Source organism: Podarcis gaigeae (assembly GCF_964106915.1).
Source record: "Podarcis gaigeae genome assembly, chromosome: 7".
NCBI classification, from domain to species: Eukaryota; Metazoa; Chordata; class Lepidosauria; order Squamata; family Lacertidae; genus Podarcis; species Podarcis gaigeae.
Genome location: NC_139683.1, coordinates 77,259,459 through 77,369,914, shown reverse-complemented (window position 1 = coordinate 77,369,914; position 110,456 = coordinate 77,259,459). Strand labels below are relative to the sequence as shown.

Genomic DNA, 110,456 nt, shown 5'->3' with positions numbered 1-110,456 from the left:
ATGTAGCAAGTGGTTTGAAAATGATTTATAGATGGTATATAACTCTGAGTAGGTGGCTAAGATTTATAAAACAGAATCAAATATGTGTTGGAAATGTAAAGAAGTGGAGGGAACGTTCTTCCACATGTGGTGGACATGTAAAAAGGTAAAAGTGTGCTGGGAAACGATTTATAATGAATTGAAAAAAAAGTTCAAAACTACTCCCCCCCCCAAAAAACACACACACACAGAGTCCTTTTTGCTGGGGATAACCCAGACGTAAATTCCCAGTTTTCAGAAAAAGTTATTTATGTATGTAACAACTGTGACCCATGTTTTGTTAGCCCCAAAATGGAAAGTGAGCGAGGTCCCAACTAAAGAGTATTGGCAATGTAAGATGACAGAATATGGACAACTTGCACATTTAACATGTAGAATAAGAAAGCAAGAAGAACATACTGGAAAACTTTTATTGAATGTATGGAAAGTAACTGTATACAGCTGAAAATGCCAGCAGCATTAAGATAAATTCATCAGAGTAAATAATTTTTGATGGATGTAAAAGTGGAAAACTGATTTGAATGGTTATATTAAAATATGCAGAGATGTATGATATATAAGTGGGATGCAGGTGGTGCTGTGGTTTAAACCACAGAGCCTAGGGCTTGCTGATCAGAAGGTCGGCAGTTCAAATCCCCGTGATGGGGTGAGCTCCCGTTGCTCAGTCCCTGCTCCTGCCAGCCTAGCAGTTTGACAGCACGTCAAGTGCAAGTAGATAAATAGGTACCACTCCGGCGGGAAGGTTAATGGCGTTTCCTGTGCACTGCTCTGGTTAGCCAGAAGCGGCTTAGTCATGCTGGCCACATGACCCAGAAGCTGTCTGCGGACACACGCAGGCTCCCTCCGCCAATAAAGTGAGATGAGCACCGTAACCCCAGAGTCATCCACGACTGGACCTAATGGTCAGGGGTCCCTTTACCTTTATGATATGTAAAATGAACCATGCAAAGAGCAGAAGGAAAGTCGCTGGATATTTTAAAGTTTATAAAATGTTATTTGAAGTTGTAAAATTGAAAATTTAATAAAAATTAATATTTTTTTTAAAAAAGTAACAAGTGGGGTTGTTGTCAACCTGTTGTCAGGATTTGCACTAGAATCTTTCTTCCAGTGTAGAATGGATTTTAAAAAAATGTATTCAAAGAGAAACTCTATGACACTGTTCACATCCTTGTTGACACCTGAAATTGCTCTATTTCACATGAAAGGAAGGAAGGAAGTCGGGAAGGAGTGGTAGACTCTGCAGTTCATCTCATCATTGAGTATCTTCTTCAACTATTTTCCCAATGCTTTGATATTAAAACCTCATTTCAGAATATTTCACTGAAAAACAAACTTCCTATGAGGAAAACAAAATAAGGGCCTTCTGTCTCAATGCTTCGAGTAGAATGGATTGCCACCGCCATTTTAAAACAATTGTGTTGGTACAGATGGAGGAAGAACAATAGTACAATAGTACATTTTCTATATATGAAAAGGCTACAAGAATTATTATTTGTATCTTAGACCACAATGTTTCATGAGCTGTTTTGAACTTAATAAACATAATCGGCTGATTAGAATTTACCAGTCTCGATCTTCCTTGTTTCCAAGAGACAAAAGCAGATCCTCATGGCTGATAACTGAACCTATCTTCCATGGTGCTTCTGGAAGCTCTAAACATAGGTGGCCCCCTCTGTTGGCAGATCTGGGATGCTATTGAGACTACTGGAATGGGAAGGAGACCATTCTTACCAGTCCCCACCAGTCACAACCCACCAGGATGTTCTCCTATGCAGATCTCTAGGAGCTGCACCCAAGAGCCTAATCTTAAATAATATGAGAGTGTACATAACCTCTGGTCTCATGCAGATGCAATTCATATTTCAGCATACAAGGGACTTATAATCAAGATCCTTTAACCCAAGAAGCCATTTCTCAACCATCCTGAGCATGAAAAGAGGTGGCAAAAGCGACGTGATTTTCCCATCCTTCTCAATACAGTGGTACCTCGGGTTACATACGCTTCAGGTTACATACGCTTCAGGTTACAGATTCCGCTAACCTAGAAATAGTGCTTCAGGTTAAGAACGTTGCTTCAGGATGAGAACAGAAATCGTGCTTTGGCGGCGTGGCGGCAGCCCCCTTAGCTAAAGTGGTGCTTCAGGTTAAGAACAGTTTCAGGTTAAGAACGGACCTCCGGAACAAATTAAGTACTTAACCAGAGGTACCACTGTATAGAGTTATGTGTGGATGAAATCCCATTAGTGATCTTAAGCACAGAAGTCAGGATTCCTGCAGCATTGACTCATAAAACTAATTCCTGGCCTCTCTAACAATTCATCTCAGAGTCCGTCTTAAAAAGCATGTTGCTGTGAACTGAAAACATCATTTGGTATGAACTAGTTAACCAGCGATAGCTAAAAAGAATGGTGTATTTGCAGGCAACCCTTTTTCATAGAGGAGCTTTCCTCCTTGCATGACAAGCAAAAAAAAAAGCCACACGGCAAAACCGCAATAGAAGGTCCATGAATGGTTACATTTATCACCATTTGCTCTTCTCATTACAGTCTCTGTCAGAAGCATAGATTCATGCAGAGCCATTTTCTGCTCTCATTAGAACCCTTAAGACACCCAAACGAGGCATAGCATTGTGGCTTTTTAATACCTTCTGGCTGGAGAAATGCAAGGCAGTCTGTAAAAGAGATTCTGACCTTTTCATTATTCTGTAATTTGGAGAACCATCCGTGCTCTCCCTTGTTTACAGTTCAACTAACCCGGGTAGAACAGCTGCAGTGTACAAAGGTCAGAGCCAAACAAGCCGAATGCAATCTGTCTGTGTGTATCCAGGGCAAAAAATATATATATTCCGCCCCCCCCCCCCCCAGTAAAAGTGAAATGCCCGCTATACAGTGGAAATTTTCCTGATCCTGTATGAAATCATAGAATCATAGAATCATAGAGTTGGAAGAGACCACAAGGGCCATCGAGTCCAACCCCCTGCCAAGCAGGAAACACCATCAGAGCACTCCTGACATATGGTTGTCACTCTGCTTAAAGACCTCCAAAGAAGGAGACTCCACCACACTCCTTGGCAGCAAATTCTATTGTCGAACAGCTCTTACTGTCAGGAAGTTCTTCCTAATGTTTAGGTGGAATCTTCTTTCTTGTAGTTTGGATCCATTGCTCCGTGTCCGCTTCTCTGGAGCAGCAGAAAACAACCTTTCTCCCTCCTCTATGTGACATCCTTTTATATATTTGAACATGGCTATCATATCACCCCTTAACCTCCTCTTCTCCAGGCTAAACATGCCCAGCTCCCTTAGCCGTTCCTCATAAGGCATCGTTTCCAGGCCTTTGACCATTTTGGTTGCCCTCCTCTGGACACGTTCCAGTTTGTCAGTGTCCTTCTTGAACAATGTGCCACAGCTGGATGGACAGGCAAACATCAGGATGATAGGATTCCTCCCATTGATTAAAGGACTGTGTCCAAACACATTCATCCAAGGGACCTGGGAAGTGAAGGTTTACCTCTGACCTTAACAATGGAGGAGGAGATTGAGATCAGCTGCCTTCCCAGCCTGCAAGAAAAGAGCAATGGAGATGGACCAGGAAAGGGATGAACCAGAAGGTTGCCACTGATGCTTATATAAATTTTCTTGCTGTGCTGTTAACATCCAAGCGAAGATAGGGCAGTCTAGGTGGCAACCTGACAACCCTACCAGTCATTGGTCATTGTATTTACACGTTTGGACAACGATCAGAGAAGATAAATCCCACCTCCCACTCCATTATGTGCCCACTTGGCCACACCACACAAGATCCAGAAGTTGCAGTGATACTGAACCACTTTCTAATTTGTGTCTCGGTTTTAATGGAAATTCATAACTCTTCCAGTCAATCGAGATTGACATATAACGAACTGGAAACTAATCAAGTCCCCTTTCTAGAGTCTGCTTTCTTTCTTTCTCCTTTTTTCCTAAATGACCAGAACATTCTTCAGGAGGAAATGGATGGCTTCATGAACTGGAGCAAAACAATTTAAATTCTAATGGAAAGGTGTAGTTGAAGGAACCTTGCCAGCTGTTCCACTATTTAAGCACTGGTTTTCAGCAGATTGGGGTCCCACAGCCTCATTTTTCACCCTCCAGCGTATCTCAGCCCTCTCCCTCACCCCTACTCAATTCTAACGATGTGGAACCTCTGGTAACCATGGAGGAGCCTAGCTACACATGACATCTATCACATTTGGCATCTCCAGGCTTTGACGGTTTGGAATTCTGAAGGTGCCCCCTGAACAGTCAGCTCTTGAGAAAAGCTTGGAGGTGTTTGCCTTGATGTCACACTGAGAGAGAAGGAAAAGCTGCTGGCCTATCTCTTATCTCGCTCTGCTAATTTCCCCCAGCTATTGAGAAACAGCGGAAATTAACAATGCATGTTAGCAGCAGATAAAAGCCCATAGGCCAGCAGCTGTTCCTTCCTTCGCAGCATGACACCAAAATGAATACCACCAAACTTTCCGCCAGTGTTGACTGACAGAAGTGAGGGCGCTTTTGTAATTGTGACAATTTCCAGGAAGGTAGCCATGATAGTCTGCTGCAGCCAAAACAATGAAAAGTCTGGTCTAGGAAAACTGATGTCATAATACATTTGTTGACCTTTAAGGTGCCATAAGACTCCCTTTGCTTTTGGATGGTGAGTGTAACATGTAGCCAGGCTCTTATGGCAGCTTGTTTATAAAGGACGGATATGAAGCTACAAAGGGATTCTAGGAACAGGAGGGGAGAAAGGTCACTAAATCACTAAATCACAAATCAAACACACACAACAACAACAACTATCTGAATTTCAATGGCATATTCCAAACTCTTAGTGGCAGCAAATATGCCTATGGGGCATTGGGAGGGTTGAAATGGCAATACAAGGGAAATGTCATAGACGTTATTCCAAACTAACACATACTAGCTGATCCTCAGCACTGATCCAAATGCTGGATTTTCAGTCGATCCCTTTCCTCACTTATCAATTTCTCTACAATCTCCACGTTCTTTGATGCTTCAAGTGCCATTTTCATTCCAACCTCAACTGCGTCAGAACCTTCACCCATTGGGCGAGCTCCCTTCAAATCTGATCCCCCTGATTATCTGAGGATTACAGACTGAAGATGTTTGGGGAGCTCAAACTTTTGTTACGATTGGCTAGCGATTCATTACGCTAGAAATATCAAGATGAGAAACATCTGCTGATCTTGGTTGACTTACAGCATGAGTCCAAGTCACAAGCGCAGTTTTAGATGCTCATTTTGAGAAGCAATAGTAATCTATCAATGTCCTGTATAGGATATTACCTCAAGATTAACTGCTTGTGTTCAAGAATGATCCAAAAGGAGAACAGTCAGAAAGAACAAATGACCTATTTACACGAGATGGCACTGAAATGGTTGGCCAAATTAAGAAATTTAACCCCACTGGCATTCAAAAGAATTTACCACCAGCCCTGCTCTTTGGTTTTGTGCACTAGGGAATCATAGAACAGCAAAACTAGAAATAGGATTTTAAGTAGGGCAGGAGTGGCGAACCTTTTACAAATGAAGGGCCAGATTCCATTCCAGGCAACCTTTCAGGGACCACATGCTCATGGTAAGCAGGTCCAGAGGTAAAAAGCAGGCAGGACAGTGAAATTATTTTTCCCTTTGTACAGCAGGCTAGTTTTTACGCAGACTGCTTTTTTGCAACCATCTCTATCCTTCACCCAGGCAAACAAGAACTATTATCAACATTCAAGAGCCTATTATAGCAGGTGGGGAAAAACAGTCAAGGAAGCTGATGAGGGGTTTGGCCTGAGGAAATCCCAGGGTCCAAATAGATAGAGCTGGAGGGATGTATTTGACCCCTCCAGGCCTGAGTTTCCTCACCCCTGGACTTGGGGAATATGGGAGCAGGGGGGAATATCTTGGAGAAGTCTGACAGGCAGACTTTGAATATAAAACAATCAGCATGTTTGCTATGAATTTTCCTGTGATCAATTACTGAATACTGTTATGAATGAAGATGAAAGAGATTGCCTTTGGAGACAGGCAGCACAAAGGCCCCTAGGCTACAGAAGATCCCTGAGTGCCCAGGGGATCTTTATCAGGAGCTGAAGACAGTTCCCTAGATAGCAAACATTACTTAGACTGGTCTAAGTTTGCCTCTGTGTTTGACTGACTACAAGTGGATTGAAGAGCACATCAAGGTTTTGCACACTGGTTTCTTAAAATTTAAGTAAGCAGACCTATGATTTATTCATTTGCTTCGGGGGGGGGGAGTTAAATTTGAATGCATGTTTGGATCCCGTTGTTATCAATAAAAAATTGGCTCTTATTTATATATTACTGATAAAAACGGGATCCAAACATTAAAATTGTTTATTTTAATGTTATTTTAATGACAAAAAGTTTAGGAAGACCAATACCAAGGGCAGCTCATGGCTGTTAATGTGCAAATCGGCCAGATATAAATTCATATAAAATCCCTTAATTTCACATATGCACTCATGGGGGGCGGCCGCCGAGACCACATAACACAGGTCTTGAAAGACCTACATTGGCTCCCAGTACGTTTCCGAGCACAATTCAAAGTGTTGGTGTTGACCTTTAAAGCAATAAACAGCCTTGACCCAGTATATCTGAAGGAGCGTCTCCACCCCCATCATTCAGCCTGGACACTGAGGTCCAGCGCCGAGGGCCTTCTGGTGGTTCCCTCATTGTGAGAAGCAAAACTACAGGGAACCAGGCAGAAGGCCTTCTCGGGAGTGGGGCCCGCCCTGTGGAACGCCCTCCCACCAGATGTCAAAGAGATAAACAATTACCTGACATTCAGAAGACATCTTAAGGCAGCCCTGTTCAGGGAAGTTTTTAATGTGTGACATCTTAGTGTATTTTTTGTCTTTGTGGGAGCCGCCCAGAGTGGCTGGGGAAACCCAACCAGATGGGCGGGGTAAAAATAATAAATTATTATTATTATTATTATTATTATTATTATTATTATTATTATTATTTTATAATCATCATGGGGTTTGAACTGCCAGTGTCTGATTAAACAGGAATGGGTAACTGGATCTGGCCAGTGGATCTGGCCAGGTTTGGCACCCTCCTGTCAGCCATCTGATATCACAATGATACCAGGTGACTTTTTATATCCCTGAGGGCAACATACCCGAAATTCAGTACATTACAGAAAATGGCTACTCTGGCTGGAGCTGATGGAAGTTACAGACTAAAACATCTGGTTGGTGAAAGCTGTCCTAAGCGTTTAGCCAGCACTAAGCAAGCAGTTGAATGGGAAGTTCAGTGTCCACAAACAGGTACAGATTTTTTTCCCCCTCAGGGTTCTCTGGGCATTTTCTGCCCATCCTGCTTGAACACGCATGCAGACAACAACCCATTTTATGTACGTAAGGCACATCACGGACTTCAGCTGTGTGGTGTTTGGAAAACCTATGAAATAATCTTAAAATGCCCAGAAAAAGCTCTCCTTTGCCATGTTCAAACTTGTTTTAGACCATTGCCTTTAGTGCAGATTAGTTATCTTGTTAGGCTATCTAGTGTTTGTTCATAATCAAAAGACGGGACATCTTTTATGTTGATTTGCTGCTCAAGTCTGAGAATGTGCCCTGCACTTTTAACTATCCCAGAAATCAATAAGTCATTGAAATGATGATTGCTTTAAGGGCTGTTTGGAGTCCTGAAACAGGTTTTACATTGCTTCTGTTATTGCTTCCTGAATAAGACTCCCATCTTACACCCCTAAAACTATTAGGTCTTCAGGACCTCCTGAACAGCCTCTGAATGACAATAACAGGGCTTTTCTTTCAAAATAAGAGACTATAAAAAGACCCAAGAAATTTTCTTTGAAAGTATTTTCTAGATTCCATGTCCTCCCCCTTATGTGAAGCTATTAAAACTTGAGTACATAAGAAGTAAATAGATTTGCGTCGACAGGCAGCGCCCCCCCACACCGTCATGTGGAATAACGACTCAAGACAACGTGCTATGGGATTAAATTGGCCGCAACTTTATTAAATTTCAGATGTGGGTAGACCTTGGCTCAGGCATTGGGCGTTATCCCTCCCCAGTCCCCAGCCGGGGACCTAGGGAACATCAGGGTTATCCAGTGTTTGTGTGGGGGATGGGCCGGCTCTGGAGAACATATGTTCAAGCAGAGATAGCTGCCCCCATTACGCCGCTGTCGCAGGGAGAGAGCAATGATGACCTCTCGGCGTATGGTCAAAGACTCCCCTCAGAAACCCCTTTAACGGGGAACCCTGGTATCGCCGCTGCAAAGAGGTAGACTAAAGGATTCTACCCAAGGCCTCATACCGCCAAAGTTGTGACGTTTTGCTACAGGAAAGGCAAAACCTGCCAATGCAGGGGAATTCCTTTCCGGCCCTTCAACAGCGACCTTGACATGGCAGCGCCCGCATACCTGTGAAGAAAAGTTAACCTGCAAAATAAGACTTAACTGAGAGTGGGTAGGGTGGGAGAAGCTCTGGAGCCAAGTGAGGATTCCCAGGTAAGAACTTCCCTCTATTGTGTGGGCAGGTTGTCCCTCCCCTACCTGGCCTGGTTTCCTTGGCAACACTTCCCCCAGATGGGATTGGACAACTGACTGAGGTAGGCGGAGACCTCCAGCTATCCCACCTGGGGGAAGGCAAAGCCAAGCCTATGCTGTTGGAGCCACTCCAGATCCAGGGGCTGCGCGCATCCACGCAAATGGCGCCCCCGTTTTATGCGGTCATTGCAGATAAATTTAGGCTAACCAACTTACTCAATTCTAATTTCAAGGCAGACGAGTGGGCGGTTTCTGGCACAGAGGGCCCAGAAAATGGTTCGAAGGCACACACCAGATGAAGCTAAGTAGTTTGTGGTCATGTAAACAGCCCAGATATGAGAAATATGCAGAAATTGTTCTTGGAAGAACAATATTGTCTAATAAATAAAAGCATTGCCTCTGTTTCCAAAGTTCAGGGTGCAAGTCCCATTTCTTCTGTAGCCAAACAGAACCACCCGTGTTGAAGAAGGAGATATTAGCAGGCTCAGGGGAAACATAAGATTTGTGGAAGGATAAACAGTTTTATGGGGGAAGCCCAAAAGCAAGATCTGAGGGCCACAACACTCTTTCCCACTTGTAGTTGCCAGAAATGGGCATTCAGAGACATACTGCCTCCGACAATTGAGACAGAACAGAGTCATCATGACTACTAGCAACTGACGGCCTTATCCTCTAATAATTTCTCCAGTCTTCTTTGAAAGTCATCCAAGTCGATGGCCATCACTACCTCTTGTGTATGGTAGAAGGATCTGACCGTGCCAGTTCTCTCTGTTCCTCATTTTACCAATACTAAATTCAGGTCATATATACATATTTCTTAAATTTTCTGTTTTACAATTTCAAATACTCGTTTTACAATCCTTAAGATATCGATAACTTCCCTTCTTCTCTTTCCATGGTTCATTTTGCATATCATAAATCCCTGCATATTTTACAAAAACAATACCATTCAGTATTCCATTATTGCATCCATCAAAACTTGTTTACACTGTTGAATTTATCTTAATGCTGCCAACTTTTTCAGCTGTACACAATTTCCCCCCATATATTCAATAAACATTTTCCAATCTTCTCTAAATGTATGTTCCTCTTATTCTATATGTTATTTTTTAAAGCCATTTTTATTGCATTTTCAATTTACAGAAAAGAAAAAAAAGAAGAGAATAAAACTCCAACTTTTGAGATACATTTTTAGGTTATTAGCTGGACTTCCCCACACCTCCCTCCCCGTGCGTTCTTTACAATAAAACATATCAGCAAATTATTACCTTGTTTCGTATCTTATTTATATCTTTCAAAATATTTTACTTCTGAATTTAAAGTACCTTTTATCCAGTGTTTATGCCTTAAAATAAAAAATATAATAACCTTAAATTTCGACTTTTTCTTAATTATAACTTGTCTTCCTATTTTCCCAATCTAGTTGCAGGAGCTCAATTCCAAAACATGCAGATTCTTAACATTCATACAACTTATATTGTTTTTGCAAATAGTGCTTAAATTTTTTCCAATCTTCTTCCGTTGTCTCTTCACCCAAATCTCGAATTCTGCCAGTCATTTCAGCCAGTTCCATATAGTCCATCAACTGCGTCTGCCACTCTTCCAGCGTGGGAAGATCTTGTGTCTTCCAATATTTTGCTATAAGTATTCTTGCTGCTGTAGATGCATACATAAAAAATGTTTTGTCCTTCTTTATCACCCTTTGGTCCACAATGCCCAGGAGGAAGGCCTCTGGTTTCTTGGGAAAGGTGTACCTGAACACCTTTTTAAATTCATTATAGATCATTTCCCAGAAGGCCTTCACTTTTGGACAAGTCCTCTTATTCTATATGTTAAGTCTGGAAGCTGTGCATATTCTGTCAGCTTAAGTTGCCATTCTTCTTGGGTTGGGACCTCACTCATTTTTCTTTTGGGTGCTAACAAAACATTGGTCGCAGTAGTGGCATACATAAATAACCCTTTCCTTTCTTTTTTTGACACCTGGGAATTTCAGCCTGAATTATCCCCAACAAAAAGGACTCTGTGTTTTTTTTTTTTGGAAAAGTACTTTTAAACATTTTTTCCCCCAATTCATTATGGATTATTTCCCAATACTCTTTTACCCTTTTACAAGCCCACCACATGTGAAAGAACGTTCCCTCAACCTCTTTGCATCTCCAGCACTTATCTGATTCATCTTATACATCTTAGCAAGCCTACTCAGAGTTGAATACCACTGTAAATTCATATTTTTAAAGCAACTTGCTAAATGAATAAATAAAATTCTTCAGCCCTTTGGTGCGAATTTCTCCCAATAAACACATTTCTGTATGTAATTTGGATTAATGTGCACATTTCTGCAAACAGTTTCATCTAAAATATGCACATTTGCATGTTATTTTCACTAGCATATAATTCTTATGCATGTTTTTATGGGATGTATACAATTTGGCAAACTTGGTTTCATCAGAGAACCGCATTGCAAAATTGTTTTTTTTTTAAATAATTTTTATTAATTTTCACAACCAACAAAAAACAGAAAAAAGAAAACAACAACGCACACAAAAAGAGAAAAGAAATAGACATATACAAAACACAAAAAGCGTGACTTCCCCATACCTCCCTTACACTGCATCCTTGTTTTGCAATTTTTCAGCAACCCTTTAGTCCTTTTTTCTATTTGTATCTCTCTCAGATTTCTTAACATTATTATTTACAGCTGTAATTCTCTGTTTCTTACCCCCTGACATCTCAACAGTCCACAATCTTACAACAATTTTTAAGATATAATTTAAATTTTTTCCAATCCTCCTCCACTGTCTCTTTCCTCTGGTCACGGATTCTGCCGGTCATCTCTGCCAGTCCCATAAATTCAGTCACCTTCATCTGCCATTCTTCCAGAGTGGGTAGTTCTTGCGTCTTCCAATACTTTGCCAAAAGAATTCTTGCCGCTGTAGTTGCATACATAAAAAATGTCCTATCCTTTTTTGGTACCAGTTGGCCAACCATACCCAGGAGAAAAGCCTCCGGCTTCTTTGAAAAGGTCCACTTAAGGACTTTCTTAAGTTCATTATAGATCATTTCCCAGTAGGCCTTAATCCTTGGGCAGGTCCACCAAAGGTGGTAAAAGGTTCCTTCAGACTCATTACATTTCCAGCATTTGTTATTGGGCAAATGATAGATCTTTGCAAGCTTGACTGGTGTCATGTACCACCTATAGATCATTTTCATTATATTCTCTTTTAAGGCACTACATGCCGTAAATTTTATACCAGTGGTCCATAACTGCTCCCAGTCAGCAAACATGATGTCATAACCAATATCCTGTGCCCATTTAATCATAGCTGATTTAACCGTTTCTTCCTGTGTATTCCATTTCAGCAGCAAGTTATACATTCTAGACAGATTCTTAGTATTGGGTTCTAACAGTTCTATTTCTAACTTCGACCTCTCCTTCTGGAATCCTACTTTCCTGTCTTGCTTAAATACCTCATTTATCTGATGATAATGTAACCAATCTCGAACTTTATGCTTTAGCTTATCATAACTCTTAAGTTTAAGCTTTTCACCATCTTGTTCTAAAATTTCACAGTATTTTGACCAATTGGTGTCCATGTTAAGTTTTTTCACTGCCTTAGCTTCCATTGGTGACAACCACCTGGGGGTTTTACTTTCCAACAAATCTTTATATCGAATCCAAACATTATACAATGCTTTCCTAACAATATGGTTTTTAAAACCCTTATGCACCTTTACCTTGTCATACCATAGATATGCATGCCAACCAAAGTTATTGTCATACCCTTCTAGGTCCAAAATGTCTGTGTCCTCAAGAAGTAGCCATTGCTTCAGCCAGCAAAATGCTGCTGATTCATAATAGAGTTTTAGGTCTGGCAGGGCAAATTCCCCTCTATCTTTCGCATCTGTTAAAATCTTAAACTTTATTCTGGGCTTTTTGCCCTGCCAGACAAATTTAGATATGTCTTTCTGCCACCTCTTGAAGCAATCCATCTTGTCCAAAATCTGTAATGTCTGAAATAAAAACAACATTCTCGGCAATACGTTCATCTTGATAACAGCAATCCGGCCTAACAAGGAAAGTCTCAGCCTAGACCATATGTCTAGATCTTTCTTCACTTCTGTCCAGCATTTTTCATAATTATCTTTAAATAGATTCACATTCTTAGATGTTAAGTTCACCCCCAGATATTTCACTTTTTTCGTTATTTCCAAGCCAGTTTCACTCTGAAATCTATCTTTTTCTTCCATTGTTAAATTTTTTTCCAGCACTTTTGTTTTTTGCTTGTTCAATTTAAATCCTGCCACTTGACCAAATCTCTCAATTAACTCTAGCACTCTTTTAGTACTAGCGTCTGGCTGTTGCAATGTTAGTACTAGATCATCTGCGAATGCCCTTAATTTATAATGTTTTGCTCCGACCCCGCATTGCAAAATTGGGATCTGTGTTACTTTCGAAGGATGGCTGCGTTTAGGTTATTACATCATGTCAGAAATTTGGTAGACTTGCCTTTTAAATGCACATCAAAACCTATTTCTACCCCATCACTAGTTGGGGAATTGAATTCTATAGTTTAACTGTGTGGGATAAGGAATTTGCCAATGACAACTAAATCCACTATAATCCTGTAATTTAAATGTTCCAAAGAGTTGTCCTAGGAAGCCTTATTTTGTAGGAAAACATTTGTGAGTAAGCATAAAAATAATACAACCCTTAGGCCCTATAGATTGGATATTGGTAACCGCTGGTTAAACCCTTCAGCTGTTACAGAGCACAAAAATAGCATCAGGAAGAAAAATCCAATCCACGTTGTCAAACCCCACACCCAATTTCAAATACAGTTTAAAAGGGTATTTCATCAGTGGTTTTCATAATTCATGATTAGCACGGGAAATCTTCTTTCACCTTGAAAGATGCAAGGCTTCATCTCCCAGGGAAAGAGGGAAAGAAATAGGCAGAGCCTCTTCCTAAGGCTACATTGTTCTCCTGCCTAAGGACAGAAATGATTTTTTATCATTCTACAATAGATGTGTGTAGTTAGATCAAAGATTGGAGCGGCTGAGCTCTTCCCCCGCGAATGCTTTGCAGTTCAGAGTCTCAGCCTGGGGCCAGCGCCACGTGGTTTCCTTTGCTCTTTCGAGAGGCAAGGAGATTTCTAAAAAGATTCCAAACAAACATGAAACATGCAAGTGCAAAAAATAAAAAATAAACCCTCTCAGTGATGCTGCTATTTCCTTATCAACTTTGTATAGTTAAATTGCAGAGGTATTCAAACAGTTCTGCTGGCGGCGGGCGGGGGCCCTGTTGTTTGCCATATATTATACCGCAAACTTTCCTTTTAAAAGCATTGCTCCCCCATCAGCACACCACTGTGATATCGTCTAATCTGCTCTGTAGTGCTACAAGGCAAAGTTGGTTCCCACACTACCTTTCTTTCTTTTGTTTTTAGCATTTTGCATTCCTACATGTCCAAGAGGAAAGAAACAAGGCGAGAATGGCCACTTAGCTTGCAGCCATTGGTGCTGGCTCCCTGGGGCACCTGAGCACCCACAAAATTTCCCACGAAGGGACCGGGTATCGACAAATTTCAGCACCAGGACCATGCACGCTGCATGGCACCCATGGCCCCAGGAACCCACAGTCATATTGGCAACACCTATTTGGTGTTTCCAGCTTTCGGACTAGTTGCAGGACCTTAGCCAGACCTAGCAGAGTACATGCAGAATCCACGGAAGCAATTGGCAACTTGGCTGCAGACAGGATAGATGAAGCAGGAACCAGGAACTTATAGTTAGGTGTTTATTATATACAGTGGACTATTTACAGGAACAGAACACAGATCTTTAGCTAGCTCTCTCTGACACGACTCACAACTCCTACACTGACACAGAACTCTGAACCTCTGAACTCACATATTCCAGTTAGTACGCCATTAATTATCACTCCCTTGAGAGAGCTTGACCAATCAGGGAGCTGTCTGCATGTCTCTGTTATCACCAGGCAGACTTACTCCTTCAGATTGCCTTCTGGATGGCTGCCAAATCTTAATTGACTCTGTGTGAGTAGCTGCATGTACAAAGTTTCCCAACAAGTCAGGGCCAAGCTGACACTCCTGCTTGCAGCTCTGGGCAGGTGGTGGTTGTAGCCTGGTGTGGGCTCTGGCACACATCCGGATTTGGTACGGTGAGGGTGCCACTTCCTCTTCCACCAGCCATACTGACTGCTGGCGTTCCCCTGTGATTGTAGCCAGCTTGGGGACATGACCTGAGGAGCGGACCAGAGAGAAGACTTCACCCCCCCCCCAGCTTTCCTCTATGTATATTATATCACCGGGCAATGCTCTGCAAAGATATGCACATTAGGCAGAATCACATTACAGTGGTACCAGGGTTAAGAACTTAATTCGTTCTGGAGGTCCGTTCTTAACCTGAAACTGTTCTTCACCTGAAGCACCACTTTAGCTAATGGGGCCTCCTGTTGCCGCCGCGCCGCTGCTGCATGATTTCTGTTCTCATCCTGAAGCAAAGTTCTTAACCAGAGGTACTATTTCTGGGTTAGCGGAGTCTATAACCTGAAGTATCTGTAACCTGAAGCATCTGTAACGCAAGGTACCACTGTACAAACATGTGTATATTAGGTTAGATTTTCACGAGGACTTTTTTTCAATAAGAAAATGTGCAAACTGATGTGGAAGTTGGTGCCTCAGGAAGAAAATCAACCTGAAAGTGTCCCCAGGGTAAAAATAGATAAAGTGGGACCCCAAATCTTTTACATGTGGTAGACATCTCACTCTGCCTAATGGTACTTCTCCTACCTGAGCAGTTATCTTTCCACAAGGGCCAACATAGATGGCAAAATCCAGCACTGCATGAGCTCTGGGAGTGAAGCTTTCTCCCGATTGAAGTGCAGAGTGTTTGAAGACCGGGACATTCACAGGGAAACCAAAATGCTTGTTTACAAAGCTATTGTACTACCAACCTTACTGTATGCTTGTGAAACATGGACCACTTATAAATGCCATCTCCAACTCCTTGAAAAATTCCATCAACAGTGTCTCCGAAAATTTTTACACATCACTTGGGAAGACAGGCAAACTAATGCCAGTGTACTAGAATAAGCAAAGATCACCAGTGTCAAAGCAATGGTTCTTCAACATCAACTTTGTTGGACTGGTCATGTTGTGCGGATGCCTGATTATTGTCTTCCAATGAAACTACTCTTTTCCTAGCTTAAAAATGGAAAGTGTAATGCTGGTGGTCAACAAAAGAGGTTTAAAGACTCTCTGAAGGCAAATCTTAAAAAATAGGAAACACTGGCCTGCGAGCGCTCCAGTTGGAGAACAGCCAAAGGTGTCATGAGCTTTGAAGATACTCAAACTCAGGAGAAACAGGAGAAACATGCTAAAAGGAAGGCATGCTTGGCAAACCCTCACCGTGATCAACTCCCGCCCGGAAACCTATGTCCCCACTGTGGAAGGACGTGTGGATCCAGAACTGGCCTCCACAGTCACTTACGGACTCACCGTTATAACCGTGTATATGGAAGACAATCTTACTTGTCTACAAGTGATCGCCAAAGAAGAAGACTGTCAGCCATGAATACGTATTGTCGTTAAAGACAGAGACCTGAACAAAAGTAGCATGTTGCCTTTAAAATGTGGGTGTTATTTCCAGTTTTATTTCCATGAGAAATGGGAGTTGAGATACCTCCCGCACCAAAAACATCCTTCTTCACACTAGCGTTATCATGAAAGATTCAGGAACATTCAGAAGTTCCTTTTCTCAGAGATGGCGGGATTCTTTATTCTTTTTGCGCTGCAGAATAGAAAATGGTTGCGTTCTCCACAGCTTTGGCGTCTCTAAACAGGAGGAGCTGCCACAGTAGTCTCCTTGCATCTTCATGGTGGACAGAAATAACCCTTGGATCATCCAAGACATCTTGGGAACATTAAAGAGAATGCATTCATCGTAGCATAAATTATACAATATATGTGAAATTATGCAATCATCTCTTCATACATAACCACACCATCTCCCGAGGCCTATAAACAAGCCTGAGCTGCACACCATCCAGAATCTATTCTCATGGAACTTGGAACAGAGAGAGTTGCAAGCACTGATTTCTAAAAAGCTGTCAGGCTCTATCTGTGTCCTAGCATCCTTCCTGGTTTATTTGCCCACTAAGAGTAATGCAATTAGATTTGGCAGCACCCATCCAATATCTGTGCGACATTAATAATATACAATCCCTACACTAAAACAAAGCTATGAAATATCAGTCTTGTATAGCCATTCAGCATCTCTTCCCTCCCACACCCAACCATATATAGTGAAAGAATTTCAGATTGCTTCATATCATCTCTAGCATCCTTATCACTCACTGCCAATACATAGATGGGAGGTACATAGTAAGTCATAGCCATGCCAAACTGTGTCTCTCAAACCAATGGTCAAACTTTCTGTTAGGGACCTCTTCTAATGTCTTGCCCATACATGGATTTCATTTGAGGTTTGTTCTGTGACAAATATCACCCACCCACCCTCCCTTTAGTACATTTCTATGTTTTTGACCTTGCTATGGACCTGTGGTTGGTCACCTTGGTTGTCCAAGGGGCCTGGTAGGAATTTTTATCCAACTGGCCACTTGGTTTTTCACCTATCTCGTAGCAAATCATCACAACCTTTTGGGTATTGGCGGTTAGGCATTGGAATATGTTTGTGTATTGGAGGGCAGGGTGTGGCCATTACCTGCCCCTCCACTTTTGGGTATTCCGTTAAAGGAATCTGGCGGTCGTGGATCCTGTCCGACACCCTTGCTAGTGGCTAGGGCCATGGCACGACCCCCAGTGACAACAGGGGGAGCTTCCAGTTGTATTTGCATCAACAAACTCCTCCTACTGGTGGTTAACCCTTGATAGACTCACTTCTCCCTGAGGGGGTGGAGTCACGCTCTGTTATTTTATCCAATGCCTAAGCCAGTATCACTCACATGCTGTAATCAATAAAGTTGTGGCCTTTTTTAGCCCATTAACCTAATATACTGCGTCCTTGTGCCTTTCGTATCCTCAAGCAGGCGGCGGGTCCTTGACTCACAACTCAATGACCCGAATGAGTTTTATTCTGATCTCTGGGTAGAGCTAGGCAAACCCTTTCACATCTGATTTGTTAGTGTGGTAAACCTGAATAATATCCAGACTAACAAATCAGATGTCGACTGTTATTTGTTCATATATATATATTTATTAAATTTTCTTTTTTACAATTTAAAATACTCATTTTACATCCTTAAGATATCAATGACTTCCCTTCTCTTTCCATGGTTCATTTTACATATCTAACATCCCTGCATATTTTACAAAAACTATACCACTCAGAATACCATTATTGCATCCATCACAACTTATTTACACTGTTGAATTTATCTTAATGCTGCCAACTTTTTCAGCTGTACACAATTATTTCCCTTATATTCAATAAACATTTTCCAATCTTCTTTAAATGTATGTTCTTCTTGTTCTCTTATTCTATATGTTAAGTCTGCAAATTGTGCATATTCTATCAACTTAAGTTGCCAATCTTCTTTGGTTGGGACCTCACTAGTTTTCCATTTGGGGGCTAACAAAACACGGGCTGCAGTAGTAGCGTATATAAATAGCTTTTTTTGACACCTGGGAATTTCAGACTTAATTATCCCCAGCAAAAAGGACTCTGTTTTGAGGGGGAAAGAACTTTCCACTGTTATTTGTAACTGGAGTGGTCCACACACTTAGGTCACATCCACACCAGATACTTTCAACCTGCATTTAAAGCACATGGATTTCCCCCAAAGAATTCTGGGAACTGTAGGTTCCTTCTCACCAAGGTGCAATTTGCAGCACTCTTGATGTACTACAGTTCCCAAGAGTCCATGTGCTTTAAATGTGCATTGAATGTGATTTCAATGTGTGGGTGTGACCACAGTGAATCCCAAATTTGAGCCATTATTGCTGCTACCACTCCATCCTAGCCCTAATTTGGCATGCATACATGAGAGCCTTTCCAGCACAGGAAATTTTCATCAGATGCTGGAAAAAGTTATATGCATATCAATATGATAAATTCTTCTTGGACTACTGCAATACACTCTACAAGGGGCTACCTTTGAAGATGACCCCAAAACTACAATTAATCCAGAATGCGGCAGCTAGACTGGTGACTGGGAATGGCTGCCGAGACCACATAACACCGGTCCTGAAAGACCTTCATTGGCTCCCAGTACGTTTCTGAGCACAATTCAAAGTGCTGGTGCTGACCTTTAAAGCCCTAAACAGCCTCTGCCCAGTATACCTGAAGGAGCGTCTCCACCCCCATCGTTCAACCCAGACACTGAGGTCCAGCTCCAAGGGCCTTCTGGCTGTTCCCTCACTAAGAGAAATGAGGTTACAGGGCCTTATCAGTAGTGGCACCCACCCTGTGGAATGCCCTCCCATCAGATGTCAAGGAAATAACTTTTAGAAGACATCCAAAGGCAGCCCTGTTTAGGGAAGCTATTAATGTCTGATGTTTTATTATCACATTATTATTATTATTATTATTATTATTATTATTATTATTATTATCATTATCATTATCATCATCATCATCATCATCATCATTAATTCTGTTGGGAGCTGCCCAGAGTGGCTGGAGAAACCCAGCCAGATGGGTCGGGTATGGATAATATATTAATAATAATAATAATAATAATAATAATCATCATCATCATCATCATCATCTGCAATCTTTTGCATTGAGGTTAGCGGAGAGAGTAGCTGCTTGACTCCCAACCATCAAGGGCAAGTTGTTCTGCTATATATGCTGGTGGCTTCTGGGTGTTCAGGACATCAGCCAAAGGAAAGATGGTCAGCTCATCTCCAGACTCTTCCATTTGCTCACTAGAATTACTCCCCAGGAGCTGTTTCAGTATCAGCTGATCCCAGCTACAGGCAGCATGGTTAAAGCCATCCTAGCCCTTAGCTAGCTCTCATTAATAACAACTTTCTAAGCTTCATAATAGAGCCTATTGTATAAGAAATAATTTATGTCACCACAGGTCTGTAGGCCACAAACCGAATCTGATTCTGGCTCACAACTAGCCCGGCTCATTAAAAGTAATGTGATGAAAATTACAAATGTGTTGCTTCTCAAAGAATTGAGTGGGGGGTCCGTATTGTTCTCTTTGCAGCATCAGCCTAAGAACTTTGGCTCCTGTTCATGTTTAACTGCAGACACATTTAATTGCAAATATCATAAAATCTCACAGGTAACAGGAACGTAAGACACTGCCTTAAACCAGGATAGACTATGGGCTGTATTCAGTGGAGCAATAAATCACTGACTCCATTGGCATAAGGATATATCCATGTGAAACAGAATGCTCTCCCCCTCTGGACCAGAAAGAAAACTTCTGAGGAAGAACACAGTGAACAAGAAGTCTGGATTGTTGTTTTCAAGAGGACACCTTAAGAGGGAAATAAGATGTTCATTGTGGAATAATAATAATAATAATTTATTATTTATACCCCGCCCATCTGGTTGAGTTTCCCCAGCCACTCTGGGCGGCTCCCAATCAAGTATTAAAAACAATACAGCGTTAAATATTAAAAACTTCCCTGAACAGGGCTGCCTTCAGATGTCTTTTAAAAATAAGATAGCTACTTATTTCCTTGACATCTGGTGGGAGGGCATTCCACAGGGCGGGCGCCACTACCGAGAAGGCCCTCTGTCTGGTTCCCTGTAACCTCACTTCTCACAGGGAGGGAACCACCAGAAGGCCCTCAGCGCTGGATCTCAGTGTCCGGGCTGAATGATGGGAGTGGAGACGCTCCTTCAGGTATACTGGACCAAGGCTGTTTAGGGTTTCAAAGGTCAGCACCCACACTTTGAATTGTGCTCAGAAACGTACTGGGAGCCAATGCAGATATCTCAGAACCGGTGTTATGTGGTCCCGGCGGCCACTCCCAGTCACCAGTCTAGCTGCCACATTCTGGATTAATTGCAGTTTCCGGGTCACCTTCAAAGGTAGCCCCATGTAGAGCGCATTGCAGTAGTCCAACCAGGAGATAGCTAGAGCATGCACCACTCTGGTGAGACAGTCTGCGGGCAGGTAGGGTCTTAGCCTGAGTACCAGCTAGAGCTGGTAGACAGCTGCCCTGGACACACAATTAACCTGCGCCTCCATGGACAGCTGTGAGTCCAAAATGACTCCCAGGCTGTGCACCTGGTCTTTCAGGGTCAGAGTTACCCCATTCAGGACCAGGGATTCCCCCACACCCGTCTGCCCCCTGTCCCCCAAAACAGTACTTCTGTCTTGTCAGGATTCAACCTCAATCTGTTAGCCACCATCCATCCTCCAATAAATTAATACTGTATTATAAAAGGGATGAATGGTTAGCAAAGGAACACTATTAGCAGCAAGGCATGGGCAATTTATGGACAGCTCTTGGAAAGGCAGCTTGTTCCAACAGCCCTCCCCCCCCCCCCAGATCAGAATTGAACCCTATATATATTGTGTGAGGCCTGGAGACTGCCTCAAACCTCACCTCATTAGTGAAGAACAGATTTTTTAAAGAGGTTGCCCTTTGGCTTGAGGTCTAGCTCTCTATATTCTCTCGAGGGCTTCAACTGACCAATTGGATGGTGTAGCCTACTGGTTCAGAAATCCCTACTGGTTGCTGGATCTTCTGTATTGCAGCATTTTGTTTGCTTGTCTGCAGATGGGTTTTCTGACCCTCATATGTTTTCTAGGTCCGTGTCTTCACCACGATAGCATCTAGCAGGAATAAGTAAAATTGCCAAATCCTCAGGATGAAATAAAAGTGTGAGTCACACCCAAAGAAAGAACAACTGCTTTGGTTCCATGTAACATTAGCTATTAGCATTGTATTAAAATCTGCAAGCAGCCTGGATATATTGCTATGCTTGGCCTGATGATGTCCAGAATGTACAAACCTGAATGATAAATCTTGAGTGACTATCAGAGTTTGGGGTTTTTCCCCCCAGCAGAAACACACATACCTAAAAATGTATTAATCTAATTACCGCTTTGCATTAGAGAGTCTTTAATGTGCTTGGAATAAACTTGAGGAGGTTTGAAGTTAATGGGGCAGATTTCATGAGTTTTTAATATTCTGTTCATGCTCATTTCATTCATTCTTGTTAGTTTCAACAGAATTGCTGTGCAATGTCTTAAGGGCTCCACAGATTCACTGTTCATGTATCCTCAGATACTGGGAAATGAATAAGCAGTCTCCCTTTAGTCAGAGGAATGTGCTTCTGCTGCCTCTATTTTGGCTTGTCCTGCCTAGCAGAAGTTTCAGATCTCTCAAACTAGTCTTTGAGATGCCCCTCAGACAGAACTCAGCATATACTTGTGAATAAACAATTATCTTCCATCATCATCCCCAATAATATCAAAGCCCGGATCATTCCTGGAGTTACGATTGAAGGCAGGCTCTTACTTTTCCTACAAAAGTTACCGGTACATAGACTCCTGGTTTTACATACATCAGTCTATGTGACTTTTGTAGGAAAATTAATTGTCTGTTTTCAATAGTAACTCATAGAAATGTGGTTGTGTATTAGCAGGGGTGCAAATTGCAAATGTTTTCATTTTCGGCCACCTCTGGTTTTACTGAGGCCAAAAAAAAAAACCAACCACCATGAGAAATGCTTCAAGTATCAATCACAGCTCCCTTTTGCAATGATGTGGGTGGCGCTGTGGTCTAAACCACTGAGCCTCTTGGGCTTGCTGATCAGAAGGTCAGCAGTTCGAATCCTTGCAATGGGGTGAGCTCCCGTTGCTCTGTCCCAGCTCCTGCCAACCTGGCAGTTTGAAAGCACGCCAGTGTAGGTAAATAAATAGGTACCATTGCGGCAGAAAGGTAAATGGTGTTTCCATGTGCTCTGACTTCTGGCACGGTTTCCTGTTGTGGCAGAAGAAGTTTAGTCATGTTGGCCACATAACCCAGAAAGTTGTCTGTGGACAACACCGGCTTCCTCTGCCTGAAAATGAGATGAGCGCCGCTACTCCATAGTTGCCTTTGACAGAACTTAACCATTCAGGGGTCCTTTATCTTTACCTTACAGCTCCCTCTTACCAAACAAGTAAATGTGTTTTCCAAAAGGTAAAACTGTCCAGATCTGTAATTTGGATAAAATACCTCTTTATGATTTATCCATCCACAATATTTATTTCCTTCCTTGCTGCCTGACAGTAGGCCTTCGAGGCAGCTGGCAATAAGTGAAAATTGATATATAATAATATTATTTTAAAAGGCAGTGGTGACTGATCAAGTCTCTGGTGGGACGATGATGGACTGTGTCCTTAGGCCTTAGCTATTGCTGCTGGTGGTGGTATGTGTGTTTTTCAACTGATGCTCTTCAGTGTTTCCATGGAAACCATATGGGACAAAAGAGACGTGGGTGACGCTGTACTCTAAACCACTGAGCCTCTTGGGCTTGCTGGTTAGGAAGGTTGGTGTTTCGAATCCCTGTGATGGGAAGAACTCCCGTTACTCTGTCCCAGCTCCTGCCAACCTAGCAGATCTAAAGCACACCAGTGCAAGTAGATAAATAGGTACCCCTGCAGTGGAAAGGTAAACAGTGTTTCTGTGCGCTCTGGTTTCCATCACAGTGTCCCACTGTGCCAGAAGTGGTTTAGTCATGCTGGCCACATGACCCAGAAAGCTCTCTATGGTCATATGCCAGCTCCCTCAGCTTGAAAGCGAGATGAGCGCCACAATCCCATAGTTGCCTTTGACTGAACTATCCAGGGGGTCCTTTACCTTGACCTTGACCTATATGGGACAATAGATTCTTCCCCATTTGTGCTACCTAGCAACCCAGGGTCCTTTCCCATGCCTTATGTGTTAGAACTTCTGCAATTGGCTGAGCCTTTCATGGAAAGCAGAAGTTTCCACATCTGCTCCATGTTGTATGAAACAAGAGACAGAGCCACAAGCTGGGAGCAAAATCCCATGGTGGCAGAAAACTCGCTTGTTCTTCACTTGCTGTTCCGCGCGTAAATGTGCTTAAACAGCACCCTGCCAATCCACAGGCATCTGCACCATCTGGAAGGTGTCAGTTGCCACAGTGACACCTTGGATATTTGCCTTCAGTTTGCAGAAAGGAATCACAGAAGCCAACTGTGTTTTGATCAGCATCCAGAGATTTTTTTTAACGAATTTCTGCAAACCACCTCCGAGCTCGCTGCAGCCCCATGGGAAGTGCAGGAGTTATTTGTGCCTCTGGTTTTTTAAATATGTATAAAGAGGAGGAAAGGCAGTTTTGTGGCCATTGATTGAGATGTTCTTGGGTGATGACCTTGCCTGTTATAGTAATAAGAAAATTCCCGTCGTTATTAAAGAGTGGCGTATGTGTAAATGGAGAGTTTGTGTAACTCCGAAAGGATGCAGTGTGTTTCTCTGTAAGTTCTTTGTCAGGGAGCACCAGGCCACTCAGTATCAGGGCAGGATTTGTCCTTAACTAAACAAAGTCTCACAGTGCGGTGATCTTCAGCCTTGAATGTCCATAGCCTATAATCCATAGCCATTGGCTGATTTCGATGGGGTTGATGGGAGCTGTACTCTTTTGGGGAAGAAATTTGAAGAAGACAGACAGCTGTCCACAGACAGCTTCCGGGTCATGTGGCCAGCATGACTAAGCCGCTTCTGGCGAACCAGAGCAGCACACAGAAATGCTGTTTACCTTCCCGCCAGAGTGGTACCTATTTATCTACTTGCACTTTGATGTGCTTTCAAACTGCTAGGTTGGCAGGAGCAGGGACCGAGCGACGGGAGCTCACCCCGTCAAGGGGATTCGAACCACCGACCTTCTGATCAGCAAGTCCTAGGCTCTGTGGTTTAACCCACAGCGCCACCCGCGTCCCCATATAAACCTCTCCATATAAACTCTGTCGCCATATAAACTCTCTCCCCACATAAACCTCCCCAAACTCTACATTCATCATCTGAGGCCATTCTTTGTATATCACTTCCATATGAGGTCTGGAGGGTGGAAACACGAGAACGGGCCTTGTCTGTAGTGGCTCCCTGTTTGTGGCATGCTCTCCCCGGGGATTTTCGCCTGGCACCTTCATTCTATATTTTTAGGCACCAGGGAAAAGTGTTCCTCTTCAACCAGGCCTTTGGCTGATTAATATCCAACAGCCTTTTAAATATGTTTATGGGAAGGAGAGGGGGTTATTGTTTTGGTTTAATCATTTACTTATGTTTTGTATTGTATTTTATTCTGGGAACTGTCCTGGGGTCTTTTGATGAAGGGAGGGGTATAAATTTAATAAATATTAATAGTAATATCTGAGGTAAAATGCCAGCCAGGATCAGCATCATGTGAGACTACAAATAATGGCAAGGTATGTGCACACATTGACAGAGAATATTGTTTGGCGGTGGGGGACATGAATCAACTCAAAAGCAAAAGTTCATGAGGCAGTAAAGTTTCAGCAGGAAGAAAACAATAAGAAGACCCATGGGTAAAGATACAAAATGCAGAAAATAACAAATTTGTGGCCACTTGGGCATATGATGTATACGATGGTTGCTTTTGTGAGGCTGTCGTGGCCATTCATGGCCATCAAGATACTTGATGACATGCTGCCAACCACTTACTGTTCCTTATGCATGATGAAGGATCTGATGCCAAACAACCATCATTGAATCTTGAAGATTCCAACCTACGCTATAGGGATCCTGTGTTGCATTGACACACAAACTCATATCCAAAGTAAAATACTTGGGGTCAGGTTTAAAGCAGAATCGACAGAAGTCATAGACATACATGCATAATTACTGACCAGAGAAGAGTGGCAGACCAAGCTTATGGAATACCATGGTACCTCGGGTTACATATGCTTCAGGTTACATACGCTTCAGGTTACAGACTCCACTAACCCAGAAATAGTACCTCAGATTAAGAACTTTGCTTCAGGATGAGAACAGAAATCGTGCTCTGGCGGCACGGCAGCAGTGGGAGGCCCCATTAGCTAAAGTGGTGCTTCAGGTTAAGAACAGTTTCTGGTTAAGAACGGACCTCCGGAATGAATTAAGTACTTAACCCGAGGTACCACTGTATGCAGAAATGGCAAGACTGATGGGAAAGATCAGAAACCAGGAAGACCAAGTATTTTTAAAAAGACTGGAATAACTTTCTAACATATTTGAGAGGTCACTGTAAACAGTTGAAATCATTGGCAGGAATACAATGACACTTGGAATGTAATGTGGATTTTGGATACTATGATTATATAACAGATAAATTACAGTAAAAGATGCAGGAATAAAATTCAGAATTGGAACCCACGGAGGGAAGGAAGAAGGTCTCAAGGTTTGAAAGAACCCTTTTAAAAAAATACATGTGAAAATGTTTATGGTGTATAACTTTTATGTAAAAGTAATAAATAACAATAACAATAACAATAACAATAACAATAATAATAATAATAAAGACATGCATGCATAATGCTATTGGGGAGAAGTGAGTTTGATTACTATGTGACCACTTGTGTTGTTGTTTTTATTTTTTTATATGTAATTTATTGCATTGTCTGTCATTGTTAAATCACCTTGAAACTTTGGTATAACATGATGAATAAGTCCCATAAATAATAAAATAAGGCAGGCCTTGCCATATCAGTTTCCGCACGTACTGTTTGCACTCCTTCATCCTGTATTTGCCATCCACAATGTAAACCTGTTTAAAACTTCCTTAAGAAAGCAGTGATCTCATTCTAAATGTATCATTAATGTGGAGTTTACAATAAAAAATGAGTTTCCCTCATTAGTAATTCATAAAAGTGAATTGATCCATTTTAATAGGCACAACTCTTTTTTCAAATGCCAGTCCTGATTAAAACAGCAAGCTACCTAAATTTGTCAATGCAGAATAATGACAGCTCCCGTTCTTCAGCATACACCTCTTTCAACAAAGAAACCTGAAGCGGTTTATGCTCTGGAAAACTATCCAAAGGAATCTTCTCACTTGACAGTTCTTTTGTCACCGTGCCGAAATAAAATAAATATAGCCTACTGAAGAAAACAGGATTGCTGATGTAGTTTGTCATTTTGAGAAGCGTTGCCTAAATTTTTTAAAGTGGAAAGACATGAAGCTTTATAAAATCTCACACTAACTAGAAGCGAAACGATACGCTCAGGTATCACAGTTCATTCTGTCATTTATGTTGGTGCTATTATTACAGTGTGTCTCTAACAAGGAGGACATTTCTGCCCCAAATTAAATTCATCTAGGTAATGTTGCACAAAAAGCACAAAGAAGCTTATCATAATTCCAGGGTACGATTTCAAATTCATCACTGATTTTCCATGCACACAGGTAGTTTCAAATGAGCTAGACAGCCCATTAGTACTGCGTAGAAGATACCAATTTCTGAAAATCAGTTCACACTATTGCATTTCCACAAGTTTCTATACAGGAGTGTTCTAGTTGTGTGTGAACGCTGCTCAAATGGGAGCTCAAGTGAGAGTTCAGCTTTTTTTCTGTGAACTGGAAAAAGCAAGCATAATTTTCTAGAGTGGCTGGGGAAACCCAGCCCGATGGGTGGGGTATAAATAATAAAATGATGATGTACCAAGAAAAAGTTGCAATCGGAAGTGAGGTGAGTTTATAGGTCTAAGGTTACACTGTGCATATTTTGGATCATTCACAAGAGCCACTTTATTAAGCAAGTGTCAGGAATGAGCAGCTCCGAGCGAAGGTTTGCAGCCAACTGCAAAAAGCAGCCAAGAACAGGGAGGCTGCTTTGATGTTAGTCAGACAGGGGAGAGTCGGCAGCTGCAACCTTTTTGGCTCTTCCTGACCTTGACAGGCCGGCTGAGGAGGCAGTGGCTAAGAGCAGGCTGGAACACAACCAAAGCTCTCCGGATGTTCAAATAGGCATGAACAGACACACAGAGAGTTTATTGGAACCGGAAGGGGCTGGAGATGATCCAAGCAGTCCTAGGAGTCGGTGTATAGGAGGGCTTCTAGACAGGAAGCAAAACAAAGGACGTAAGGTGCAGTTCAATATATTCTGTAGACACAGGAAGCAGTCTTCAGAAGGGTCATCTTGAATGATAATGCTAGCGGCTGCGTTAGAGCTGTCCAGACCTAGCTGTTTGTTTTTGCAATAAATCCTCCTTTTTAATTACCTACGCTTACTGCGTTATCAAGCTGGGGGCCTGGACTCCCGACAGCAAGTGAGCCAGAGGTTATCCATGAGATCACAAAACTCCCAGCACCATCATAAAAACTGTTGTTACAAGGAGTTGTATCTGACACCGTTGTTCAAAAGTGATTCCGCTCCTCCCATACAGCCATTTCTAATTTACTTTAGTTACTACTTGAGCAGATTTTGGGAAGAGATAAGTATAGGGCAAGAAGGGGAAGTCCCATTGTATGAAGGGAACTAAGCTCAATAAACACAGGAGACGTAACCGGCTGTGTTCTTAGATAAATAAGGTATGCTATTCATTGTATCAAGTTTCAACAGAAGTAACTCATAAAGTTCAACAAACGAACAAAGCAGAAGACCCAGTGGATCAGATCATTCTCTAGTCACTTCATGCATAAGGTCCGCCTGTGTAATGGTGTCTATTCTACCTGTCTGTCCATCCAATGACTTTTAAAGAAGTTCTTGAAAATTTCAGCACAGTTCTATGATTAACTTTGCAAGCTTCAATTGTAAATCAATCTATAAGTGCAAGAACAGAGTTATTCGTTCCGTTTAATTTAGAAATAATTGCAATGCCTGCTAGATAATCTTGAACAGGTATTATTTTAGTCTTTCATGAATTCTTCCAAAAAAAAAGCAATTTTGCTACATTGTATAGCATCTTTTAAAAAGCAAGCTTCTGGGTGTAATCCTTGGCAGCTTCTATTACATTTTCCTAAAATGTATCATTAGTTCCATTTCTGGATTGCTTGTCATGGTTCACAGACTGCCATCATGGGAAATCATCACACTTCATCAACACTTAAATTACTGACCTGCTGCAACTGGTTAGCCAAAGCGTTTTCTTAGTTGAATTAGCGGTGTCTCAGGGTGGATCTAAATGCAGGAATAGTGCTATAATTAAGTCAGAAATTAGATCATGTTAACGAAAGAAAAAAATCTCTATGGAAAATTGTGTTTTAAAATTCCCTGCTCTCTGCCGCCATCTGGTGTTGCATGTTTATATTGCATTCAAATCGCTGTTTCTTTACTAATGTAGCTGAGTCCTCTTTGTGTGTAGTAGGAGAACCACCAGTGAGGGGAAGGCAGAAGCCCCTACAGAATAGCTAAAAACTATCAGTGGACGAGAGCCAATTACCTTATCAGCCCAAGATGGGCATGCTAGCTTCCTTACAGGAGCAGTGCATGCACCGTGAATCCTTGACTCTTGTCTCTGACCTGGTTGTTGTCTGGGGCTGCTTGTTGTTGTTGTTTAGTCATTTAGTCGTGTCCGACTCTTCGTGACCCCATGGACCAGAGCATGCTAGGCACTCCTGTCTTCCACTGCCTCCCGCAGTTTGGTCAAACTCCTGCTGGTAGCTTCGAGAACACTGTCCAACCATCTCATCCTGTGTCGTCCCCTTCTCCTTGTGCCCTCAATCTTTCCCAACATCAGGGTCTTTTCCAGGAAGTCTTCTCTTCTCATAAGGTGGCCAAAGTATTGGAGCCTCAGCTTCATGATCTGTCCTTCCAGTGAGCACTCAGGACTGATTTCCTTAAGAATGGAGAAGTTTGATCTTCTTGCAGTCCATGGGACTCTCAAGAGTCTCCTCCGGCACCATAATTCAAAAGCATCAATTCTTCGGCGATCAGCCTTCTTTATGGTCCAGCTCTCACTTCCATACATCACTACTGGGAAAACCATAGCTTTAAGTATACGGAGCTTTGTTGGCAAGGTGATGGCTCTGCTTTTTAAGATGCTGTCTAGGTTTGTCATTGTTTTTCTCCCAAGAAGCAGGCGTCTTTTAATTTCGTGGCTGCTGTCACCATCTGCAGTGATCATGGATCCCAAGAAAGTTAAATCTTGGGCTGCTAGGTGGTGCTATCTCATCATGGCAAGAACCACCTCACTTCTTGGTTGCCATACAAGAGCTCTCAGTTCATACTTTCTCATACTTTCTCTTCTCCAACACACATAAGATGGCCTAGCTGCAAAACAGATCTTTCCCCATAGTTAGTTGCATTTCATGTATTGTCTTGGTTGCTTACATTTTAATCATCTATTGTAACTGATTGGGGGGGGGGGATTTCCTTCTATTGTCATTTGCTGATATTTTGTTTTCTCTGGTAAATATGATATGTGGACAGATTCTTGAATTGCCTTAATTGTTTATTTTTAGATCAGTTTTGAATTGTTCTAGGATGACTGGTTTTCATTTACTTTGCAATTCATGCAGGCCGTAAATTGCCTTGAGTGCAGGAAGGTGGAAAGATGGCATACAAATTAAAAATGATGTGAAATATATTTCAACACTGTGTGCTAATTAAAAGATACAGCCAAACCCCCACTCCACCCCACACACTTTTTCAAGCATCGAACAGCACTTCAGACAAGTTTGCATCCCCAGAGGATGCAGTTAATCACGAAGATTGTATATTTTTTACAGCGACTGTCAGAGCAGAGATATTAAAGTCTTAAAGCAAAATATTTTGGCTTCTGCCTCCTTCAGTTGCTCTGCTGTGAACCAAAGGGTACTTGTAGCCAATGTATCAGTTATAGTATACAGAAGATGGAATACTCAGAAACATTGCACTTGAAGTACCGAGTGATGCCTGGTATTGTCAAGGCCATGTGAGGTTAAGGTATCACATCTATAAAGAGATTAGCTGCTATCCCTTCTACAATAATTCATAATACAGAGATGCTGAGATTATCTGAACTGAAATGCTTTGAAACCAGTTACAATTGCCCCTGGTCCATCAAGATTGCAGTTTCCTGGTTCCTCAGACATGTGCTTAGGCAAATTGTTGTTTTGTTGTTGTTTAGTCGTTTCCACCACCCCTTCCTGTTGCCTCTAAGCCCTTTCTGATATCCTGCCCTCTTCTAGCAGGACTATTTTTTTCCTGCTGACCCTTTGCCTTTGAAGTTTCGACTTTTGACACCTCACCCAACCACAAACTCCGTCTGTTACTTTGTGGTGAAGAGAGTTCCCTATTGCTGTTTCGAACAAGGTGCTCAGAGATGGATTAGCCCAGGGCACTTAGCTTTTTGTTGTTGTTGTTGTTTAGTCGTTTAGTCGTGTCCGACTCTTCATGACCCCATGGACCAGAGCACGCCAGGCACTCCTGTCTTCCACTGCCTCCCGCAGTTTCGTCAAACTCATGCTGGTAGCTTCGAGAACACTATCCAACCATCTCGTCCTCTGTCATCCCCTTCTCCTTGTGCCCTCCTTCTTTCCCAACATCAGGGTCTTTTCCAGGAAGTCTTCTCTTCTCATGAGGTGGCCAAAGTATTGAAGCCTCAGCTTCATGATCTGTCCTTCCACTGAGCACTCAGGGCTGATTTCCTTCAGAATGGAGAGGTTTGATCTTCTTGCAGTCCATGAGACTCTCCAGAGTCTCCTCCAGCACCATAATTCAAAAGCATCAATTCTTCAGCAATCAGCCTTCTTTATCATCCAGCTCTCACTTCCATACATCAGTACTGGGAAAACCATAGCTTTTACTATACAGAACTTGTTGTTGTTTTACGCAAGTACTAAATATGGCATCCAGTGGCAATTTGCACTCACTGATGTGAATTACATTGCCAGACCTGCGGGTGATGTTCTACCAGCCGTAGTGCACTTTTTTATCTATACAGTTTTGAAGATAACCACCTTCCTGAGATAAACAAAGATGATACAAGGGACTCAGCTACACAGCTGGAAATAAAACGTGTTAAATGTGTTGTAAAGAACGATACACAAATATGAAACTAGATGGCGATAGTGAGCTATGCAACATTCAATGTGTTTTTCAAAACTTTTTTTTGAAAGCATTTTTACAGCGTTTTTCATATGTGTGTAGATTCCACCAGGCTTTGGTTTCAGAAAGTTGTGATTCAGGATTGCTTACCTGTGGTTTAAGCGTAACCCTCACTAACAATCTACATGGATCTGGAGCCCTGGCAGTATGCTATCATAGAACGCTTTAGCATCACAGCTCTCCAGTAAAGCAACTTGCTAGCTAAGGTTCTAAGCTCTCTGTGATTCCAGCTACTTCCATCGTTAATTTTGGAGGCATTTAATCGGACCTTGACAAATAGAGTTGCCTGTTCTTGTGATCACACGTTCTGAGCCTGGGGTGGAACTAACAGTTTTGTCTGGCTTTGGAGGTGAATGAGGAAAGGTCTAGGAAGTGAGCCTAACGTAAGTCCTTTCTATTTACCAAAGGTGTGCAGCTTTAAAAACATTTAAAAATGCCCTTGGTCCAGTATACCTGAAGGGGTGTCTCCACCCCAATCATTCTGCCCGGACACTGAACTCCAGTGCTGAGGGCCTTCTAGCGGTTCCCTCACTGCGAGAAGCCAAGTTACAGGGAACCAGGCAGAGGGCCTTCTCGGTGGTGGCACCCGCACTGTGGAACGCCCTCCCACCAGATGTCAATGAGGAAAACAACTACCAGACTTTTAGAAGACATCTGAAGGCAGCCCTGTTTATGGAAGCTTTTAATGTTTAATAGATTATTGTATTTTAATATTCAGTTGGAGGCCGCCCAGAGTGGCTGGGGAGGCTCAGCCAGATGGGCGGGGTATAAATATATTATTATTATTATTATTATTAGCCCTTTGCTCATCTTGTAGCTAGCTCAAAATGAAAAACCAGAAACCCGGGAGCCCAGTTTTCTCGCCATTTTGCAGCCCCATTGGCAGAACAGTTCAGAATAGCACCCAATTGCTGCCCTCAGTTATCGGGTACCATTGAATAGCAACCGTGCTTACAGGAGAGAGCAACGCTCTTTGCCCTGGACAAGCTATAGAGCAAGAAAAGAACGGAAATTACTCAGCACCATGAAGATGACAATATCGGATTTGAAAGGAAACTGGTGATGTCTAGTTGACTAGATGACAGCTCCCAGATCTGTCAAACCTCAAATGCCCTATAATGGAATTTTAATGAACAGCGCAGCGAAGCGGGAAATTATTGACAGAAACGGCTTGCTGACAAAAGTCGTCAAGAGAGACATAATGAGCCATGCATATGCGGAGTCTAAATAGCATATTTTAACCACTTGAGGAGTTCTTCACCTTTATAAAGGTGGTGAAGGAACCAAGCCTGTAGGGAAACAGAAGGTTGTTTCCAGTCTATTTGGCATATGCTTGGACACAGTAAGAAAGGGGGGGAGGGGGAGAGACAAGATTAGATGAAACCGAAAAGACAAAAGGCCTGCAAAAACATAAGAGGCGCATTACGCAGCTATGTCTGGCACAGTAACTGTTGAATGTGCTAGCAGTATGCATTGCGGTGACAGAATTGGCATGTCGTACTTTTCAGTTCCTTACAGCGGCATGCAGATAGCTGCTGTACATAGAATTTGCTGCAGAAAAATTCTCTGCAGTGTTGTAGAATTAGGCACACCCCTTTGGTGTGTGGCAGGGAGTGGGGGAGAAATTCAGTTCACCTTTCAATGTGAACCTCCCCAATTTGCAGTTCCTGAAAGATTTTTTGCCAGCTTTTTTGTGTAATGTAATGCATGTTGTTGTTGTTTAGTCGTGTCCGACTCTTCGGGACCCCATGGGCCAGAGCACGCCAGGCACTCCTGTCTTCCACTGCCTCCCGCAGTTTGGTCAAACTCATGCTGGTAGCTTCAAGAACACTATCCAACCATCTTCTCCTCTGTCGTCCCCTTCTTGTGCCCTCCATCTTTCCCAACATCAGGGTCTTTTCCAGGGAGTTTTCTCTTCTCATGAGGTGGCCAAAGTATTGGAGCCTCAGCTTCACGATCTGTCCTTCCAGTGAGCACTCAGGGCTGATTTCCTTCAGAATGGATAGGTTTGATCTTCTTGCTGTCCATGGGACTCTCCAGAGTCTCCTCCAGCACCATAATTCAAAAGCATCAATTCTTTGGCGATCAGCCTTCTTTATGGTCCAGCTTTCACTTCTGTACATCACTACTGGGAAAACCATAGCTTTAACTATACGGACCTTTGTTGGCAAGGTGATGTCTCTGCTTTTTAAGATGCTGTCTAGGATCCCTTCATGGATCACTGCCTTGCCATGGTGAAGGGGCTTGAATAACTCAGAGAAGCTATGAACTATGCCAAGCAGGCCACCCAAGATGGACAGGTCATAGTGGAGAGTTTTGACCAAACGTGATCCACCTGGAGGAAGAACCGGCAAGCCACTCCAGTATCCCTGCCAAGAAAACTCCATGGACAAAGACAACAGTCATAATGTAATGCATGCTTGCATGCATATATTCATGAAAATAGCATGCAAAAAAACCATGTATTGCATTACACAAAAATGCTGGCCAAAAATGTGTATATTAGCAGAAATGCACACTACAATGCCAATGATTTTTCACAAGGGATTTCTTTTCAAATTGATGCAGAAATGTGGTGAACTGGAAATATGAGAAATGGAAGTTGACATATTCATCCATCTCTAATGTGGCATAACAAAAAGGGAGAGACACAGAAACAAGAAATAAAGCAAAGAGGAGAAACTGGTTCTCAAAAGTGCCAACTATTAAGGTTTATTATGGCTCATATCATTTCAGAACTGAGGTTCCTTCTTCAAGAGTAATCCCAGACTTACAAATTCTACAGAATATCTGAAGCAGCTTGCACAAATGCAGCTACTTATCTGGCACAATGAAGTCGAAGCTTGCTCCTGAAGTAGGAACTTCAGTTCCAAAACATATTGAGCTATTAAGAAAACCATAATTGTTGCACCTTGAACAACTAGTTTCTCCCCTTTTGCATTATTTCGGTGTGTGGCATCAGCAGCTAAGTCTGGTCAATGCCTGGAGTGAGAGCAAATATAAGGAATGTTTTGTAGGCAGTGGAGAGGTAAAGGTAAAGGGACCCCTGACCATTAGGTCCAGTCATGGCCAACTCTGGGGTTGTGGCGCTCATCTCATTTTATTGGCCGAGGGAGCCGGCATACAGCTTCTGGGTCATGTGGCCAGCATGACTAAGCCACTTCTGGTAAACCAGAGCAGTGCACGGAAACGCGATTCACTGTGATGGGATAGTGAGCTGCTTGTGCGTAAAAACTTGATCCCTCTGGGGTTTGGCTGGTCATCCAAACCGAGGCACTAACGGAGCCCCCAAAGCATGACTCCGTCAGTCGCTGGTAGAATCTGACAGTGGGCGTCTACGGAATTTACGCCAACATAAAAGCTGTTTGACGGACATGCGCCTTCGTGACTCTCTGCGTGACAGTTTCCGGCGAAGGGTGGGAGTTCCTAACGGGGTTCTGGTTACCTCTTCGCTATTCTCACTAGAAGTATCCCAGAGCCTCCCCTCCGCTGTGACTCCTGCACTCCCCCTGCTGGTTCCTTCCTCTGCTGCAGATTCTCTCCTATTCTCCTGGAGCCTGCCCACCACCTGTCCCTCCGATGGCAGTTCCCTGACATCCACCCCCCCCCAGGGCCCCCTTCACCCCCTCCCGCCTCCTCTCCCACTGGCGGTGAGGGCGGAAAGCCCCTGAAGGAACTCTCCTCGTCGTCCGAGGATTCAAACACTTCTAGCCACGGCGTACCGTCTCTCTCCCCGTCTTCCTCTTCTTCGTCGGAGTCGGCTTCCTCACCCACCCCTGACTCTGGGAACCCTTCAAACTCTCCTTCCTCATCGGTGGTCCCAAAGTGTTCCCTTCTAAATCGTGCCACGGGTTGCGGTTTTCTTGGGAAACGCTGATGAAATGTTTCTATTAAGACCTCGTCATTGACTACCTCTGCTGGTACCCAAGTGTTTTCCGACTCTACTTCCCCCTCCCATTCTACCAGATATTCCACCTGATTCCCCTTCCACCTGGAATCAATGATTCCTGCCACGTTCATGTCGCGCTCTCTCTCTTCTATCACGGGCGTTTGGGTGGCCTCTCTCTCACGCTCCCCCCACTCACGTCCCTCTCGGTACGGCGACAGTAATGACCTGTGAAATACTGGGTGTAATTTCATGTGACTGGGCAGCCTGAGTTTGAATGCTACTGGGTTGACCTGCTGTATGACCTCAAAGGGTCCCAATCTTTTGGGTCTCAATTTCTTACTCCCGCCCTTGAACGGTAGTCCTTGGGTGGATAACCACACCCGGTCTCCCACCCTTATAGTTTCACCTTCCCTCCTATTTCTGTCTGCTTGCTTCTTATATTCTTCCTTGGCTTTCTCTAAGTTAAGTTGAAGCTGACGGTGGATCGCTTCCATCTCTTCAAAAAAATATTCCGCCGCCGGCACGCTCCACCTCCCCCCTCCCTCTCCTGGGAATGCCCGGGGGTGACACCCATAATTTGCCAGAAAGGGACTCATCCCTGTGGACACGTTCTCCGCGTTGTTGTAGGCAAATTCTGCTAGAGGTAACTTATCCACCCAATCATTTTCTCTATCCTTTACATAACACCTCAGGTATTGTTGTAAAATCCCGTTTGCCCTTTCCGCTTGCCCATTTGTTTCTGGGTGCCAGGCAGTTGAGAAATTGAGTTCTACGTGCAGTAAGCTCATAAGTTTCCTCCAGAACCTGGAAGTAAATTGTTTCCCTCTGTCGCTCAAAACCCTCAAGGGGGCGCCATGCAACCTAAAAATATGTTCTACAAACAACTTGGCGGTTTCCTCCGCTGTGACCGCATGTGAACAAGCTATAAAATGACACATCTTGGTTAATAGATCTACCACCACCATGACAGCTGTTTTGCCTTTGGATTTTGGCAGGTCCGTCATAAAATCTATGGATACTGCCTCCCATGGCCTTTCTGGCGTGGGTAAGGGTTGTAATAGCCCCGCTGGCGCCACCCTCTCTCCTTTCGCTCGCTGGCACCTGTCGCAACCCCTGACATATTCCCGTACGTCCTCCCTCACCTTGGGCCACCAAAACTCCCTGGTAACCAACCACATGGTTTTGTGCTGTCCAAAATGTCCCGCTGTGGGGCTGTCATGCAACTGCTTGAGTACTCTGCCCCTCAGTTCCCCATCGGGTATGTACAGTGCCCCTTTGTAATACAATGCCCCGTTCTTTTCTTCAAACCCCCCTGGGTTCTCCTCTGTCCTCCTGAGCTCTCTGAGTTTCTCTTGGGCGTATTCATCGTTCTCAGTACCCTCTATCAGTTCCCTCTGCCCCACCAATGCCGCCCCACACACCCAGCGGTCTTCAGGGATTACATGCCTTGCCTCAGGCGCTCCCTCCCCCTCTAAGTACTCAGGTTTCCTGGAAAGAGCGTCCGCCCTCACGTTCTCGGAGCCGGGCACGTAACGAATCTCAAAGTGGAATTTGGAGAACTCCTGGGCCCATCGCACTTGTCTCTGGTTCAGCACTCGGGCTGTTCTCCAGTATTCCAGATTTTTGTGGTCAGTTCGGACTTGAACCTTGTGCTGCGCCCCAATCAGCAAGTGCCGCCATTTCCGGAATGCTTCATGAATGGCGAGCAGTTCTCGGTCGTATACTGTGTAGTTCCTCTCGGATTTGTTCAACTTCCGCGAGAAGAATGCACACGGTCTCCATTCAGACGTATCTTTTCCCGGCTGGAGAAGAACGGCCCCCACCGCTCAGTCTGACGCGTCAGTCTCCACTCTCATTGGTTGTTGTAGATCCACGTGCAAAAGTTGCTCTTCCGACGCAAACGCCTGCTTTAAACGTTCGAACGCCCGCTGCGCTTCTTCCGTCCAAACAAATTTCTTTTTGCTACTAAGACAATCCGTGATGGGCGCTGTTAAATGGGCAAAGTTTTTGATGAACTTCCTATAGAAGTTTCCGAAGCCCAGGAACCTTTGCACGTCCTTCTTGGTCTTTGGTGTTTTCCATTCCAGTACCGCTTGAACCTTGCTGGGATCCATGGCCAATCCCTTGTCAGACAACCGGTACCCCAGGAATTCCACCTCCCTGGTATGAAACTGACACTTCTCCAGTTTCACCCACAGCCGGTTTTCTCGCAGCTTGCTCAGTACCTCTCTTACATCTCGCACATGCTGCTCCTCATTCTCTGAGTACACCAGGACGTCATCTAAGAACGCTACGCAGTTCTTGTGGAGCAGTGGCCCCAGGACGTGATTCATGAATGATTGAAAGCAGGCGGAGCCCGCATGTAATCCGAAAGGCATAACCCGGTACTCAAAAGCCCCCAAGGGGGTGAACATAGTGGTCTTCCACTCATCCCCCTTTCTCACACGTATCAAGTTATATGCCCCCCTAAGGTCCAGCTTGGTAAAAATTTTCCCTTTTCTCACCCGTGTTAGAATGTCATCAATTCTAGGCATAGGGAAAGTCACTGGTTCTGACACTGCATTTAGGGCCCTGAAATCACATACAAGCCTGGGCTTGCCCGTGTTTTTTTTGTCCACAAAGAACACTGGGCTGCCCCCCACCGCTCGTGACTCTCTGATGAAACCTCGCTTGAGGTTCTTGTCAATGAACTCCCTTAACTCCTGCATCTCACTGTCTGACATTGCATACAGCTTGCCCACTGGCAATTGTGCTCCTGGGAGTAAGTTAATTTGACAGTCAAAGGGTCTGTGCGGGGGCAGTTTATCTGCTTCTTTTTCGCTGAATACGTCAATCAAGTCAGCGTATTGTGGTGGCACCCTCCCCTTGTCCATCACTTCCATCCCTGCTAGAGTGGCCCTGGCCCCTGCCTGAGCCTCTCCCTCCTTGCAGTGTTCTAGGCAATGTGCTGATCCAAAGGAAACCACTCTCTGATGCCAGCCTACTAGCGGATCGTGTAGTGCCAGCCAGCTCATTCCCAAGATAATAGGAGCTCCTCCCAAGGTGGCTACGTTAAACGCTATCAGTTCTGTGTGTCTTGCCACCCTCATTATCATTGGTACAGTTTGTTGGTTCACTTCTCCTCCCAACAGCTCCCTCCCATCAATCGTGGTAACCTGCAAAGGCTTACTTAATGGGATAGTCTGTATCTGGTGTTCAGCTGCAAACTCCTTACTCATGAAATTACATGAGCTACCTGAATCCAATAGCGCTTTTATCTTCAGTGGGTGTCCGTTTGCCAGTTCCAGCAACACCTCTATCACAAGCGCTGGTCTTGGAGGTTCCGGCGTGGGCACATTCACTGCTCCCTGGCCTGGCTGCTGTGCCCTGATGTTGGCAACCAGGCGTTGGCTTTTACTTGCTCCGTGATTTCTTCTTCCTCCTTCCCCCCAACAGTTCCCGCCATCCCTTGCCATTCCTTCCTTTGCGGACAGACTCTGGCAAAGTGACCTGGCTGTTGGCAGAGATAGCATCTCTTGCCGCTCTTTCCCTCCTTCTTCCGCCCTTCACTGGTGTTTGAAACTGCGCGCGCGCGCGCTGTTCCAAGTTCCATCGGCTCTGCTGGCGGGAAAGGCTGCTCCGGAATCTCTGGAATGCGGAAGTCCTTCCAACGTTCCCCCTTTCCTTCCCGCTTTTCCATAGCTCTAGCCTCCTGGCGTGCTCCTATGGACAGCGCTGATTTAGTCAGCTGATCCATAGACTCCGCCCTAGGCGCCCGGGAAAGTTCATCTTTCACTGCCGGAGAGAGACCTTCTTCAAACAGCATTTGAATAGGTTCACTAGCAAGGTCCCACCCTAGTCTATGAATCAGCATGGTGAACTCAGTCCAGTACTCACGTACAGATCGGCTCCCCTGTTTACACGCCATTAACTGTCTGCGCACCACCCCCTGCTCGATCTCGCTGGAAAACATCAAGTCCATGGCGCGAAAAAACTTCATAGTGTCCTTTAAGATTTCATTATTGGCTGCCATCAGGGGCCGAACCCAGTCCTTCGCCCCTCCCTCTAGATGGCCAATCACGTATGCCACTCTAGAGTTCTCATCGGGGAAGTCATCAAACAGTAGATTGAGAGCATATTGCATCTCTGTCCTAAAGGCTTGATAGTTCCTGGGATCCCCCCCAAATTTCTGCACCAATCCAGGCACCCGTCTGGCAAGTGGGGTGGTTTTCCCTTTATCCGCATCTTGAGCCCTCCTCTCCTCGAGCCTCGCCGTTTGCAGCGCCAGCTGGACCTCCAACGCCCTGTACCTTTCTTCCAGGCTTGGACCTGCTCCAGCTCCGGCTCCTGCTCCTCCGGTTCCGGCTGGTTCGCTCATGATGCCCTCTGCTTGCACAAGCTGCTTTCAAAGACTGTCAGTTTGCTGTGATGGGATAGTGAGCTGCTTGTGCGTAAAAACTTGATCCCTCTGGGGTTTGGCTGGTCATCCAAACCGAGGCACTAACGGAGCCCCCAAAGCATGACTCCGTCAGTCGCTGGTAGAATCTGACAGTGGGCGTCTACGGAATTTACGCCAACATAAAAGCTGTTTGACGGACATGCGCCTTCGTGACTCTCTGCGTGACAGTTTCCGGCGAAGGGTGGGAGTTCCTAACGGGGTTCTGGTTACCTCTTCGCTATTCTCACTAGAAGTATCCCAGAGCCTCCCCTCCGCTGTGACTCCTGCACTCCCCCTGCTGGTTCCTTCCTCTGCTGCAGATTCTCTCCTATTCTCCTGGAGCCTGCCCACCACCTGTCCCTCCGATGGCAGTTCCCTGACATTCACCTTCCCACCAGAGTGGTACCTATTTATCTACTTGCACTTTGACGTGCTTTCGAACTGCTTGGTTAGCAAAAGCAGGGACCGAGCAATGGGAGCTCACTCCGTCGTGGGGATTCGAACCGCCAACCTTCTGATCGGCAAGTCCTAGGCTCAGTGGTTTAACCCACAGTGAGTGGAAAGGCAAGGAGGGGCAAAAGGGGAGGGAAAGAAATGGAATGGCCAGGACAGACTTAACTATGCACAGCTAAAAGGAATCAGGACAGCTACAGTCTAGTAAGAAGTCCCAAGAATAACGAATTGGGAAATTAAATTTTGAGAAATGATGGGCAGAGGAATTCCGAAAGCCCTATGCTGCACTGGCGGGGACAGATTGGGCCAAGATGTCTCTCCACCCAGCTCTGATGGTTGATATGGACTTCCACCAGTGCAGAACATCTTCCCACTTGACGGAGAGGCAGGTGAGCCATTAACTGGATCTCCAGCAGCTAGCAAAACACTCTCCCAAATGGGGTGTTTTGGAGGTGGGAAGGTAAGCACATCACAACATGAATGCTTTAAATATCCCAAAACAAGGTACTGGAGAACTGACCAATTTTGCTCAAACTTTCAGTGGCTAATGTAATAGTTTTATCATCCAGTTTATAGCTTTCCACCATGTATGGGCAATCTATCCAGAAGATAAATTGTATTTCGAGGAGTTAGTGATCTGACTCAGTTGCCCTCTTCCTGACGCAGTCCCCCCCCCCTTTCTATTAAGTTCTTTGATGGCACGAGAACAGCCTATAATGTCCTAATCAGTTAGGAGGAAGAGATAGTGATGAGGACCTTCTTTGATGGTGGACATTGTTTGGAGAAAGTGAGGCATTGGGAGGGGGTTGCTAATGACTGATCTGCACGTAGCCAGGCCACACAAGCTAGTTATCAAGCTATCTATAAATTGGATGGTTTGGGGCAGAGTTCTGGGTAAGCTCGTGCATGGACTGATCTGACCGCAGGGCTGTGCAACCTGAAGCTACCTGGGGGAGTCACTGCACCGCTTCTTGAGGGCTTCCTGTCAGACTTGCATTCGACCGAGTGACTCTTCCGGTCGAGTCCTCCGACGTGATTAACGACCTGAGCCTTTGATGAGGCTCCAAGCACGTTCCCCCATTACACAGAGTATCCAGCATGCAGGGAAGGAGCCAAGAAAATCTGAGCTACATTGCAAAGAGATTTATTCCTAACTACGCAGACAGAAAAGAAATAAACATGCTCTCTCTGTGAAAGCAGAGAGCAACTGGAAAACAAAGGAACAGGAAACCAGTAAACATCACATCCATCTCCCGTCTTCCGTGAGACTTCCAACAGCCTGGAATGTCTCTGGAATGTAAACAGAGTCTTGTGACTCAAAGCACTGCACAGTGGCAAACAGAAACTAACACTTCCAAGTGGCAGATTGAAGTGCATGCTTGGTACAGTGGTACCTCGGATTACAGACGCTTCAGGTTACAGACGCTTCAGGTTACAGACGCTGCTAACCCAGAAATAGTACCTCAGGTTAAGAATTTGCTTCAGGATGAGAACAGAAATTGTGTGGCGGTGGCAGCAGGAGGCTCCATTTGCTAAAGTGGTACTTCAGGTTAAGAACAGTTTCAGGTTAAGAACAGACCTCCAGAATGAATTAAGTTCTTAACCCGAGGTACCACTGTATGTATATATTGCTTGCTATTTATAATAAAATCTTTAATCTTCTCACTCACTTGTGCATTGTATTGCTTCTGAATCTCATTTTTAAAGAACCACCTTGCATCTGGCAAGACGCACCATAACTTGTTTAAGTTGAGGTTTGGTGTAAGCAGCTTGATGTCTCACAAACATTCTGACTAGGTTGAGCAAGCACCCTGGCAGGCACAGAGAAAGCAGAATTCCACAGGTGGACTTTTGTACTTTTGACTTATCACTTAGCAGGGAAGCGAAAACACTGTAGCAATACTCTGCATCCCAGGCTAGACCTTTATGAATAAAGATTCCAGTTACTAGCAAAACACAGCACAATATATATAGACGAGCCTCAAGTTTGCTTGCCTTAAAAAAAAAAACCTGGCAGCAAATCCTTTTTTTTCTTTTTCTTTTACTTCATCAGAAATTAATGGGGTCTTGGAATGCCTCATGACATTTAAACAAAATGAGCAAAGTACAGTAATGTAAGTGAAGTAGACCAAAAGTGATCAGAAGATACAGTGGTACCTCTGGATGCGAACAGAATCCGTTCCGGAGCCCCGTTCGCATCCTGAAGCGAACGTAAGACACGACTGCGTGTCTGTGCATGCACGTGCTGTCATTTTGAGCATCTGCGCATGTGCAAGCAGTGAAACCCGGAAGTAACGCTCTCTGTTACTTCCAGGTCACTGTGGAGTGCAACTTGAAAATATTTAAGCTGAAACATATTCATCCAGAGGTATGACTGTACGAAGCAATCATTCCCATCCCAGAATGACTTTATGGACTGTACCATCATTTCACCTTGAAGATCTGTGTTTTATAGGTAATAAACAAGGAGAGACAAGCCCCTCAAATGATGAGTTATTCATACAATATAAAATGCCCAAGCCACTGATCAGTTTCTGAGAAACTCAAGGGTCCCTATAACAAAATTTGACAAACACTGAACTAGGCTGTGAAAAGGGAAGTTTGGATCCTCTCCATCAAAAATATTGTAGGCTACCTAGTGACTGCCTAAAAACATTTGCCTTGACAGTGTTTCTTCCTTTCCCTTCACAGTGTTTAAAATGCTACCAACCTGATGTAGAAGTAAAATACAAGCTAGACCACCTCTTTGGCCCGTTGCATTTTTTCGTTTTAGTTGTTACTGGTTTTTGCCTCTGGCTTGACAGGAATAGTATGATCTTCTTGATTAATTTTTTTACCTGCTAGTTTTAGGGCACGCTTTAAAGTACTGGAGTTTACAGTTTATGAGTCTAGCTTTGCTCTTGCAAATCATCCAGACACTTTCGCTATTATGAAAGGCAACCTTTACCTTTTGGAGTTATACTGCAGAAAACCAAAGTCATAGAAGAAAATATGTGATGAAACATTTTTTTTCCTGGTAATACTTTTGAAACTGAGAGATGGGACTTCTTCTGAAGAAGGACAGGCCGCCTCCACCTGTCTGGTTTTCTATAGTTAGAGTTGTTCAGTGGAATCCCTGATCTGGACCTTGTGCAGAAATTAATCAGCTTTCCAGCCTAATAACGAGTTTTTAAACTTTACAGTGGTACCTTGGTTCTCAAATGCCTTGGTACTCAAACAGCTTGGAACACAAACCCTTCAAACCCAGAAGTAAGTGCTCTAGTTTGCGACCATTTTTCGGAAGCCGGACGTGCTCCGTTTTGAGTGTTACGCTTCCAATTTGAGTACCACACTTCCATTTTAAGTGTTACGCTGAGGTCTGTCTGTTTTTGCTATTTATTTTGCGTTTCTGTGGTTTTTTTGTTTTGTTTTTGTGGCTGTGTGGAACCCAGTTCAGTTACCGAGTGATTGATTGATTGTGTGACTGCAGTACATTGTTTATTGCTTTCATTTTATGGATCAGTGGTCTCGTTTGATAGTAAAATTCATGTTAAATTGCTGTTTTAGGGGTTGTTTTTAAAATAGATTAATCATTTTGCATTACCTTCTGTGGGGAAATGCGCCTCGGTTTTGGAACACTTTGGTTTTGGAATGGACTTCCGGAACGGATTAGGTTGGAGAACCAAGGTGCTACTGTACTGCAATACAATCTTAAAACTAGTTACATATAAATGTTACTGAGTGCAAATACAAAGTAACACACTGCATTCAACTAGCAGGCTATACAGTTCAGTCCTTTAAGTCCTTTGACACTGTCTAGGAGAGCCAGTGTAGTGTAGTGGTTAAGAGCGGTAGACTCGTAATCTGGTGAACCAGGTTCGCGTCTCCGCTCCTCCACATGCAGCTCCTGGGTGACCTTGGGCCAGTGACACTTCTTTGAAGTTTCTCAGCCCCACTCACCTCACAGAGTGTTTGTTGTGGGGGAGGAAGGGAAAGGAGAATGTTAGCCGCTTTGAGTCTCCTTAGGGTAGTGATAAAGCGGGATATCAAATCCAATCTTTTCTTCTTCTTCTTCTTAGGAACTTCTCTCATTGATCCCATAGGTGGAACCTCTTGCTAAAGGCAAACTTCTCTGCTTTTCAAACGCAAACCTTTACACAAGTTTTAACTTCAATGCAAACAAACATTTTGTGCACAGTTTTGACTTTAACACCAAATACTTGGTACACATAGGCAGAGCAGCATTATGCAGCAAGATGTAGCTGTGAAAAGGCATTAAGGGGAGGGAATCTTTTAATCCGCCTTTAATCAGTTGAAGGAATCAATTCTCTAGCTGGATAACAGATCAGCAAAGACTGGATTGATATATGTAAATATGGGTTCACTCAAAGTATTCCTTTAAAAAAGTGAAGTTATGCTTCTTAACATTTCCAGTTTCAGCAGTAAATTGCTCATAAGATATGTATTGGCAACTCTGCATAAACAAGAAGTAACAAAAAAAACCACACAAAAAACAGAGAGCTTCAATGATACCGTCTCTGGCACAAATCTGTTTGCAGTGGCTAATAATGAAGCTTCGTCTTCTTGAATATCAACACTGGATCGTTAAATAGCTGCTGGTTTTTTAATACTTGGCAGAAACTGAACAGGCAACCAGGAAAAAATGCCTTAGTACTGGCAATATTATCAATCAAAATTAGGGGGGAAGCAATCTGCCATGACTAATTAAGAAATGAGAACATCATTTCACAGAATATTTCACAAAAATAACGCATGACCCGAAGAGATTCAGGGCAGTGGTTTTCAAACTGTTCCAAGAAAGTCTGATGCTCTTTGGGGGCTCTGCAATGTTCATAACTATAGGCAGAGACACCAAGAGTTGAGTACAGGGGGTAGAAATGGGTCTCACAGCCAACAGAAGCCCTAGACTGTCAACTTTCATTTTTAAGTCTGTAGCTATGAAGGGCCCAGTGACATCAATTGACATGGTGAAGTTTTGTTGTTGTTGTTTAGTCGTTTAGTCATGTCCGACTCTTCATGACCCCCTGGACCAGAGCACGCCAGGCGCTTTTGTCTTCCACTGCCTCCCGCAGTTTGGTCAAACTCATGCTGGTAGCTTCGAGAACACTGCCCAACCATCTTGTCCTCTGTTGTCCCCTTCTCCTTGTGCCCTCCATCTTCCCAAACATCAGGGTCTTTTCCAGGAAGTCTTCTCTTCTCATGAGGTGGCCAAAGTACTGGAGCCTCAGCTTCAGGATCTGTCCTTCCAGTGAGCAGTCAGGGCTGATTTCCTTCAGAATGGAGAGGTTTGATCTTCTTGCAGTCCATGGGACTCTCAAGAGTCTCCTCCAGCACCATAATTCAAAAGGATCAATTCTTCGGCGATCAGCCTTCTTTATGGTCCAGCTCTCAATTCCATACATTACTACTGGGAAAACCATAGCTTTAACTATACGGACCTTTGTCGGTAAGGCGATGTCTCTGCCTTTTAAGATGCTGTCTAGGTTTGTCATTGCTTTTCTCCCAAGAAGCAGGCGTCTTTTAATTTCGTGGCTGCTGTCACCATCTGCAGTGATCATGGAGCACAAGAAGGTAAAATCTCTCACTGCCTCCATTTCTTCCCCTTCTATTTGCCAGGAGGTGATGGGACCAGTGGCCATGATCTTCGTTTTTTTGATGTTGAGCTTCATATTTTGCGCTCTCCTCTTTCACCCTCATTAAAAGGTTCTTTAAGTCCTCCTCACTTTCTGCCATCAAGGTTGTGTCATCTGCATATCTGACGTTGTTGATATTTCTTCCGGCAAACTTAATTCTGGCTAGGGATTCATCCAGCCCAGCCTTTCGCATGATGAATTCTGCATATAAGTTAAATAAGCAGGGAGACAATAATGGTGAAGTTAGGTCCATTAATTTCATTGGGTTTCCTCTGGGTAAAAAGTACAGTAGTTGACTAGCAACCCAAGTTTTAAAAGTGGTCATTCTGCTTAAGAGTTTATGCAGAAAGAGCAGTGAATGATAGCTGAAGACCAAGGTGAACTGGTATAACCCTCTTCTTAGGACGGATGATATTGCTCAAAACACACGAAGGATCTTTATTGCGTAAGAAAAGGTCTGTTGGCAGTCATGGTCTGTCTGGAATGCGGATTCTTTCAAGTGTCCAAATGATTCCTTGTTAAGTCACTCTGCATTGAGGCAGTTACAATCTAATTGCCATAGCTTTCAGAAGTCTAAGGTACAATGGATTGTGTTTCAGAAGACGGGCAATGCAATCTCACAGACGGACTGAAACGAAATCCCTTGACCCAGCAACCTTCTACAGCTTCTCTTTCCTGCATCCAATTTAATTTATTTTTTTAATAGAGAGGTTTCCGCTCTACTGTATGGACAAGTTTATATCCTGATTTTATAGGTGAATTCTGCTCTGATCTCCACCAGCATAAACCTGCAGTAACGATATCGATATGATTTATACAGCTACAATTGCATTTCAGGGATTCTTCAAGTTCATTTGGAGTTAGAAAAAGAAGCATTATGATGGCACAAACTACAGCAAGCCTCAAACCCGCCCTGGCATGTCATATTCCTTCAGATGTTGGGTGCCTGGCCATACTCACCGTGCATGACTGGCTTGCGCAATACCTTTTAAGATGTCCATATAGACCTTATATAAGGCTTAAGGCATCCAAGAGTTTCGAATGCATCCAAGAGTTTTCGCTTTTTTATATATACATTTTTATTGATTTTTTTAACATATCATTTCCAACAATCATTTAACATAAATTCTTATCTTATACAATATTTTAGACTTCCATCAACAACCTCTGAAGATTTTCCGTTCTTTAAAACTTATTCTGCATTTCTCAATTTCTCTATTACTTTTAACTATCATTAACTAATAGTTCTTTTCATAGTCTTCCTTGCAATATTTCACACAATCCTCCTTACAGAACTTCTTTCAGTCCTACTAGCGTAATCTGTTCATTACAATTGCTTTTTAAATAATTCAAATATTTACTCCAATCTTCTAAGAATCTCTGGTCCCGCAAGTTTCAAATCCTTCCTGTTAATTTGTCTAATTCTGCATAGTCCATGAGTTTTCGCATTTTTGGTAAGATGCCGTTCAGCTATGCACAGTGTTAGACAACTTCCATAATTTCTACTTTGCAAGTAATTCAGACCCACTGGGTTGTTTTTGTTGGCCAGTGTTGGACAGCCAGAGTCCAACTGGTTTTGCTAGGTTGCTGTGCACACTGGAAAGTATGTCTTCCAGACACCCCTACAACTCTTTCCAAAAGAACAGGAAGGACTGCAGTGTGGCAGTGTGAGACAGCTGCTTCAGGAAGCAGATGGTGGAGACCATGGCAACAGCCCCCTGCTTGTTCCTCCACATCTTTTTTAAAAGTATTTTTATTAAGGACTTTCAACATAACAAATTATCAAATCACATACAGTGGTGCCTCGCAAGACGAAATTAATCTGTTCCGCCAGTCTCTTCGTCTTGCGGTTTTTTCGTCATGCAAAGCACAGCTATTAGCAGCTTAGCGGCTTAGAGGCTATTAGCGGCTTAGCGGCTTGGCGGCTATTAACGGCTTAGCGGCTTAGCGGCTATTAATGGCTTAGCGGCTTTAAGAAAAAGGAAAAAAACTCACAAGAACTCGCAAGACGTTTCATCTTGCGAAGCAAGCCCATGGGGAAAATCGTCTAGCGAAGCAACGCAAAAACCAAAAAACCCTTTTGTCTTGCGCGTTTTTCGTTTTGCGAGGCATTCATCTTGCGAGGCACCACTGTACATTATTTTTCCCCTTTCCCCCCACCCCCTTCCATCCCTCCCTCCCCCCCCCCCACCAGGGACTTCCCTCAGCTCCTCTCTCTGATTTCTCTGCACATATTATTCTCTGCATGTTATAAAATTATACATATCCTTGCATTGTCTATCTGTCATGTTATCAACCAATAACCAATTTGTGCATGTTTATTCAAAACCTGCCAAGGAGTCCAGTTCATTTTGTTGTCTTTTTAGATAATTTGTAAAAAGTTCCCATTCTTCCTTAAAGTCGCAGTTCTCCTTGTCCCACAGTTTGTATGTCAATTTAGCCAGTTCTGCATAGCTCATCAATTTTTCTGTTCTCATCCTGAAGCAAAGTTCTTAACCCGAGGTAATATTTCTGAGTTCGCAGAGTCTGTAACCTGGAGCATATGTAACCTGAAGCATGTGTAACCTGAGGTACTACTGTACAGAAACCTAAAATTCCCATGCATGCGCAGGGCATCCAAGGTTTTGCAACATCGGTGTGAATTTGGAGGCTGCAACCTGTACAATATAGCAACCACCACCACATTTTAAAAACAACAACAGCAACAACCCAGTGGATTATATTGTTGTGACTTGATGATCAACTGGATAGTTAATGGACTCTATCATTGTCAGGACCTTAAATGAAAGCAATAGCAAGCCAGATCTCAGGGTGAAAAGACTTCTAGTTCCTGGTTCATTGCTGCGGTACCAAGATGTTTTATACCCTGTAGCCTGCTGTGTAATTCATTGTGCGATTCCTAGCATAATTTAATGAAAGCTATAATTATTGCCTTGCTGTGTTGAGGACCGACAGTTTAGCAGGATAAATATATTGTGTACATATACGGAGTTAACAAATCTTATGCTTTATGATCAGCTGAGGCATGTTATGTAACTTACTCCAAGGTTTGGTGGCATTCCAAGATGAACTTTTGCCATTTATTTGGAAACAGTCTCAGAATAAATTGCCGCCACGCCTATAAAATGTACATAGGGGTTCTGTCAGGAAATAAACCATCCAAATTAAACTTCAGAAGGAACACTAGCTAGTCATTTTACGTACATCTGTATTTCATGTTTGTTTGTTTTTAATAAATAAATAAAGTTGAAGAAAGTGATGGCAGGTTGTAGAAGTGGTCATGCTGAGAGCCAGGACAAGCATAGAAAAACAGAGAGATTGTCTTTAAGGGTAAGCTAAGACACCTTGGGACGCGGGTGGCGCTGTGGGTAAAACCTCAGTGCCTAGGACTTGCCGATCGTATGGTCGGCGGTTCGAATCCCCGCGGTGGGGTGAGCTCCCGTCGTTCAGTTCCAGCTCCTGCCTACCTAGCAGTGCAAAAGCACTCTTAAGTGCAAGTAGATAAATAGGTACCGCTTTATAGCGGGAAGGTAAACGGCGTTCTGTGTGCTGTGCTGGTGCTGGCTCGCCAGAGCAGCTTCGTCACGCTGGCCACGTGACCCAGAAGTGTCTCCGGACAGCGCTGGCCCCCGGCCTCTTAAGTGAGATGGGCGCACAACCCTAGAGTCGGACACAACTGGTCCGTACGGGCAGGGGTACCTTTACCTTTACCTAATACACTTTTATGTCTGTCTGATCTTTAGTTCATGGAACTATCCTTCCTACCGCAGATTCATTGTAGGCCAGATAGTAAGATGGAAACAAGTTGATGACTATCACAGCAATAGCTTTCTACTTCCATCATCAACATTTTGGAATATTTCTTCCTGCTGGTGAACATGAAATCTTGATACAATCTCACACCCTACCACCACGACCCCATGATTATGAAACGGTGAGTGAAACCAGGTTCTTCAGGTCAGCTTTCTTTCCAAAGCTGCAGAGCAGGAGGATTGAATGGAAGGTAGCTGCACTTCAAGCCAGTCTCTGTTATTTGGGCTAGTGAGGATGTAAAAATGTAAAGGACCCCTGGATGGTTAAGTCCAGTCAAAGGCAACTATGAGGTTGAGGCAACTATGAGGTTGTTGGCTTTGGTCCACAGACAGCTTTCCGGGTCATGTGGCCAGCATGACTAAACCACTTCTGGTGCAATGGGACACCGTGACAGAAACCAGAGTGCACGGAAACTCCATTTACCTTCCCGCCGCAATGGTACCTATTTATCTACTTACACTGGTGTGCTTTCGAACTGCTAGGTTGGCAGGAGCTGGGACAGAGCAACGGGAGCTCACCCTGTCACAGGAATTCGAACCGCAGGCCTTCCTAATCGGCAAGCCCAAGAGGCTCAGTGGTTTAGACCGCAGCGCCACCCACAACCAATGAAGCAAATGTTACCAGTAACAGCTACCAGTAACTGCATGTGCAAAACAACAGTAGAAGGCAAGCAGATGGGGTCACCTGACAACCTGAGGGCAACTGAAATGGAGTACACACCACACATTTAAAGCATATTTCACTACTACCCCAAGAATCCTGAAAACAGTAGTTTAGCTATCATACACCCCCACCCAATCCATGGATTCTTTTTCTCGCCCGCCCTGACTGAACTTGCTTTTTCTCCTACCTGCCAATCCATGGACTCTTTTCGTGTGTGTGTGTGTGTGTGTGTGTGTAAATTTTTTATTACATTTTCTGTTTTACAATTTAGAATATTGATTTATACAACCTTAAAATATCAATGACTTTCCTTCTTCTCTTTCCATGATTCATTTTACAGAGCATAAATTCCTACATATTTTATATAAACTAAACCATTCAGTATTCCATTATTACTTCTGTCAAAACTTATTTATACTGTTGAATTTATCTGAATGCTGCCAATGTTTTCAAGTGTACACAATTTTCCCCCATATATTCAATAAACATTTTCCAATCATCTTTAAACGGATGTTCTTCTTGTCCTCTTATTCTATACGTTAGATCTGCAAGCTGCACATATTCTGTCAGCTTAAGTTGCCGTTCTTCTTTGGTTGGGACCTCGCTCGTTTTCCAGTTTTGGTCTGACAAAACACGGGCCGCCGTAGTGGCATACATAAATAACCTTTTTTGACCCCTGGATATTTCCATCTGAATTATCCCCAACAAAAAGGACTCTGGGTTGTTGTTTTTGGAAAAGTGCTGTTATGTACTGAGTTGAATAGGATCCAAAATGCAGCAGTCGGATTGGTCTTAGAATAATAGGATTCAGAATGCAGCATCTGATTGGTCCTAGAACAATGCAGCAGTATGATTGGTCCGCAGGAGCCACCCAATCCACCTCCAGGTGGAAGTGAATCCGCAACCTGATTGGCCTACGGGAGAATCCCAGAATTAGCCAATCACGTGCAGCCCATTATGTAAATAATGTATATAAAGCAGATATTTTGGGGGAACTCACATTCCTCGCTACGATGAGCTGAATAAAGAGCATGAAAGCCACACTCAACTCCGAGTATAATTCAAGTGCTTTTAAACATTTTTTCATTTCATTATACATTATTTCCCAATACTCTTTTACCCTTTTACAGATCCCACCACATATGAAAGAACATACCCTCGACCTCGTTGCATCTCCGTGGCCTTACCTTTGCTCGCTCTCTGCAGCTAGTCCTGGGGCTTCTAGCAGCCTACTCTTCCTTCTCACGGCCTGTTCTTATGGCTTACTCAGCCTTGCTACAGCTGCTGGAAGTGGTACATCTGTATCTAGACGTGTGCAGTAGAGCCTATGGCAGAAGCCACCCTGGCTGTCCTAGAGAAGGCAGAGGCGAGGTGGTGAAAGCAGGACATCACAGACATCAAATAGAAGCCGGGGCAGCTTTTGTGAATACTTGATGTCCTGCTTAATTCGGGAAAGCTGAGTGGGGTGGGTTCGTAAAACCTAATCATGGTATGGATTCGTATTTTAATGATTCAGCATTTTGTGCTACAAGGAACGACCATAGTGCTCGACACTTTCAAACTATACTTTCCAGTTATTGGGAGGGAAAATGCATTTTTAAAAATTCTTTTAAGAAATGTCTGTGTGTCTGAGCTCGACAGTGTGCGGAGGATGTTGCAGATTGCTTTTATAGCCCTGTCTATTACATAAAGAGAAAGACTTTTTTCCATTATCCTGTCCAGAATTATGCCTAGGGATTAATTTGAAAAAAAAAAGTCAAGTGTTAGCTAGCAAAGACAAACAAATATTACATAAGGCAATGTTACATGCACTTGCTGCTCTGACAAATTAGATTTTTAAAAAGTTAAATACATTCTCTTTCTGCAAAAACCACATGGTTTGGATTTCTGTACCAGGGGTTTCTTTCTAAGCTATAGTTATTTATTTCTGAAAATTGCTATTTATAAAGCAAGTTTAAATCATGTAAGGAAATATGGCAGCCATGATTGCAGACCATTTGCCCCATGTGAATTTAGATTTGAGCTCTTGTTTTTCCTTTTTGACTGTATCAGGTTGGGATTCTTTCTATTATTTTATCTCTTTACTGGGATTCTGTTTTATGTTGCAACGACTCATGATTTTAAGCAAGTGACTTTTTTAATGGAGCAGAGTGAACAATAGTTAAATAATACTCTGGTATTCTCTAGTTCATTGTTTAATTACAGCTTGATGGACCTACAATACCGGCTATATTTTGAAACAAGATCAGCCGCAATACAATAGCATTAATCCACAGAAAAAGCCTTCAGTATGTTCCATCTAATTATTCATCTCCTGACATTTACATTTTCAAATGTCTTCCTAAGAACACTCTGTGCTTTGGCCTGCAGATGAAATTATTGCGCACTTCTTACTTCAAACACACATGCTGCTCTTCAAGTCGATGGCTTCTGATAAAGATCATACAAAAGTCAAAAGTGGGGGTGGTCTTATAGATTCTGTCTGACTCAAGTCCCCTTCTGTCCAGAGTGGTGCTTCTGTTTTGGTATCCTAGGGGCTCCTAAAAATGCCACCATATGGGAGTCATTGTGTAGAATGCTTGAGCGTTTTCAACGAGAGGATGCGAGGAGGGTGGAAGCCCATGTCAAGGAATAAAGGAACTAAGTGTGACGTTAACATATGAGAGTGCTGGAGGTGAAATAGTTAAACAGGTTACCCAATCAGGAACCGGGGGGTGGAGTCAGAGGGACTATAAAACTAGCTCTGGGAGGAGTTCATTGGGAGTTGGGTGGTTGGTTGGAGTGGGAGTGAATTGGGCTAGAGTTTGTGAGTAGGTTGAGTTAGTGTAGCGAAATAAGCTGAGTGAGGAATAGTTAGGGCTAGGTAGACAGGTAAATATCTGAGAGGTGGTTTAGTGAATGAGAGCAGGTAGCGGCAGTTATAGGTCTGGATAGGCACCCCATGAATGTATTTGACCGATACCGTTTATGAAACCACATGCTTGTTAAAGTGCAATAAATAAACAAAAGTTTTTGTTCCAATTTAACCCTGACTGGACTCAGTATTGTACCAGGTAGGGCCTGGGTGGTGGCAGCAGGAAATAAAGTGGTGGCACAGGGATCAATAGATGGTGAAACATCCGGGACCCTGTGTGATCACCACACTAAGGAATCAGAGACTTTATGCTGTAAGAAACGGAACAGGTAAAAGCTGTTCATGGAGGCGCAGGTCAATTCTGTATCCAGGGCAGCTGTCTACCAGCTCCATCTGGCTGAGACCCTACCTGCCCGCGTACTGTCTTGCCAGAGTGGTGCATGCTCTAGTTATCTCCCGCTTGGACTACTGCAATGCACTCTATGTGGGGCTACCTTTGAAGGTGACTCGGAAACTACAACTAATCCAGAATGCGGCAGTTAGACTGGTGACTGGGAGCGGACACCGAGACCACATAACACCGGTCTTGAAAGACCTACATTGTTTCCCAGTACATTTCCGAGCACAATTCAAAGTGTTGGCACTGACCTTTAAAGCCCTAAACGGCCTCGGTCCTGTATACCTGAAGGATCATCTCTACCCCCATCGTTCTACCTGGACACTGAGGTCCAGCTCCGAGAGCCTTCTGATGGTTCCCTCCCTGCGAGACGTGAGGTTACAGGGGACCAGGCAGAGGGCCTTCTCGGTGGTGGCGCCCGCCCTGTGGAATGCCCTCCCATCAGATGTCAAAGAGACAAACAACTACCTGACATTTAGAAGACATCCGAAGGCATCCCTGTTTAGGGAAGTTTTTAATGTGTGACATTTTAATGTATTTTCAATATTTTTTGGAAGCCACCCGGAGTGGGCACAGTTACCCCATTCAGGACCAGGGAAAGCATTCCAGACCCTCCATGTCCCAGAATCTGGCGAGCCTTAAAAGTAGGAGCGCAAAGAGTTCAAAGACTTCTTCTTTGTGGAACAGGAATTCAATAATATGAAGCTCCCATCATTCCTATGTTGGACCACAAAACTATCTTCCTAGCCCCCTCAGATGTAAAGCTTAGATCCTCACCATACTCATCCAAATCTTATTCCTGGTTCCTTATCGTCTCCTTTGTTATTTTTTCAAATACAGAGAAAAAGCTGCTATAGAGTGGAAAAGGAAATGTGGTTGTATGAATCAGTCCCAAAGTCACACATATAGTTGATTATTGGATGGGTACAGAGCTGTGAATGTATATCTATTGGCCTCAACTTGATGGGCCACAAGCTGGCAAACCAATCTAAAACTTTTTCCCAATAGTAAAAGTTAATACATCCCCCAAATAAAACTATTCATCACCTATTATGGAGATCCATCTTGACAGGGCTGAGATGCAATCTGACTGTTAACTATTTCTGGCTTTACCAAGACTTAAAGCATATCCCCTTTGTGACATCACACATGACATCAGAATGGCATGTTTGCATTCAACCTCCTAGACTATCTCCAGGCCAACAGCAATGGCAAGTAAACTTCTGCAGCCAAGTAACCATCCTCCTGACTACCCAGTTGTTTCTATCTAGACTATTGGATGTTTATTTTTTGCTCTCATAATCATAGCCTGAAGAGCTGCGTATAATCTGAAAACCTGCTTCCACTGTTAAAGAAAACTAATTGCCAGGAACTGGATAGAGGAGGAATGGTGGAGACCTCCTTCCCATCCTGACCCTTCCAGGGAGGAGGAAGAGGAAGACAGTATAGATTTACAACAGGGGTTTGAGGGAGGACACAGCTCAGAGGCAGATGAGGGGGGAAGTTGGGGAATAATGGAAGAGGAGGAGCAGAGCCAGAGCAGCAGCTGGCTGACACGTTGTCATTAGAAAGCATTCCAGACCCTCCATCCCCCAGAACCTGGCGATCCTTAAAAGAAGGAGAGCTCAAAGACAGAGGGTGGCAGCTGTAGAGGAAATGATGAGAATGACGAATGAGGAAGTGGGAGAGACAGAGGGTGGAGATTCACTCGGGACAACACCATTATCCAAGAGGCTGGGTTCTATAGCCTCTCTGTGTAAAGTTTGAAATAAAAAAAAGACTGTATGAAACTTTTCCTTGTCTTTATACTATTCTGGGCAACCAGCCAGGAGCCATGGACAGCATCCTGACAGCAAGGAGCAGAGAGCAATAGCCATTCAAACTACCTACCTTCCAAGTGGGAAAGATGGGGTTGGTGGAGATTTACTCAGGACAATGCCATTATCTGGGTTCTATAGCCTCTCTCTGTTAAGTCTTAAATACTAAAGGCACTGGCGGAGGAAGGTGGGTGTGGGGGGTTCGGTGCACAGCGGGTGTCAGCTGTGAGGGCGGGTGACATCGCCACGCCACTCTCCTCTCGTTGCGCAGGTGGCGCTCCTGGACACTCGCTGTGTGGGTGGTGGGCCGGTAGGGATGATGCTGCCATGGGCAGTTAACGGTGCCCCCCGACACTCACCACGCAGGCAACAAATGGGTAGGGAAGTTCTCCACGAGGGTGGCAAATAGCGCCTGCCTAAGGTCACCACACAGGCGGTGGACAGCCCCTGCGGGCCAGCTAGCCCTGCCCCCACACCGCTCAGGGTGCCAGGGCAGGTAGCTCCGCCCCTGAATAAAGGACTGAAAGAAAATTTGCTTTTATACTTTCCTGGGCAACCAGCCAGGTGCTGTTGATAGCATCCTGACACCTACTGAGTTAATGGCAGAGGTGAATTTTGTTCAAACTGACCTAAAACATAAGGTCTGTTTGCATGAAATGGCTTACCCATTGTAAAAAGGGGACTCTGTATTAGGCATATTTCAAGAATACGCAAACTCGTCAGCTGTTCTTGTTAAATAGGCTGCTGTTTACTTCAGCAAACAGCAAATGGCATGCAAATTCATGAAATCTGAAAAGCAAAGAAATTGTGTGCAAAAAACCCCAGTCACTAAATTAGTGGGTGAGTGGTTTGTAAGTACGAGACTTACAAGCACTCTTCTCATAATTAACCCTCTTAGAGGCGACACAGAGAACTCTAATGGCACCATGAGGTTTTCTCTTGTTATTGTTTTGATGCTAAATACACAGCAGATAATTCTGTGTACCTATTGCATCGTAAGTACCAACTTATTCCTGTTTGCATCATTTCTGCCTTCAAATACAAACACACCTCTCATAAACCTAGGTGTGGCCTGCACATGGGACAGAATTAGGTGGGAATGGTATGGGAGAAGAATGGATGGGAAGGCACCGTTTTGAAAGTTCCTCTGCGTTAGAGTAAGCTTTTTAAAATTGGGCAGCAAAATGTGGCCTCATCTAAAACCTTTCTCTGTGAATTACTGGGGTGGGGGGTTACCTGCAAGGAGGCTTTTCCCGTGCAGGAACATTAAAGCATAGCACCACTGTCTCTGCAACCTGAAATGGCACAGTCTACGCTGCCACGTCATGCTGCTGCATGTGGAGACTAGGTCATGAGTTTGTCATAACTGCAATCAAAATCTATGTCAGATCAGAAAAAACCCAGCTGTGTCCCCACAACATATTCTGAAGGAGAGCTTCCACCCCCATCGCTCAGCCCAGACACTGTGGTCCAGCTCCGAGGGTCTTCTGGTGGTTCCCTCACTGTGAGAAGTGAGGTGACAGAGAACCAGGCAGAGGGCCTTCTTGGTGGTGGTGCCTGCCCTGTGGAACGCCCTCCCATCAGATGCCAAGGAAATAAACAACTATCTGAAGGCAGCCCTGTTTAGGGAAGTTATTAATATTTGATGTTTTATCATGCTTTTAATATTCTGTTGGGAGCCACCCATAGTGGCTGGGGAAACCCAGCCAGATGGGAGGGGTATAAATAATTTATTATTATTATTATTATTATTATTATTATTATTATTATTATACTCTCTTCACCAAAGTTGGGGGTTGTTTTTTTACTGAAGATATAGATGATGTGATGCAAACTCTGTCTTGCAAATTACAACCTGCAAACAACAGGTTTTGAAAGAAAAGTTTGAAACACTGAAGCAAAATTCTGCCTTATAATTGTTATTATCACTGTAATTACTCCTTTTATGGTACTATTATTATATAACATCAGGTCATCCTTACAAGCTTAGTCTATCAGCATGTTATCTTTAGAGCAGTGTTTGTTCATGCAATCTTCAAACCATAACCATTGTGCCCTTAATTTCTAGTGTGGTTGGTAATTCTGCCTTTTAATTTACCTTGACCGAAAAATATATGTATATATATTTTCATCAAAAACCCATCTGGTCCATAGGATTCCAGCTGCTTCTCTTTATGCTACTATATCCTTCTTTGAACAGTATTTAGACCTCTGATGTTTCTGCACAAGGGATCTCTAATCACAGATTTGCCACATTTTTCAAAATCTGCAAGGTGCTACAGACCCATAATGCAATGTAGCTGTGACAGGACAATTATTCTGCAAGCTGAGCAGCACTGAAATCTTTCTATGTGCTCTTTCCTACCCCTAAATAGAGAAGAGAAAATATTTTTGAAAGGTTAATGGAATGGAAAAGCATAGTGTTGTTAGTAGGAGAAGGAGCGGCAGCAAAGTGACACTTAAATGAGGTTTTAATCTGTGCACCACGGAAGAATTAAAACTTGTATTGTTATGCTTTGCTTTAGATTTCTTTTTGTGCATTTCGTTATTATTTCAGGCAAGCCTCCTACTTCCTTATTAGCCACCAAGCTATAGAGGAATTACAATGAAAAAAACACCATATCCGTGGTAGTTTGACTCTCATTTATCTGCAGTTTGCTTTTTATAACATGTCCTTCTTCCAAATGATTGTTTCTTATGCCTGCTGGCCATGAGGTTTATAAGGAAAGTGAACTTCATATTCATTTTGATTCTCCTAGTTTTCACCTTCCCTGTGGACAAAAAAATCCAACCTTAAAATGCCTTGGGGGAAAGAACAATTTCAAATTGTGTTGATACGTTATCATCTAACGTTGACTTTCGCCTCAGATAAGGAATGATCAGTGTTGCCAGCTCTGTGACATTTCTCAAATCCATTTACAATTACGGAGCATGCATGCCCACACACACATACACACACTGTTTCCATATCTAAAACCAGGGTCTCTCCTTCCATTTAATGATTGATAAGCCAATTTTATATGTACTTAGCAAACCAGATTGTAAATCAGAACATTCAAAATTTCCCAAAGTTCCCCAGAAAGAGGGTTTGAGTTTTAAACGACTCTGGGAACTACGGTACATTTCTGTGAGGGCAATAGGGATATTGTAAGAACTGTCAGCACTCAGCCAGAGTGATGCAAGCTCTAGTTGGGATGCTTTTCCTGGTCCTGAATGGGGTAACGGTGCCCCTGAAGGACCAGGTGCGCAGCCTGGGAGTCATTTTGGACTCACAGCTGTCCATGGAGGTGCAGGTCAATTCTGTATCCAGGGCGGCTGTCTACCAGCTCCATCTGGTACGCAGGCTGAGACCCTACCTGCCCACGGACTGTCTTGCCAGAGTGGTTCATGCTCTAGTTATCTCTTGCTTGGACTACTGCAATGCGCTCTACGTGGGGCTACCTTTGAAGGTGACCCGGAAACTACAACTAATGCAGAATGCGGCAGCTAGACTGGTGACTGGGGGCGGCCACCGGGACCACATAACACCGGTCTTGAAAGACCTACATTGGCTCCTAGTACGTTTCCGAGCACAATTCAAAGTGTTGGTGCTGATCTTTAAGGCCCTAAACGGCCTTGGTCCAGTATACCTGGAGGTGCTTCTCCTCCCCCATCATTCTGCCTAGACACTGAGGTCCAGCGCCAAGGGCCTTCTGGCAGTTCCCTCCCTGCAAGAAGCCAAATTACAGGGAACCAGGCAGAGGGCCTTCTCGGTAGTGGCGCCCATCCTGTGGAACGCCCTCCCACCAGATGTCAAAGAGATAAACAACTACCAGACTTTCAATAATAATAATAAAATTATATTTATACCCCGCCCTTCCTGGTTCAAAGGGCTCGTGGCAGCTAACAACAAATTTAAAACACTTAATTATAAAAGCAGCATAAAATACAGTATAAAAACATGAATAACAATAAAATTCAAAAACCAATTTAGGGCAAATAAGCATTAGATAATCCCCAGCACTAGCTGGCTGAATTGGTCCTACTTGGGCCAGCGAAGACGCCAGGGGAGAATTAGCTGTGGGGTCTCAGAGCGGGTGATCTTCATAAAAGGGGAAAGGGAGGGAAGAGAAGGGAAATAAAAGATCAGGCTGAATTCAAATTAAAGGCCAGGCAGAATAGCTCTGTCTTATAGGCACGACAGAAGGCAGTTAAATCCTGCAGGGCCCTAGTCTCATGGGAAAGAGCATTCCACCAGGTCGGAGCCATCACTGAAAAAGCCCTGTCCCCGGTGGAGGATACTCTGACATCCTTAGGGCCCAGGACTTCTAAACTATGGTTATTCATGGACCTTAAGGTCCTCTGCTCGGCAGACCAGGAGAGGCGGTCCCATAGATACAAGGGCCCTATGCCACAAAGGGCTTTTAGAAGACATCTGAAGGCAGCCCTGTTTAGGGAAGTTTTTAATGTTTAATAGACTACTGTATTTTAATATTCTGTTGGGAGCCGCCCAGAGTGGCTGGGGAAAGTCAGCTGGATGGGAAGGGTATAATTAAATTATTATTATTATTATTATTATTACTACTACTACTACTACTACTACTACTTGTAACAAACAACAGTCCCCAGGAGACACTTTGGAGGAAGGCATGACTGTCTAAAAGGGTATCATAGGGCATTAAATGCATAGTGCAGATGGGTTCCTAGTTTCAATGAACAGAATTTGTGTCCTGCAGTTACTGCTCCCAACTTAGGAGCACTTAGTGGCTGTAGAAGTTTGCCAAACCTTATGGTTTCTCTGCTTCTGTTCCTTACATATGTATTTTCACGACTGCCAAAGCGAGAGACCCGGAGACTCAGTGTAAACATCGACCAATGGAGGGTGGGTTACCTTAGCAACAGAAAGTTCTCAGAATGTCTCGTTCCTTTGGGCTGTAATTGAGTTTATGAGCCTTCGCATCTGCTTGTAAAGTGAATGAGGCACCTGGGAATACGTTTGCAGAGTGAGGAGGAAGAAATTAGAAAATAGCAGACATTACGTTGTCAATTTCCTGCATGCTGTGATGCGAATGAACATTCAGATGTTTGCAGTGATTGGCCACACCAAAAAAGCCTCGTTGGAATGGGACTCAGAACTGAATCCCACATATCCCATCTGCACTAGAATACAGTGGTACCTCGGGTTACATACGCTTCAGGTTACAGACTCCGCTAACCCAGAAATAGTACCTCAGTGTGGCGTTTGCCTTCCTAGGTGGGTCATAAGGAAAGGGTTAAATGAGTGTGAAGTGATTGGCCAGTGGGAACCCAAGGGGAGGAGTTAGAGTTGGAGTTATTGAAAAGTCAGTTGGGAGTTGGAGAAGGAAGAGGGAGGATAGGTCAGTGGGTTGGTCTAGTTTTGATGTGAGGGAGTGAGTGAAACTGTTAGAAGGAGTCAGATAGACAGTTGGGATAATCAGTTAGCAGTTATTAGGAAGGTATAGGCCGGTATAGAAACTAAGGACAAGAAACTGACAAGAAAAATTAACTGAAACCATAAACTTGTTCATGCTTATAAAATAAACTTGATTATTTGTTTTAATGTTAACAACTGTCTGGACTCAGTGTGTACCCAAGAGAAACGGGTTGGTGGCAGCGGGGAAGCAATCACAGTGGTGGCACAGGGATCAACAGGCCGTCAAACGTCCGGGGACCCTGTGTGATCGCCACACGCGGGTTAAGAACTTTGCTTCAGGATGAGAACAGAAATCGGCAGCGTGGTAGCAGCAGGAGGCCCCATTAGCTAAAGTGGTGGTTCAGGTTAAGAACAGTTTCAGGTCAAGAATGGACCTCCAGAACGAATTAAGTACGTAACCAGAGGTACCACTGTAGTTGCCTTTGTTAAATAGTTAACATGGTGTTGTGTTTTTGCTAATGGGGGGGGACATATATAACCAGAGGTGCCAGCCTCTCCAGAGGATCTAGAGGCCGACGCAACATTGTGTGATGTCTTGACGTCACATGTGCAATGTCATGCAACATCCTCTGAACATTGAGGAGGCCCAGCACCTTCATAGAAAATATTTTGGGTGGCAAAACTGCCTTGGCCCCAAGGAGTTGGCACCTATGTATATAACTGTTGTTCCTAGTTTTTATATCTATAATATGTCCCTGGTATGGGACGCGGGTGGTGCTGTGAGTTAAACCACAGAGCCTAGGACTTGCCTATCAGAAGGTCAGTGGTTCGAATCCCCGTGACGGGGTGAGCTCCCATTGCTCGGTCCCTGCTGCTGCCAACCTAGCAGTTTGAAAGCACGTCAAAGTGCAAGTAGATAAATAGGGACCGCTCCGGCGGGAAGGTAAACGGTGTTTCCGTGCACTGCTCTGGTTCACCAGAAGCGGCTTAGTCATGCTGGCCACATGACCTGGAAGCTGTACGCCGGCTCCCTTAGCCAATAAAGCGAGATGAGCACCGCAACCCCAGAGTCAGTCACGACTGGACTTGATGGTCAGAAGTCCCTTTATTTTTACCTTTATGTCCCTGGTAAACTCTTGTCCACGCTGGACTTTTCCAAGTCATTTGGGGCTGCCATTATTATTATTATTATTATTATTATTATTATTATTATTATTATTATTATTTCCCCAGCCACTCTGGGTGGTGGCTTCCAACAGAATATTATTAATAATAATAAAGCGATAAAACAGCAAACATTAAAAACTTTCCTAAACAGGGCTGCCTTCAGATGTCTTCTCAAAGTCAGACAGTTGGTTATTTCCTTGACATCTGCTGGGAGGATGTTCCACAGGGTAGGCGCCACTACCGAGAAGGCCCTCTGCCTGGTTCCCTGTAACCTTGCTTCTCACAGGGAGGGAACCGCCAGAAGGCCCTCAGAGCTGGACCTCAGTGTCCGGGCTGAATGATGGGGGTGGAGACGCTCCTTCAAGTATACTGGGCCAAAGCCATTTAGGGCTTTAAAGGTCAGCAGCAACACTTTGAATTGTGCTGGGAAACGTACTGGGAGCCAATGTAGGTCTTTCAGGACTGGTGTTATACGGTCTCGGCGGCCGCCCCCAGTCACCAGTCTGGCTGCCGCATTCTGGATTAGTTGTAGTTTTCAGGTCACCTTCAAAGGTAGTCCCACGTAGAGCGTATCGCAGTAGTCCAAGCAGGAGATAACCAGAGTATACACCACTCTGGCCAGACAGTGTGTTGTTAACATGAACTAGAGTTGGAATTCTTGAAATTTCAGCCCTGTCACTGATCTCTCTAGTTGCTAAATTTCTATGTGAGGGCTGGTTGCATCTCATTTCTAAAGCACATGTATATTTATGAATCCCAGGGGTGAAGGCAGGTGAAATATGAAAAGAGACATCATTGTGGGTTCTTCACCCATGGTGTGAATCTAGCTTCACAATTTGTATGACAAATGTGTAAATCAGCGAACTGAATGCTTGCTCAGTGGGCAGCAATTCTCTTCCCACAACCATTCTTCAGGGTGCTGCTGACATTTTCGAAAAATACGTTTGAAGTGCTGTATATATGTTTTCCAGTTTATCCATTCATCTTTTATCTTAAAAATAAAAGCAGCAGACACACACCATAAACATGTTTTTAAGTGTTGAAAAACTGTTCCAGCAAGAACATGGGATTTTGACATCACACCACCAGCTTGCACAAGTGAATATTCCCCAATAACCTTGTTAGATGGACTTGGTTCACAGCAATCATAACAAGGTATGCTCTAGCAATGATTCTGAGAACAGAGGGTGTTACATAGAGGGATGCTAGATAATTTTGACATAAAGGGAAGTGTAAATTGCAGCAATTCATGTGTTCTTTTGCGGCAGGAACAGAAACCAGTCATGCTAGTATGATTGCTGGTTGTTCATATTGTTGTTAATGCTGCTGTTGTTATGTCTGCAAATGTTATATATCGGTAATTAACTACTTTCTATATTGTACACTGAAAGGAATATATGCATTCAGCAGAAACTGAACAGCGGCAAAATGGAAACAGTGCTGATTGTGATGAATGCACGTTGGAATGAAATTTGAGGTCTTTTTACATCCCTAGTTAAAAATAAATTGTATGGGTGCAATTTAAATCTGTGAAATGTTAGTACAGCGGTACCTCAGGTTAAGTACTTAATTCTTTCCAGAGTTCCATTCTTAACCTGAAACTGTTCTTAACCTTTAGCTAATGTGGCCTCCTGCTGCTGCCGCGCCACCTAGCACGATTTCTGTTCTCATCCTGAAGCAAAGTTCTTAACCCGAGGTACTATTTCTGGGTTAGTGGAGTCTGTAACCTGAAGCATATGTAACCTGAAGCGTATGTAACCCGAGGTACCACTGTAGTAGGAATAAGATTTATCTCCTGTAGTTAATACGAAATGATGCCATTCTGTGTTTGATGAATGTATGAACATGTATGAACATGTATGAACTCAGGAAAAAGACTAAAGCTAAACTAATCAGAAATAAGTAAAATAATATTAAATACAGGCCAAAATGCATATTTTGCATGAGTTATGTCTGATACCTTTGGCTGTGTTTTGTTGTTGTTGTTGACTTGTTAATTTGAACTCACTTAACAAAGACCAGGCAAGCATTTCCTAGTTTTATGGTATGCAACAGAAGGAGCTTCAGCAATTGCTTCACCCAGACTTCAGCAGAGCTTTATAAACAGAAACCAGGAAATTCAGACCATGAGTCTGAACTGAAGAACTTGGGCACTCCTGATATGGCAGGTCAAAAAATTCAAATGATTAAACAAATCTTACTTGCCAGCACCCTGTGAACCTGCTTCAGTACTTTAGTTTAAAAGCCACACTGAGCCAAACCAGAGGAAATGTTCTGTATGAATTTGATTAACATGCATGTTTTTAAAAAGGTAAATAAAAGCTGCAGAGGGAACCTGGGGCATGGGGGAGAGTTTATTCCTTTTCTGCTATGCTGTGGTCACTGAAAAGTAACATACATACACAGTCCTTTTCTGTTCAAATGAAGGCTTCCCTCTCAATGTGAATAGTGATGTTTTTGTTGTTTAGTTGCTTAGTCGTGTCCGACTCTTCGTGGCCCCATGGACCAGAGCACACCAGGCACTCCTGTCTTCCACTGCCTTCTGCAGTTTGGTCAAACTCATGCTGGTAGCTTCGAGAACACTGTCCAACCATCTCGCCCTCTATCGTCCCCTTCTCCTTGTGCCCTCAATCTTTCCAAACATCAGGGTCTTTTCTAGGGAGTCTTCTCTTCTCATGAGGTGGCCAAAGTATTGGAGCCTCAGCTTCATGATCTGTCCTTCCAGTGAGCACTCAGGGCTGACTTCCATCAGAATGGAAAGGTTGGATCTTCTTGCAGTCCATGTGACTCTCAAGAGTCTCCTCCAGGACCATAATTCAAAAGCATCAATTCTTCAGTGATCAGCCTTCTTTATTGTCCAGCTCTCACTTCCATACATCACTACTGGGAAAACCATAGCTTAAACTATATGGACCTTTGTTGGCAAGGTGATGTTTCTGCTTTTTAAGATGCTGTCTAGGTTTGTCATTGCTTTTCTCCCAAGAAATTTTGTGACTGCTGTCACCATCTGCAGTGATCATGGAGCCAAGAAAGTAAAATCTCTCACTGCCACCATTTCTTCCCCTTCTATTTGCCAGGAGGTGATGGGACCAGTGGCCATGATCTTAGGGGTTTTTTTATGCTGAGCTTCAGACCATATTCTGTGCTCTCCTCTTTCACCCTCATTAAAAGATTCTTTAATTCCTCCTCACTTTCTGTCATCAAGGTTGTGTCATCTGCACATCTGAGGTTGTTGATATTTCTTCCGGCAATCTTAATTCCGGCTCGGGATTCATCCAGTCCAGCCTTTCACGTGATGAGTACTGCATATAAGTTAAATAAGCAGGGAGACAATATACAGCCTTGTCGTACTCCTTTCCCAATTTTGAAACAATCAGTTGTTCCATATCCAGTTCTAACTGTAGCTTCTTGTCCCACATAGAGATTTCTCAGGAGACAGCTGTTTTTGTCACCTATACTATTCAGACAGGCCTCTCCTTTTTTTGTGCTTCCAGTTATGAATCCTGCTTTTTACTTTTCTTATGTGTTGAAAATTCTGGGCTTCCAGACCACACATCCTTTGCTATTATGCATATCCTTGGCTGATCTCACTGAACCACACTTTGGGTGTGCGCCTGCACTTTTGTTTGCAGTGCGCTTAAGTCTGCGCTGTAGAAAACGCTGCCCAAATGATGTTGGTGGCTGCTTTACTGCTTTATTTGCTAGCTAGTGACCTTAGGATGTTGCTTACAACCCATGCTACTCTTCCTTCCATGGCTAAATAGGATTGTTTTCAACCTGTAGGGCATCTTAAACAGAAAGGAGATTGTGATATGCTAATGCTACCTTTGAATTTTAAGGATATTTTCCATAGGGCCAGCTTCCCCATCTTCTTTCACAGAGAAGCGACTAGTCGGATAAGATGACACAGACCTTTTCCTTTGGAATGCAAAACAGTAACCCCATAGTCAATGAGCACATTTTTATACTTCATCACAATGGAGACAAGTTTGGCAACTGCAGATCGACATCTGTCGTGAATCCCTTCCGATTCCACTCATCCTTTTCTCCCCCTCAAAAGAGTGCAATTCAATATGTGGAATTGTATCATTCTCATTTGAGAGAACATGAGTACCTGAGGGAGTTTAAGGGAAGAACAATTTCCATCCTCTCATAAAGACAAAACCACATTCTTCCCAGGGGCCATGTTCAAAGAATGTGTAGATTCAGCGCTACACTTTTTTCTCATTTTCATTTTATTTTGTGAGAAAGCACAGATAACATACCAGAGTGTTTATCGGCATTTATTCAGGACCACTGAATAAAAGTCCTTTCCCTTGATTTATTTATCTAAACTGTAATTCTCAACTTTCTACACCCCATCTGCCAATGATTACACAAAATAGCCCAATGACCCTGGGTCAAGGTATTTTAGTGGTCTGACCAATATAGCCATGCACTGCCAGGAGCCTGCAGTGAGAACTGAAAAGCAATTCAGGCTTCCTTCCAGCCTCAACAGGTTCTGCCATGGCTCTGTCTCTCTTCTCCAGGTTGGTTCTGGAACAGGTTTAGGCCCAAGTAGAAAGGTTGAGATGATCAGGACCTTGGACAGCTCTAATTTAAGCTCATGGGAAGTCAGGTCTGTTGCTCACACAAAAGTAGGGTTTATGTACTGCTTCAGTTCACTAAGGCATTAGATAGGCTGCGGCTGAGTCTCGATCAAAAATATAGGAGGCTTTTCCCTATTTTACAAGTGTTGGCTCCAGCAATGTTTTAGGTGTGGTAGCTCAATGGCCATTTCTGGAGTGGAGTCCTCATAACCTGAGCTTGATGGTAAGGCCACAGACATTGTGGTAGGAAAAGCTCCAGGGTGCTGCTCATACTCACAAGCAGGAGTAGTAGAAAACATGAGGGTACTGAGAGTACATTCTATCATATGTGGTGAACTTGTAAAAGGGTAAAAGAGCATTGGGAAATAGTTCATAATGAGTTGAAAAAAATGTTTAAAAGTACTTTTCCAAAGAAAGCAGAGTCCTTTTCGTTGGGGATAACGGAGATGGAAAATCCCAGGTGTAAAAAAGGTTGTTTATGTATGGCACCACTGTGGCCCATGTTTTGTTAGCCAAAAAATGGAACTAAAGAAGAATGGAAACTTAAATTGATGGAATATGTGCAACTTCAGGACTTAACATACAGAATAAGAGAAAAAGAAGAGCATAAGTTTAAAGAAGATTGGAAAATGTTTATTGAATACAGTCATACCTCAGGTTAAAGTAACTTCGGGTTGAGCATTTTCGGGTTGCGCTCCACAGCGACCCGGAAGTAACAGAACATGTTACTTCCAGGTTTTGCCACTCGCACATGCGCAGACGCTCAAAATGACATCATGCGCATGGGCAGACGTGGCGAATCGCGACCCGCACAGATGCGAGTTGCGTTCGCTTCAGGATGCGAACAGGTCTCCAGAACGGATCCCATTTGCATCCAGAGGTACCACTGTATATGGGGGGAAATTGTTTACACTTGAAAACTTTGGCAGCATTCAGATAAATTCAACAGTGTCAACAAGTTTTGATGGATGCAATAATAGAATACTGAATGGTTTAGTTTATATAAAATATGCAGGGATTTATGCTATATAAAAATGAACCATGGAAAGAGAAGCAGGGAAGTCGTTGATATTTTAAGGTTGTTTAAATGAATATTCTAAAATGTAAAACAGAAAATTTAATAAAAATTATAGAAAAGAAAAAAGAAACCACGTTGCCCTCTAGTTGTTGTTGGACTCCCATTAGCCCCAGCCTATATGACCAATGAACAGGGAAGATGGGAGTTGAAGTCCAACAACATCTAGAGGGCCATAGGCTGCCCTACCTTGTTCTAGGCCCTCATGGGAATGGGGTCATCTGGGTCCTGTACTGAAGGTGACTCCTCCCCAGTCCCACCCTTTTTTATGGCCCCACTCCCACCCATGTCTCTCTCACACAGTGAGCTGAGTTTAACAATAAAGAGGGCTGAGGTAAAATGCTGGAAAAGAAAGAAAAAGCTTAAAACTAGAATCGCGACATACTTGTTGAGTCCTATGTTATCCCCCCCCCCCCAACCTCTGTCTGCAACACAGCAGAAGTAACGGTTAATAAACTTTGGCTTGCAGTGGCCTTGAGCTTTGGCTAAGTAGGCTAGCCTTAGAAATAAGAAGCCATTAAAAAAATAAAAAATAAAGATGCTCCTTCATAAACAGCTTTGGTTCTATAAAAGATTGATGCCGGATCGCAGATGGCAGAAGTGGCAATTGTTTGTTTCTTTATTACCCGTATTAACTATTCAGCCAAATGGTAGCTGCCACAGCTATTAATCACCGCAGGAAATGTTGTGCAGTGCAATTACTTCGAGGGTCAGCACAGGTGAGAGTTTGGCTTGATTATTTTTTATTCTGCATTCTGCAGGTAGCAGGAGCTTATCGCTCATCAAATGGCAGGAAAACAAGCACCCGCAAAGTCTGGGAAATCAGTTGTAAAGAAAGATAAGCAGCTTCGATTTATACGCAGCCTCCCTGCTGTATATGAAAAATACACTCATCTTCAAAAATTGCCCATCCTAAACACATCAAGAGCTTGCAGGTCTGTGTGCTGGCATAAAAGGCTGCATTTTGTTGTCCGTTTGCAGTGTCATGATGACACAACTTCAAACTAAAATCACCATGGGAAAGGAACAAAGGCATTAATAGCAGTGCCAAGAGCTCTCTCCAGATAAGGTTGGAGGTGGTAGTCAGAATAAGCTATTGAACCTCCTACTCTTTCTGTAGTGAAAGCATTCTGGGTTAGTTAAAATATAAATGAGCCACACTGCACTTTATTTTAAAGATTGGTAGCCCCTATACTATAAAATGATGGCATTGCCAGGTGGCATATCAGGGTTTTCTTGAGCCACCTCCTTAATTAGTATATGTTTGTGTGTGTTTCAGTTCAGATGACTGATATACAGGGGCGGAGGAAGGGGGCAATGGGGGTGGGCTGCCTCGGGCGCCACCACAGAGGGGGGTGCCAAAATGCCAGGTGTCACTCACCGTGGGGCCTGCAGTGAGCCCGAGCCATGCATCTCTCCTAGGAGTGGCACAGTGTCTTGGGCACTGGCAGACTCCTTGCTGCCCCAAACGGTCCACCTGCCGCCTCCCCCTCAGTTGTAGGGCAGCTGAATGGGAGGAGGCAGGCAGACTCCTCGTGTGCTGGTCCCGTGGGTTTCCGTGAGGCATGGTCCGAGTCCAGTCCGAGGTTGAGGGTGCAGTATTGAGATCGTCCTTCAAAGTTGAAGTTGGGTCCGAAGCAGGGAGTCAGGTGAGGTCAGTAGATCTGGCAGGACAGGGTGCAGGCAGGAACAGGCTACCAACAATGTTGCTCCCGCAACCTGGGACTGGGGCTGGCTGGCTTTTATCTGCCCCGAGGCATAGGATGGCCCCAGTCCACAGGTGACTCACCTCTCCTGGCCTGGAGGTGAGCACTCCTCCTGCAGGAACTTAGTTCCCTCCGCCTCTCTGCCCTGAGCCTCTGCAGCTCAGGAGAGGCTGGAGGGTTACCGGACCCAGAGGCAACCTCAGCCTCCCCTGACGGGGCTGGGAGTGGAGCACCTGCAGGCAATGGGTCCTCCATCACTTCAGGAGCCAGAGCAGACTCAGCTGGTGCCTGCACCTGAGGATCCAGCACAGGTGAGGACCCTTCAGGCTCAAGCCCCAGCCCTGGCTCAGCTGGTTCTGGAGGCGGGGACTCCTGCGCAGGCTGGGATTCCTCAGGTTCAGCCTCTGAGTCTGAATCCCAGGCCATCACACCTCAGAAGCCCCGCGGAGTGTCCTGCCCGAGCTTGCCCTGCCCCATGGATGGCTAGCCCTGCCCCCGCAGGTGGCTGGCCCTGCCCCTGGGTGCAGGGAACATGCGCCCAATCAGCTTGCTCCACCACTGCTGATATATGGATATTTTATTATCTTAGAGCTGTTTTGTTCTATCATCTTTTAGCATTGCTAAATAGTGTTCATCCCAACAAAACCCTGTTTTCATCAAGTCGGTGTGGCAATTCCCATCACTTTTTGTCGTATCTAACTGTGGTCTTCTACCAAGCTGTGTCTCTCTTACTCCCTCCCTGCACTTCCAGGCTGCTGGCCTGTTCACCGAGAGCTGGGTGCAGCACCTGTGCCTCAGGTGAGCTGCTGAGTCAGGGCAGCGGGATGTTGCATTGTCAGGGGCATTGTGGAGAGAAATTTGGTGACCATTGTTAGGATATTCCGTTCCACCTTAAGAACAGACGTGTGGAATTGTTGTATGTCACATGCCTGTTTACACTCCAGCACAGCTTGCTGGGAACTTCCGTTTGTGTATAGCTTTTGCTTATGCTGCTTGCTTTTGGACACAAAATCAAACATCAAACGGTGGAGTATATTCGGGGGGCTCCTTCCATATCTGCTATAGTAGCTTTGCTGCACAGGCCTCATAACAACAGATGGAGTAACAGTTTTCCTACTTGGGTTGAATTTCCCACAGCCCAGTCAGTTACGTGCGTATTTTTATTAGAATAATGTGAGAGGCACCTCTTTGCCATAGCTATACTTTTGGATTGGGATTGGCTGAATGGTGCAGAGAGCTGATTCGCCAGAAAACAGGAGAGTGAAGGAAACACCTCTGTAAATTGAAGGGTGCATAAATTGTGTGTGAGATAAGAAAGGGAGTGGGGCTTTGAGATTTTCAGGGTAATTTTTTTTGGGGGGGGAATGCTTGGCATTTTCACTGGGAGGGTTCCACTGCACCTTTCACAACCCGCTGCCCAAAGTTTGAACCTGAGACCTTCTTTATGGATGAATGTGCTCTACCATCATCCTATGGTTGATTATCTTATAATCCAAATCCCTCTGCCCATCAAATAAAAAGTGATTCATTGTGTCTCATGGTCATTATGGCAGACATTGTTAGGTTGCAGTCCTCCATTTCAGAGGCGGTATGCATCTGAGCACCAGTTGCTTGCAAACAACAACTACTGCTGCCATGTCCTGTTTGTGAACTTCTCAGACACGTCTGGCTGGCCACTGTAGAAAACAAGATGCTGGACCAGATAGCCCTGGTGCAACAGGGGTTCTTCTTATAATCCTATACTCATGTGCCAAGACTCCATGACATGCAGTTCCCTAATAGATTAGTAAACACACAGACAAACAGAATGGTCAGGCCGCAAAGCCATCCACCAAAAAGGTGAGCGGACTTACCTGGCAGGTAACCCCATTGAACTTAATGGGACTACCTTCTGAGTAGGCACATGTGAGATTACACAGGTTTCCTGCTAGCCACAATTTCAATATTGGTAAATCAAATGGTTTTCTTCGTGGGAGACTTGTAAAATATATCTATATTCCAAAATACGTTGCAGGTGACATTGCCAACAGTTGCGCAAAATATCCCCATAATTTCATTTCGCCAAGATGCCTTTTTGACAGTGTTAAGTGAAAATTTTCCAGACATCGTTACCAAACCATCTGGTCTCCTCTTCCATATGAATGCATTTTGCATCTCGCTGTCATGCTGCGCCACATTAACAAACAAATTTGTATGATACCAAATCATGTAAACACCCAGAGGTGCTTTATAACAGGAATGATTACCATCACTAGAAGAAGAGACCAATGCAACCTAATGTGGCATTAACTCTGGAAAGCAATGAGTTACACAACCGCTATTGAAATCGATTGCTCTAAAATCAGCATTATTAAAACATGAAAGATTGCAGGCTGCAACCACAGCAGCAGCAAGCTTTGCATTTCCCTCTAGGCAGAAGCAGACCCACAAAATCCACAAAAGAAGAAGAGAAAACCTTAACATTGCACTGACCTGGAAGTAAATATAGTGAGAAACTATACTCCCCCTTCCCAAAAAAATAGAGTCCTTTTTGCTGGGAATAACCCAGACTGAAATCCCAAGATACCAAAAATGGTTATTCACGTACACAACAACTGCAGCCCATGTTTGGTTAGCCCAAAAATGGAAAGTAAACAAGGTCCCAACTAAAGAGGATTGGCAATTCAAGTTGACATAATATGCACAACTTGCAGATTTAACATACAGAATGAGAGCAAGAAGAACATACGTTTAAAGAAGACTGGAAAACTCTCAAGGGACTCTCAAGAGTCTCCTCCAGCACCATAATTCAAAATTGCAAAAGTAGTTCTGTGCTTAAATGGCACATTTTCAAGCACTGAAGTTCTGTAATCTCAGCCTTGCATATCTAAAGGCTTAGCTGAATGGGCTACATAGAATCAGGATAGGCTTTTGAATTATGGTGCTGGAGGAGACTCAAGAGTCCCATGGACTGCAAGAAGATCAAACCTCTCCATTCTTAAGGAAATCAACCCTGAGTGCTCAGTGGAAGGACAGATCCTGAAGCTGAGGCTCCAATACTTTGGCCACCTTATGAGAAGAGAAGACTCCCTGGAAAAGACCCTGATGTTGGGAAAGATGGAGGGCACAAGGAGAAGGGGACGACAGAGTACAAGATGCTTGGACAGTGTTCTTGAAGCTATTAGCATGGGTTTGACCAAACTGCGGGAGGCAGTGGAAGACAGGAGTGCCTGGCATGCTCTGGTCCATGGGGTCATGAAGAGTCAGACATGACTAAACGACTGAACAATAACAACAACTTTTGCAAGCATGAAGCAAACCTTTTACTTCCTCTGTATGACAATGCAGTGGCATCTGATGTCCACTAGACTTGGTAGGGCTGCTAGATTGTCAGGGGTGTGCGGTCAATGACAATTCATAAGTGCATGCCCAGATTCTGGTTTTCTCAGCATATTCCTCCCTTAAGTGTTACTGTTTTACAAAAAGCACCCAATGAAACTGAAAAATGTCTTACTTTGGATTCAGAAGTGGTTCCTACTATAACTGTTGCTTCTGGGCTGAGAGAACAGTTTTGTGGCTTCCATCTATTCTGGTTCTCTCCATATCCCCCTCCTTTGCAAAGAAACAGTGGACATTTAACACACTGCAGTTTTAATAATACTTGGCATTTAAGGGTCTTCCCTAGGTAAAGAAGGGGTCTCTGCTGTCGCAATTTCTAGTGTGGAAATTGTGCATTTCTCAGACACAAGCCCCACAGAATTCCATAGGATTGCTCCCTGATATGTGCAGGATTGTGGCCTGAACTGGTTAGTCTTAAAGGTGTAACACAGGACTCCATAGATTTCCATATCTATCAGAAACCATTATCCAGCAATCCACTCCCGTGATATTCATTTCTTTTCCCCCCAGAATGTGCAATAACAGACAAGGATATCAAGTGAACCAGGACTAGAGAGATCAGGATGAAAATCATCACTTGGCCATGAAATTCACTTTGTCTCCTGGAGTCAGCTGCTGTCTCCCAGTCTGTGGAATTCAAATTGCAATGCAATAAAATGCAACACAAGAAATAAAAGCAATAAATATATAATTAAAAAATCACACTACGTCTGGTACAGTTACCACAGCAGGCATAAAAATCATTACGTGGTCTCAGCAAAGACCCTCAGCAATTTTCAGGTGGTCCCTGGAAGTTTGGGAACTACTGATTATGAAGGGACACAGTTCTTTCAGTTTACATTGAATGTGGGTGAGAATTGCAATTGCTGCCATAAGTTTTTGCACCATGCCGGAGGTTGCAGGCAACAGCTGGTAAAGACACACAGACACTGAACATCTTGAATCATTTAACACAACGAGACTTAAATCTGAATCTACATGTACGTGATTGCATTCCACTTAAATATATTTCAGTGTTTTGGGGGCCACAACTTGATAAAATACTTTTAAAATTTAAAAGAAAATGTTAAAAATGAGCATCTGTGGTCCCCCCCCCCCCGTAGGTAAAATCGAATCAATCTCAGTGTAGCCTCGAGTCACAAGATGCTAGCCTTAAAAAGTCAGGTTGACTGTAGCTCTTACTGGTTTGCCCTAACATGCAACAAGCTTGAGATAAGCTTGAGGAGTGAAGATCTAATTAAACTTTTCTCTTGACACTAAGTGGATATCGGGACAACTTTTGTTCCCATTTCCAAGGTGAATAGCATTTCAAGATATGAGGGAAAGAATCATGATTTACCCCTCTCTTCTACCTACTCATTCCCTTCCCCCCCCCATATTCTTTTATTCTTTTCTTTTTTTGACAAAGTAATAAGAATAAATAAATAAGAATAAAAATGTGCACCCCACCACCGAGTCCATTCCATTGCAACTATCCAACCTCCAAAATTTCAACACTTCTTGCGATGGTTTGACCCCTTTCTGTTTTAACAGTACAAATTCTACAAACAGAACCTTCCATATCTCCTCAAAATCATTTCTCCTGCGTATTCCCTGTCTTACCTTAATGGCACATGTTAATTTATCATTAATAGCTATATCCCACACCTCTTTATACCATTCTTCCATTTTATATTCTGCTTGCCCCTTCCACTTCTTAGGTATCATAAGTTGTGCAAATGTCAATAAATTTGTGAGCAAGTCCTTCATAGCCCACGAACCTTTCACCCCATCGTAAATTGATAATAATGCTACCCCACCCAGATATCCTGTGTTCTTGTTCTCTTTCCTGTATTAGTGTGGGTTCACTAGCTGCGGAGTTGAAATTTCATCACAAGAATATGATCTAGCATGTTAATCAAAGTCAGCTCCGGCCCTCGAGCTGATACGGCTCATCTTGGCTTGAGCCCAGCAGAGTATAATCCAGAGTCCGCAACGAAAGGATGAGGCAGGTATGGCTACATTGCTAAGCTTTATTTCTAAGCTATACCGAGAACATACAAATATACATCTTGTCTCTGTGGAAGCAGAGAGCAACTCCAACAAAGAAACGACAGTACAAAGGAAAGAGGAAAACAGTAAACGTCACATCCCGGCTTTCTCTTTCCTGTGGGAATCCAACAGTATCTGGACTGTGGAATGAAAACATAGTCTTGTGACTACCAGCAGCTGCTCAGTGAGGGAAACAGAAACTAACAGTAAGCAAGACATAAGCCCTACTCGTGTTTATGACATGCTGCTTGGAAGACCTGTGTAAACCAGCAAACAGCTCTGTCTACTGACCATTCTCCCTCTTAGCCACTAGCCCTGGGCAATGGAGAAAAACCAGGTTTGTGAATTTCTACTTGCACTGCATATTCTCGAGATAGCTGGATCACAGATGTCATGGGTCAATTTTGAAAAGCACTGAAAGCAAATGAACAGACCTTTTCCCAACCACTTAGTTGGAGCTTAGCAATTTATATATAACTCGGTGGCTTCATGAGAAAGGTTTTCTGAATTATGAAGAGCATTAAAGCCAGCGAGGGATTTTTTCCTCCAGCATCTACACTTTGGCCTTACAAGCCTGCTTCATATTAATACGAAGTCCATCTCTAGTAAGGGGAGAGCCTTTGGCAAAAGCTGTGCATCTGTGGAAGACAGCAATTTTTGTAAGCGGTTTTGACAGGACATTTCAAACAGCTTGTGGGAGGAAAAGCTCATTTGGTCGCGGTGTGTAGATATTAGATGGAATCTGACCTTGCTAGAGAAAATGTAGACACCTGTTGATAATTTACATACTGCAGCTCCTGAGTCCAGTATCTTAGGGGGAAAGAAGCATTCTTCATATAAGAGATATTTAAACATTATTGGCATGTCTCTCACTTTGTGCATCAAAACTACAAATACAGCTGTCCATGGGAAAGCTATCTGCTGGCTGGGTGAGGTACAATGTAGACCAACACTGCCTTTTGATGGGTTCCCACTAGCCTCAAAACAAGTACCAGCAATTATAAATGCCTCTGAGCTGACAATAAAATACTTTGCTCTGGTAGCAGCTTTCACTAGCTTAACTGTAATTATAGCTGTGCCAAGAGGATATAACCAATTCTTTGTACAATGGGATATGCCAGTTTAGATTGACACTTCAGGAACGAAGCATCTCGAGGATTGCTTTGGCTCTTGGGTAATGTTAATGCAATAAAAGGTTACAATTAAACACACTGTCTTCCAGTAATTGATCAATTGCTCTACCACAGAAACTATATTCAAAGCATAGTGCTGAAGCTTAAAATGTTAATGGATAGAGCCAGCTAAGTTAGAAACTATAGCTGCTTGGAGATTTTTGTGAGTTTTTAATTATCACCTGGTGTTAGCCAGGGACAGCGTCTGTTTGCGAAAAATATTAGAAACTCAATAAATGTTGACATTTACTTGCAATCCTTATGCTTTATTGAGACCAGTGGGAAATGTCGTAATGCCCTGGTATTTATCTAATACTCATTTCCATCATTTACCAGTAGTGAACATTTCCCATGATTTGTTTATGATATCCATCAATACATCTCAAGAACCACCAAGTGCTTTCAAGAGCACAGTCAATTTTCACCTCTTAGCATTTACCAAGCATTGTCAGCATATACTATTGTTCTCATGACTAACAAGTTTATAGATTTCAGCAGGTCTACTCTAAGTATCACTTAGTTGGATATAACATAAAAGATCAGCTGTATCATGAGTGGTACGAACTGTTGACCTGACATTGGATTATCAAGAACCAAACTGTTACTATATGCAGGGATGAGCCAGAATTTCTCAGCAAAGAATATTATTAGAAATTCTCTGAGAATATCCAGTTGTGGGTTGACCCCAGGCTGCTGAAGAATTCTAGGCCCCACTCAAGAATATTCAGTGAAATGGCCCTCCCAACTTATCCACTCATATATAGGGTGGGGGACTTTGAGCACAACTATGGAGCAAACCTGTAGTATCTTGATATTGTTGGAGTAAGGGACGGGCTTGGACCCTATTCCCTACTGCTTCCTTTATCTATCATTACGAGCAATAGAATTTCCTTCAACATTAAGTGAGCCAAATTTTATTTTTTTAAAGGGAGTTTTCTCAGAACTTTTCTGGGAATTTTCTTTTTCACAGACACCCATCAAATAGTTGAAAAATTACATTTCCCCTCTCTAAGAATATTTGGCAAAATTTCACAAACATCCCCATCCATGAATAACATGGATAACTGTGAGAGGCCACATTCATACTGTTCAGTTTTCAAAACAGCCATGCTCCTCTGAATATGAAAGAAAATTATATCGCTATGATCCAACAGGACACATATAAGGCCGAAAAACAAAGGCTTAACAAAGTAGCTTTCAGTTCAGTGTGTTGTGGGAGGACCATAGCTTAATGTTGGGACACATAGGTTACACGACTGAGGTTTCAGGAACGATCCATGCCACCTCAAGTTAAAGTATCTCAGATAACAGGGCTGGGAAAGGCCTCTGTCTGGAAAGTTGGAGAGCCACTGCATATTGGAGCAGTCAGCACAAATAACCTGACTCAATGTGCATAAGTGTGATAGCTAAAGGTAAAGGGACTCCTGACCATTAGGTCCAGTTGTGGCCGACTCTGGGGTTGCAGCGCTCATCTCGCTTTATTGGCTGAGGGAGCCAGTGTACAGCTTCCGGGTCATGTGGCCAGCATGACTAAGCTGCTTCTGGCGAACCAGAGCAGCACACGGAAACGCCGTTTACCTTCCCGCCGGAGCGGTACCTATTTATCTACTTGCACTTTGACGTGCTTTCGAACTGCTAGTTTGGCAGCAGCAGGGACCGAGCAACGGGAGCTTATCCTGTTGCAGGGATTCGAATCTCCAACCTTCTGATTGGCAAGCCCTAGGCTCTGTGGTTTAACCCACAGCGCCACCCGCGTTCCTATAACATAAGTGTGATATACTACAGCAATAGCGAACCTGTAGCATCTCCAGATGTTGTGGACTACAATTCCCAATACCCCCAAGCAGCATGGCCAATGGTCAGGGATGAGGGTCGCTGTAAGAAGAGAAGAAGGAGAGTTTGGATTTGATATCCCGCTTTATCACTACCTGAAGGAGTCTCAAAGTGGCTAACATTCTCCTTTCCCTTCCTCCCCCACAACAAACACTCTGTGAGATGAGTGGGGCTGAGAGAGACTTCAAAGAAGTGTGACTAGCCCAAGGTCACCCAGCAGCTGCATGTGGAGGAGAGGGGAATCAAACCCAGTTCACCAGATTACAAGTCCACCACTCTTATCCACTACACCACACTGGCTCCAACAACATCTGCAAAACCACAGGTTCAACATCCCAGCTAATTGGGAAGAGAATGGATTTCTTTGGTGTCTATTTGAAGAGTGGAGTCGTTCTTTCATAGGTTGATTCCACAAGGCTGATGTGATATTTAAGCAGCTGCCACCACATGGATAAGATGATTCAGATGATGGTAAGCAGCTTCAGCGTACAGTGAACAAGGACAGTAATATGATACTAAATTTATTAATTAACTCTTGGGTCTCTATTCCTTGGATGAGTTTGCAGACCCAGATGCAGTGCACCCGGGGACGGGAAGAGGTGAAGCAGTGGAGTGATGCAACAATGTTCTGGAGTTAAAATTGGCCACAAATTTATTGATTACAGATGTAGGTAGGCCTTGGCCTAGGCACTGGGTAGGAATTCTGAATCAGCCTCGCACCTGATGGCTGAAATTTAAACACGATTGTCCCTGGGTTAAGGGCCACCTCATGATGGAGGTCAACTAAGCTGGTCCTCTCCTAGCCACCACTGGACGTCCTCTAGCCCATCTGCTCACCTCGAGCTTCAGGGCAAGAACTTCCACCCAAGACCCCTTTACCAGGGTGCCCTGAGATATCACATCTGGTCAAGGGAATGGGAGTAACACACTAATTCACCCCCTCCCCAGAAAAAGCCTAAGGCCGGACAACTTTGACTCTTGGGTCTCTATTTATTGGGTGGGTTTCCGACACCGACACTTTTAGCCTCTCTCTTTATGCGAATGTCTTTGGCAGTTTCAACACTGCAAATACCTTTTTAAAAAATCTTCAAATGAAGTTCTTTGCTCCAACACAGCGTGACATCCGGCCCTCAAGCGGAGGGGATTAATTCCACAGCTCCCCCTCCCCCCCCCTTCTCTCTGATTTTGCCAATCATTTGTGTGAATAGGTAATTGGGCAATTTTGTGGTCTCATTACAATCAGCTCAAGAAGTGACCTCATTGGGTGCTATTCACCATTCTCATCAGAGCCACAGATACAAGAGTTAAGAGATCATCACACAAATTTGGTGTCCTTCATCATATTCCCCCATGATTAGAGTGAGGAACAGGGCTTTCAAATGAGACATGCTCGCTATCACCTACGGCTGAGCCAAAACTACTCCCTGCTTTTTGTGGCTACATTTTTTGTTCAACAGTGTCCCCCTCCCACAAAAAACCCCCTCCCTTATTTGATTATTCAAATAATAATCCCTGATTGGGTGGGATGACTCATGTGGACTTAATTCAGGAAGCAGCAGCTGCAGGTGATAACAAGGACTCCAAACAGAATCCCCCTTTCTCAAAATGTGATAAATAAATTTAGTTTGGTTTTTTTGAAGGAATTAATTTTTACCTGACCAAAATGCTTAGTTGTATCCCCAGCCTCTCAAAGTGGAAAATATCTGGTGCAATTTTATTGTCATCTCACATGTGTTTCTCTGCCATTACTGCCCCCAGGCAATGGTCCAGTCCTTGCAGAGTTTCGCCTGATTCAGAAGACACTATGTGCTCACACTAGGCTTAAGTGCAGGCGCATGAATTACCTGGAGCAGACTCTCCATCTACTAGACTTTATTCTTCACTGCATATTTTAAAGGGGGGGCACGTGTTTCTAGAGTGCAAAGAGGAGAGGGAAGACAAATAGAAGCAGTTTGTGTCACCTGAAACAGCTGGAACGTTTGATGTCGGAACAGCAGCACAGCTGTGCTCGTACGGAGAGGTGTATAATTTTTTTTCTGGAGAAAGGCTGTCGAAGGCTGACTGCATTAACCTTGAAGCATTGTATCCTGAGGCTGTAAATTTTTGGAGCCCCGTGATGCAGAACTGTTTGGAAGAGGCACACTGGGGGGGGGGGGGAATCTGATTTAACATTCTGCTTCCTAGTCAAACTGTGGGTGGAGAGAGTGATTGCCCAGAGAAGGAACCCAGTCTGGTTTTTCTAGAAGAATGAACAAAAGGCTTGGAGGCATAAAGTAAGCTTAGGAAGATGCTTGCATCCCTCCTATTTATATCAGCCACAGAGAAACAAACCTGTCACCTGAAGACTCATAAAGCAAAGAGTGGGGTCCGTGATCTCTATTCTTAGAAGGATATATGTCTGCTACCCTCCTTATCGGCTGCAATGACTTGCCACCATCAAGGAAACAATTCAACACCTCTCAGGAAGTGTCAGGATACAGAGGATGACTTCTAACAGTGTTCAGAGTAGGAATCATTGCCCGCAATGTAAACACTCTTTTCTTGTGTCCCACTGTGCCGGCAGTCAAATAGGTTTTGCAGGCTTTTCGAGAAGGAGAAAACCTTGGGCAGAGAAGGGCAGAGATGGCAGTGGAGCACACCTTGGACAATGATGCCTTTATCATCTTAAGCACTCGGGGGGGGCACTAGTCTTTCCAGACAACGTGCAAGTTTACTCAGAAGTAACGCCCACTGCGTTCAGTGGGGCTTGTTCTCTAGATACATGTGTTTAGGACTGCACCCTAAGGACACTTGCTATGGGAGTAAACCACATTGGATTTGATTTATTTCTGCCTAAGATGGTTTAGGATTGCACTGTACACTTCATACAAATCCGCTCCCCTTCCCTGGGGGGTAAGTGTTGCGAACTGGAACCCAGGACCTCCAGTGACACAGATTGGTGGCAGAAGGATGCCACCCACATCATGGGGATTCCTGGTCATGTCACGCCCCCAACCGACCAATCGAGGTCTCCCAGCCCACCCACCCTCTTTTTATGCTTTGCTATGACAGCGATCTTGCTATGGACATATGTCAGCCGCCATATTGATGGCACCGGGTAGGAATTTTTCCCCTTGGCAAATTGGCACCAGCCACTTGGTTTTCGCCTACCTTGTAGCAATCGTCACAACTTTGTGAGGTTAGGTGTTGGGTAAGTCTTTGTGATGGGAGGGGAGGTTGTTGCCTCTGCCTGCCCCTCCTTGATAAGGGTTTCCTGTGAAAAGGATCCGGGGTGTGGATCTTGTATGAAGTGTGATCGTGGGCTAGGACCATAGCACAACCCACCGGGACCCAGAGGGTGCCCCGATTTGACGTATATCAAAGGGCTCCCCCTACTGGTGGTTAACCCTTAGTGTGACTCCCTGCAGATGGGCAGGAGGCAGGATATTGTCTGGTTCCACCCAAAGCCTAAGCCAAACCACTCACATCTGTAACCAATAAAGTTGTGGCCTATTTTTGCCCATTAATCTAAATTATCGTGTCCGTGTATGTTTATTATATATTAGGGAAATACGGGGCCCGGGGCCTTGTCACACAAATAACACTGAAAGCATTGGTAGAGCCAGTGTGACATAATGGATAGAGTTTTGCTTTAGACTAGGATTACCAAGACGGTAATCCTTTCTCAGTCATGTAACTTCTTTCAGCCCAACCCGAGGATGAAAACGGGAATATCTGCTGTCTTGCTACCCTGATCTCTTGAGAGGATGGATGGAAAGAAATGTGATTAGATGGACAGCTAGATAGGAAGTGTAATTCTTTGATAGTGGACAGAAGGTGCAAAAGTCAGACCGCAGACAGATCCGGCTTACTTAAAAACCTACACCCTTGTGGATCTTACCAGGTGGAGAGGCAGCTGTCAGCAACCTGCAGCCAAAAGCATTGTTATGCTGTGCATCTCCCAACACTGTGGAAATACATTCTGAACAAATGAAAAAACAAGGCAAACCACAGTCTGCAATAAAAAAAATGGAATATTATTGATTTTTTTCTTAAACTGTCCAGCCCCACAATCACTGTAGACCTGATTGCTAATCATGGTGAGCAATCATGTTACTTCACCTACTTAAATCCGCTTCATTAGGAATCCTATTTTCACTGTATGCTATGGGCAGCAAGGGAAGTTGATCTTTAGTGTAAGCTGTGAGCTAGGAAGTTGCCCATTCAAATTTCCCCTGAGCCAGAAACTTGGTGTGTAATCTTAGGCAAACCATAGTTTTCTCACTTCACCCCTGCATCTGCAACATGGAGATAATAGCACCTCTGTGCTCTATCCTTGGGGTGTAGCTGAGCGCTCCATCTTTTACCTGTTACTTCAGGGGAAGCATGGAGGGTCATTGCAGGTCCAGACATCTGTTCTGCAAAGCGCAGGGTTCTTTCTGAATCTGGGGCCAATAAGCACACCAGTGGATGAAGAATAAGCAATGCTTTATTTGCATAAGGTTAACAGATAGCAGCAGGTGTGATGGCCTGGGATTTGGACTCAGAGGCTGAACCGGAGGAATCACAGCCTGCGCAGGAGTCCCCGCCTCCAGAACCAGCGGAGGCAGGTCTGGGGCCTGAGCCTGAAAGGTCCGCACCTGTGCTGGATCCTCAGGTGCAGGCACCAGCTGAGTCTGCTCTGGCTCCTGAGGTGATGGAGGACCCATTGCCTGCAGGTGCTCCACTCTCAGCCCCGTCAGGGGAAGAGGAGGTTGCCTCTGGGTCCGGTAACCCTCCAGCCTCTCCTGAGCTGCAGAGGCTCAGGGCAGAGAGGCGGAGGGAACTAAGTTCCTACAGGAGGAGTGCTCACCTCCAGGCCAGGGACCCGAGTCACCTGTGGACCGGGGCTGCCCTATGCCTCTGGGCAGATAAAAGCCAACCAGCCCCAGGTTGCGGGAGCAACATTGTTGGTAGCCTGTTCTTGCCTGTACCCTGTCCTGCTCTTCTGCCAGAGTTCCTGACCTCACTCAACTCCCTGCCTTGGACCCAGCTTCAGATTTGACGGACAGCCTCCATACTGTGCCATCGACCTCGGACCTCGCCTCTCGGTTAGCCCCCGGGACCAGCACAGCAGCCATACAAAACACGTATTATAGCATACCAGACAGAAGTCACACACAATCTCCCCTTCAGTGGCCCGGAGCTCCAGGTAGAGCAGCGAGAGAGACCCCAGCCGACAGTCTCACACCATCTGGTACCTCGATCTGTGAATAAGCTCCCTGAGCCCCTTCAACCTACAGCTCTTATAGCCAACTTTGATTGACTTGATTGACTGCACCTGGTTAGCAAGCATCACTCATGATCAGCCCGGGACAAGGGGTGTGACTCAACAGGAAATAATAATAATAATAATAATAATAATAATAATAATAATAATAATAAAAAAATAATGTTATTTATACCCCGCCCTCCCCAGCCAAGGCAGGGCTCAGGAAGGCTAACAAAGCGTGTTCTCCATAGCAGAGAGCACGTGTTGCGGTTGGGGAAACAGGCCACCCTGCAGTGACTAGGCAAATTTGGTGAGGAACCCAAGCCTTTAAATGGTTAACATTGGGTTGCTGGGGAGTTTTGATTGTTGCCAATTTGGAGGAGGGGTCAGAGTCTTTAAATACAGGGGCCAGACGTAGGACGTCCTCTTGGCCATTTTGCACCGGATCACCCGCCCTCCCTCCCTTTTATAGGGTGGTTTTTCATGATCGCTTGACCTTGCTATGCCTGTCATGGGGTCGTTCGCCTTGGTGCGGGGGCCTGGTAGGAATTTTGCCATCTGGCTGATTGGCTGGTGCCATTTGGTTTTTGCCTACTGCGTAGCAAATCGTCACAACTTGTAAGGTTGGTGGTTAGGCATTGGTTAAATTGGTGCTTGGAGGGGTAAGTGCCTATCCCTCCAAATGATGCGAAGGGAATTCCGTTAAAGGAATCCAGGGGCTTGCCATTCTTTTCGTCCTTGTCCCCGGAGTCGGACTTGGGCCGTGCAAGCCCCACCGGAACATGAGGGTGAGAAGTGATGGTCTGTTGCCCAGCTTCATTTTCTCACCCAATACTTGTTTCCCACGCTGGCTTCCGTTGGTGTCCGGAAGGGCCAGCTCTGTCCTTGAGGGCAAGGACAGATAGTCATAACCAATGCCTAAGCAACCACTCACATTTTTTGTATTTGAATAAAGTTGTGGCCAAAATTATGCCAAAAACCTTAAACAAAAAATCACGTGTGAAGTGTGAATTTTTTGGTGGGTGGCATTGTGGGACTGAACACGCAACTGATATAAAAACAAATTGATTGAAATGCAACTTAAAAACAAGATTAAAATACAACATTAAAACATTAAAATGCAGCCTCATTTCAATGGAAATTCAAATCAAAAACTTTTGGGGGGATGAAAACATCAGGTCTTCACCAAGGCTAACTATCCAGACATGGGCCGGAAAAAATCCAGGGAAGTCCCCAGATAGGAGTTCCATCACAGGAGGAGAAAGGAAAAAAGAAAGAGGGGGGAGGGAATCAAATTGATTCCAAGCCAAAGGCCAGGCAGAACAACTCTGTCTTACAGGCCCTGCGGAAAGAAATCAGATCCTGCAGGGCCCTGGTCTCATGAGACAGAGCATTCCACCAGGCAGGAGCCAGTGTTGAAAAGGCCCTGGGCTCTGGTTGAGGCTAATCTAACTTCCTTGGGGCCCGGGACCTCTAGGGTGTTGCTATTTATGGACCTTAAGGTTCATCGTGGGGCATACCAGGAGAATGCGGAGCAGCTGAGAGTCTCCAACCCCATTCACTACACCCAGGGCCATCTTAAGCATATCTGGTGCCGTGGTGCAAAGATCCCTCAGGCGCCCCCCACCCCCCGTTTTCCATAGTTGTCAACCTAAGCCTCTGCGGGGATTGCTCTCCTCCCGCAGAGGCTTGGGAAGGAAGGTGCACACCCGCCCGCCATATAGTCCAAAGCCTATGGAAGTGAGGGCCTAAGACACGCCCCCTATCGGTGACTCCAGGAGACTTCCTAGCTGGTGTGCATCAGCAGGACTCACCCAATGGTGGTTAACCCTTCCTGGACTTCAAGTGGATGGGCTGAAGTCGGATATAAGAGAGTCTGAGTACTGGTCCAGTAAACGCTTCCGCTGCGCAACCAGCAACAGTTCTCTTTGCAGAGCATTAATTAAGTCCAGTGCAGAGATTCTTGTTGCAGTACAAGCTTCAGAGTCTCAGCAGCAAAGAAATAACAACACAGGGAAGCCTGTCTTTCCAAAGACAGGTTTATTGCAGACAGATAACAGAAACACCTCCGGAGCTTTCAGACATTTTTGCTTCACGCCCCACAGGCAGAGAAAACAAACACTCTTTATATACTGAGCAACTTAACAACTTAACGAGCTTGACTACTTAAAGTCACATGACATTGCTAACTTGCCAGCGTCTTAGGTTTCACACCCTAGGACCTAAGTCCTAGGACCTAAGTTGGTTAGGACCTAAGTCAATACTGCTCATCACCTGTAATCAATAAAGTTGTGGCCTTATTTAGCCCATTCACCTTAATACTTGTGTCATGCGTCATTATTTCCATGGGGGAGGGGGTGGGAACTTGCCATGCAAACAAGTTATGCCATCATGAATCGGCAAACCTTAAACCAGGAGAAGAAGAAGAGTTTGGATTTGATATCCCGCCTTTCACTCCCTTTAAGGAGTCTCAAAGCGGCTAACATTCTCCTTTCCCTTCCTCCCCCACAACAAACACTCTGTGAGGTGAGTGGGGCTGAGAGACTTCAAAGAAGTGTGACTGGCCCAAGGTCACCCAGCAGCTGCATGTGGAGGAGCGGAGACGCGAACCCGGTTCCCCAGATTACGAGACTACCGCTCTTAACCACTACACCACACTGGCTCTCTCTAAAGGGAAAGAGACATGTCATCTAACTCCTCAAAATCACAATGGTCTTCCGTGTTTCCCCTACAGCATTGTGCTCTCCAGTCCCCAAGCCCCAGACAAATAAAAGACCACTAAGACTGGTTTGGGACGCGGGTGGCACTGTGGGTTAAACCACTGAGCCTAGGACTTGCCGATCAGAAGGTTGGCAGTTCAAATCCCCGTGACGGGGTGAGCTCCCGTTGCTCGGTCCCTGCTCCTGTGGACCTAGCAATTCGAAAGCACATCAAAGTGCAAGTAGATAAATAGGTACTGCTCCGGCGGGAAGGTAAACGGCATTTCCGTGCGCTGCTCTGGTTCGCCCGAAGCGGCTTAGTCATGCTGGCCACATGACCCGGAAGCTGTACACTGGCTCCCTCGGCCAATAAAGTGAGATGAACGCTGCAACCCCAGAGTCGGTCACGACTGGACCTAATGGTCAGGGGTCCCTTGACCTTGACCTAAGACTGGTTTAGTTCGAAACAGATCGCAACTTTATTGAATACAGATGAAAAAGGTTTGGCTTGGGCACGGGGCAATCAAAGTACTTCCAGCCCGCCTGCTGGAAGTGACACATAGGTCAATTCAGGCAGGGGTTCCTTAAGAGAAAATGATATGAAAATGATATATTGAAGGTACCTAACACTGAGTATATACTTTATAGCAGGAAGGTAAACGGCATTTCCGTGTGCTGTTCTGGTGCCGGTTCTCCAGAGCAGCTTCGTCACATTGGCCACGTGACCCGGAAGTGTCTGCGGACAGCGCTGGCTCCCAGCCTATAGAGTGAGATGAGCACACAACCCTAGAGTCGGACACGACTGGCCCGTACGGGCAGGGGTACCTATACCTTTAACACGGAGTAAATTGGCAAAAAATGTATCAATCCAAATCAAATACGTGTTGGAAATGTAAAGCAAAAGAAAGTTCTTTCTATCATATGTGTTTGTCTTGTAGCAAGGTTAGAGCTTACTGAGAAATGATATATAATGAATTGAAAAAGATGTTTAAAATAATGTTTGTAAAGAAACCAAAAAGCAGAAGCTTTCCTTTTGGGAATTATAGGGACAGAACCACCTAAAGCAGGGGTCTGCAACCTTTAAGACAAAAAGAGCCACTTGGACCCGTTTCCGAAGGGAAAAAAACTGGGAGCCGCAAAACTCGTCATTATAAAAATAACTTTTTTGTCACTTTTTAAAATTATTTCTTTGTTTGACCCCTCATAGAAATAAACGTTAAATTAACAAGTTACCTTTTTGTGTGTGTGTGTTCTTCACTCCCCTTCAAAACAGTGACCAGCGTACATGCCCCCTTTCAATGCAGTGACCAGCGTACATGTCCCTTACAATCTGGCGGGCGGGTGGGAAGGTGACGTCGGGACGGTGCGTGCGACGTCACAGCCAGTACAGCGCCCGCCACAGTGGGGAGTGTCGGGGCGCACAATGCGCCTCCTCCCCTCGCTAGTATCCGCCCCGGAGCCGCAGCAAAGGTGTAAAAGAGCCACATGCGGCTCCGGAGCCAAGGGTTGCAGACCCCTGACCTAAAGTGTATAGAAATTTATTGATGTATGGGACTGCAGCAAGAATGTTACTTGCCCAAAAATGGAAAGAAGAAGAAGACGTCTCAGCAAAGGAAGAATGGATACAAAAACTTATGGAATATGCAGCAATGGCGAAACATACTGGAAAAATTAGAAATCAAGATAACAAACTTTTTACATTAAAAAATGGAAATGGTTTATTGAATATTTACAGATAAGTCGTAAACAGATAAGAACATTGGCAGGATTATTGAAATAACCTGCAGTTTTATAAGAGTATATATTTAAATGAGATGAATAAATGAGCAAATTAAGTTAATTGGGATATGCAGAAAATATTAAAAAAAATAAATTTAAGGAACCGCAGAAAGGGGGGGAGGAAGTCAAGTTTTGAAATGTTAAAATGATTGTAAAATTATTGAAATGTATAAAACTGAGGATTGGTAGGGGTTGGCAGGAATGGGAAATATCAATGAAAATACCACTGAGCAAGCTTTAGGGTTTTCTTCATTAGGCTGGATGATAAGCCAAGTAAATAGAGCATGGGAAATAAGCTGATTTGATATTGAAACTACCAAGTCTCCAATTAGTACAATAGGCATAGGGAGAGATTGTTGGCATCCATCTGTCTCAGGAGACAATGGAGAAATGCACCTTCGGGGGTAAAAGCAAACTGTTGGAGAGTTACTGTGCCTGCTGTGGCTGTAGAGAATGATATGGGAGAGACATGTTTTATTGCAGCTGGGGCAGATGGAGGTGTCCAGTTTTGCTGAGGGGGGGGGTCTGCATTAGATTTATCTACCTTGGGATCCACTTGAAGCTGTTCAGGTTTCAGGACATAGAAGCAAATAATGGCTGATACCCCGTTTTTGAAAATATAAAATCCAGCAGCCGCCTGGATTTTTATCTAGCCTTAAGTGAAATTCCCAGGTTCCTCGAGTGACAGAGAACAAAAGGGAGAAAAATAAACGTAGCAACTCCTCTTTTCAGCCAAGTTCTGATGCCCAACAGTTCTCTAACTAACTCCTCACCGATGGCTCCCAAGTGTGTCTTTTGAAACATTTTATCTAAATCTAAAATTTCTATCATGTGCTGAATGTTTGTGTAATTAAGCTCTTACATTATTGGACCTCTTGCGAAAAATGGTTAGATTTCTGGGTCAAAATGATTTAAATACAGTGGTACCTCGGGTTAAGTACTTAATTCATTCCAGAGGTCCATTCTTAACCTGAAGCACCACTTTAGCTAATGGGGCCTCCTGCTGCCGCCGCACCACCAGAGCACAATTTCTGTTCTCATCCTGAAGCAAAGTTCTTAACCCGAGGTACTATTTCTGGGTTAGCGGAGTCTGTAACCTGAAGCGTCTGTAACCTGAAGTGTATGTAACCCGAGGTACCATTGTAAAATTATTCAAAATGTTTAGGCATTTTCTGCAAGTTCTTACTTGCAGGGATGGGGAGTCCAATATCTTTCATCAGCCCCTGCTAAGCCGTCAGTGGTCAGGGATGATGGGATCCCCAGGGAGATCTTTGTCCCTGCTGCAAAGGCCACACCAATGAGCTTCAATGGCATTCTGACAGAAAAAGGAGAGTATTCTACAACTGTAAAATCATCAACAGGGTCAATAAAGATTAACTACTTCTATCTCTCAACTAAAGGGGGCTCCTCACTCCCCCTCAGACACCAATCCCCCAGAGAGAGCCTGGAATAACCTGAAAAAATATATAATCCCCTGTTCCTACTTTCAGCTTTCCCATCTCTGCAACAATACTTGCTGATCTACACCTGCCATGTCCCACAGCAGAATTTCCCACCTAGCGGCTTATGTCTTACTGGGGAGTTTTCCTCCTTGCTTCACATGTCACAATGTTCAGACCCCAGTCTCCGTGGAAACGAAGAAAGCTTTGTGGATGGTCAGGCTCAATGTACAACCAACAGTTGTACTTATGGTGGATTACCCAGAGTGTCATGGTGAACTGAATGATTTAGGAGATATTGTCCTGAAACTACCACCGGCAAACTGCATCATCTCAGCCTCTCAGAAATGGTAGGAGGAAATCAGGTCCTCAAAGGAGGCCAAACTCAGATCAGGTAAGAAGATTCATATGACTGGAAATGGATTTTAAGGGGAGAGCTGGGGTAGTTGCAGGTTAGTTTGATGGATACAGGAGAATGGAAAACCGATGAGCGGATAGGGGTTGGGCAGCTTTCTACCAACAATGGTGTACATGTGGAGTGGGAGATCTGAAAGCAACAATGAGAGGAACAGAGAACATCTGTGAAGAATAGAATAGAATAGAATAGAATAGAATAGAATAGAATAGAATAGAATTTATTATTTATACCCCACCCATCTGGCTGGGTTTCCCCAGCCACTCTGGGCAGCTTCCAACAAAGTATTAAAATACAGTGGTCTGTTAAACATTAAAAGCTTCCCTAAAGAGAGCTACCTTCAGATGTCTTCTAAACATCTGGTAGTTGTTCTTCTCTTTGACATTTGGTGGTAGGGCGTTCCACAGAGCGGGTGCCACTACCGAGAAGGCCCTCTGCCCGGTTCCCTGTAACTTGGCTTCTTGCAGTGAGGGAACCACCAGAATGCCCTCGGCGCTGGACCTCAGCATCCGGGCAGAACAATGGGGGTGGAGATGCTCCTTCAGGTATACTGGACTGGGGCCGTTTAGGGCTTTAAAGGTCAGCACCAACACTTTGAATTGTGCTCGGAAACGTACTGGGAGTCAATGTAGATCTTTCAAGACCGGTGTTATATATTCTCGGCGGCCACTCCCAGTCACCAGTCTAGCTGCCGCCTTCTGGATTAGTTGTAGTTTCCGGGTCACCTTCAAAGGTAGCCCCAAAGTGAAGTGAAGAGATAACTTCTTTTGTAACAACTTTTAAATTGTTTTAATCAGTTTTAAATATTGTGTTTCGATGTGGTAAACAGCCCTGGGGCCTTAGGGTGAATGGTGGGTAATGAAGAAGAAGAAAAGAATCGGAGGGGAGGGGATATAAAGGCTGACAATGTACAATCTAGGGCCTGTCGTATATGTCAGTTTGGGGTATGTTACGATCAGGCGGCAGAGGAGTCAACCCCCATGGCAGGTTGCCAGGACCGATAAGACAAGGAAAAGTTCTTACCATGTGCTTTTTATTCAGTATTTACAGAGAGAGGCTTGAGAATACAGCCTCTGAGTAAATCTCCACACACACACCCTTTTCTCCCACTTCCTCATTCATCAACAACAACACCCCTTTATGCTTACCACTTAGAGCCATCTGCATCCAAGCAGTTTGCTCTCCTACTTTTAAGGCTCACTGGGTTTTGGGAGATGGTGGGTCTGGAATGCTTTCTAGGGATAACGCCTCAGCCAGTTACTCCAGCTCTGCCTCCTCCTCTCCCATTATTTCCCAGCTTTTCCCCATATCTGCCTCTGAGCTGTGACCTCCCTCGAACCCCTGTTGTAATTCTGAACTGTCTTCTGTTTGGGAAGCAATGTTACTCCTCTGCTATCCTGTATGTAAAGGTAAAGGTAAAGGGACCCCTGACCATTAGGTCCAGTTGTGACCGACTCTGGGGTTGCGGCACTCATCTCGCTTTATTGGCCGAGGGAGCCGGCGTACAGCTTCCAGGTCATGTGGCCAGCATAACTAAGCCACTTCTGGTGAACCAGAGCAGCACACGGAAACGCCATTTACCTTCCCACCGGAGCGGTACCTATTTATCTACTTGCACTTTGATGTGCTTTTGAACTGCTAGGTTGGCAGGAGCAGGGACCGAACAACGGGAGCTCACCCCGTTGCGGGGATTCGAACCGCCGACCTTCTGATCGGCAAGTCCTAGGCTCTGTGGTTTAACCCACAGCGCCACCCGCCTCCCTATATCCTGTATGTATCTAGTTGCTTTCTTTCTGAAATACTATGCTTTCAGAGTGTTTCTCGGCCAATGTGCTTTAATCCACATTGGGGGGCGGGTATGGACAACCTAGCTGTGTTTTTAAGCCTGAAATGTGTACGCAGCCACAGATTGACTTGACCCAGCAGTGGCTAAGTTCAACAACCAAAAAATAAAAATAAATGGCAGCAGTTACCCACTACTATTTTTCATTTGCCATTGTAACATCATAATAATTGAGACAATTACAGAGCAGAAGAATCACTCAGCATGGGGGGGGGGGGAGGCCCACTCGCTTAAAGGAACACAGAGGAAGAATTGCTTCTTCTCAAACAGTCTGGCAAAATTCCTTTCTAAACCACCCAGCCATTAGATGTCAGAGAAACAAGGAGGAAAGCCAAAGCATTTGGATTCCTGTAGTGTTATTTCAATTATTTAAATGGCTCAGTACTTACAGACAAACAAATGTATGCATTTATTCATTTAATTCCTTTCATGAACCACTTCCTGTAAAATACCTCGAAATGATTTAACAATAAAAACATCAACAATAAAAACAATTGCATATAAAAAAACAACCATTGAAACAATTTCATATATTAAAAGCACTTTGAAATCCAGTGCAAATATTGCCCTTTCCTAACCGGGAGAGGGAAGCTACGCTGGAAAAGGGTCGTCCGCTACGGCGAAGCGGAGACCCATTCTGGAAAACCGCAGGCAGCGGAAGCCTGCGGTCTCGGGACCCGGCGGGCGCCAGGAGCTACCCCCGAAACGTTGAGGGAACCCCGTAAGGGGCTCCGGATCGCAGAGGGGGTAGCGGCGCTGTGGGTCTATGCGCATTCAGCGGAGCGAAGCCGCGTTGCCGTTGCCGGTGAGCGCCGACCTTTCTTCCTTCAACACAAGATTCCAAAACGTAACAACCCGTGAGTAATTGAGGACTTTACTAAATTTCGGGACTAAAATATTGAAAATAAGCTGAAAGCGGAGAGACGAGGAAAAGGAAGTCCGTCCTCCGCAGCCATTGATTTTTAAAGCAAAGAGCAGGAGGAGTGGAGGCATAGAGAGAACTTTTGACAGCTCAGATTGAGCACCCGCAGAAATTACTTTTCCTTTTAAAGACTGTAAGCAATTGATTTTTGGACTTTTATTAGGACTTATATATTCCTTTCTTTGTGGATTACAATTCTGTTTAAGAAGCCCAGGTGTCAGAACTGCCTGAGCAGTAGAACTGTCAGACTGCAAATTTGGATACATTCTATTTAAACTTGGAGACAGTCTGAGGGAGTTCAGAATGGTTACGTTCTTGCATTTTGGAACTCCAGTAAGCACAACTTGAAATATTGTGGCAAACCTAAAACCAACTCTGCTAAAACTACTTTTGTGAAGATCCCTAAGAATTGGTTTAGATTTTGTATGTGGAATGGACTCTTCTTCCTAGGACATTTTATGCTCCCCCTAGAGGATTGAGGACTTACAACAAAAACATTGTTTTACTTTCTATTTCCCGGCCCTCTGTTTGATTGCTACCATCTGGGCCGTAGCTTTCCCATGGGAATAACTCAGCTTGACCTTGACTGCTAGATATTTTTGGAATGAGTGGCGCAAAAAGAAAGGGATTAAGAACCAGACAAACAACTCTGACAACCGTAACTGCAGCCTCACAAGCACGCAGATCATCTGTGCCCACTTTGCCCTCGGAGGAAAAAGTTACCTCCCTGTCACAGGCAGGGGAGGAAGAAACTGAGGATTTACAACTAGAAGAGATGGCCTCAGGAGGATCTGGTTCTGTATTAGAGAGAATTCTTGAGAAATTGGAGTCTTTGGAGAGGAAAGTTGACCAACAAACTGCGAAAATTGACCTTAATACAGAAACTTTAAACAAATTATCTGGGCAAGTTGCACAGAATGCACAAGCAATCGGACAACTGAAGGAGGCTGCAGGTGAAAATCAGAAACTGGCCGAAGAGACCAGCCAAAGAGTGGGAGAGTTGGAAAAAGAAGTAAGGCCGCTCAGTAAGCAGGTTGGAGAACATCAGACCTATCTCTCTATGTTGGAACTTCGGAACAGGGAGATTAATTTAAGGATAAGATCGATACCAGAAGTGGAAGAAGGTAATCTAGCTGAGTTTCTGACCAAAGAATTCTCCAAGTTCTGGGGTTTAGAGGAGGAAGATTTTAAAATTGTGTCAGCCTTCAGACTTGGAAGACTTACAAAGAGAGAAAGGCCCAGAGACTGTTTGATTACGTTGAGATCAAAGGAGGAAAGGGACAAGATTTTGGGCCTGCACTACGGAAGCTCTTTGAACATTTCGGACAAAAGAATTGAGATTTTTAAGGACATTCCTAAACAGCTGTTGGATCTTAGATCTGAATATTTGGACTTAGTAAAACTGCTGAGAAGCAACTCAATCATCTTTAGGTGGGACTTTCCCCAAGGACTATCTTTTACCTTTAGAGGGAAGAAGATCAAAATTAGAACTTTGGAAGATAGGGATAAGTTTTTGACTGCCTACGGTGAGGACCTTCATAAAGGACTTGAACTACCCTCAGGGTCTGAACCACCACAGGTGCCTGTACCTCAGAACCCTGAAGACTCACAGAACAAAATACCATCCCAAGGAAACTAAACAGATCTATCCAGGATGTCTCTGCAACTTTTAAGTTGGAATATAAATGGCTGCAACAGCCCGGAAAAAAGGAAGAAAATCTTTCACTTATTAAAAAAGGAGCAACTAGACATTATTTGTTTACAAGAAACACATGTGACTAGGCTCCACAGAAAAATATTGGTAAATAAAAGGATAGGCCAAGAATTTATATCTTCGGATTTAGTTAAGAAGAGAGGAGTGGTGATATATGCAAAGGAGAGCCTCTCACCAAAATTTCTATTTAAAGATGAACATGGAAGAATTTTGGCAATTGAAATACAGCACCAAGGAGAGAAAATTTTGATATTAGGAATCTACGCTCCAAATGAAGGGAAATCAGAATTCTACAAGAAGTTGCATGAGATTATGCTGGATTATCTGGACTATGATAACATCATTATGATGGGAGATATGAATGGGATCGTTTCTACAAACATGGATAGGTCACAAAGCCAAAAGGTTACTAAAGAAGGCAGACTACCAAAGACCTTTTTTGAAATGACAGACAACATGGACTGGATTGATATATGGAGGACAAAGAACCCCTTAGGGAAAGAAGGAACATTTTTCTCTGAAGCCCAACTGACTTGGACAAGAATTGACCAAATATGGATTTCTAGAGGTCTGGCTCCTAAGGTGAAGAAAGTGGAAATCTGCCCAAAGACCTGCTCCGATCATAACGCGTTGAAAATGGACATGACATTATTACCAACCGGCTCCTTTAGATGGAAGATGAATGACAACTTGTTTAGAGATCAGGAGATTATCAAGAAGGCCCAAAAAACAATAAAGGACTATTTTGAGATAAATTTGAACACTGCTGTGGAAAAAAGAACAATCTGGGACGCAAGCAAAGCTGTGATGAGAGGGTTCTTGATACAACAGAACGCCATAAAGAAAAGACTACAAAATGAGAAAAAGGACAAGATTTTGGGGAAAATTAAAGAGTTAGAGAAGAAACTAAGAGTAAACCCGAAGTCACAGCCGATTTTGAGAGAAATTAAACTTCATCAGGCACAATATTCCAAACTGATAAATCAGGAAATAGAATGGAAGATTAAATCAATGAAACAAAAAACATTTGAATCGGCTAATAAATGTGGGAAACTGCTGGCTTGGCAGTTGAAGAAGAGACAAAAGCTGAACATAGTAACAAATTTGGAAATAGAAGGAAGGAATATTCAGAACCCGGTGGAAATTAGAAAATGTTTCCAGAAATATTTCAAGAAATTATACACTCAAGGGCCACAAAAGGAGGAAGAGATTGCAAAATTTTTGGAGAAAAATGGACTTAAAAAACTATCACAAGAAAATAGATCACTCCTGAATAGTAAAATAACACGACTAGAGATAGAACAGGCCATTCAGAATATGAAGTTGGGCAAGTCTCCAGGGCCAGATGGCTTGACCTCCAAGTACTATAAGACATTAAGTGACTATTTGATTCAACCACTGCTGGAGGTCAGCAATGAAATTATGGAGGGAAAGAAGGCGCCTGAATCGTGGAAGGAAGCTTTCATCACATTGATACCAAAATCAGAAACTGAAAAGACACAACTTAAGAACTACCGCCCCATTTCCCTTTTAAATGTGGATTACAAAATATTTGCTGACGTTTTGGCAGGAAGATTCAAAAGAGTTTTAAATGAGATAATTCATAAAGACCAGGCAGGCTTTCTCCCAGGAAGACATTTATTTGCTAATACAAGGAACATTATTGACATTTTGGAACTCTTGCAAACAAATATTAACACTAAAGCAGTTCTAATTTTTATAGACGCGGAGAAGGCCTTTGATAATATTTCTTGGAAATTTATGAAGGGGAATTTAAAAGAAATGGGAGTGGGGCGGGGTTTTGAAAATGGGATTGACGCGATTTACTCAGAACAAAAGGCAAAACTGATAGTTAACAATGTGGTTACAGAAGAGTTTAAGATTGAAAAAGGGACACGACAAGGCTGCCCGATTTCCCCCTTGCTGTTTATTTCTGTCCTGGAGGTGCTCTTGAACTTGATTAGAGGGGACCGGTTGGTGCAAGGGATTCAGATCGGAGTGAAACAATATAAACTTAAAGCTTTTGCAGATGACCTTGTTTTGACATTGCAAGAGCCAGAATCTAGTACAAAAAGAGTGTTACAATTGATTCAGGACTTTGGTCGGGTAGCGGGTTTTAAACTAAACAAACAGAAAACTAAGGTGTTGGGAAAAAACTTGACAGATGCAGAGTCAGAACGGTTTCAGAGAGAAACAGAACTAACTGTGGTTAAAAAAGTAAAGTACCTAGGGGTAAACATAACAGCAAAAAATCTGAGTCTATTTAAGGATAATTATGAAAAATGTTGGTCTGAAATTAAGAGAGACTTGGACAGTTGGTCAAAATTGAAGCTTTCTTTGTTAGGCCGAATTGCTGCTATTAAGATGAATGTATTGCCTAAGATGTTGTTTTTATTTCAAACATTGCAAATTGTGGATAAGACGGAGTGCTTCAGGAAGTGGCAGAGAGATATTTCTAAATTTGTCTGGCAGGGCAAAAAGCCCAGAATTAAGTTTAAGATATTAACTGATGCGAAAGAAAGAGGGGGCTTTGCCCTGCCAGACTTAAGGTTGTACTACGAAGCCGCAGCTTTCTGCTGGCTAAAAGACTGGCTACTTCTAGAGGACACTGATGTGTTAGATTTAGAAGGTTTTAACAATGCATTTGGCTGGCATGCATACTTATGGTATGACAAAGTTAAGATCAATAAGGCCTTTAAGAACCATATTGTCAGGAAAGCAGTGTTTAATGTCTGGACAAAATACAAAGACCTATTGGAAAATAAAACTCCAAGATGGCTATCACCTCTGGAGGCTAAGGCCCGAAAAAGACCCAATATGGAGGCCAAATGGCCGAAATATTGGGAAATAATAGAGAAAGAGGGTAACAATTGGAAATTGCAGAGTTTGGAAAAAATGAAAGATAAAGTGCGAGACTGGTTACATTACGCTCAGATTCAAGAAATTTTTAAAAAGGATAAAAAGTTAGGATTCCAGGTGGAGAAATCGAAGTTGGAAACAGAATTGTTAGAACCTAAGACTAAAGTACTTTCAAGAATGTATAACTTGCTGTTGAAATGGAATACACAAGATGAAATGGTTAAGTCGGCCATGATAAAGTGGGCACAGGATATTGGGCATAATATTATGTTCGAGGATTGGGAAAGGTTGTGGACCACGGGGATGAACTTCACGGCATGTAATGCTCTGAAGGAAAATGTAATGAAAATGATTTATAGGTGGTACATGACCCCAGTTAAACTAGCCAAAATATGCCATGTGCCAGACAACAAATGCTGGAAATGTAAGGAAAATGAAGGAACATTCTTTCACCTCTGGTGGACTTGTCCCAGGGTGAGGGTCTTCTGGGAAATGATATATAATGAGCTGAAAAAGGTATTTAAGTATACCTTCTTTAAGAAACCAGAGGCCTTCCTCCTGGGCATTGTCGGCCAGATGGTGCCAAAGAAGGACCGAATATTCTTTTTGTACGCAACAGCAGCAGCAAGGATACTTATCGCCAAGAAGTGGAAAACTCAAGATCTACCCACTCTGGAAGAATGGCAGATGCAGCTGATGGACTATATGCAACTGGCCGAGATGACTGGCAGAATTCGAGACCTGGGAGAAGAGAGGGTTGAAGAAGATTGGAGGAAATTTAAGATTTATTTACAAAAATATTGTGATTTGGCGGAAAGTTAAGTAGGATGTTTGATCATAAATAATTGGCCACCACAAAATCGGATCGAAATGGGATGTAAAGTGAGATTAAGAGAAACTAATTTACAGAGGATTATATTTAAATGAGTGGTTATAAAATTTGCAAATTAGATGATAAATTGCTGGGAAAAATTTATGATGATGAAAATGGCAGCGGGAGATGTGAGGAAGTCCAAAGAAGTTATGAAACTTTGTTGAGATAAAAGAAAGGTTGTTTATTTCTGTACTTTATTTTGTAAAAACCCCTAATAAAATTTATTAAAAAAAAAAAAATAAACATTAAAAGCTTCCCTAAAGAGAGCTACCTTCAGATGTCTTCTAAACATCTGGTAGTTGTTCTTCTCTTTGACATTTGGTGGTAGGGCGTTCCACAGAGCGGGTGCCACTACCGAGAAGGCCCTCTGCCCGGTTCCCTGTAACTTGGCTTCTTGCAGTGAGGGAACCACCAGAATGCCCTCGGCGCTGGACCTCAGCATCCGGGCAGAACAATGGGGGTGGAGATGCTCCTTCAGGTATACTGGACTGGGGCCGTTTAGGGCTTTAAAGGTCAGCACCAACACTTTGAATTGTGCTCGGAAACGTACTGGGAGTCAATGTAGATCTTTCAAGACCGGTGTTATATATTCTCGGCGGCCACTCCCAGTCACCAGTCTAGCTGCCGCCTTCTGGATTAGTTGTAGTTTCCGGGTCACCTTCAAAGGTAGCCCCAAAGTGAAGTGAAGAGATAACTTCTTTTGTAACAACTTTTAAATTGTTTTAATCAGTTTTAAATATTGTGTTTCGATGTGGTAAACAGCCCTGGGGCCTTAGGGTGAATGGTGGGTAATGAAGAAGAAGAAAAGAATCGGAGGGGAGGGGATATAAAGGCTGACAATGTACAATCTAGGGCCTGTCGTATATGTCAGTTTGGGGTATGTTACGATCAGGCGGCAGAGGAGTCAACCCCCATGGCAGGTTGCCAGGACCGATAAGACAAGGAAAAGTTCTTACCATGTGCTTTTTATTCAGTATTTACAGAGAGAGGCTTGAGAATACAGCCTCTGAGTAAATCTCCACACACACACCCTTTTCTCCCACTTCCTCATTCATCAACAACAACACCCCTTTATGCTTACCACTTAGAGCCATCTGCATCCAAGCAGTTTGCTCTCCTACTTTTAAGGCTCACTGGGTTTTGGGAGATGGTGGGTCTGGAATGCTTTCTAGGGATAACGCCTCAGCCAGTTACTCCAGCTCTGCCTCCTCCTCTCCCATTATTTCCCAGCTTTTCCCCATATCTGCCTCTGAGCTGTGACCTCCCTCGAACCCCTGTTGTAATTCTGAACTGTCTTCTGTTTGGGAAGCAATGTTACTCCTCTGCTATCCTGTATGTAAAGGTAAAGGTAAAGGGACCCCTGACCATTAGGTCCAGTTGTGACCGACTCTGGGGTTGCGGCACTCATCTCGCTTTATTGGCCGAGGGAGCCGGCGTACAGCTTCCAGGTCATGTGGCCAGCATAACTAAGCCACTTCTGGTGAACCAGAGCAGCACACGGAAACGCCATTTACCTTCCCACCGGAGCGGTACCTATTTATCTACTTGCACTTTGATGTGCTTTTGAACTGCTAGGTTGGCAGGAGCAGGGACCGAACAACGGGAGCTCACCCCGTTGCGGGGATTCGAACCGCCGACCTTCTGATCGGCAAGTCCTAGGCTCTGTGGTTTAACCCACAGCGCCACCCGCCTCCCTATATCCTGTATGTATCTAGTTGCTTTCTTTCTGAAATACTATGCTTTCAGAGTGTTTCTCGGCCAATGTGCTTTAATCCACATTGGGGGGCGGGTATGGACAACCTAGCTGTGTTTTTAAGCCTGAAATGTGTACGCAGCCACAGATTGACTTGACCCAGCAGTGGCTAAGTTCAACAACCAAAAAATAAAAATAAATGGCAGCAGTTACCCACTACTATTTTTCATTTGCCATTGTAACATCATAATAATTGAGACAATTACAGAGCAGAAGAATCACTCAGCATGGGGGGGGGGGGAGGCCCACTCGCTTAAAGGAACACAGAGGAAGAATTGCTTCTTCTCAAACAGTCTGGCAAAATTCCTTTCTAAACCACCCAGCCATTAGATGTCAGAGAAACAAGGAGGAAAGCCAAAGCATTTGGATTCCTGTAGTGTTATTTCAATTATTTAAATGGCTCAGTACTTACAGACAAACAAATGTATGCATTTATTCATTTAATTCCTTTCATGAACCACTTCCTGTAAAATACCTCGAAATGATTTAACAATAAAAACATCAACAATAAAAACAATTGCATATAAAAAAACAACCATTGAAACAATTTCATATATTAAAAGCACTTTGAAATCCAGTGCAAATACAGACAGGGATAAAAATTGCCACTTAAAAAGCTCATTGAGAAAGGAAGGTCTTCAACAGGAGCCAAAACAGAACATTAGAGGCAGTGCCTGTCTCTTATGTAGCAGGAGATAATTCCAAAGGGTAAGTATTGCCACATGAAAGGTAAAGGTAAAGGGATCAGAAGATCGGTGGTTCAAATCCCTGCGACAGGGTGAGCTCCTATTGCTTGGTCCCTGCTCCTGCCAACCTAGCAGTTCAAAAGCACTTCGAAGTGCAAGTAGATAAATAGGCACCACTCTGGCGGGAAGGTAAACGGCGTTTCCGTGCGCTGCTCTGGTTCGCCAGAAGCAGCTTAGTCATGCTGGCCACATTGGCTCCCTCAGCCAATAAAGCGAGATGAGCGCCGCAACCCCAGAGTCGGCCATGACTGGACCTAATGGTCAGGGGTCCCCTTTACTTTTACCTTTACCAGCATTCCAAACTTAGCTCAGTAACTAACTATCAGCAATATATCCAAAATTTTACATTTACTATGTAAGCAAATGTTGAATTCTTCTGTACACATACTGTACAGCTCTCTTGCTAAGTTCTAGCACTGACCAGTAAATATGGAACAAGGAATCTACACAGCTATAATAGGACCCTGGAACTTTTTTCAAAAACCAGGACCTTAATTGTTGTTTTTAGAATCCAACTGGATAGTCTATTGACTGCAAATATTTTCATGCATGATGCAAACAGTATACCTGAAGGAGTGTCTCCACCCCCACTGTTCAGCCCAGACACTGAGGTGCAGCACCAAGGGCCTTCTGGCGGTTCCCTCACTGTGAGAAGCAAGGTTACAGGGAACCAGGCAGAGGGCCTTCTCGGTGGTGGTGCCCGCCCTGTGGAACGCCTTCCCATCAGATGTCAAGGCAATAAACAACTATCTGGCTTTTAGAAGACATCTGAAGGCAACCCTGTATCAGGAAATTTTTAATATCTAATGTTTTACATTTTTTATTTTTATTATTAAACTGAATTATAGGAAGTTTGCACTGGTACGCATCCCTTCTCCCTTCCCTGCCACCCAGCATTTGTTGCCACACCATCTCATACATCTCTCTCATGCGAGAAGCCCTCAACAAAACTGTAGTTTGTAACCCTACCTGTCACCAGCCAAACTGCATTGTGACGATATCCTTACATTTTTATTATATAGTAATATGGAATAACACCAGCAGCGGAGGAGGAGGAGCCGGAACAACTGCAGAATAGGTAAGCTTTTACCATTCCCTATTCTGCTTTTTCTGCTGCTATCCCTGAAAGGAGAGGAGAGATGCAGTATCATCCATGGAGAACCACCACCACCCAGACTTACAAAAGCTGGGCTTGACACTAAACTTCTGGGTGGGTAGATTTTAAAAAAATAATGTTGTGTCGATATGCATATGTTTTGGGCCAGGAAGCAGGTGTCGGTTTTGAGTGTTTTCTTTTTACATGCTGGTTAATGGGTGGGAGTGTTGTTTTGTTTATTGTAAGTATGCTGCCAATATTTTCAATCACTGTTATGCAGGGTTTCTTTGATCCCCCCCCAAAAAAAATATGTTGTATGGAATATTAATGTGTTATATTCTTTTGCTTATTTCCATAATGTGTGTTTGTGTTCCAGTGGAAGTCACTTAGAGATTGTTTGTGCAACAAATAAGGTTGTTAACTAATAACAATAAATAATAAATGTGGCTAAGCACACTGCTTTTTCTTCAGCTTTTAAAATGGACCTTCTTACTAGGATGATTCGATTAAATGTGAACTTCTGAGCTCTGTTTTATAGCTGTCTTGGGGCAATAAAATGTGTCTTTTGCTTGAACTGCCCCATAACGGATTTTCAGGATGTATCCGTATTCCATAAAGCCTATACAGTATGTCCACAGTGCCTCATTCCAGCAACCTCCACCAAACCTTACTCATAAAATGCACGCCATTCTGATGAGCCAGCTAGGGTCCCATTCAGTTCATTGTTATAGCTCTATATTCTCCTGCGGTGTTTGGATTACATATGCAAACAATGACAGATACAATCTAAACAAGATGGCCTTTGCAAAGATCTCCCTGTGAGATCATCCAGTAAGAGGATAACATACTGCAACAAAATGTTGTTGTAATAATATACCCTGCTGACTTAAGTGCCTTTTTTTTTTGTAAGATGGCTTTTCTGAGGGTTTCATGCTAATGTCTAAAGGAAATAAGTGATAAATGTATCAGGTATCTTGGTATGAACCTATCTAATACTAAGGCTTGTTGCATCCATGCATGGCCATCGCTTCATGATTGCAACATCAAGCAATGAGCACTCACACTTTATATGTGGGTGCCCTTTGCGGGATTACGCGTGGGGCTACAGTTCCCAGGGAACTTAATAGTAGAAGGGGGCTGGCTTGCCTCTCGGTGTTACTTTTTGGATGTTCACGCCCAGCCTCAGTAATCAAGTTTCTTGCTGGTAGGTGGGGCTGACAATAAGGGATGGAGCCGACAATAGCCAAGCAGTCGGCTCTGGAAATTCACCCTCCCAACCCTCCCTTTGTTTAATGTTTTCTTGTTGCAGGTTTACTTTTTCTTCCTGTGTAGCGGGCGCTGCTACAGTCTTTGACTGGTTGCTGTTGAAGGACCAGGAAGAAATTTTCCTGCATTGGCAGGTTTTGTCTTCCCCGTAGCAATTCGTCACAGCTTTGGCAGTTATGGCCTTAAGTAGTGGCGCTGTGGGTTAAACCACAGACCCTAGGACTTGCCGATCAGAAGATCGGCGGTTCAAATCCCTGCGACGGGGTGAACTCCCGTTGCTCGGTCCCAGTTCCTGCCCACCTAGCAGTTCGAAAGCACGGCAAAGTGCAAGTAGATAAATAGGTACCACTCCGGTGGGAAGGTAAACGGCATTTCCGTGCGCTGCTCTGGTTCGCCAGAAGCGGCTTAGTCATGCTGGCCACATGACCCGGAAGCTGTATGCCGGCTCCCTTGGCTATTAAAGCGAGATGAGCGCCGCAACCCCAGAATCGGCCACGACTGGACCTAATGGTCAGGGGTCCTTAGAATCCTTTAGTCTTTTCTTCCGTATATTGGGGGGGCATGAAGTGGTGACTCACCCCCCCCCCGCAGTGGAGATTCCAGGATCCCCTCTTACCCTCTTAAAGGGGATAGATAGATAGATAGATAGATAGATAGATAGGTAGGTGTTACTGGCCATGCACTGAAAGGTTGTCAGTGAACTACCCTGCATGTGGGGGTAATGGGCTGGGCTGCCTGCTACACTTATGTCTCACAGAGCACCCCCATATCCCATTTACCCTGATGTGCCCCAGTTCCCCCAGCTGTGGGGCTTGGAGGGATACACACCCAAGGCCTAAGCCAAGGTCTTCCTACATTTGGAAGTTTAATAAAGTTGTGGCCTAATTTTAATTCCATAACACGTTGTCAGAGCCTTTATTCCTTTCTTATGATCCCTGGGGGCTGGGGCTGTCACGCCGGGTCACACAATGACTTTTATGTTTAAATGAACCATCAGAGGTCAAACAGTATAAACAGAACTTTCATGTCACCTCAGATCCATTCAAGGTAGTAAATCTCAATGGAGGCGATTCATGCATTTAAATGCTAGTCATCAAGTGTCCAGTCCTCAAGGAAAGAGAAATAAACCGATATACCTTCATGTGTGAACCAGCTCTGTGACTATTTGATTTTGCACCTTATGATTTTGCACCTTTTTCTCCTTCTGGTTCCCAAACAAGATTGTAGTCAGTTCTATAATGCAACTGTATATATTTGCACATGTTCAGCAGAGTTCTGCTACTTACTCAATCTTTGAAAGTCACAAAGGATATATATTGTAAACTAGCATCAACATCAAAAGTTTGTACACTAAAGACATAACCAAGTTTTCTGGCTATTATTATAGGAACACAGACAGATCATGCTATATATTTTGAGGTATGCTACTGACACTGCCTGTTCACATGCAGTTTTAACTATCATTCAGCAAGGTCACAAGCCCAATACAAAACAAAAACACAACTCTTTAGATTTAAAGAATATCAAATCTACAGAGAATTTTTAAATAAACAGCTAGAATGGGGCTGCAACCTGGGCCCATGTCACTGAAATCAGTAGAACTTACTTGTAAGTAAATATGCATCAGACTGGATTGTAGGTGTTCACTCCTAAATGTACTTACTAGTGCATAAGCTTCATTGAATACTCACAGGAATAGGATTGCTCTGCATCAGGACTGTTAAAATGAATTTGAAGGAAATTCCTGAGGCACAAGCCTCCTAAATTAAACTTGATGTAGAAAATTTCTTTTAGATTCTTCTTATTGACTATCAAAAATTCTGTTGGATTTAGCTGTTTTACAAGAAACAAGTTCTCAAGCACCAAATCTAGCATCCATATATCATCGTGTACCGTATTTTTCATCCCATAGGACACTCCATCCCATAGGACGCACCTACTTTTTTGGGGGGTGGAATAAAGGGGGAAAAAATTCCTTTATTTCCCCCCCAAAACCAGGTCAGGGAACAGTGGGATGGTGGTGCTGCGCCTCCCTGTTGTTCCCCGAGCTTGTGGGGCTGGCCGATGTCTGTCCAGCGCGTGGGGCGCTCTGCTTCAGGGCGGGGCGCAGGCTGCTATCCACAGCGTGGGGAGCCCTGCAGGGAACTCCTGCAGGGCTCCCCACGCTGCGGACGTCTGTCCGGCGCGCGGGGCGCTCTGCTTCAGGGCGGCCCACCCGCCGGACGGCAGGCTGCTATCTGCAGGGTGGGGAGCCCTGCAGGGAACTCCTGCAGGGCTCCCCACGCTGCGGATGTCTGTCCAGCGTGCGGGGCGGCAGGCTGCGGACACCTGCGTGAAGCACGGGGCGTCCTCCAAAGGGCGCCCCGTGCTCCGCGTTGCCGGCTGCCGCCCGCAAGCCCTGCGCACCAGGGGGAGTTCCCCCAGGCGCGCAAGGCTTGGGGACACCTGCGCGAAGCACGGGGCGTCCTCCAAAGGGTGCCCCGTGCTCCGCGCTGCCGGCTGCCGATCGCAAGCCGTGCGCGCCCGGGGGGAGTCCTATAGGGCGAAAAATATGGTACATTTCTATAGCACTTTTTCTAAAGTGTTGCACAACTGAAACAAACATCTGCACATGAAGAACAAACACTGCAGGTAGCTAAAACATTATGATGGGGGGGGAGATGCCACTTTTTGTGGTCCTTAGAACTGATAAAATGACACCATCCTTTGTCAATAGAATCCCCTGCACCAACTTTCAATTACTGCCTAAAAATGCAGCATCAAAAATATTATTTAAGCCCCTGTTTTTCCCCCTGTGGGGAGAAAAACAATGTGAAGAAGGCCTCTCTATCTTTTTCTGTTATGCACACCCCTTTTGACTCACTCTTCCTCCAGATCTTGAATGCAAACTTTGGGTAGTGCCAGCCCTACCATTAGACAGACTGAAGTGACTCCCAAAATGGCAGACAGTGAGGGTCATCAGTAGCAGCTGTTCCTTTGGGGTCCCTGAGTCAATGCCTTTCTGCTCAGTGGCCACATCTGGGCCCCCTAATCTGACGTGCTAGAGGAGGATGCTATCTTTTCACTGATATTGAAGGGATACTCAGTTGACAGTTATATGGTGTGGCGTTCGTATGGAGCCCCCGGTCGTCTCACGGACTATTGACCCATACACCACTAATCCGCTGCCACCAACCAGGTCCTCCCCAGTAAAATCACTTCAGCCTCAGTCAGGTTCTCAATTAATAAAAAAGAGTGTATTTTATTTCAGACACAAACAAACTTTTCTGGCATTCCAAACGTTGTTACTCTTTACTTTCTTAGTCTTATTTTCCTCTCTCTATCTCTTCTATCTCCCCTCACTCAAGAACCCACTGCCCTAACTGTCTCTCTATTACCAACTCCTTTCCAACAGCTTCTCCAACTGCCTTTCCCAACCAGCCAACCCACTAAAACCAACCAACTACCCACCAACAGCTCCCAACAACAACTAACTCAAACCTCGGGCTAAGCCCTTTTATACACAGGTAGGCTCCGCCTCCGGCTTTCCTATTGGTCTATATTTTTAACCCTATCTCTCCCTATACAGACAGGCTCTAAACAAATGGGCAAATGCCACATATGGAAGTGAGAGTAGAGCACACTCTTGTTCTTTGTCTCAGGCAGCAAAATGTTTTGGGCCATCCTCGCCTTGAGGGGGAATGTAAACAGACCTCAGTCTCACAGTTCCTTTAGTCCTTCATCTCAGTCACTTAAACACACTTTGCACCCAAAAATGCAGCTGCTCTCTCCACAACGGAACTGAACCTATGAAGATTGCACTTCTATAAGACGCCTCACAGCGGTGTGGATGATGACATTTCTTTATTAAAAGGCTGCGGATTTTACAGTTGGTATTTAGGTGTTTGATCACAAGAATGTGGGAGGCCATTTGCTATCTGACACTTTGAAACTAATAGAACTGTATCGATGCGCTAAGGGATTTCGACAGCAATTAATGAAATATGCTCGTTCCAATCTAAAGGTCAGTCTCTATCTTTAAAAAAGTAGTGAGATTTCAATTAGGCTAAAGGGGAAGTAAGGACGAACAGGGGAAGAGATGGTGTATCAATATTTCAACTGATGTTACCCTTTCCAAGGTTTCCACCCTAGGGAACATTGATCTTTTTGCTGAAGGCCAACACTTCTTTAAAATATACATTATCGTGCCATAAGTGGGAAGCTTATCTTTATACACCTGCCATCACTTCTGGTCTGGCTCTCCCGTCTAAGAATTCCCCATTGAGAATGAACAGGATTGGTGTCATCACAATGGGCTTTATGCATATACAAGACGTAACAGTTAGCAGGATCAGGGCCATCACAGACTGCCCTTCCCCCATCAGCAGAGGAGTTCTGGCAACTGATACTCAACAAATTAAGGCAGATCTGAAAAATGTTGTACAGTTCTGGGTGCTGCCTGCTCCGTGGGGGAAACTTGTCTTTTAACACATTTGAGGTGAGCATTCCCTATGAGAGCCATTGTGGCATAATGGTTAGTGTTAGACTAGGAGCTGGGAGACCAGGGTTTGAATCCCGACTCAGCCATGAAGCTCTCTGGGTGGCCAGTCACTGCCTCTCAGCCTAACCTACCTCACAGGGTTGTTGTGAGGGTGAACCAGGGGGGAGGAGAACCATGTAAACTACGTTGAGTTCCTTGGAAGAAAAAGGTGGTTTATGTTGTAGTTGTTGTTTAGTCGTGTCCGACTCTTCATGACCCCGTGAACCAGAGCACGCCAGGCACTCCTGTCTTCCATTGCCTCTCGCAGTTTGGTCAAACTCATGCAGTTTGGTCAAAGTAATAAATAGCAAGAATCTAACAAACTGCATTGATCCAGTATTAGTTTTCGTTCACCAGGACTGCATACCTGTCAACATTTCAGGGGTGAAGGTAGGGAAAATCTTATGTACATGGTAATCCTTTACATCTCACCCCAAGGGATCACTGCCTGATCCCCCCTTTTCCACCAATATTGCATTGCTGATTCGTGTGCCATTTGCAATTGTCCTAACCCCTTCTCTCTTCCTTGACATTTGGCTGTTCGGCATACAAATCAATATGGCTGACTTTCCTTTTTTCAGATTTGGTTTTACATACAGTGGTACCTCGAGTTAAGTACTTAATTTGTTCCAGAGGTCCTGAGGTACCTGAGGTACCACTTTAGCTAATGGGGCCTCCCACTGCCTCCACACAATTTCTGTTCTCATCCTGAAGCAAAGTTCTTAACCCGAGGTACTATTTCTGGGTTAGCAGAGTCTGTAACCTGAAGCGTCTGTAACCTGAGGTACCACTGTATTCAAATTTACAGTCAAACCATAACACATCCAAAGCTACAAGATTCCCACAAATCTCTGAACTTCCCACTTCCCCCTCCCGTGGGTCCACTTGTTAAACTTTTCCTTCTGCATCTTTTATAATAGTCTAAATTTGTCATTCTTCTCTGGTAGGGACTTTGTCTTCTTTCTATCTCTGGCCTAGCAGCATCCGCACAGCTGTTATCGACGAATCAATATGGCTGACTTGACCCAACAACCCTCCCAAAAAACAAATTTCACAGCAGCCAACCAAAGGCACACAACCATGCCCTGGGCCACTCCCCAACCTCTCTCACGACCAAGGAAATATAACAAGAGAATAGGAAGAGAACCTACCCAAATGATGCTGACACAAAACTCCGCACTAAGTAAAAGATGATGAGATTTATCATCCCATCCCCTCTCCCCCCTTTCCCTCCCAACCTTATACTGTGTATAACACAAATGTCTAACAACAAATGTAATTGATCAGTAACTTGTAACTAGCCTTTATTGGCATAAGTTAATGCAGTAAAATCATACAAAGTCATCCAAATACATTGATAATCCAAATACATACAATATATAAAAGACTAGATAACCACCACTGAATAAATCGTGCAACTTTAGATTTAGCTTTAAAGATCTCAGCTAGGTACCCCAAAACAATCTTGGTAGTTTCAGGAGTATCATCCCTCAACAAATATTGAATTACAGAGTCTTTGCAAAATTGATTTGTAGAAAACACAACCTGAAAAAAGAGACAATGCACGTACTTTTGTAAACTAAGAAAAGAAAGAATTAAGAAAAAACATTTGGCTGCTCAGAATCTCCAAATGAGGAGCAGTCTGTTCACCTGTAGCTCATCTCTAGTATCTCAAGCTCCCTCGTTCTGTTGTAAGCTCTCAGCAGAGAAGAGGTAGAAGCTGGAGACCACACATTAGACTGCCAGGATTGAAGCCAATATTATGCTCCTCTAAATTCTTACTAACTGACAGCTAAGCTAAGGGCTTGGGCATTCAGCTGAACTGCTCAGGCCCCTTTTAAGACTTTGAGAAGCCCAGAGGCAGAATGCTCATTTGAGGCAGCCCTTCCTCATAATGTCGGGTTGCCATATTTCAAAGAGGTAAAAATCTGGACACAAAAAGTTGCACTTTTTTTGGGCAATCCTAAGTCTGGCCCTTCTGTTTCCCTCCCATTACGGTTTTGATTTATGGGCTACTTTTAAAATGAGGCTACATTTTAAATTGCATTTTAACCTGTATTTTAAATTGGGTTGTTTTTTTTTCTATTATGTTTTTATTGTAATTTTACTGGTGTTAGCCGCCCTGAGCCCATCTCTGGCCGGGGAGGGCTGAGTATAATTATTATTATTATTATTATTATTATTAATCACCTGATAGCCCCTCTGCCACTGTCAAGTCCTAGCCTGCCTCTCTCTCTCTCTCTCTCTCTCTCTCTCTCTCACACACACACACACACACACACCACACACACACACACACACACACATATATATATATATATATATATATATATATATATATATATATGCTTTCGTAGATTTTCACGGGTACAGGAATGCAGGTTTTGGTGTCCTCGGGTGTCTTCCCGTGTAAAAGTTGGGGTGTCTAGGCGACGTTTCGACGAGGTCTCACTCGTCATCTTCAGGCTGGTGCTTTCGGCTTCTTGTTACTGGAACAGAGCGGGATCTCAATGTTTGAGTTCCTATAAATACTGTAGAGGGGGTGTGGTGTCTAGCCTCCAATGTTCTGGGCAGAGAGGAAGTTCCCAGGCTAGTGTGCCTTTTCTTCTTTTGTTCCTTAATTACTTGAGAGATACCTTGAGTGATTTCTTGAGTGATATCCTGAGTACCACTTAGGTGGGTCATTAGGTGTGGATTAGTTGCTAAAGTCTTTGTGTCTTGACCTCTTGAACTTTGTGAAGAGTTTTCCTGAGAAGATGGCTGTATTGCACTTAGTTGTGCTTTGGCTTGGCTTCGTGTATAGGGGCGAGCTGTGGTTTTGTGGCTTGTGTCAGCCAGATCTGTGTAGGGATTGCAGGGGGGTGCAGCATCCGGAGGTGCCACCATGGATTGGCTACTGGATGGTGTCAGTAATTCATCTGTGGAGAGGGTCTGGGTTTGGGTCTGGTGTGGTTGATTGGTGTTGGCGTTCTGTGTGCCTCTGGATCTGGTGTCAGTTTTTGTGGGGAGGGCTAATTTCCAGATGTCTGGCAAGCGGGATGTGTCGTCACGCTTGTTCATGTTGTGAGGGTGTTTCTCTATCTCGATGGCTTCCATGATTATTCTCTTGTGGTGATGTTCCGTGTTAAAGAGCAATTTGGAATCTGCAAAATTAATTTCGTGTCCTGTTTCTTTCATGTGTTGGAAAAGAGAGGAAGTTTTTTCTTCTTTTTTGACGGCATTCTTGTGTTCTGCGATACGTGCATTTATTCGTCTGTTTGTTTGTCCAATGTACGTGGCTGGGCAGACTTTGCAGGGTATTTCATAGATCCCTTGGTTTTCCAACTGGATTTTATCCTTGGGGTTTCTGAGGATATTGGCTATTTTTTGGTTGGTGCAAAAGGCTGTTTTGATATTGTGTTTATGGAGGATTTTGCTAATTTTATCTGTAGTGCCCTTGATATAA

At 43.9% G+C, this 110,456-nt stretch overlaps 1 long non-coding RNA gene across 5 annotated transcripts; it reads right to left on the bottom strand.

Annotated features, from left to right (window-relative positions):
- Positions 1-16,261: 16,261 nt before the first annotated feature.
- Positions 16,262-61,208, bottom strand: LOC310848433. 5 transcript variants are annotated; one of them, XR_014566372.1, is made up of 4 exons: positions 60,298-61,208; positions 51,652-51,815; positions 21,164-21,393; positions 16,262-16,541 (listed from the first exon to the last, which is right to left on the bottom strand). It is a non-coding gene; the product is annotated as an uncharacterized lncRNA (long non-coding RNA). The 5 variants fall into 5 exon arrangements; XR_014566375.1 differs by lacking the exon at positions 60,298-61,208 and adding an exon at positions 54,763-54,819; XR_014566373.1 differs by lacking the exon at positions 51,652-51,815.
- Positions 61,209-110,456: the final 49,248 nt, after the last annotated feature.